General features: G+C 49.8%; 3 protein-coding genes, 1 long non-coding RNA gene and 1 other non-coding gene across 5 annotated transcripts; 2 read left to right on the top strand and 3 right to left on the bottom strand.

Moving 5' to 3' along the window:
• Positions 1-7,721: 7,721 nt before the first annotated feature.
• Positions 7,722-18,935, bottom strand: LOC126003364 (uncharacterized). The gene is made up of 2 exons (XR_007493783.1): positions 18,702-18,935; positions 7,722-8,481 (listed from the first exon to the last, which is right to left on the bottom strand). It is a non-coding gene; the product is annotated as an uncharacterized LOC126003364 (long non-coding RNA).
• A 5,108-nt stretch (positions 18,936-24,043) lies between these two features.
• On the bottom strand, positions 24,044-107,119 carry RPS6KC1 (ribosomal protein S6 kinase C1). Its single transcript, XM_049769504.1, is given in 16 exon segments — positions 24,044-24,806; positions 24,808-24,855; positions 30,148-30,243; positions 30,450-30,532; positions 41,195-41,284; positions 41,556-42,875; positions 48,738-48,870; positions 50,213-50,260; positions 66,313-66,405; positions 74,918-75,033; positions 82,449-82,778; positions 87,398-87,491; positions 89,371-89,486; positions 99,260-99,380; positions 102,728-102,763; positions 106,939-107,119. Coding segments are annotated over 16 exon segments (3,123 nt in total). The 5' UTR covers positions 107,044-107,119; the 3' UTR covers positions 24,044-24,512.
• Positions 107,120-111,588: 4,469 nt separating this feature from the next.
• ANGEL2 (angel homolog 2) lies at positions 111,589-127,368 on the top strand. Its single transcript, XM_049769514.1, has 9 exons — positions 111,589-111,730; positions 114,048-114,352; positions 118,668-118,918; positions 120,290-120,359; positions 121,541-121,962; positions 122,982-123,093; positions 123,541-123,601; positions 124,631-124,794; positions 126,457-127,368. The coding sequence occupies exons 1-9, from the start codon at positions 111,672-111,674 to the stop codon at positions 126,606-126,608; spliced, it is 1,596 nt and encodes a 531-aa protein (XP_049625471.1). The 5' UTR covers positions 111,589-111,671; the 3' UTR covers positions 126,609-127,368.
• LOC126005304 (small nucleolar RNA U2-19) lies at positions 118,989-119,064 on the top strand. Its single transcript, XR_007494445.1, has one exon. It is a non-coding gene; the product is annotated as a small nucleolar RNA U2-19 (small nucleolar RNA).
• Positions 127,369-132,030: 4,662 nt separating the features above from the next.
• VASH2 (vasohibin 2) lies at positions 132,031-141,742 on the bottom strand. Its single transcript, XM_049770555.1, has 8 exons — positions 141,718-141,742; positions 140,902-141,297; positions 137,540-137,628; positions 135,911-135,967; positions 135,536-135,610; positions 133,214-133,595; positions 132,708-132,823; positions 132,031-132,135 (listed from the first exon to the last, which is right to left on the bottom strand). The coding sequence occupies exons 2-8, from the start codon at positions 141,178-141,180 to the stop codon at positions 132,066-132,068; spliced, it is 1,068 nt and encodes a 355-aa protein (XP_049626512.1). The 5' UTR covers positions 141,181-141,297; positions 141,718-141,742; the 3' UTR covers positions 132,031-132,065.
• Between the last annotated feature and the right edge of the window lie 1,321 nt (positions 141,743-143,063).

Below are 143,063 nucleotides of genomic sequence, written 5' to 3'. Positions count from 1 at the left end.
ATCACCACAGAGACAGAAGATGTAGCAGGGGTGGGGGGCTCTCAGGAAAGAGAGGATGGGCAGGTGAGTAGGGAACCTTTGGTCTGTATCAGACAGTAGGGCTAGACCGCCACATGCTGGTCAAAACCTACAGAACACATCCCACCAGGCGTCACCTCCAGCATCCACGAGGTGCTCCTGACAATAAACAATGAAAGTTTCACTGGTGCATCAAAAGCACCACATGGCAGAGAGATAGCATAGAGGTAAGGCATTTGCTTTGCATGCAGAAGGATGGTGGTTTGAATTCCGCATCCCATATGGTCCCCTGAGCCTGCCAGGACTGATTTTTGAGCATAGAAACAGGAGTAACCCCTGAGCACTGCCAGGTGTGACCCAAAAACAAAAACAAAAACAAAACAAAACAAAAAAAAAGCACCACATGGCTGTGTGGAGTGCAGGGTGTGTGAGCTATGGAGTATAGGGTGCAAGGTGCAGGGTGTGGGGTGTTTGGGGGTGGGACTCTCTGTTCTTTCCACTTGCTTTGGCCATGGACTAAAACTGAAAAAACAATCCATGTTTTCAAGTTCCACAGGAAAGACTAATATTTTCGCTACCAGATAAGGCTCAGAAACAACCATAATCCCAAGGCGGTGGAAGATCAGCCATCTGGGCCATGGCCGGCATGTTGTTTGGTGGGCTGAGCGCACATTGTTTCCTGGAGGGATATTATTAAGAGCCAACCATGGGCACCTTCAGCTGTTTCTTCAATGACCAGTTCTCTGCTGGTTCTGCTCCTTCTCTTGGGCACTTTACGATCATCCCCCCCTCCCCAAAATGCCTAGTGACCATGCAGAGCCCATCAGAGAAAGGAACCAGAATTTCTGGGCAAAGTGAATGACAGTAGATAATGAAATGGGGCCCACTTGTCCCTGATCAGTTCTTCGCAGGGTGCAAACACTCGGAGTCCCTGCTGTGAGCAGAGGGGAGAAAGGCAGTGTGCAGCTTACCTGAGGGTGCCCCAGGGCACACCAATGTCTTTTAGAGGCAGCTCCACCTCATGTCAACAATGATGGCACCTCACTCTGACACTATGCCCTAAACCATATGCGCAAGCAACTTGCTCTACCACCGTGACATGACATGGCTATGCCCGATGCCTACATCCTCTCTCACACCTCCTTGTCCTGGGGGAGTTTGGCTTCTCTTATAGTTTGATTTTGGGGAACACATCCAGCCATGCTCAGGACTGATTCCTGGCTCTGTGCTCAGGGATCCCTCCTAGAGGTGCTCCCCTCCTGGTGACCCTATGGGACGCTGAGGACCAAACCCAGGTCAGCTGCATGTAAGTCAAATACCCCCCCTGCTATGCTGTTGCTCTGGCCCCTCTTTGGCTTCATCTCATGGTGCTTTGTTCAGCCTGGCCAACAAGCAAACACTCCTAAGCTGCATTCCCAGCTCACAACAGGAAGTCACCAGGAAGCTGAGCACTGTGGGTAAAGCACTCACTCCACCAGATCCTCCCAAACAAATATCTTCTTCAACATGGTCCTGTGGGATGTGGTGGGGGGATGAGGTTTGTGTGGGCAAGTGAGTGAGTGAGACAATAGGGGCCAGTCAGCCCTGGCCACTTCTCTGGGATAACAGCTGTCCTCCACAGCTTCTCTACTGAGGTACAAGTCTGCTAAGTGACCTGTTGGGGTGGTTCTGGCAGTGAAGATTTGGGCTCGGACTCATTCTCTCTCACCACCACAGGGAACAGCATGGTTTTAGTCCTGTCCACCACCCACCACCCAAACTGAAGCTCTTGCCATAGCCAGGTTTGTCAAAACAGAAGAGGAGAGGAAAGGTCACCCTGTTCTGGCCATTTGCAAGATTATCAGAGTTAAAAATGGAAGATGTGTCGCTCACACGGTGAAGGGAGGCAGGCGAGGAAGCATTGTGAGGTGTTGGTAATGGAGAAACATAAGTCTGCTGTTATTTATGTAATTAGTTATTGCTTTCATTACGGGTGCAGTCTTAATGGTTATAGTATTTATGTATAATTACCTTAATATTCACTGAAATTTCCAAGTAGCTCCCTAATTAACTGTCTCAAATATGTAATTACATTGCATCTTTACGCAAGACTTGCCTAATTAATGCAGTTACACCACTTCTTTTGTGAATGTGCATTATTAAATGCTCTTTGCCTCATTCTTCTGACTTCTTGTAATTCGCGCTTTGCAAAAATTAAGACCCCGAATTAGGGGCCCTGCAAGCAGCAGCTAAGCAGAGGCAGGAGCTGATCTGGGAACTGCAGGGTTTGCTGAGCCTTGTTCTAAGACTTTTGTCCCACATCCTTGCTTCCGGGAGGGGATCGAGGAGCTGGAGCAGGTGGTCCTGGACTGAGGGGCTTCTAATTCTACTCACATCCTGTTTGACAGTGTCCAGCCAGTGTCCAACCCCTGCAGGACAGGACTCTGCCAGCAGGGTTCAATGGTTTGTATGGACTTACACCCTCAACCGCCAGCAGTCCCCATTTCTTCACAGGATCCAGTGACAAAGAACCGGATTCTCAGAGCCTTCCACAGAACTGCCTGACTGGGCTGGGAGAGACACTTGTCAACCGGAGACACATGCTCTCCCTGGTACTATCACCATCTCTGGAACCAAAGCCATGAACATGTCCCCACACCCAACATCCAGGCGAGCCCATGACCAGACACCTGTTGCCAGGTGCCCGCTCCTGGCCACAACAACAGAGAGGGAGAAGGGCCTGAGGTCTGAAGTGGCTCATGGATGTAAGTCATGTGAGCAATAGGCTCTTTCTAGAAAATCCTGCCGTGTGGGCAACAAGGTCTCTTCCATGCTAGTCACTCAGGATGTGACACCAACTGCTCCACATGTCCACATGCACACACCCCTGTGATCTCAATCCATCTCTGGGAGGCTGGGTTCAGACAGGAGGGTGGGGGCATCTGGATCTGTGCCGGCTCATTCTCCACAGGGCACCCTGAACTCTGCACGGCCAGTCCTGGCACACTTCAGGATGGAAAGATCCAGAGTTTGACTCACTTGACCCATTTGCCCTACCCTGGGGGATAGACAGGCCAGAATCCAGGGCTGGAGTGGGGGGGCACAAGCACATATACGGGGGCACTAAACCGCCTAACACTGCCTGCACCACACTGGCCTCTGGTCTATACTCTCAGAGGCAAACCCCAGGTCTTGCGCTCAGAGGTGAATGTCCTCCTGCATAAGCCAGAGACCCAGGTTTTTCTGATTTCACAGCCCTGTCCACACCTCCCATCCTCATGCCCCCATCCATACCACCCTTTTCCTCATTGTCCCATCCACACCATCTGTCCTCACTGTCCTGTCCATACTTATTCAGACTGGTACCTGGACACACATAGTATGGGGCACATGGCCATGAGGGCAGAAAGGGGCCTAGAAAGTACTGGGTTCCCCAAAATGTACTAAGCCTCATGGGGGTTGGGAGCCCTACCAAGAGTGGGGTACGGGGGCCGGAGAGATAGCACAGTGGTGTTTGCCTTGCAAGCAGCCGATCCAGGACCAAAGGTGGTTGGTTCGAATCCCGGTGTCCCATATGGTCCCCCGTGCCTGCCAGGAGCTATTTCTGAACAGACAGCCAGGAGTAACCCCTGAGCACTGCCAGGTGTGGCCCAAAAACCAAAAAAAAAAAAAAAAAAAAAAAGAGTGGGGTACTACTAACCAGTTGGGGGTCTTGAAGGGCACAGCTAAAACCAGGATACTGTGGCAGGAGCAATAGCACAGCAGTAGGGTGTTTGCCTTGCACATTACTGACCCCAAACTGACCTGGATTTGATCCCCAGTACCCCAAGCCTGCCAGGAGCAATATCTGAGTGCAGAGCCAGGAGAAAGCTCTGAGTACTGCAAGGTGTAGCCCAAAAAGCATAAAAAAGAAAGATAGAGGGGCCAGAGAGATAGCATGGAGGTAAGGCATTTGCCTTTCATGCAGGAGGTCATTGGTTTGAATCCCGGTGTCCCATATGGTCCACTGTACCTGCCAGGAGCAATTTCTGAGCCTGGAGCCAGGAATAACCCCTGAGCACTGCCAGGTGTGACCCAAAAACCACACACACACAAAAAGAAAGATAGGAAGGAAGGAAGGAAGAAAGGAAGGAAGGAAGGAAGGAAGGAAGGAAGGAAGGAAGGAAGGAAGGAAGGAAGGAAGGGAGGGAGGGAGGGAGGGAGGGAGGGAGGGAGGGAGGGAGGGAGGGAGGGAGAGAGAGAGAGAGAGAGAGAAAGAAAGAAAGAAAGAAAGAAAGAAAGAAAGAAAGAAAGAAAGAAAGAAAGAAAGAAAGAAAGAAAGAAAGAAAGAAAGAAAGAAAGAAAGAAAGAAAGAAAGAAAGAAAGAAAGAAAGAAAGAAAGAAAGAAAGAAAGAAAGAGAGAGAAAGAGAGAGAAAGAAAAAGATTCTTATGTTGAAGCAGTAGTGATAGCACAACGGTAGGGCATTTGCCTTGCATGTGCTGTCAGGAATGATTTCTGAGCTCAGAGCCAGAGGTAACCCCTGAGTGCCGCCAGATGTGGCACACACACACATGCACACACAATGACACACATATACACAACGATACACACACACACACACACACACACCAGGATACTGTGGGAAGTACTGAACTGAGCTGAGTCCCCACCTCCACGCTCCCATCCACGCCTGGTCTACACCAACAATGCAGGACCCGGCCTGGTGGGCAATGCACAGGGAAGTCACTCCATCTGGGTTTTTCCACTGTCCCTTTTTCTTTCCCTTTGGACCCTGTGATGCCCAGAAAACCACCAAAATAACCCCACATCTGGCCACATCTGACGAGCGACAGACACAGGAAAGACAGGCAGAAAAACAGGAAACAGGGACTTCTGCGAGAAGGGCTCAAAACATGGGCGGGCAGTGTCAGGCGGATGGCAGCTGTACGCACAGGGCCCGAGTCTTTGGAGGACTGCAAGTGACCCAGCTGCACCCACACTGACAGGAAGAGTGGATCCCCTGAGTTTTGGTCACCATATCCCAAAGGAGGGTGTGAGGAGATAGCGAAATTGCCCATCCCCAGATAGCACCTCACCTTCTTGAAGCACCCACATTTCTCAATAAAATCCCATTCTCTCAGCCAGCACCTTGCTCTCAGCCAGCACCCCACCTTCTCAGCAGCACCCTAATCTCTCAGCCAGCACCCCATCTTCTCAGCCAGCAACCATATTTTCCAACTAGCAACCCACTGTCTCAGGCAGCACCCATCTTCTCAGACAACCCACCTTTCTCAGTCAGCACCCTGCTCTCTCAGCCAGCACCCACATTTTTCAACAGCACCCCCCACTTTCACAAGTCTATAACAATGTCCACAGGAACCCTCCAAATTGGCCACCACCTGAGCCTCAGTCATTGAGTCAGTCTCACCCATTGGGTCTGGCCCTACCCCTCAGTCTCAAAGGGTCAGACCTAGCACCTCCCACAACTCTTTCTCAGGGGCCTAGTGCTCCCCACTACACACCCAGAATGCTGCCTTCAAAAAAATGAGAGTCATGATCCCCTGCATGGGGGGATCCCATGCAGTCCCAGGAAGCTGGGACTCCTTACTAGGCAGGCTTAGGGGTGTGGGGGGGTGGTCTCCTTAGTTCTACAGAACCCCTATCCCAAAGCCAGGGCTAAAGGAGTGGCTCAGAGGGGCAGTGGTGGACACAGGCTCAGGGCAGACAGGGTGTGAAGGGCTCTGCAGCCACCATCCCTCCAAAAACTCCTTCAACTCCTTTGAGAGGTGCCAAGGGGTACTGGCTGGCACCATCTCCCCATCCTGGGTACCCCCAGCCAGTCAGGGCTCCATCCACTCAGCAACCTACAACACAGGAAAGGACCAGGGTCTGGGGCTGGCCCCTTCACTCTGTCAAGGTCTCTGTGATCCCCAGGAGCTTCTGATGCAAGAGTGGGGAGGAATGAATGCCAGTCAAGCCCAGCCTCTGAGCCAGGACAGCTTTGATTCCAGGGTGGGAAAAGCAGGGGGGAGAGCAGGAAAGGCTTAGGAACACTCCTGTGAGATCAGGGCACTGATTGGGCAGGGCTGGGGATACTCACAGGGGAGGCCCTCACCTGCACACCCCAACCCAGTCTCATCCCCAGCTCTCAGAGGATCCATGAGCACAGAGCTGGGAGTCAGTTGTGAACAGTCAGGAATGAGCCCTGAGACAAGAGCCAGGAGAAAGCCCTGAGCACAGAGTCAGGAGTAATCCCCAAACATGGATATCTGACTCCAGCAAAGGGACCCCAGGGAAGAGAAGTGAAGAGGTGGGAATGTTGGTTCACTATAGAGCAGCACAGTGGAGGAGCACTTGGGAGACGCTCAGGGATGACCCGGGAGGACTCAAGGGCTAACCAATAGGACTAGGGAGTGACCCAGGAGGACCAGGAGGACTCAGGGGTGACTTGGGAGGACTTGGGGTCACTCAGGAAAACTCAGGTGACTTGAGAAGACTTGGGGTGGCCCACGCTGCCCTGGAACTGCTCAACATCACCTCTTCCTCTCACTGACCTGCTAAAGCACCCACCTTCAGTATAAAGCAATCAGAATGATTTCTTTTTGGTGGAGTACATCCAGTGGTGCTCAAAGATCTCTCCCATTGTGCTCGAGACCATATGGTGCCAAGGGTGGTACCTGGGTCTCCTTACCTGGCCTGTGCTCTGCCCACTTAGCCATCTTTCTGGTCCTTTATTACTGTTGGTGTTTGGGGGAGGTCACCCCCAGGAGTGCTCAGAGGAGTTGACTCCTAGCTTTGTACTCATAGATCACTCCTGGTGATACTCAGAGACACATAAGGGATGCCAAAGATGGAAATGAGATCCAATATGTACAAGGTAAGCGGCCTCCCCACTGCACTATCTCTTCTGCTCATCACATACTTTCTTTCCTGAGTTCTGTGCCAGGAACTCTTGTCTTAGAGGACACTTCCTTGAGTACCTTCACATCTACATACCCACACGCATGCACGCACACTCGCCTACATGCATGTACCTGTGAACACATGCATGCACTACACAATGCTTGCATGCCACACACTATGTGCATGCAAACACATGCATGTGTGAACAGATATTGCTATGTGCATACCTGTATACCTTTGCATACACTTATATTCATAACTATGTGTGCCCGCACATGCACTGCATGTGTGCTTGATAAAATATATGCCCACATGCACATATACATGCACACTCATGCTTGTACAGCTGCCAGCAGTGCTGGGCCTCAAAGAAAAGATGGGGGCCGAAGTGATAGCTCAGCAGTAAGGCTTTTGCCTTGCATGCGGAAGGACAGTGGTTCGAATCCCGACATCCCATATGGTCCCCCATGCCTGCTGGGGGTTATTTCTGAGTGTAGAGCCAGGAGTAACCCCTGAGCGCTGCCAGGTATAACCCCCCCAAAAAAAGATGGAGTTCCAGTTCCTTCCTTGCTCCAGGGACCAATCCTGAGGGAGGGTCCCTGAGACTCCCCAGCAGAGCCCACCAGAGTCCCCGTCCAGAGGCCCCCATGAGATCCTGTATTTTTTTAAAGAAGATTAAGACGAGTCTGGGTTCGCCTGGTGCCCCCACAGTGGGGAAACAAACACTTCATTCTCTGGGCCTCACCTTGCCCCTTCTCAGGAGCACCCCTGGCCCCGCACCCCTGCTGCAGGCTGGCTGCTGTCTCCCCGTCCCCTGCATTGTAGGCGAAGAAACATTCAGGAGGTGGACAAGGAGGGTTTTATTCTGCTGGATCATCAAATAATAATAATAAAAAATAATAAAATAAACAACCCCAAACCCAGAGGGGCGGAAGAAAGAAAAGGCAAAGACAGCGGAAGAAGCCAAGTTTGGCGAGGCCAGACGAGGCTGGTCTGAATGCTGGTGCCACTGAGAGGGACCGAGATCAAATCAATGGTGGAACCTGACAAAGAGAAGAATGGGTGATGCGGGCAGCCATCTGGTTTGGAGGACACCCAACGCCGCCGCCTGCGTGGGGAGGCAGGACCACCAGCTTTTCGAAGACGCCCCATTCCGAGCGCGCCCCCGGCTCCTGCAGCCCCACCACGCACCACCTCGCACCGCTACTTTCTTTGCGCAATTAAGTAATTTATTCCTTTCTTGGGCCTCCTGATTCTAATGAAGCCGCACCGCAAACAAGCCTCCGAGCGTCCCCATGAAGGGGGCTGATTGCGGCTGGCAGTGATTGCCGAAATCCTGAAGAGGGGCTGGGGACGGGCGCGTGGCTGGGGGAGAGAGGTGAGGGGCCGCGCTCTTGACCTATAATCCATTCGTGTCAGTGAACATTTGGCAGCCTTCAGATGATTAGCGATGAAGATGAATCAAGCAAAAAAGAGGTAGGAATGCGCCTCGTCTGCATCACCCGCCGCATGCATTTGCATGCTGATTAGCTGTTCTTTTGTCTGCGTTCCTAATTATTATGACACATTATGTCTTCATCCAGCAAGATTCGGATCCGTCCTGTTCAAAATGCATGTCAGAAAAAAAGTGCTGTTTATTGATTCAACATGTAACTTTTATTTTTATGTTTACTTTAATTAAATACATATTTGATTGCTGCCGCCGCGAGTTTGTTTTTTGGTTGTTTTTTGTTTGTTTGTTTTGCTTTTATTTATTTCATCTTGTTGACAAACACACAGGTAACCTCCCTTTCTTGTTCTCCAATGGTGAACCCTAGTCTCTGCCCCCCAACACACACAAACACACGCGTGCACACACAAATACACACAATTATACAGGCATGAGCGCGCGCACACACACACGCACATGCACACACACGCACCCTCATGAAAATTCTACCCTTCTTTTGCTCTCGAAGGAGGCCCAGGACCCAAAGCACAATTCCAAGCCCCCCACTCCCAAGAGTGGCCACGTTGAGCCTCTTTGTCAGACCCTACCACCCCTAATGGATTTCCCACTTCCCTTGTCTTCAGTCTTAGTCAGGATCCCAGGCCCACTCACCCCTTCTTTCTTTGAAGTCAAAGTGGCAAAGGAGGGCCCGGAGAGATAGCACAGCGGCGTTTGCCTTGCAAGCAGCCGATCCAGGACCAAAGGTGGTTGGTTCGAATCCCGGTGTCCCATATGGTCCCCCGTGCCTGCCAGGAGCTATTTCTGAGCAGACAGCCAGGAGTAACCCCTGAGCACCACTGGGTGTGACCCAAAAACAAAACAAAACAAAACAACAACAACAAAAAAAAGTGGCAAAGGAAACAGTATCTTCCTGCCACACCCCTTATCTACATCCCCAAAATCATCACCACCCAACACAAGCAGAGGTGGGCAGGAATTGGGGGACGGGCCTGGCACCCCTAAAGTGAAGCACATAGGAAGCCGGTCCCACAGTCTTCTGGGCACCCCAAGGAACAGGATTCTCTTCAGAGGAGGGGCAGAACTGAGGGCTGGTGGTCCCCTGCAGAGGCGGCTGTGTGTGGGTGACCCAGTGTTGATTAGGGAGATAGTGAGTGGCACAGGCAAGTGGTCTTCTAGGGTCTTCACACACACACACACACACACACAGAGACAAATGGATCATGATTGGCTACACCTCACCAACACTCTATTCCCTGCATCCAGGATCCATAAGTCATAAGCAGGAGGAGCCACCATGGGTGGATGGGTGGGAACCCTGGAGGTGGTCCTGGGGATGGGGAGTCACTCCTGCCTCCAAGCCCTCCTCCTCCAGCTCCAGCTGGACTTGCATGGTAAAGTGGGCTCTCTGAGAAGGTCCCAGCACCAGAGGCCACCCTGTCTCTTCCCTGATGCCCACTCACTGCCTTTCCCCACCCAAGGGTATCCCTCTAGCCCACACAGGGAGGTGAAGAGTCTGTGACAGGCCCAGCAGCAGCCACACAGAAGAAGCCACCACTGGGCTGGAACTGGCTTGTGGGCAACTGGGTACTGTCCACCAGCCTCCCGCAGGAGCCCAGGCCAAGTACTACCATCACTTTTCTCCACCATCCCACCAGGGCCAGTGCAAAATAGATATGTTTCAGGAACAGGCACAAGCAGGTAGAGCTGTGACCAGGGCCCCTACAGTGACTTCCACTTCCACTTCTAGTGACCCTGGGCCCCCCTACCTCATCATCAGCTGGACCTCAGGCCATAAACCAGGCCTGGCTCTGGCTCCATCCTCAAGGCTGTGTTGCACTAGGGGCTAATGAGTATCCATGGGATATGGGCCTTGACACCTTCTACCTTATTCCATTCCCCCAGGAAAGCCCCTCACTTGGCAGTGGTTCAGGGCACATGGCACAAGTGGCCAACTCAGAGGGGTACAGGGAGCAAGGGTCCCTAGCAGCCACAGCCATATACGGCCACCCTAACTCCACATCAGGCCCCAACTCAAGGCCACAATACCCAGAAATGTGCAGGGATATCAGTATCCACAGAGGGCCTGGGGTCTCCGTGTGGATGGGTATCACCCTGCCCCTCTGTCCGCTAAAAACTGCAGGGAGGAACCCAGAGCAGTGATAAGAGGTTCAACGATGGGGCCGGGAAGGTAGCGCTAGAGGTAAGGTGTCTGCCTTACAAGCGCTAGCCAAGGAACGGACAGCGGTTCGATCCCCCGATGTCCCATATGGTCCCCCCAAGCCAGGTGCGATTTCTGAGCACATAGCCAGGAGTAACCCCTGAGCGTCAAATGGGTGTGGCCCAAAAAACAAAAAAAAAGAAAAAAAAGAGGTTCAACAACACCCCAAAGATATACCAGAGAGATGGCCCAACAGGTAGAGGTGGCACAGGCATTGCCTTGCACACAGCCACCACGGTTCCATCCCCAGCACTACACATGAGCAAGAGTAACTCTGAGCACTACTGGGTGTGATCTAAAAATGGAGGGAGGGAGGGAGGGAGGGAGGAAGGAAGGAAGGAAGGAAGGAAGGAAGGAAGGAAGGAAGGAAGGAAGGAAGGAAGGAAGGAAGGAAGGAAGGAAGGAAGGGGGGGAGGGAGGGATAGGAGAGAGGGATAGGAGAGAGGGATAGGAAAGAGGAAGGAAGGAAGGAAGGAAGGAAGGAAGGAAGGAAGGAAGGAAGGAAGGAAGGAAGGAAGGAAGGAAGGAAGGAAGGAAGGAAGGAAGGAAGGAAGGAAGGAAGGAAGGAAGGAAGGAAGGAAGGAAAGAAGGAAGTGAGGGAGGGAGGGAAGGAGGGAGGGAGGAAGGGAGGGAGGAAGGAAGGAGAGGATGGGAGGCAGGGAGGGAAGGAGGGTTGGGAGACAGAAAGGGAAAATGGAGAGAAGGGGAGGAAGAGAGAATAGGAGAGAGAGAAAGGAGAAAGAAAGGGAAAGAAAGGGAAGGGAGGTGAGGGAATGAGAAAAGGAAAGAAAAGGGAAGAGTGGGAGGGGAAGGGAGGGAAGAGAAGGGACCCAGAGCCCTGCATCAGGGCCCCCATGTCTCCCCCTTTAACTGCACTACCCACCTCACGCCAGCACCAGTGCCAGAGGTAAGGGGGCAACAGAGGCAATGGCCATGGGCCCCGACTACTCAGCAGCTCCATGAGCAGGGTAAGATATGATCAGCTATTTCTGGGGACACCATCAAGTGTGAGAGAAAAGACGCAGAAACATGCAGCACGTGGATAAAAGAGGTTACAGGCTCCCCTCACTCATACACGGCAGAGTGCAGAGCAGAACAGGGGCTGCTGGCAGGGTGGAGGGTCTGAGGAGAAGCCGAGGTATCAGGCGGACCAGCGCTCCCCCCTTACCTCGCTGCAGATTGGCACCCAGGGTCTATCTCCTGGCAGCACCAGGGTTTGGGGGAAGGAACCAGGCCCCAGGAGACCCCTTAAACAAACACAAACATGGGAGAAGGTCCGTCGAGGTGTGAAGCAGATTTGCATGGGCAGACGCCACACATTCCGTTTATTTACCTTCTAACAACCCGATACCTGGGGTGACGTTTATTAATAAGCCGCTTACCAGGTGCTTGCGAGGGGCGCTGGGAAATTAATTACCTGGCCCCTGGTAAAACCCTAACAAGCCCATGGTGCGCTGACGCTGGTGCTAATTGAAAATGAGATAAGTGCTGTGGGTGCAATTTGCATCGAATGCAGCGTATTAATTATCTTCCTCTTCTCACCACAAATCTACCTGCCTATGTGTGATGCCTCACTCACCCGCTTAGAGTCACAGATGAAAGAAGGCAGCGCTGGGCTGCGGGCAGAGAGGCACTGAAACAGGGCCTCCAGCAGCATCCTAAGGTGTATGGCTCCTGGGCACATGTGGGACCAACTGGTTGTGAGCCCCACACCCCACCAGCACCCCAGCCTTGGCCTCACACACACCCCCAGTTCTAAAAACTGGAGTGCCACTCAGGGCCACTGAGTCTCAGATCTTGCTAGGAAATGCCTTCGTCAGGATGTCCTTGTGCTAGGCCATAACAAGACATGGAGCAGGAGCCAAACCCAAGGTCAAGCTGGATGGGGAGCAGGGGATGCTGGGGTAATTGAATCCAGCCAAGATGCAGAGTGGGAGGGACTGTCTAGGGACCAGAAGCTTGGGCCAGTTCCACAATTGTCTTGCTTGCAAATCTGTGTCAGATCCCCCCCCATATCCCAAGCCCCTCAGAGGGTCTCCCAGTCCACATAAGGTCCCCCCAGTTCCACCTGGAGTCTGAGCACTATCAGTTGTGGCCCCAATAATGCAAAAATAAAGACACAGAATGTAGGACCTAAAGTTCCCTGCTCCCTCACTGACACCCCAAACCAACCCAAGGCCCCTGGCCACCGCAGCACACAGCAGGGACAGCCACTGTGGGCTGAGACCCCAAGCCCCTCACTCTAGGAACTCTTATCCCAAGCTGGTCCAGCCTACAACTCTTACCTCGAATCCATCCCCCCTCAGCCAGGCTGTCCCCCTCATTCCAGCCAACTACAAGGCCCACCCCAGGGATAGCTGGGGGAAGCTAAGGCATGTGTGAATACAGAGCCCCAGTAGAAAGAAGGGTCCTGGCAAAGCAGAATAGGCAAAAGCAATTACACAAGGGGGCCCTAGCCCCAAATGGAGCCCCCCAGCAGCAGCTACTGGAATGTGCCCCAAAATCATATCTACCACGCATATCAGGGGGGCCAGGCAGGGGATTTCAGCCCAGAGATGAGAGGCAGGTGACACAGTCCTTACCATGTGAGGAGAGAACCTGGGTTTACTTGTGGGCTTGAGGACGACAGCACACAGTGAAATGGTGTGGGAGACTAGAGACCCGGGGAGAAGGCAGATGGGCCCAGAAGGCCAGGTGGGAGGTAGAGAACATTGGGAAGACCTTTCTAGATGGTGGCCCAAGAGCTTAGGTTTCTGGGGCTGGAGGGATAGCATAGCGGTAGGGCATTTGCCTTGCAAGCAGATGACCCAGGACAGACCTAGATTCAATCCCTGGCATCCCATATGGTCCCCCGAGTCTGCCAGGAACAATTTCTGAGTGCAGAGCCAGGAGGGAGTAACCCCTGAACATTGCCAGGTGTGAACCCCCCCCCAAAAAAAAGATCTTAGATTCAGTACTCACACCCGACCCTCACCCAACCCTCCCCAGTTCTCTGCACTCTTGTCCCTCAGCCACCTGTGTCCCTAACTTGAGGCTTCCAGTTGGGGAAGTGACATGTGAGCCCCTAGGTGCCAGCAAGGCAGACTCCAGGACCTGGAGAAGGGGAATGGGGCACAAAATCAGTGCACAAGCATGAGGAATGCAAGGCTAAGCCCTCACATCAGTTCCCAAAAGCTCCCAAGAACCCCCAAAGCTCCCAGGACAAGGTAGTCATCCCCATCGCACAGATGGGGGAAACTGAGGCTCACTTAGCCTGTGCAGAGAGGTGGGTATAGGGGAATGTGAGGGGCTGTGGGCACAGGGAGAGGGTTTGGGGCTCTGGCCTGGCCTCCTAGCCCAGTTCTTCATGGCCCTACACAAGGCTGCAGCCTGGCGGGGTACGGACATAGGCACAGGAGAACTCAGTTCTGACAAAGACACTTAATTTTCAACACTTTGGAGTTTGAGGCTCACTCCTTGAACTCAGACTGCAGAGAGACCTTGCATCCCCCTGAAGGTTGCACCCACAGAATAACAAAAAAAATCCACTAGACATTCCTGCTCCATCCTGGGTTTGGGGAAATACTGAGGAAGTGCAGGGCTGAGAGTGGGAATGGAGAGCACCCTAAAGCCCAGAAGGGGTTGTGGTTCAAGGTTCAATCTGGGTGATTCAATCCAGGTGATTCAATTTGGGTTGATTCAATCCAGGTGAATTTTTTTTTTTTTTTGCCTTGTTTTGGTTCTTTGATTTAGGGCCACACCTAGAGGTGCTCAGGCTCACTCCTGGCAGGGGGCGCAGGACCAGGGTGACAGGGTTCAAACCTGGGCTGACTGCATGCAAGTCAGACACCTTAACTGCTGTACTGTGGCTCCAACCCCTTGGATCCTGGACCCTGAGAGGTACAATAAATGACCATGAGGCTATGGGGAAAGAAAGGCCACAGGGGTGAAGGTGTTTATCTTGAATGCAGCTGACGCCAGTTTCCTCCCTGACATTAAACAGGCCTCTGAATTTTAGAAGTGACTGATGCCTGAACACAGCCAGGAATGATCCCAAAGCAACAACCACCGGAAACCAGCACAAGTTCCCAAGGAGATGATCCCCATTCACAGGGGCCTCAAGGCAATGAGAGACGGCCAGGCTAAAGTCAGGCAAGAGCACACAGAGCCAGGGAGGCAGGGCAGAAGGAGGCAGACATGGCCCTGCGGCTCCTTTACTTCCAACTGCGCCAACATCCACCAACTATGCTGCTCTGTGAGGGGGTAACTGAACTGCAGCATAGCCGCAAGAAAAACCAAGGGCAAACACACGGGCCTTGGGGCTCTGGTGGGGGACTCCAGGGATCCCAAGTGCCCCTGGGGAGGCCAGGGTATCAGGCGTCCACCCAGCAGAGGACTCAGAACACCCCCCAGGGCCACTGAGCAGCTACATCCCATTTTTGCAAGCACTGGGTTTGTGGGTCAGCCCAAGTGTCATGCACAGCAAAAAGGGCCTCAGCAATTAATCAATTAACAATCAATCAGTCACACTAGCACCCTGCATCGCCAATAGTGAGAAAGAGCTGAAACTTGGGAGGAAAATGTCTCCACTGAATCAAACAGCAGTTCGGGTCTGCTGGGGGGCGGAGACGGGGGCGGGGGGAGAGGAAGGGGAATAATGAGGAACCTTCACTTTGAGCATGAAATGCGTCTGTTAAATAGACCTACTAATGGCATTATTGTAGCTAAAAACAGCGACTTGGAAATGCTGTGTACATTATTCCCGTCATTATCCGCCAACTGTAAGAATGCCACGTTCAAACTAACTCCAAACACCTCGGGAAAGGTAATTGCTACTAATGGATCTGAAGTGTGTAAAATTGGACATCATTACCCTGTCCTCATGCCGCCGTGGGGGGGGGGGAGGGGTTGTTCTACGGGGAGCTGGGGGCTCACTTGTCCTTCATCCCATGGGTATGGCAAAAGGGATGCAGTGCCCCCATAGCCCCCTCTGGGCATGTGAGCAAGGCCAGAGATGGCGTCCCCCCTGTGCAGGACACCTTGTCCTCTTCTCTGTGCTTCTGCCCAAGCCCAATGGGGTTAGATAAATACCACCAAAGGAGGAAGGCAGCTGGACCTGAAGTTGAGGGAAGCGGGGTCCTGCCATCATTCATTGTAAAATCACACCCACCCTAGATGGGTGAAAGGGTAGGAAGCAAAGATGAAAGGCTAGGAAGCAGGGTCATGCATGAAATAATCCAAACCAGGCTGAGGGTGAAACACAGGTAGTCTGGCAATCTTCTACCTCGTATCAAGAGCCAGTTGCCTACCAGAACTTTTGTTTTCATTGAGTACAGAGACCACCCCCGAGTGGGGGAGTAAGGACAGATAGCTGAGGGTATCCTGAGCAAGTCCCAACCCAGGTTTACATGTAAGAAAATCTGTTTGGGGTAAAACCAAATTGTAAACAAAGATACAAAGGAACCAGGGATGATCTTTGTTGTGGGTAATCTAACATCCCAAGCCTGTCTCACCCATGGGGAACAAGACTGGTGTCTTTGGAGTGATGTGTAGCTCCCAGGGTGCAGATGACACACCTGGAACCCCTTTTACCTCCCCTCATGTACCCAACATTCCCCTTCTCAGGAACCTCAGGCTGTGAGTCCCCATATCTCCAGCTGGTCTGAGTGGGTGACTCAAGGATCCAGCACATGTGACAGGGGAGAGTTCCCGACTGACCCAGACTACACTCCTTGGCCACACTCAACACTGTCAGGAGCAGTCCTAGAAATAATGATCACAGGGGCTGGAGAGATAGCATGGAGGTAAGACGTTTGCCTTTCATGCAGGAGGTCATCGGTTCAAATCCCAGCATCCCATATGGTCCCCCGTGCCTGCCAGGAGCAATTTCTGAGCCTGGAGCCAGGAATAACCCCTGAGCACTGCCGGGTGTGACCCAAAAACCACAAAAAAAAAAAAAAAAAAAAAAAAAAAAAAAAAAAAGAAATAATGATCACAGGGCCGGAGACAGAGGGTGGGGGCTAGAAGCAAAGATTGCAGGATTGGAGATGGAATGCAGAGAGGTGCCCCTAGAAACAATGACCACAAAGCTGGAGACAGATTGCGAGATGAGGAGCCCCTGTGTCATGGCTGGCCAAAGTCAACTGGCCACATGAGCACCTGTGTGAATGCACATGCAATCACAAACAAATGCACATGTGTGCACAGGGAACCCATCACAAACCTGCCTCATCATGTGAGCACATATGCATGCATACAAACCAAGCATAAAGCACCTACGTGCATCTGAGCACCACATATGCACAGGGCACTCATGACAGACCTACCTCATCGTGAGAGCACATGTGTATATATGCACATACACTTATGCACACAGGTGCCCCCCACAGACCTTCCAGGGCATGCATGTATATTCCCATATACCCATGCATGGATGCCCATGTGCACATGTGAGCACCCATACACATGCACTTGGGCACCCACCAAAAGCTTCCCAGGCCCAGGGAGCAACAGTTTCAGCACCAGGGATAGCGACAGACTCCTCTGTCCAGCCAGGCTGGGCTCTGGCACATGCCAGACTGACAGCTGGTCCCCACCTCAGCCCCAGGAAGGGACTGTGGGTTCCTCAGACCAGCCACAACACGTGGTCCCAGGTGCCCAAACTTCCCTTCTCCACATCCTAACCCCAACATTACCTTCCTTCTGCAAAGAACTGAAGTACCACCAGCTCCAGAATATTGGCCTGGAGCCCCCAGGCCCTGAGTCATCCAGTGCCAGCCAGTCCCCGAAGATCATCCCAATGCCATCCCAGGGGTCGTCCCAGTGTCTCCAGTCCTCGAGGTCATCCCAGTGCCCCCCAGCTCCTTAGGGGTGGCCCTGGTGCCCCCATCTCCTGAGGGTCATCCCAGTGCTCCCCAACCTGTAAGGTCATCCTAGTGTTCCCACCGTAGTTATCCAAGTGGCCCCAGCCCTCGAGGGTCACCTCAGTGCCCCTCAGCCCCTGAGGGTTATCCTGGTGCCTCCTAGTCCTCAAGGATCATCCAGGTGCCCCTCAATCCTGGAGGGTTGATCATTCTGGTATCCCACAGGGATCAGCATTGCCTCCCCTGGGAAATGATCTAAGTGACCAACATAATCACTTTAACACAAGCCAGTTGGGACATCCATGGCACCATATTCTTGGGGAACAGAAAGTAACTTCAAAGGCTGTTTTGTGGGGGGGAAGGCAAGGCCAAGGTGATGGCAACCAGGCAACAGGCAATATTTCCACGTGGTCCTGGCCGCATCTCACTTGTAGGGAACCCCATACCTCAGTCCTGTCCAGAAGACCCTGACACAAAAGAACCCCACTCATCAGTGATGAGATGGTAGAATCCCCCAACCCACTCCTGGAAGAGGAGAAATGTGCTTCTGCACCACCCCACCACCACCACCACCACCAGGGCGAACCCAGGACCAGGGTCCACCTGAGAAAAGCCATGACTTGGAGGACAGGGTGGGGGTAAGGAGGACTGCAGCTGCTACTCGGGAGGGGACACTGGGTCCACAGTCACCCCTTCCCTGGTAAGACCTAAATTGAAAATCCATCAACCACAATAACCACCACCACAATTACCACAATCATCACAACCATAGCCACATTACCGCAACTACAACCACCATCACAACTGCACAACCATCATCACTACAACCAAAACATCACAACCACCACCACCATCACAACTATAACCACCCAAACCACAATTACACACAACCACCATCACCACAAACACAACTATCACAGCGACCATCATCACCACCATGACTACCACACCACCACAACAGGAAGAAATGCTCCTCCCCAGTGGGAGCCTGAATACCTGGCCTGGGGCTCCGGCTCCAACCCCCCCCCACTCTTGTCAACCAAATGACGTGTGACCCCAACAAAGACACACAGCAGCTCCAACACTGCGAACTGGGGGAGGGGCAGGGAGCAGGGGTAATTTTTTCCCCAATATGTTTGTCGTTATTATAGGTTATATATACAGAAGGAAAGTTAATTAAGCTTTAAAAAAATCCATCACACATCAATGGGTGCATTTTAATGAGTACAAAAAGTTGAGGTGTTTACTACCAATTAAAGTGGTTTTGAAATAAGCATTAATTAGCAGGGAAATTCAGAAGAAAGTTATACCTTGTCAGAGAAAGGCCAGAGCGGGCGGTGCCCACTCGTACTCCCATTCAAGCCCAGGTGGTAATTACCAGCAAGCCTGTATTTTCCATAGTAATGAGGGGCACAGGCATGTCTGTCAAACACACGGGGGGGTCAGGCGCTCGCTACCGCAAGGAAACTTTTCCCACGTGCTCCAGGGGGCTCTTCCTTGCTGGAGCAGGGTGGCCGGCTTTGGGAACAACTCAGAGGCCCCAGGAAAGTACTGAGCCATAGACCCTATCACTGATCCCTGCCTGCCTCCCATCCCTGCATCTGACCCCATCCCTGGCCCTGACCCCCAACACACCACAGACACCCACAGACTCCCTCTTTTATGGGTTACTTGCTGCTGGCCCCTCTTCTGCAGAGGAAGACGGACACAGAAGCTGGACATAGCAGCCCCTTTCTGGGAGAGAGCAAGAGAGGTGAGACCCTACTCATCCACACTATAGCCTTTTGTGAAATGAGCCCATCTGGGGTCCTTCCTGCAGGGGACCATGTTTCCCTACACCCTGAGGCACAGACAAGGAGACTAACAGAGTCCCCTGGGCCTGAGGTACTACCCAGTGGCTGGACTGGGCAACAGCAGCCAGTCTGGGCGGACAGTGGTTGAACTGGGTGAATGTGGCTTACAGTTGGATGCAGCTGGGCCTCACTCCCGTCTGTCAGCCCTGGAGGGCTGTGCCTTTCCTCAGGCCCAACAATGAACCATGCTTCATTTTAATTTATGGGCTCCCTGAATCTGTTCCACTTGCTGCCTTTCACGCCCTAGTTCCACGCTGTTCCCCACCCTGCCAGGCAATTAAACCAAAAGCTAGTGAGCAGATATTTCCTCCTTCACAAAATTCTCTTAGAAACCAGATGGGTTCGTGTGTTTCAAAGTAGCAGCACTCCATGGGAGCAGTTTTAGGAGACTGGGGAGCACTGTGGTGGGAGCCCAAAAGGCCACTCTAGAAAAAGATATGACTGCAGAGAGGGGCCAGGTGTGAGTGCTAGGGGATGGTGGCAGGGAAGACTCAAGGAGAGTCAAGGAGGCACAGACTACGACGGCAGGCCAGATCCAACCACAGCAGGTCACAGCCAATGTTACTGCAGCAGGTGGTAAACGGGGGAAAAGCAGGATGCATGCCCGGAGTGGTCCAAGAAATCTGCCTCTGAACTTCCCCACAGGAAGCCGGTCTCAGAGCCTCATGTCTTCTCAATCTCCCACTCCCTTCTTCACATTTCTCCTAAGCAGGGTAGGCATGGCCACATACTGTTGGTCTTTCATTTCAGAAATCTCTTCTCTCTTTGCCAAGCTGTTACAGTGCTTCTGAGATTTCTATTTTAGTTTTGGGGCCATGCCCAGCAATAATCAAGGGTTACTCTTCACTCTTCATTCAGAAGTCACTCCTTGCAGTGCCCTGGGGACCAAATGGGACACTGGGGATTGAACTCAGGTTGACTGCATACAAGGCAAGTACCCTTCCCACTGTGCTATTGCTCTGGCCAAATACAAATCAATCTTTTTTTTAATTTTTTGGTTTTTGGGTCATAACCAGTGGTGCTCAGGTGTTGCTCCTAGCTCTGCACTTAGGAATCACTCCTGACAGTGCTCAGGGGACCAAATGGGATGCCAGGAATCGAACCCAGGTCAGCCATGAGAAAGGCAAACACCCTTCCCACTGTGCTATGGCTCCGGTTCTGCTTCTGAGTTCCCTAACTCTAATTTATGTGGTCCTTTTTACATATTCCATTTCATCCCTGGGAACAGGTTATTTCTGACCTGTCTGGTGAGCAAGCACATCTATGAATGGCTTCAATTCCTGCAGGTCATTATTCTCTTCCCAAGTATCCTTTTCATAGAACTTGTAGCGCTGATAGTGATCTTTCTCTAGGGTGCGTTTCCATGTAGAATTAAATTCCCCCAGCAGGGGGGCTCAAGGGAACCATGAGCAGGTCCCCAAAACCCTGTCTTCCAGTAAGTTCTTCTTAAGTGTTTAAAAAGAAGAAGCAGAAGGTATCCCTATGCCCTGCCTGCATGGTTTCCAAGTGACTCTCCCTGCTCTCTGGGCTAGGCCCCCACACGTTCCAACCCCACTCCTGTTGGTTCCGTTCCCATGAGGATGCTAGCACCAGTGGGTCCATCTCGGGAGTTCTAAGGAACAGTCAGTCCTCTGGTGCCCAGACCAGGGGCACCAACCGGGCACAGAGTCACCTTCAGCCACTCTTCTCCAGCTGGACCGGGGTTCCTCTGTGTGCGTGCACATGCGCATGTGTGTGTGCGTGTGTGTGTGTGTGTGTGTCTCACTCAATCTTTCACTTATGCATAGAGGGTGATGTGAAGTAGTGTGTGTACATGACATGTGGATTGTGTGACATGTATGTGTGTAGACGTGTGAGTGACATGTCTAAAAAGTAGTGTGTGGAGTGCCGTGTGGGTGACATGTATGTGTGGTGACATGTGTGTCATGTTGGTTACCTGTATATGGAACTACCTGTTGGATGTGTGGGGTTGTGTGGAGTGCTGCACTATGTATTGGGGAGCCTGAGAGGGAAGAGTCCAGCTGTCTTAAGAGGCAGTATGGGGAGGTTGGAGCTGGTACCCACCCCTGGGTTCAGGCCCTGACAAGGCATCCACAACCATCCCTAATGCAGAGCACCCTTGACTACTGTTAAGGCCCCTCAGCTTCTAGAACCTTCTACCTCTCTGTGTGCAGGATGCAACCTGGGTTTAGGGCAGCCGTGGGGTCAGTGGAGAGCAGAGACTACATCCGGTGGATGCCCCAGCCCTTCCTCTCCAAACACACCGAGCCTCCACCACACTCGGGTACAGAAACCCGAGGAGCCCTGAGCATCAGGCCCGGAACTCAGTCACTGGAAGCACAGAAGAGCCAAGGAATTAAAAGCTGGTTTCCCTTTCCTGACCAGGGTACACCACAGCACCTTTCCCGAGCACTGAGCTGGCTTCACCTGCACACTAGAGACATATCCTCCTGCCAGCGGGTCTGGGCAATGACAGGGATCTGTAAAGCGGGTCTAAGGAGCTGCCATGCAGAGAGTACTGCCCCATGCCTGTCCCCACATCCTCTCCTTTTGCAGCAGTTCCCAGGATGGGGGCGCCTGAGCAGAGCCCAGATTCTCCCAGAAGCTCCGTCCCTGACAGGCTCGGCACAGCCGGCTCCACGCCGCTGCCACTGCCAGTAAGCAGATGCTGCCACATATTGGCATCTGGGTCCTGGACCCGTAGCCTGGCGCAGGCTCCTGACACGGGTGCAGGGAGACAAAGGCAGAAAGAAAAGCAGAGCGGGCGGGGCCGAACGCTGAGTAATTTCCCGCCACGGGGTTGGTGCTCCCGCAACAAAAGGCGCTTTGCAGAGCTGCAGGCCAAGCCGGCCACGTGCTGTGCCCCACTCGCGGGCAAGGCTGGCACCTGGGAGTGCGGGTGGCTGGTTCCCAAGGAGACAGCTGCTGTGGCTCCCTTCGGCCCAGAGCCCACAGGCGCCTAGCCGGGGTCCCTGTCGCCTCCTGCTGACCAGCCCCAAAAAGACCAGGCCAGTGGCCTGGGGAGCTCATAGTCAAGACAAGTTGAGGTGCGCATGAGGGCAGGCATGAGGTGGTACATGGGGCCTCGGGTCCTGCTGAATCCCAGGAGGTGATTGATGTTGCCCCCAAGGGTACAGGGAACTGGGTTGTGACTCTGACACTGGCACTGTCTGGTAGTGATGCAGTGTGGGGAGGGGGTCAGGGTGATTCCTCACTCAGCAGGTGCTGCGTGTCTGCACACTCACTGGATGCTACCTCCACCTTGGAGCCTATTGATTCATCACTACAAGTAGGTGACGACTCTGGGTACCCGCACAGCCTGGGCTGGGGGAGTAACAGCCTGAGTCTGCCACCACAGGATGGGTGACAATGAACAACACACATGCACTTACATACACACACCTATGTATACACATATACGCAGTGCACCAGATGCACGTGAGAACTCATCTGTGCATGTGTAATTCACACATGTGCACACAGCATTGTGCATGCATGTACATACTCATGCTTCTCGATGCGTGCTCCTACATGTGTCACACATATAAATGTGCTCACACATACACACATGTGTACATGCAGATACATACACAAATGTACATTCAAAACATGTGCACACTCCCACACGGGCACAGCAAAACATACACATGTATATTTCTGTACTGTACTGCTGCAAACATACCATGGGTGTACCAGCATTTCTACATGTGTGCACCAGCATGTGTGTGCATAACATGTGTGCGTTTGTATGAGCACAACTCACATGTGTGTTCATGTGCATACATACAGCTGTGCACGCAAACTACATGCATGCTCGTTCACATATGCATGCACATCCTTATACAAAGACCCAGATACATACATATTCACATGCATACACATTCCTGCACATGGACTCACTGATGTTTACTTAGCCCCTAACTTCACTCCCACTTTCAAAGAGCAAGTTCATGAAATGTTGGCCAAGGCCTGGACGGAGAGGACACAGAACACTAGTCGTGAACACATAAAACAAAATAAAGTAAAATACTAAGTAAATGTCTTGTTCTTTCATAATGTCTGAACCACATGCCATGTATTTGGCAGAAGTCCCAGTGCCCCCACCTCTTAAGAGAGGGAGGGAACAGTCATGTCTGAAGGCCCTGCACCTCCACCTTTTAGGAAAGACAGTTGTTCTCAGAGGCTGGAACATCATTTGAGACACAGACTAAGTGGCCCCACCACGATGAGTGATATGTTGACATCGGACATGGGGGGCATGAGTGAGACCTCAGGGACTTGCGTCAACATTACCAAGCCACCATCTGCTGACACAAAGCCTGGGGTTCCAGGGCCACTGAGGCCAGAGCCACCCCTCCACAGATTCTTTTTGGAAGGAAACAGCTCCTGCATCTCACCTGTACCAGTTCCTGTCCGGGAGCCAGAGGGCAGGAGGGTGACCTGCCCTCCCCGCAGCTGCTGTTGTCATTGCCATCTGCAGGGACCCAGGTTAGAGGGGAGCAAAAAGGGAGGAAGGCAGCAGCGAGAGAACAGGACGCTCACACGTTTCCTGTCTCTCCCAGGACCTCGGTTTCCAGGCGGCTGCAGGCACCTTGACAGTGGACCCCAGGACCTCACCTGACATTTACTCTTCTTTGGGTGATGTTTGAAACCAGATCCTGTTTTCAGAGTTAATCAAGTTAACTCAGGCGTGGACATGTGTGAGCACTGTAGGCTGAGTGTGTCTCCTCTTAGCACAACCCCTATTGAGCCCAGTGGCAGTGGCAGGGAAAAATCCTTCCAGAAAAGCAGTCAGCAGAGAGGGCTGAATGCTGGCATGTTTATTTGACACCATGATTGCGAAGTTTATGTTGGCAGGTACAGCTGGGGGACATAAGCCCCCTTTCTGCAGAGTTCTCATTGGGAGCGGAGAGTGGGCAGGGGGTGCTGGGAAGAGGAAAGGGGTGGTGGGGAGAGATAGGCGGAAGCCTATGAGACCCCACAGCCACCACCATACAAAGTGGGCACTATGTGAGAAGCACTTCCATCTCCCCAGACAGGATGAAGGGCAGAACCAGGAAGTGTGGGGAGCTTCACTGCCCTGGGCAGTGGTGCCTGCTGGGATCATAGAAGCCTCACTAATGAGGGACCTTCGTAACCTGTCTCCCTTTCCTGCTCACAGACTTCATTCGTGAAACTCCTTTGAATGCTCCCCAGAAAGCACCTAAGGGAGGTGGGGGAGTTTTGGGGAAAAGACACTGCCTGGAGCTGTAAGGATTGCGGACAGTTCTAGAAAGTTCTGGAGGTTCTGGAAGGACCCAGAAGGGTCTTTCTCTTTAACAATACAGCTGCAACAATGAATGTGTTGAGAAGACCACTGGACCAATATGGGTGTACTTCCCATCCAAACAACGATCCTCCACCAAGCAAGTGTACATTCCACCTCAGTCTTTGCCTGTTTTCCAGTGCTGGGGCTCTTGGTTGTGGGTCCCGGCAGATAGGCAGGACCTGGGGGATGCTCATCCCCATCAGTGAAGCCCTGTCCTCGGGGGTGAATAACGGGTGCGACTTGATGTCTTCAACCACCAGCCACTCCAGCACCGAGGCGCTCCACTGGGTTGAACTGCAAAAGCTGAGAGAAAAGGAACCGAGTCTGTCCTGAACAGAGAGAAGGGAGAGGCCCCCAACTTTCTGGGGGCCTAGGCGCAGGGTACTGGGGCAGCCACTCTTCACTGGCCCCACCAATCCACCAAGACCACATAGGGTGGCTCTGACTCACTCTCTGCCAACTATCCCAGAGCCATGCTTGTGACCTCACACCAAACCCAGATGGAAACCCAGAGACTCCTGTCCTGCCCCACTAAAGGTGGTAGTCTGTTACTCCCCAGAAATTATGCAACCCAGGACAAAACCAGCCAAGTTAGAATAAGCTGGGACCTCATCCCAAAATGATCCCTCTGGAACAGCTGACTTATATTGAGCCAGGGTGGGGCCAGGGCACCCCTATTAAAGCCCGGGACCCGCATTTACCACCAGCTAAGCACAAATGCACAGATGCACAGGTGGGGGCCTGGGCCTCTACCTGCCACAGACCCAGCCAAACCCTGTATGTGTTTACTGGCTAACTGTATGCTCCTGTGTGTGTATATGTTTACTTTGTGTAACATGTTACTATATGTAACAGTATGTCACAGTAATATGTGTTACAAGCCACCAAACCTAGCCCAACTCTGTATGTGGGTGGGCATGCTGCTGGGTTTGGTCGGCTTGTTTATGAGCTCAGCTCAGCATGCAGCAAAACCCCACTGCACAGACCCCTGAGCACCAAGCCAGGAGTGCCCAGAGAGCAAAACAAAAATAAAAATCTTGTGCATCATTTTACAGCATTAACCCTGCAACCACATCTATGGAGACATGAGTCCTTGGCCAGATGTTCTGCGTGGGGCTCTAAGGGTTTCTTAGCTTCCACATCTGCACCCCTTCTAGGCCCAAGATCTGCCTGGGCAGCTGTTTTCCACGTTTTTTCCATGCCACCACCATCCCTAATATTTATGGACTCTGCTTCCCAGGTTAGCCCCTGAACCTGAATGTGTGCTGTCCCTTCAGTTCCTAGAAGCAGCTGGAGCCACAGCAGCAGCGAAGGTGTCTTGGGATGAAATTGATTCAGTGACCACTAGGTTTCAGTGCATCACAAGTTCATTTTTCCAGCACCAATGGTCGAAGACTTGTTTTGTTTTGTTTGTTTCATTTTTTGCCACAAATAACCTTGGCACCTTTACTGAAAAAAATCAATGGGCCTTTAAAGTGAGATTTCTCGACTCTGATCTCTGCTCCAATAAAACAGGGGAAAAAAGAAAGAAAGAAATGAGTGGCTTTCTAATAAGTGGGAATTAGGGACTAAGTGTTCTAACTTCATTCCTGGAAAAATATTTTGGATTTTCTAGGTCTCCTGCACATCCTCTTTTCAATTTTGGAGTCAGCTCAGAGGTTTCCCAATGTCACTGACCATTCAAGAATCAAATCCCTACTCTGTTGCTTTCTTTTCTTGTTTTTCTCTTTTCTCTTTCCACGGATCACTGCGTCTTTTCTTCTGCCTGCTTTGGACTGCCGCGTATTTTCGAATTTCTTTCTCCGGCACCTTAAGAAACAAGATGAGATGTTTCTTCTTCTTTTCTCCATGTTTCCAGCCATAAATTTTCTTCACAAACCAATTTCACAGCACCATCTACATTTGTTAGCTTGTGTTACTGTTGGTTAAAAAATCTTTCCTCGCTTTACCTGGGTCTCTCCTTCACTGCCCAGCTCTACCAGCAGCTCATTTCCAAGTATCCATGGATTCTCCGGCTGCGTGAGGAACCAATTTTTGATGGAGTCGCCGCGGTCAGGCTCACTGCATGTGCTCAATCTTTCCAACACCACCACACTCAGTCTGTGGAGGGGCAGATGACGTGTCAAACCCGCTTGAAATCGGTTCTGCAGGCTTGGTGAGCCACTCAGCTGGCTGGGCACTTGCTTTTGCAAGCAAACTCCAGGCTCTGGGGCCTGGCACAGCACAGTCAGAAGAAGCCCCAGTACAGAGCATGGTGTGACCCCCCACCCATCAAGCCAGCATCTGTGACTATTGCTGGGCAACAAGCTCTAGGTATATCATGGGTGTTAGAATGTGGCAGCACCCCTGGGTCCCATGCGGCTTATAGACGACCAAGACTGGAGCTTTAGACTTAAGACAAGAGGATCTTGCTTCCCCTTCTATTAACTCAGATATTTCTCCCTGACTCGAGGCTATGACGAGCACCAGGATCTCCCTACCACACTGCCCCACTTGCACTGACCCTTTTTCCAACCAGAGATGTCCCCTCCATCTGCAGTGGCTTCCCCACATCAACATCCCTTGGCCTGAGCCCACCAACCACGCTCTCCATCCTCTGCGGGACTGACTCTGCCACCCTCCCCACTTATCTGGGTCTGGCGCTGAAGTTGTCTTTTGTGCCTGAGAAGACAGCTGGGTTTTGCTCTTTTTGTCCTACGTTGACGATCTCATCTTTGGGTTATGAGTCGTTTACATGTGACCCATTCACTGACATCACGGAGTCCAGTTCTTCGTGTGGCTATGCGCTTTCTCTATTTTCATATCTTCAGTTCCTTTACTGCCTTCTTTGCACTTTGGGGGCCCTCCAGGTTGTTGTTTGGGAGAGCAGCACCCAGAAGTGGCCAGAGTCCCTAGGACCAGACTGATAAATGCCAGGCATGAGCTTTGCCTCTTATACCACTGCCACAATATTGTTCCAAATACCTCCAACTGTTACAGGTTCGGCTCCTTTTCACCGTTGGACTCCTGATGTCCCAGGAATAGTGTGGCCATGCTTGCCAACAGACGCCCCGTATCTCGAGAGCCAGTGTCACCCCCTTCCTCATTCCTGCATGAACTTCTCAGTGGCTACGTGAGGGTCCTGCGCCAACATTTCTGGGCACCATTTTCTCTGGCTGCTTCTGAGCCACTTATTTCTGCCCTGGTGACTAGAGACTGATTCACTAGAGAACACTGTCTCTGATGGACTCGTGGGCTCTCACACAACTTGTGCTCCCTTCCCGCCTTCCTGCTTCCAGCACATGTGACAGCGAATTCCAGCCTTTTTCACATACCTCCTGTCCTGTGGACTTGCTTTGATTTTATTTTTCCAGAGTGAATCATTTCTTTTGCTCCCTCTTCAATTTAATGGACTCTCCCAACCTTGCTCAAATCTCCAGTGAAGATGCTCCAATGGCCTCTTTCCTAAGTGGGTTTCTCACTTCCAGGACACTTCAATGTAGGCCTGACTGTCACCTGAGTGTCTCCTGAGACTGCTGGCCTGTTCCCCTTCAGTCACATTTCCCTTAGTTCTCTACCTGTGCCATCCGTGCTTGGAGATGATCAGAGGCTCTTGTTAAACTCAAACCTGGGGCCACTTGGGGACATTTCCCCTTTACTGCTACTTCCCTGCATAGAGGTCACATATTTTTTCCAGACTCTTTTAATGTCTTAAAATACTTGGCTGAAAACAGGGCATTTCAAAGCCTATTTCTAGAGCCGCGCTGATTGCCCATGAAGGGGCCTCCGAACTAGGGCGGGGTTGATTCTTGACCTGTAACACACCTGAGAGTCGCTGCCCCTCAGCCCCCACTTTACTCTCACAGCAACCATTCAGGAGAGGCATGGGCCACCAGTTCCATCCCTGGTGCCCTGCGCTGCCCATAAGCACTTTACTGTGGGTCACCATATCCACAGGACAGAGCAGCCTATGCTTGACCTGAAGGGGTTCACATCCATCCCACACACCAAACCACATCTAGAGAGAAGGAGCAGGTGGGTCAGAAGACCATCCTGCTGGCCCCCACTAGAAAAGTAGGTAGAGCAAGTCAGTGTGCCCTGTGCTCCCAGGCACCGTGGGCACTGTGGGCACTGTGGACTTTTGCTCCCAGACAACATGGACTATCGCTCCCAGGCACATCTGGGAGCCGGGCACAAGTAGACATAGCTGCCACCAGCCTGTGACATGAATCTTGGTCACAGCGCCTCATCTGCTCATCCGTGTGCCACCCACCTGTTGAAGACAGGATGCTAGGGACCCTGGGGTCAGGAGCCCTGGGGGCAGTGAGGAACCAGGCCCTAAAAGGGGAAATGGCCCAAAGCGAAGCCACAGTTTCCATATAAACACCCCAGGAGGCTGGAAATGACCCCTTCCACCCCGACCTGTGAAGAAGGAAAAGGGGAGTGACAGATGCAAGCACAGCCCCACCCCCCGCCCTTCCGGAGTTACTTCCCTGACACCTTCCCCCAGTCCAGCCCTCCAGAGCACACAATGCAGAAGCTTTGGCCCTTGGTGCTGGCATGACCCTCTCAATACCTCTCAGACTTGACAAATTCCACAGGAATAAGGTGCCCAGGAGCCTGTCCAGCCACCCCTGGAACCAGTGGCCCTTAGGACCTTAGGCCCCAGGTGCACCCAAGCTCCTCAAGATGCCACTGCAGATCTGAAAGCCCAAGGTCCCTCTCCCAGTTCCCACTGGCCCGTGCTGGCTATGGTAGACCAGGGCTCACTGCCCACACAGGCACCTTGCCTCAACAGCTGTACCCACAGCTGTGCCCATAGCAGTAACCCCTCCCTTGAGTCAGAGTCACATCCCTGACCAGCTGTAGAGATGTTTCTGCCCTCGACCCACTGCATCCATGCCTGTCAAAGTGGGTTCTGACCCTCAGGACAACTTCTGTCCACTCACTTCTGCCCACTCACTTCTGCCCATCTGTGGGCAGGAGCTGGTCAGCCCATAGCCCCACTGCACTGCTGCACAAACTGAATGCAGCTTGGCCAAGGTGACACTATCCACAGCCACTGCCAACAGGGGAAGGAGTGAAAGCAGGAGGAAGTCCTCGACTGTGTCACATGTGGTTGCGGGTGGGAAGCCAGAGGTTCTACATGTGCCTAGCATGGTCCCAGCTGCTGCCAAACCCAAAGTTACAGCAAATCCCACTGCAGTCAGGTGTGGAGTGGAGTGAAGGGGTCAGGGCCCAGCAAGCATCAAAGGATCAGGGAGCATGACCTCCAGGAGCACTGGGGACTCTGGGGGAATGCTGAGGAGCACTGAGGGAGCACTAGAGAGTACTTGGGGCCTTGGGAAGCACTACAGAGCCCCCAGGGAACATCATAATTTATCCTAATCAGGTGTGCCCAGGCCCAGCTGACAGAGCACTGACCACTGAGCACCACAGTGGGAAGGTGAGGCACCAAGACCTCAAAGCAACAGCTGGAGCGGGTGCTGAGAGGAGGTTGATACCTGGCACTGTATCTAAATGGAAGACCCTCCTGCTTTTCCAGTCACAAACTAGTCCTGCTCCCCAAACTAAGACACTATTCTGGCTGTGTCTGGCTATCAGGCCGGGCCTCACCTGCTGGACCAGAGAGCGGGCCTCCTCTGACACAGATCCCGGGACATCCACGGTGGTGTGTGTGCTGATGCCTGCAGGGTGACACTCCAGCAAGGTCTGCAATGGGGACAATATCCATGTGTGTGGGAAGGGGGAGCCCCGAGTGCCCCCTCTCACCCTCTCTTTTCTTTTCTCTCCCTCCCTCTCTCCCTCCTTTTCCTTCCCCCTCCCCTCTCCCTCTTTCTGTCCCTCCCTCCTCTCTCCTTTTCCCCAGTTTCTTTCCCCCATCCCCCCCTCTCTCTCACTCCCTCCCTTTCTCTCACCTTGCCTGTGAGAAGCTCAAAGAGCACAGCGCCCAGACTCCACCAATCACAGGCCTCCGTCTCCTCAGTGATGGCTCCAACCTCTAAACCCACCAAAAAAGGTTGATATTAACATTCCGGGCGATGGGACTGAATTAGCATGCGTGGAGTGCCCTGGGCAGTGCTGACCCAGCAGCCCCGAGACCTCGCGCCCCAAAGTCACTTCCCCGCCAGTGCCCTCTCACAGTCACACACTGAGCTTTGCTGATGGAGGGACACCTTCAAGACGCCACCTGGGAGGTCCAGGGGCCCACATCAGCAGCTGCCTGTCTCCCAAAGCTGACAGGGTCCGGCCAAGTGGTCTTGGGGCATTTTTTTGTTTGAAAATAATGGACCCCTGGGGGAAGGAACTTCAGAAGTGAAACAGGAGAGGCCTGACCAACGCAACAGACGGAGGCTGATCCTGCCTCCCAGTGAAATAGGGGATTTACAACATACCAGTACCTCCCCTGCCATTCACAAGGACCAGCCAGCCCAACAGAGGGGTTCTGAGTACTGAGGCAACTGTGTCACCTCCACAGTGATGCCCCATGAGTGGGCTCCCTGGTTCCTGGCCTGCCCAGTAAGCATAGGCACCCCTAACTAAAGGGTTTCTGAGCAGCAGGATGGAACCTGGAAAATGGGGTTAGGTGGGCAGCTGCCACCTTACCCCACACTCACTGGCCCTCTCTGGGGCTCAAAGCACAGTCTGAGCAGCCCCCTGTCCCATTGCCTCAGCTGGCACTAGCCAGAAAGTCAGATCAGCAGTGGGAGGGCTAGGGGCTGTGACTGACTGGAACATGCCAAGATGGGCCCAAGAGGTACATGCCTCACTGAGGAAGCACCAGCCAGGCCTGAGGCAACACAAGGTCAGGGCCTGGTCATGCCACCTTGGTGAACATTAGTCCAAATTTTGAAGGAGGGTATCAGAGCATGGAGTTGTACACAGGTATCAGAGACCGATTATCTGGAAACGGTGTTCGGGTATCATGACAGAGTAGCTAGAACTATACAGGTTGCACTCCCAGAATGATGGACAGCAGTGAGCACACTGGAGGGGAAAAAAGTAATAAAATGCATCATTTCCAACTGAGAAGATTTTTTGTTTGCACAATTGTTCTCCTGTGATGGTAACAGTGCAGCCCTGCAAGTACAAATAATGATACCAACACTCACCCATCATCTCATCTCAAAAAATAAAAATCAACAATGTGAAAAACAATGAATAATTTAAAAGTCTGACTTCAAAAAGTCAATCCTTGGGCCAAAGAGGTAGCACAGTGGGCAGGGTGATTGCCTTGCACAAGGCCAACCCGGATTCAATCCCCTGCATCCCATGTGGTTCCCCAAACACCAGGAATAATTCTTTTTTTTTGTTTTTGTTTTTTGTTTTTTTTTGTTTTTTGGGCCACACCCAGCCAATGCTCAGGAGTTAATCCTGGCTGTCTGCTCAGAAATAGCTCCTGGCAGGCACAGGGGGCCATATGGGACACCGGGATTTGAACCAACCACCTTTGGTCCTGGATCGGCTGCTTGCAAGGCAAACGCCACTGTGCTATCTCTCCGGGCCCAGGAATAATTCTTGAGCACAGTCAATAGAGTAACTCCTGAGAATAATGGCTGTGGCCCTCAAATAAAACAAATAAACAAAATTAAACAAAATAAAAAAAAATTCACCCTTTTTTTGGAAAAGAACTGGAAATAAACAAAACACACACACCTGTTTCCAGAATAAGAGCTTTCCAGTGCATTTTTTTTTAAACAGCAAAGCCTCGTTGGTGTGAACCTTAAAATTAAAACTTCAGAGCAAGAGTGACAGCACAGCAGGGGGGAAGGGTCCTTGAATGCAATGCCCCAAGTTTGATTCCCCAGCACCCCATTGGGTACCCTGAGCCCAGCAGGAGTGATCCTGTGGGCAGAACCAAGAGTCAGCCCTAAGTATCACCAGCAACAATAGAATGATCCCTTCACACTGTGTCAATATCAAAATGTAAGCAGAGACATCTCAAGTCCCACATATCTCCCAGTGCCCAATAGCATCTACTGAGGAAGTTGAAGAACAGCAGTGGATTCCAGGTACAGGAGCAGAGCACATGGGTTCCAATCCCTGGCACCATAGAGACTAAGTGAAGTCAAGCCATCCTTGAGGAGTCAGGAGTGTGCAGCTCTTCCAGGGGCACAAAGAACGCCCCAAGCTGGCACCGAGGCTCAAGCAGGCCCCAGGAGGCAACGAGCAGGCACATCAGCAAAGGCAGGGGCTCGGGACAGGCCCCACAGCCCCTCTTTCCTGCAGCATCTGTTGCTAATTGAAAGGGACCAGAACGACAAAACTCAGGTCGATTCTCCTCCCTAGCCCTTGCTGCGTCTAAAGATTGTCCATGCGGGGGCCGAGCATTAGTTCTCCACTGCAGCTGACGCTAAAGAGCAAAGAGAAAGACACACGAGAAGGCTTTTTTTTTTTAATCTAACAATGTATGGAATTAAACAGCAACAAGAGGGAGCAAACGCTCAGCGGCCCTTCTGTGGGCTCTGTGGGCGGCCACTCCATCTGCCCAGCCTCCAGCCCTGTTAGCTACTTCGTCTCTGACCCTGGGGGGCCCACGACAACTCCCAGTGTCCAGCTCTGGGCCCTGATGCCTTGCGGCTCACTGCCAAGGATTCAAGCCCGCCACCCCGCACTTCCTCGACAGCAAGAAGCCACGGTTTAAAAGCTCATGGGTGTTGCTGATATTTGGGTTTGGGCAGGTCCACTGGTAACTGCTAGGTCTGGGTAAGACAGCAGGGCCCTAAGAGGTACTGGAGTGTTTCAGCACGCTCTCTCAGCAGAGCTCAGCATGCCTCCCAGGGTCCTAGACCCAAGGGCTCTACGCTAAGAAAAAGGCTGTGAGGTCTGGGACAGGAAGGCAGGCAGGAGTCTTGCCTTGGAGTCTCCCTGCCCTGTTTCCCCAGGAGCTAGTGGGGACTGCAAAAAAGGTATGGAGTAAATGCAGTCGCTACAGGGAATGGGCAGACATCGGAGAGAGCTATCCAAAGTTCCAACCACCACACTGACATGGGTGTCCAGAGCAACAACACACCACCAGCCTTCCCCAGAAGGCAGCTACCATTCAAGTTTCCATCTACAGAACAAAATGCCTCAACTGAAAGTGAGACTCAGAACTCATGCTCATGGGAGCAGGGAGCTCTAAAATCCCAGGCCAGGTCTGGACCTCTTACACCCAGGAACTAGACTTGAGTGTGGCAACGGGCGCATGCCCCCATAGCCAGCCAACCACAAACAATCCACAAGTCTCCAGAGCTCCAAGCTCAATCACACACTTCCATCTGCCTGCCTGCAAAGCTCTGTGCTGCCAGGTTCACCCTGCCTGGCCTATCCCCTTAGGTAGAGCACTGGTTCAGAAGTCTGCAAGACATGGGACTGCCTGCTGCTAAGGCCCTGTGAGCTCAGGCCATTACCTCTGCCCCCACCAGCATCTGGGGTCCTCCCAGCTTCTACTGAGCCAATCCACTCCGTTCAGAGCCATAGAGGGCCTCAGATATCCAAGTCAGGCCAGTGAGTGGATGGAGGAGGGACAGGCCCATGGGCCGGGAGTAAAGAGTTGCTCCTTGGCTCCCTTCACTGAGGTTCAGACTCACAATACTCAACATTCAGCAATGAAAGGGTGAACATGAAGGGAAGGTATTCACCTTACAAGCAGCTGACCCAGAGCCTCGAGGGTCCTCTGAGGCCCACTGGAGGGCTCCCTAAATGCATAATCAGGAGTCAGCCCTGAGCACCAGATATGGCCCCCAAGCCCCAAAATGAAAAATAAAAAAGGAAAGCTCTGATTGACTCTGGAGATTTAGACTGGTTGGCTCCAGTTGTGCAAGTGACTACGGGCTCAGGAGCCTGGGTGCAGAAACGCAGCTTCAGACTTGGCCTCAAGTCCTGTGGGTCAAAGTGGGGACAAAAGACACCAGACACTTGTCTTTATAACAGGATGGCAAGACCAATTAAGGGAAGAGCTGCCCAAAAATCAATTTAGCATTGACTGGGGAAAGGGCCCCCAGCTGATCTCACAACTGCAGACACTGCTGTGGGGACTCTGAACAGCAGCAGCCTGGCTGGAATCCTGAGCTCAGTGCCAGGGAGAGGCCATGAGCACCACTGAGTGTGGGCCCCCAAATTAAAAAAAAAAAAAAAGAGGAATGAAGAAGAGAGGGGAGAGGGAGAGAGAGAGAGAGAGAGAGAGAGAGAGAGAGAGAGAGAGAGAGAGAGAGAGAGAATTATATCAAGCCAGATAATACAGCAGGAGGTTACTTGCCTTGCCTGCAGTCAACCTGGGTTCAATCCCCAACATCCCATATGATTCCCCAAGCACTTCCAGGAGTGATCCCTGAGTGCAGAGCCAGGAGTAGACTCTGAGCACTGCCAGATATGGCCCGCAGACCAGTGTCCAAGATCATAAAGAAAAGCATTTGGAGTAAATGAGGCTAAAATGAAGCTTTTCTTCCCTAAAAGCTGGTACTATGCAGGCGGCGAAGGTCTTTGGGTCTTCTTGGCAGCTTCTTCCTCTGAGGTGAGCCCTGGGGATGCCACACACACAAAGTACCAAAGCCTCTGGCTGCAGCTCCCTGGGTTCCCATCCATAGGCCCATCCCTGAATGGGGAGGCTCACTAGGAGACACAGGGAGCCCTAGGGCTGGATATCAGCTCCCCAACTCCAAAAAGGCCCAAAAACTTCTCCCCTGCAGGTCTCAGGGCTCTGCTCCAGAGACACAGGCAGGAGCCCCATTGGAGGTAGGGAAACAGTGAGGGAGATGGAGAGAAAGCCCCACTAGATACAGGAAAAACTCTCTCCTTTTCTCTCTCCTTCCCTCCCCCCTTCAGGCAAAACTTCTACCCTTCTGCACCACACCTGGACAGTTGAGGACCCTCCCCAAGATGACAGATCCCACTTCTAAGACAACTGGTGGGAAAGGTGCCAGAAAGGCCACAGCCCTGAGTACCAAAGAGCAACTACTGGCCAGCTGCAGGGCAGAGCAAAACAGGAGTCCCTGCAGGAAAATGCATTAGCTATTTGCTCTGGTCTTTCCTCCTTGACCAGGAATCTGGTGCTCCTTCTCACAGTCTTAGTCTCTCCCCTTTGGGAGAAAGTGTCTTCTCAAGAAGATACCAGAGATACAACCCCGTTTCCTGGATCCATCACTATTTCAGAATACACTTCCTTTGCTTTCTCTATCAATCCCAGCCCTAAACTTAGACTTAACTACATGAAGCATCAAAAACCTCAGATTCCCAGCTTCATGTGACTTTTCCACCTTCGACCTGTAGGTCATAGAGAAGCTTGTTGACCCCATTACAACCAACTTGTCCTGGCTCTTTGCTTCATTCACAGTGGAAAGTTTCCATGAACTGCTCGTTTCAACAGTGTCTGCTTGATGTATAAAAGTCAGATGAAAGAGCAAACATAGTCACTTAGCCAGTTCCCCAAGGGAATCGGATTTTCAGCCCTACAGGTGGGGTGGAAAATCAATTATTATCATTAGGAGAAAAACAATTCTTGCTCAGACGATGAATTTGGATTTTGTCTAAATAAATGTTTTGTAATAAAGGTCTCAGGATTTAACATCTCCGGTTCTGGGCTATTCCCTCAGCACATTCATCGGGTGACTGACTGCTGGTGAATGCAGGCTGAGTCAACCATGGCCATACAGTGCAGTGGGATGGCAATGGACACATAAGCCCCAAATTCTCACCCTAGTCTCTGGTGTTTTCAACTGTCCACAGCCTGAGTAACATATCTCTTTATCACGGAGAATCATCCCACAGAACACCATCAGGCGCGGAGCCATCCCATGGAGCACCATCAGGCACAGTGCTGTCCCGTGGAGCACCATCTGGAGCACCATCAGGTGAGGAGCCCTCCCACAAAGCACCATATGGAGCACTATCAGGTGCGAAGCTATCCCATGGAGCACCATCAGGCATAGAACTGTTCCATGGAGCACCATCTGGAGCACCATAGGCATGAAGCTGTCCTACAAAACACCCTTTAGAGCACTATCAAGAGCACCATCAGGCATGAAGCCATCCCAAGGACCACCGTAAGGCATTAAGTCATCCCACGGAGCACCATTAGGTAGTAAGCCATCCCAAGGAACACCATCAGGCACAGAGCTGTTCCCACAGAGTACCATCTAGAGCACTATTAGGTGTGGAGCATCTCTCAGAACATAGTGTGGGAGCAGCATCTATCCCAGAGTCAGTGTGGGTATGAAAGAATGTGTGGGTGGGTGGAGGAGTCTAGAAGGGGGCATCCCCATGCGCCATGCTCACGAACCCAATTCCAAAGAGGCTGCAGCAAGATTACTTCATGTTACTTTTTACTTTCAGCTGCGAGGTGCATTCAAAATCGCTGGGGAAAACACAGTGACGGGATGAGTTGACATCTGGGATTGTGGAGACAGACTATACTTGCTGAAAGCATTGGGGACCTTCTTCAATTTACACGTGTTCACTTACCAAGTCTCGCTTGAGTCTGAAAGGATTCAAAGAGAAACAGCTATCATAGGTTTCGAACACTTGTAAATGTACACAATGGGGTGGAAAATGCAGGTGAAGGACACGAGGAGTGGACCACTGGTTCCAGAGAGAATGGGAAGCTGAAGTGATGGGATTAGCATAAGAACATGCAGAAACAATGCAAGCACTCAGGCAAATTGCATATTAAACTTTCACAGGCAGCCGTTCCCATCTTGTCAGCTTAATACTGAAGACTCCACTGACTGGCTGCTGTCTTAACAGATGAAAGTCAAGTCTGCTAAGAAAAAAATACCGGTAAAAGTAAAAGAACGCCACTTCCTTGACTTTTGTTCTATTTCTCATTTTTACTTGGGAGGCTATTGATGAAAATTCACTCTGATGGTCATCACTGTAACGGTAGACAAGGCATTTAGAACCCTCGGCATGTGTCTAAGGACGACAGCAGGACTCCAACCAGGGTGAGTACAAGGGAATTTTCTGGAGAATCCCAATGGCGACAGCTATGGATTCTGCCTCAGTTCATGCTGTGAAACAGGAAGGGCTGACCAAGAAGGAAAGGATGCTTGGGGCTGCTGTGTGCTCTGTCCTCCCTGCCAGGGACGGGGCTGAGCCTCTCTAGCATGAAAGGAGCCGGTTTCTGTGACTGATGTTTACTGAGGACAGGCCCTTCCCGGGAGACGTCCATGACCCTGCACGGCTGGTCCCACATTGGCATTCGCCAGGCTCACGGCCGGTGGCAGCTGCGCTCACTGATGTATGTGCTGCGTTTCCACAGATGTCGGACAGAGAAAGCATGACTGTTTTTTGTCTTTCTGATGCCTGATTTGTTTCCTTTAATATTTAAAAATAAAAAGTGAGGGGCCAACTTCATTTTTTTTAAAAAGTTCTTCCTATGGTCTTGAAGCCAGGATGCCAGGCATACTTGGGTTTCTCACATTTTAAGACCCAAGATGACAAAGTTGGCAGACGCAAGACTTGAATTTTTAACAGAAGGTGATGGTTTGCATTCCAGGCTTTCTCTCTCCTGCTCTCCCTCGAGCAGACCAAAACATGTTGACTCACAGGTTCCCGTGCCTGTTTTTCCTTCTTTAAACTTATTTATAGAACAGAATAATGGACCCCCCGCCAGCCTGGCACCTGCCCAAGTTTCTGTCCATGTCAATCGAATCTATTACTGGAATTTTTCTCAAAATAAAAGGCGTCCCAACCACGAGATGAAAAGATCCGTGGCTGATACCCTGAAGCACAGACAGGTGGGTGATGTTTTTGGGACAAACAGAAATGAAGCCCCAGTAGGGGTAAAGGGTAGGGAGGTCACAGGACACAAAGTCTTGTGACAGCCTGACTTTCGGACCAGGCAGCAGCTGTTGGCCATGCTTAGGAGTATTCAGGGCAACAGGGGGATGGGAGGGTGTCAAAAGGTAGCAATACCTAGAATGGCCTCTTCCCAGTCCCTACTGCTCAGAGCTAAAACCCCCACCTGTCCCAAGAGAAGGGACGTCTGCTTGTCTTCATCGGCAGGTGACAGGGCCATGCAGTGCTAAGATAAATAGGAACTGATGGATTCTGCTCCTGCGGCCCTGGCGCTAAGAGCACAGGAGCATCGACATGAGCAAGCATCATGGGCATAGGGCTCAGCATAGCCAAAAGCAGTCAGGTATCCCTGGCATTGCATATTATTATTATTATTATTATTATTATCATCATCATCATCATCCATCCCATCACTACGGCAAATTTGGCAGTTCCAGCAAGACCAAGACTTTTCTCTGCTCAGCACCTACCACAAGGCCTTAGTCGGTCGATGGGCTCTAAGGAGACCTGCAGCTAATGCCGAGGACGATGAAGCCTCCTTTAGGCCACAGCTCGGCAAAGCTCAGATGCTGGGGCTGCAGGAACCAAAGGAGTGAGCAGGAAGGACCGCAATCCGCCAATGGCCGAGCGCCACCTCCTGGGAGGCTGAGAGAGGTACGGCTCTGGGGAAGGGCTCAGGGCAGTCACATGGACTGAAGGAAAGGGAGGGGAGTACTTGCTCAGGAGTGGACCTTCACTCAGCATCGCCCCACGTGGGGTGCTAAGGTGCATGCCTAGGGCGAAGTCACTACATGAAAAATGACACCCCATGGAGGCCACTAAATGGGGACCATAGGAGCAGAAACAGGGCCTCTTACCAGCACTTGTCAGCAACACCCCAGAAACTGGGAGTGAGCTGACTCTGGCCCTATATCTGTGACTCGGGGGACTAAAAAGGAGGCCCTAACCTCCACAGAGGCACAGTGGAACTTGGGGATAAAGGGCTCCCCCCATAGTGCTCAATGGGGCCTGGTGCACTCCATGCAGGAGTTCTCCCATGCCACAAACTCAGGGCCTAATAGGCATAATTTAAAGGAATTCCATTCTGATTATGATCAGCAAATTCTTCCACACTAGGACCTAACATGTTATCCCTATCAAGTTAGAAAGGAACATTTAATAAAAAATAACATAGAGGAGCTAAATCAGCACATTGGGGAGGGCACTTGCCTTGTACACAACTGACCGAGGTTCAATCTCTGGCATCCCATATGGTCCCAAGCACTACCAGGAGTGATTCCTGAGAGTAGAGCCAGGAGTAACCCCTGAGCACAAATGGGTGTGGCCCAAAACCAAAATAAATAAATAAAATTTTTAAATATGTATATCATAGAATAGTTTCACTATGAAGATGATTTTGTTATCCTACTAGCTAAACCAATTAATCAAGTTTCTAAAATAAAAAAAGACTAAAGAAGCACAATCCACTGTGTTTTGTAAGAAGAAAAACAAAGAGATCTAGCTAAAAGAAAAAGAAATTTAATTCTTTCTTCAAAAAAATAGTGTTTGAAGATAATTTGCTCCATGGATTGAAGACCTTCGTGACTTCCCAGTTCAGGAAAAGTCCTTATCAATAAAGGTCACAGCTGTTGAATGTGTGACCAGGTAACTCGCCATTCCTCGGTGACAGGACGCAATCCCAGCATAGCAGTGAGATCGGTCTGGACTGGTGACTGGCAAGGCTGGTTAAAGGCACAGCTGGCACCTCCTTGGCAGTCAGTGTACGGGTGTTAGAGAAGCAACTCCGAGGCCAGAGGCCGACACTAGGCAGGACCCAAGGCATCCCCGAAGCCAGAGCAGGGGACTCCACCAAGACATATGAGCCCTGCTGAGCTGTGATGACTCCAAGAGAACCAGAAAGCAGCCTCCATTTGGGAAAGGTGAGGACAGCACAGGGAGAGCAGGAGAAAGGGTGCAAGAGAGAGTAAGAGAAAGAGAAAGAGAGAAAAAAGAATGAGGGATGGCTCTGCCATAAGACATCTGCAAGTGGAGACCATGCTGGCCAGGCTTTCCCTAATCTCAGTGGTTCCCTTCAGCACCTGCTGGGCCCAGAATGCTCTTCCTCTCACTGATTCATGGGCGATGGCCGCCTTCAGAATACGACTTATATCAGGGACAACCCACAATAGCTACAGGGGGATCAGGGGCTCAAATACCCTCAAACCATTAAGAAGTGAAGCAACTCAACACAACTCCACACCAGTGCCAAGAAAAGCCATCTTCCAACATACACACACAAACTCACTCACACATATACACTCCCATTCACTCATACACACCCAGGCACACATATACACTTATTCACATACACACACTCATACACTCCCACAACACATATATACACACATATGTATATATTCTCTCACACTCACATACACTCACACACACACAATCTCATTCACACTCATATACCTGCATATACGCAGACTCACACTCTCACTCCCGCTCACATCCATTCTCCCACTCACATTCAGAACCATGGATTCCAGTGGTTCCACCCCACATATTCTCAGAAAGCAGAGATTACCAGTCTGTTTCCAGGAACTCCCAGCACAGAACTCGCTTTGCTGGGATGAGACACCTGACCCCGAGCACGTATAAGGGGGCACATAGGGGTGCACTGATGCAGGGGATATCCCAGCTGTCCTGCCATAGGTAAACGCGTTCAGGGTGCAATGACCAGGGTCCAGCCCAGCCAGACCGTCTCCCCACAGGTGGACACGTTAAGGGTGTACTAGCCCAGCGCCCAGCCCAGGCCATCCCCCCACAGGTGGACACATTTGGGGTACGCTGACCCAGTGCCCACCCAGGCAGTCCCCCCACAGGTGGGCGCACCCGGGGTGCTGACCTGGGGCACAGTAGAGCCTCTCCATGGCATCGCTGTCGCAGGGATCCTCGACCTCGCTCCACCTGCTGAAATATGTCAGCTGAATGTGTCCTAAAAACAAAATGACAGGAGAAATCAAAACATTTTTCTCTTCCATTTTCTGCAGAAGTGAACTGTAATTACTCCTTTTGTAGCTAAAAACAGTATCATTAAGAATAATGGCATCATTAAGTACTAGAAGCTATTACTGGGGGTGAATTTGCCGCACTGATAATGAAGCTCTAGACAGGAAATGAAGATACTAATTACAAGATAAAACGCCTACTCAGTTAATTGGAAGCAACGGCGAATAAAAAGAAATGCATTTGCGCAAGTTCCTGACCTCTATCATTCAATAAGATGTTGTTTGGGTTCAGATCACGACACACAATCCCTTCGCGGTGCAGCGCGTCGAGCGCCACCACCATCTCGGCCGCCCAGCGTTGCACGCAGCCCTCGGGCACAGAGAACCCAGCACGCAGAGCTAACCGCTTATCGAGGGCCTCAAAGATCTGGTGGATGTCCCCGTCGCCCGCCAGCGCTCCCCAGCTCTCTGCCGCCGTCCCCGAGTCTTGTGGGGACAGGCCCAGAACCCCGACAGCTGCCTCGCTGCTGGGCACATGCTCCGCGAACAGCAGAACCGCCTCTGTCTGCAAAGGGTCCGAGTCTGCTTGACGTCCTTCTGCGGACCCCTGGTCTCTAGCAGTTCCTGTGAGGAGCACCCCTGGGGCTGGGAGTCCCTCTGTTCTCTGCTGGGCCTCCTCTGCACCCTCTTCCTCAGGAGCCCCACAGGGCTCGGGGCTAGAGCTGAGACACAGCACGTCGGGGGCTCCCAGGAGGATGTTCTCCCCAGTGCCTGAGGATGGCGCTGAGCAGGGGACAGGACCTGCGGCAGCTGCTGCCTTCACTGCCCCCAGACCAGCAGGTAGGTTGACCAGGAGGTCGGGCCTGCCCTCATCAGCCACCAGGCCAGCACCCAGAGCAGCATCTTTAAAGGAGATGACGGGCAAGGAGTCAGCTGTATCCCAGCTCCCACCATCAGGGAGAGAAAGCGGCAGGCACTCTGGCCTGTCCCCACACTCGCCAGCACTGTCCTGACTGTTGATCCTGAAGAGCCCCATGAGACTACTTCTGGCCACTGGAAGGGCTGTGTCCAGGTCCCCGACTCTGGGAAAGAACCTGAACTCCGGGTCTCCAGGTGGGGTGTCAGGCCATGGGTCAGCAGTCAGGGATTTGGGGCAGCTCCCCTTGGGCTGTGGGAGAGGCTCCTCAGCCAGGGATGCAGCCTCCACCTTCTCCCGCCCGTACTCGTTGCATAACGTGGAGTAACTGGACGTGCAGCCCTCCTCAGAACTCGAGCCCGACTCGGACCACTTCAGGGAGCTCACTCGGCCATCCTCGTCATTGTCGTCCTCCTCCTCCAGCTCATCTTCCTCTTCCTCCTCCTCCTCTTCGTCCTCATCCTCCTCATCCCGCTGGCTCCCGTCTTGAGAGCTGGGTGTGAGACTTGCCCGCAGAGGTAGCGGCACAGCCAAGGCTCCGGTGGCCTGAGGGCTGGATGCGGGCATGCTCCTCGGGCTGTGGATTCTCACCGCCTCTGCCGCCAGAGTGTCCTCAGGGCTCCTGTTGAGGAATCTGCCAACATATGACCAGAGTTTGCCACCTGCAAACAAGCAAGATGAGCGAAGACACAATTAAGATTCCCTAAGCGCTGATTCCATACTTCTAAGTAAGCATCCATTCACATTTGCCCTCCTTACTGGATATAGACTGAAAGTCTTTGCCATAGGATGCCCAGAGCAGCAAGGCCCTGTCAGGCATAGCCAAGGACAGTGGTTTCCCACTCTGCAGGGAAATCAGTCAGAGCATGCCGCTTTGAAGAAAAGGCAGGGTGGCAGAAGCAGCAGATGAGGTACAGCCATTTCAAGTCCAGCCCCAGCGGCAGCACAGGAGTCAGTGTTCCTAAAAATCATGTGAGACAGCAAGGGAAACATCATGATCTCCCCCCCCCACACACACACACACACACACGGCATTTAATAGGGGCAGCCTCGAGGAAGCTTCTGCTGCTCCGACTCTGGGCCCTGCCCTGACACACAGCAGAAACCTGGAAAATGAAACCCTAGCAATTCCCAGCAATCAGACAATTGTAAAGTGCATTACCAGCATTGGAGAGTTGCTTCGACTGAGTTTTCTTTTATTGGTTAAAACCAACCCAAAGAAAACTATATGGAGTGATAGTTCAGCAAATGGGATGCTGGGCTTGCATGCAACCAATCTGGACTCCCTCCTAAGAACCACAAAATGGTTCCCCGAGCCTACCAGAAGGTATCCCTAAGAACAGAGCCAGGGGTAAGCACCGAGAACCACCAGTTGTGGCCCCCCACCAAAACACAAACAAACAAAACACCATATATACACAACATTAAAAATCCAATTCCTTTTTCTAATTAAAATCTCTGAGCACTTGAAGTAAACTATAGAACAGGCACCAACGACCGGAGCTAAGGGGTTCCAACTGTTTTGTGAGAATGCTGAGGTGGTTCCTGCGGCCTGCATCACCCCCCACTTACTTCACAGAGATCTGAGTGGATCCCACAGAGGAACTGAGTGCTGGAGAAGATCTGCTGGAGTGGAAAAGGCCCTTCCCAGACATCGTTCATGGTCTTCCTGAGCATCAGGGCAAGGGAAACTGACCCAGAAGAAAAATAGGACCAAGGATGATGTTTCTCTCCTTGATCTTTAAATTTCCCAGCAGCCATGCTGGGAGACTTGTCCAGCACTAGTGACCAGTGTCCAAGTCTGTCCCATCAGTCATGAATAGCACCTAGGTGCCATCAGTGCTGATCTGCTGACCCCGTCTGCTAAGGCCTCATTCTGAGCATCACTCGTTCCCTACACCTCACTCACAGAGGAAACAGGCAGGCAGATACCTGGGCTCAAGGGAAGTCAGTGGCAACTGGGCAGGACCGAGGATCCATGCCCCTTCAGGTTGGCAGGGAATGAGACCCTCAGACAACGGCACCAGAAGGAGTGGCACCCTTCGTGGCCTGTCTCTATCGCCAGAAAGCACCAGGATGTCCCGCCCTATAGCAGTGTCCCCAACTCTCTCCTCCTCGGTCGCTACCACTCCCACCCAGACCTTCTAACACAGTGGACAGACCCCGCAGTCTCCTCCCCTGAATTCGCACCATGTCACACAAGCCTCCCAGCCTGCAAGAACCCCTAGGCCTCCCTCCCTCTTTTCTTTCCTTTGACTGGATTATGGAGCAACATTGGAACCAATTTGAGCTGCTGCATGTCCCTCTTACCCAAGCTGACAGTCACCACAAAACTGCTCACTGGGCCTAGATTCTACAGCGTCACCTCTCAGAACTCCTCCTCCCCCAAACCACAATGACACGCAACTCCTGTCGGGGCCTTGACCCCCGCAGAGGACTCAATCCCCTCCCTTAGCTCTTCCCAGAATTTATCTGCTTCAAGCTTCTCATATATTACCCTGATGAGTACTGAGTATGATAAGCACTGACTAGGATGGGATGCTGAGTATGGTGAGTGTTGAATAAGGACAAGGTACTGAGTATGATGGTACTGAGTGTAAAATAAATCCCAGGCCTATGATAAGAACTCAGTATAGTGAGCACTGATTATGATGGGTGTTGAGTATGGTGAGCACTAGTGGACGAGGTGAGTATATCAAATATGATGGATCTGAGTATGGTGAGCATTGCATATGCTGAGCGCTGAGTATGGTCAAATACTGAAATGTTTCTCTACTGTTGCCGTTTAACAAGCTCCTGTGAAAATCCAAACCATTCAGAGCTTCCAAACACTTCACATCTGTGGATGATCCAGACATGGGCCCATCAACACTCCTGATAAATGTGGTCAAAGCCCGTGACAGGAAGCCTGGGGGCGAGTGCCTTTCTGGTGTGCATCAGCAGCAGGGACGATTCTTCAGGACCCAAGTATGCATCTAACACTCACTGGGCCTGACCCTAAGGGTGCATGCACCTCCCCCAGACAAAGATGGAAGACCTCCTCGTATCCTAATAGCCACAATTTAGGCTCCTGTCTGGTCCCATGCTAGGTGCTTCTTAAGCACAGAAACAAACTTGGGTCTCAGCATCATCTAAGTTGACCAACAAACAGGAGCACGTGATGCCCACTGACCTTTCTCGCCTGCAAATCAAAGCAGGTCTTGCTCTCTTTGGGATCAGGCCAAACAGACAAACTCACACTGATACCAGAATTAGCCCCACAAACCTGTGCTCACTTCGTCACGAAAAACACACAGCAAACACCAAACACATTGCGATTTTGAATACTTCAGAAATGGGAAAATACTTTCCTGTGCCAGGAGAAGTCAGGCTGTAGGTATTTGCTATTTTAAGCTGCGAAAGTAACAATTTGTAAGATTTAATAAAAATTCCCTGCCCCGGGCCCGGAGAGATAGCACAGCGGCGTTTGCCTTGCAAGCAGCCGATCCAGGACCAAAGGTTGTTGGTTCGAATCCCGGTGTCCCATATGGTCCCCTGTGGCTGCCAGGAGCTATTTCTGAGCAGACAGCCAGGAGTAACCCCTGAGCCCCGCCGGGTGTGGCCCAAAAACCAAAAAAAAAAAAAAATTCCCTGCCTAATCAGGTGTTTTTCACCTAATGGTTTTCTGCAAGATTATGAAGAAAATGTTACGTTTTCCTCATCAGAAATAGAACTTGAGGGGGCCGGGCGGTGGCGCTGGAGGTAAGGTGCCTGTCTTGCCTGCACTAGCCTAGGACGGACCGCGGTTCGATCCCCCGGCGCCCCATATGGTCCCCCAAGTAGCCAGGAGTAACCCCTGAGCGTCACAGGGTGTGGCCCAAAAACCAAAAAAAAAAAAAAAAAAAAAAGAAATAGAACTTGAGGGGCCAAAGAGATAGCACAGAGGTAGGCATTTGCCTTGCATGCGCCCAACCCAGAAGGGACCTGGTTTTATTCCTGGCATCCCATTGATGTCCCAGCCTGCCAGAGGCGATTTCTGAGAGCAGAGCCAGTAGTAATCCCTGAGTGCCGCTGGAAGTGGCCCAACAACCAATCAATCAAACAAGTTTTTTTAAAAAGGGACTTGAAAATACATTCCAGAGGACAGGGGAAATTGTGAGCTAGAACACGGTGGAGTGCTGGCCTTACAGTCAGTCCTGGTTCAATTCCCTACACTACATGGTCCTCTAGAGCCTCTTCTCTGCCTCCTCCCTGTCCTCTTTTCTCTCCTCCCATCTTTCCTCCCTTTATACGCTGAATGAGAAGACAGGGAAACTTGAGACTTGAGGCATGGCTATTTTCTCTGTGTTCAAAATACCCAGTAACCTTGCCACGTGTGCAAGGACTCATGGCACACGCCCAGGCCAGCACCCCCATGTCCAGCTCAGCACCCCCATGCACAGCCCAACATTGCAGCCTCCTGTTGGTCCCTCCTGCAACAACCATCCAACTTGACCATTAGAGCCACCTTTGACAGGCATTGATAATAACCAATCCTCGGCCCTGTCACTGCTCAGGAGGTCGACTGGCTCCCCAACCCTCAGAACAGCCAAGCAGAACTCCTGGGGAATCAATGCTCCCAAGATGGACCTTCCTGCTGACTCCTACACTTGCCTGGGGCCAGAGTGTGTGGATGGCCACCATTGTGGGCAGACACACTGAAAATCCTAGTCTGAAGTGGTCCCCAGCACTCACTATAAGCACTGTGTTGAGTCACAGTGGTCCCAGTTGGTGGCAAGCCCCCCTTTTGTTTTTCCTTTGGGTTCGACTAGGACTAGGACTAGAACCCTTCCCATTTTGTTCACACCTCTCAGTGCAGTTGCTGTATAGCAAATGAACTTACAGTCTATATGCGCTGCAACGTATTATCTTTGTATCATCAAGGGCTGGGGCATATGCCTGGCATATTTGAGGCCCAGGTCCAATCTCAAACACTCAGGGGGTTTCCTGGACACCAACTGTGGCCTGGGTGCCTGCTACTCCCAACACTGCGGGCCTTTCAAAAAATCTTTGTATCATAAAATCCTCTTAAACAACAGACATCGAAGTAATGAACCCATTACTACTGTCACCACCCAAAGAAAATAATCCAGGACAAATTCCACGATCACATGAACATGAAGCAGCAGATCCAGACAGCAGCAAACAAACAGAGAGAGAGTCAGGGATCGCAGGAGCCCTAGGAAGCTAGAGAGCATTGGTATGGGGTTCCAGACAGAGCACAGGATTCGCTCCAGCTGAACTGTCAGGTGGGGGCTGCTGGAAAGAAAGTGAAACTGCAACAGAGGGAAATGGAGGCAGGTTTGGAGAAAGAAGAAAGAATAAGCCCTGAGCAGAGGTAAATGAAGACTGAAGGGGTTCCAGATAATCTCCACAAGAAGAATCCACACTGGGCAATAGAGTATTGACTATGATTATCTTCATCCTGCTGACCTTGCTTGAAATTATTATGGATTATTACTACAAGTTACTCTGTTCCACACCAGAGGTAGCTGTATTTGGTGTTCGGATGACACGACCTCTAATTCAATAATGCCTGTAATGCACTGGTATCCTCAGATAAAAGCTGTCTATAATGTCGGAACAAAGGTGAATTAGTTATCCAATTCACACACACAATTAACTCTCTTAATACCTGAGAGACCATGGAGCCCCTTCTGAATTCTCTATTAAGTACTGCATATGGAGGCCTCCCTCCATCTGTGGGAAGCCCCAGCCGTACTTCACAATAAACAATATTAATAGTTTATCACCCCCGTCAAAAACCTCGCGTGAGTTATCAGGAGAGACTTCATTCCACAAAGTGCCTTTTCTCAGGAAGACACACAAAATTCACAGGATAGTAGGCCTCACTAGCAAAATGCCCAAGTTCTTTTTTCCTCAATGGTGTCAAAATAATAATAACACCTTCATGAGACGTGGGAAATTATTTTTTTTACTAATTTAAGAGCACCTCTTAACAGACTAAAAGGTAGCACTCGTGTGCTATCTATAAGCTGTACTGTGAAGCTACATAAAAGACACATTTAAATTCAAATGTGAAACGGCCAAAATAAAAATTTCCCAAAACATCATTCTGGGGGGCCACCTGCTGCCTGTCATCAGAGCTGAGAAGTCTGAAGAGCAAAAGCAGTGGACAGCATCTCTCTGCCCCCAATATGGGATGTCAACAGTGAACTGAGAACCCAGATCAGAATAATGCTGTGGTGTCAGATGGTAAGCAAATACCAGCCTTCTAAAAAAATAAAAAAAGAGGGAATTAATTAATTCTTCAGGGGATGCTTTTAATTTTAGTCCTAGAACATCAGAGTCATCTGGCATCTAACAGAACAAAATCAAAGTTCTTAAAGGGAGCTGGTGCGGGAGCACGTATGTACACGCCTGCCATCGGGCCAAAGGCATCAGAGACAAGATGATGATCATGGAGCTGCCTCCCACGCCCCTGGGTCCCACCTGTAGAGCTCCCTGGTGTGCAGGGGCTCTGGGTTCGAGACGGGCCCACGCACCTTCAGCATGCTGCAGCACCAGGAACACGGACTCGTCGGACACGATGTACTTGTGCAGCCGCACCATGTGGGGGACGCAGCGGGGAACGATGGTCCTCCTGCTCCCGCCAGCTGCGCTGCTCTTCCGCAGGCCCTGGCAAAGGAGACACGAGTCGGTCAGGGCTGCCCAGCCCTGTCCCCAGAGGCCAAACTGATGGCACCTGGCATAACACCAGTCATGCAAGATGCCGTCCAGCTGCCACTGCGCTGCCCCCGCCAGCCAAGTACCGCTGACCCTTCCCAGGTCTCCTCCTCTGTCCCCAAAACGCTCCCCAGCAGGCAAATAGCCAGTTCCCAAGAGCAGGGACAGACACGAGGACACAACACAACACAACACACACACACACACATACATACATACACATACACACACACATACATACATACACATACACATACACACACACACACACACACACACACACACACAGCACTGGGGCTCCACGGGTCTCTCAGGAGAAGGCGCACAACCTCTCTGCCACACACTGGCTGAAAGCAGGGGAGCCACATCTACCCCAACAAAAGATCCTAGTTCTGGGATATGTCAGTGTGACCCGCTGCCGTGCTGACGAGCAGCGAAGAAAATATTAGGCTAATGCGAGCTGATTATTTGGTGTTGTGGCAGCATTCACAGGAGGGTATTTTTAGAGGAGGTGCTGTCACAATTCATTTTAAACCCACTCCAGAATTGGAAAACGGGATTTTGCTCTACTCATTCATTTAGTTATAAATAGAATTAAAATTGAATTTAGAGCAAAAAGCGGGCCAGGGAGGTTACAAGGCAACATTTTCTCAAAGGCTGGTAACAAAGGCTGGAGGCAGGATACAACTTGTAGGGACTGCAGTCACCATCCAATTGTGCGAGTCCCAAAAACCATGTGTGGGATCTTCACAGACCCTGAGTGTGACCATCATAGATCGATGTGTGACCCTCACAGACCCCATCTGTGACACTGTCAGACCCTATGTGTAACTTTCTCATAGCTTCTGTGACTGTCACAGACTATGTGATACCCTCAAAGACTCTGTGTGACACTCTTACAGATCCTATGTGTGACCCTCACGGATGTTCTGTGCAAACCTCACAGAGCTTGTGTGTGAGCCTCACAGACCCCATGTGAGACCCTTACAAATCCTCTGTGATCATTTTATAGACCCTCACAGACCCTGTGTGTGACCGTCACAATTCACATGTGTGTGACTCCCAGAATCCTTGCCAACAGAGGAACCACACAGAGAATCCCTGCTTCCTCTCACCACCATGACAAGTCTCAGCCTCTCAAACCACTTCCCACTCCCTACACCCTGAAAAGCTCTTGAATGTGTCCCCAGAGAGTTGGCTGTGACAAGCAGACAGGAAGTGAAGTGAACACATCTCATCACAGATCAGGACCTGGAAATAAATGTCTACATGATTAAACATAGATTCTACTTACTTTTAGAATGAATGTCTGCTCTGTCCGAGTGTCCATTACAAGTAAAACCTATATGGAAGACATGAATACTTATTCACAAGACATTTGCTCACAATGGGGGTGGGGGTCACTGGACCTGACATCCCCCCAATCTTCTCATTCTGCATCAAATTTTAAAGACTTTGAATCACAGAATTTAAGATGTCTTACCTCAGATGGACTTCATTTGGGCCCGAGTGATGGCATAGTGTTAGACCATTTGCCTTGCACACAGCCAACCCAGGTTCAATCTCTGGCATCCCATATGGTCCCTGGAGCCCCACTACAAGTTATACCTGAGCACTGGATATGTCCCTACTCAGGAAAAAAAAAAAAGAATTTTTCCTTTTGGAATATGTATGAGTAAAAATGTGTAATGGGGGCAGGGATCCAGCTCAGCTCACCCATGCATATGAGGCCCCTGGGTTCTATCCGCAGGCAAAAACATTAATAATGTATCTCAATAGAAATTTTTTCTAATTGTAAAAACTACAAAAACGCCTCTGGTCTAGACTCTTCCTGGCCCTGATGAGACCCCTCTAAGCTCCTCTTCGGGGAAAAAGGACAAAGAAACAGCTAGGGTGCCCTTGGTCTTTCAGAACATCTTGAGAGCCAACATCAAATTCACAATATTCATAATAAACATCAGGCCCAGACTACAGAAACTAAAGTCTAGGTGTGACTGGTGCCCCCATTTCCCCCTGATACCTCCTCAGCAGCTGCCCTGAGGGCCCCAGCCTGGCAAACCCCTCACTGTGATTGGGGTCCCCAACCCCTGTCAGGTGAGCAGGGTAAAGTGAACACAGATAACCCCCAACCTCCAGGCCATCCACTGTGCTGGCTGCCCCAGATAAAGGCAAGTGCTATGGGTGCACAGGGACACAGTCAGGACCCCAGCAGTGACACCCCTTCCTCTGGGACTTCAGGGGCCTGACCTAATTCCAAGCTCTGGCTGATCTCATGGGAGAGCCCAACCCAGCCTCATTCATTATGACCCAGTGCTTTCCCAACCACAGTTCCAGTGGCCACCATCAACTACACGAGCTTTGCCACATGGTCCTGCTGGGCATAGCAACACACACACACACACACACACACACACACACACACACACAGGAGTACATGCGTAGGAGGGAAGGGGGACGAGGGAGTGATTTCTGAGCACAGAGCCAGGAGTAACCCGAACATCACTGGGTGTGTGGCCCAAAAACCAGACATAACAGAAGCCAGGAAGGTCCCTTAGTGGGTCTACAGGGCCATGACCCAGGAAAGTGATGGATCAAAAATGACTCCAATGAAGGTGGACCCAGGCAGTGGGTCAGCGGTCCCAGGCTGCGGTACGTTCTTGTCCCTGACCTTTTCCCCTTCTCTTCCCAGTATATTTGCAAGGCGTCGTTCGGTTCACATTGCGGCAGTGAATACAAGAACATATGTGATTTTTTTTAAAATGTGCCCTCTTGACTGTCAATTTCTCCCCAACAGGTGTTGGCTAAATGATTAATAAATTGGCCTCTGGATACACCCTCCTCAACTGAGCCGTACAGGGCTGGTGATAATATAATTAGACCGGAAAACATCAGGCCGCCTGATGCTTTCCATTCTGTTTGGCAATAATGTTTAGTTAACTAATAGTCTTTAGAAGAAGCACCTATCAACTTCCGTTCTCTCGATGTTATTTATTGGGGACCCCTCCCTTAACACCCAAAAATTCCTGCTAACAGGAGCTCTGGACACTTGGAAATGAGTAGCCAGACGGACTCGTGTGCAGAGAGAGTGTACCCGCCCTCTCACATCTGCAGCTTTCAAAGGCACAGGCTCAACCCTTCATCTAAAGTCACTCCTTAATGAACAGCGTGATGGTAGCGGCATTAATAGTGGAGCAGCACGCGCGGGGATTGGAATGGAGCCAAACATTTTTAAAGCCAACAGTAGGCCGATCAGTAACAGAGCTGTCAGTATAGAGGACGGAGTAATCACTTCTTTCACCCTCAGCCAAAACTTGCTCATCTGTGGGCTCTCAAGCATCCCTTTCGAAACTGGTCATGGGCTTGCTCACCTCTATGAAGACAAAACACTAATTTTGTACTAATTGGACACAATTGTCTTTTCAATAAAAGGCCCCATCCTTCATTTCATGATTTAAAAAAAAAAATTGGGGCCAGAGCAATGCACAGCGAGTAGGGTGTTTGTTTGCCTTCTATGCAGTCAAACCGGGTTCAATGCCCGGCATCCCATTACAGTTCACCTGAGCACACGAGAAGTAATCCTGAGTGCAGAGCCAAGAGTAATCCAAGTGCTGCCGGGTGTGGCTCAAAAAAATAAATAAATAGGGGATGGTGTGGTGGCGCAAGTGGTAAGGCATCTTCCTTGCCGGCACTAGACTAGGATGAACCGAAGTTCGATTCCCGGCATCCCATATGGTCCCCTAAACCAGGAGCGATTTCTGAGCGCATAGCCAGGAGTAACCCCTGAGAATCACTGAGTGTGGCCCAAAAAACAAAAAAATATATATATAAAGAAAAACAAAGAAAAAGGAAACAGAAGGGGCCAGAGTGGTGGTGCAAGCGGTAAGGGTCTGCTTTGCCTGCGATAAGCCTAGGACATACCAAGGTTCAATCCCCCCGGCATCCCATATGGTCACCAAGCCAGGAAGCGATATCTGAGTGCATAGCCAGGAGTTAACCCCAGAGCTTCACTGGGTGTGGCCCAAAAACAAAAAAAAAAAAAAAAAAAAGTACAAGTAAAAATGTCATGAAGTCATTAGTCCATGAATCCCGGCCATCGAAGACTCAGGCCCCAGGCACTCTCTCCCTCCTGCTTTTCTTTCCTCACATCGGATCAACAGGTGGCCAGGGAGAGAGTAGGCCAATCCCCATGTCTGCCTGCAGTGGGAAGGTCGGCCTGCAAGAGTGTAGCCATCCCACTCCCAATGAGGTGACCTCTCCTTCCCCACAGCACAACACACCAATGGGTATCACCTTCCATGTCAGACTGAAGGGGGCAAAAGCAGGGCATGAGGGGGCCAAGAAATAGCAGAGCTGTAGGGCATTTGCCTTGCACCTGGCCATCCAACCCAAGACTGATGGTGGCTCGATTCCCTGCATCCCATATGGTCCCCTGATCCTGTCGAGGGCAATTTCTGAGTGTAGAGCCAGAAGGAACCCCCTGAGTGTCGGCAGGTATGACCCAAAAAACAAAAATAAAACAGAAAGGAAAAAGAACAGGGCATAAGGCACATGTCTAAGCATAGCAAGATGGGTTGGTGGTCAGAAGAGGAAGGAGGTGCAGGGTTGAGGTGGTGGCAGGACCAGGCTGTGCTGTGTCCCTACATCACTTCAGGAGACATTCCAGCCCCAACAATAGGCCACAGCCTCAGATCGAAGCCTAGTGTCTTGGAGAGGCTGCCATCATAGTGGGGGGACACCCAGAGCGGCTCTGGGGCCCTCACTTCCCCAGACTGATACTTGAGGGAAAAGCTCACATGAGTGGCCATCCCTGACTCAGCCAGCCACAAGGCTGGTCTTGAGGATGCACCAGAGACAGGGATGTGCTGAGCCTGGAATGTGCAGAGCCCAACTCTGCTTCAGACAAGGCTTCCCAAATTGTTCCTGGGAATCACTGAGGCTGGGCTTGACAAAGCAGATGCCCCTAAACTGGCCCATTTCTGGGCACATCCCAGGACCCAGCCACCTACTCTGCCACCACTCACCCATACTACCCATGAGGGAGAGGCGAAAGCTACTTGCACTATACTGCGCTGGGGGGGGGGGGGGGGGAGGAGTGAAGCTCACTCCATCCAGTATCCCAATCATGGCGTTTCTATACTTAGGTCACTCCAGACTATCATGAGAATCAATGACTAGAAGGCAAAAAAACAGTGTAAATGAGAGTGAGTTCTGACAGCAGTCTGGCTAGTCCTGGGCCCAGCAGACACAGGGAGGGCAAGTCTGTCCCCATGGCCTGGAGCAAGACAGGGGAGCTGTAGGCAGGGACAGTATCTGAGTTGAGAAAGCAGGAGAGGGTTGATAAGACATGTATGCATAGGGGATAAACCTGGCATCCCTCACTGGACAGAGCACAAGGCTCTAAAGGAACTTTCCATCCAGTGGGGCTTTACTCTGTGGCCCTGGTGGCATTCAAGGTCATTTCACCCTACTTCCCCTCAACCTAGAAATGCTGCAAGGAGAGGAAAGGAGCAGGTGATAGGGCTTCATGAGGCACTAGCTATGGAAGTCCAAATGGGAACACACTTTTCACAAGCTGAAGTGGGCAGGGTCCTGACTCACTGGGAATGAAGCATCATGAAACCAGGCTATCACATAACTAGATTCTCTCTTAAGAAAGCAATTGCTTCTTTGGCAGAAGCAATAATACAGCGTTAGCACAGCAGGGAGGACCACTTGCCTTGCACTCTGCCAACCTGGGTTTGATACCCAGCCCCTCCCCCATAGGTCTCCTGAGCACCAGCACCAGGAATGATCTGGGCACAGAGCCAGGAGTAACCCTTGGGCATCACCAGGTGTGTCCCACAAGCAAAACAAACAAACAAAAAGGACTTTTTTTCCATTTCCTTCAAGGCAGACCCACCCATTTGCAAAGGTTCCGGTATGCTAATTTTTTAATTAAAAGCTAATTCAGCAGTGAGAGCTCTTTCATATGCACTACTGACTCTTCATCAAACAGGACTTGCCAACCTAGCCCCCAAATAGCCCAGTGGCAGCCTGAAGGTTCACCATCTGCTGCCACCAAAGTGGGCAGTGCCCCCCCCCCCCTTCAGAACACACGGCATCAAAGTCGAGATGAGGGGGGAGGGCCTGGCCTCAGAAGGCAGACAGGGCTCTGGAGCCAGAGGCAGCAAACAGGCAGAAACTAGGGGAGGGGGAGAGCCTCAGGATTGTAACCCCACATACGCACACCCCAAGGTCACTCAAGAGAGAGAGAGAGGGGAGAGAGAGAGAGAGAAGAGAGATGAGAGATGAGAGAGAGAGAGAGAGATGAGAGAGATAGAGAGAGAGAGAGAGAGAGAGATATGCCACAATGGGTATCCACTTAGGGAAATGGAAAACAGTGAATGAATTTTCTTGAAAAAAAAAAGGAGAGGGTGGGTGCAATCCTATTTCAAATAACTTAGCATTTTATTCAAAACAAAAAATAAAATTGTAGTAAGTTTTGAGCAGTATCTGAATGACAATTAGAAACCTTTCATGTGCAGCATTCCTTGGACAGGTTTGTTATCTGGCTCCCCAAAGTCCAAACAGGAGCCGAGAGTGTTACTTGGAGAAGAGGCAAACACACTGATTTCTTGGTACTTAAAAGCAGTGAGTCCTTAGGGTACTAGTTACAAGTCACCAAGGTTCTTTGGACAGAGACAACCCACTGTGGTATCTCGGGAAAACTGGGAGCCCAGCTGTGATGTTAGCATGGGTGTGAAGTTTTCTTGAGTTTTGTGCAGTGAGAAGATCATAAATACAGAAAACATCCTTCAGGGCCATGGGGCTCAGCAGCCAAGTGCATGCAGGTTTGACCATTGGATTGAGACCTAGATTCAATCCACATTACACACACACACACAAAAATCTGTTTTGAAAAATAATATGCAAGTGTCTTAAAGCTTGGCACTAGATGCCATCAGAGGGGCAGAGCAATAGCGCAGCAAATATTTGCTTTGGCATACCCAGGACTGAGGCTTAAGTACAGAGCTACGAGTGCTGAGCAATGCCAGGTGTGGCCTCAAACCCCCCAAAGGCCAACAGAGCTGCCAACAAGTTGCCAATAGAGTTGGCATTAATTCAAATCTTAGTGTGATATTTTTTAATCTTTCAAGGCAAATAATTTAAGGAAATAATTTAAGTTAACAAAAACCCCAGGACATACCTTGATATTTGGGACCTGAGGAAGCCTAGCTGTCTTGCTTCTAGACAAATGTAAACTACCTGCTTCTTAGTGCTCACAACTAAGCACAGGGCTGTGTGTGTGGGCGACCCGAGGGGAGCCCAGCTGGTTGGTTGGTTGGTTGGTTGGTTGGTTGGTTGGTTGGTTGGTTGGTTGGTTGGTTCAGAAATAATCTGGGAGCTCACCACAAAGCCTGAATGTGGGAGTATCTCGGAGCCACACCAGTAGTGCTCAGAAATGTGCTGAGGGGACCTCGTAGTACCAGGATCAGTTAGAGCAGTCCACAGACAGGGCCCCTGTCATTTTCAAGGACCACATTTATTCAGTGCAAGTCATGAATATCATTAATACTATATGGCTTTATAATGAGTCCTAATGTCAGAAAAGGAAAAATAAGCATAGATTGGGAGGTGCCCAAACTGACTTGCAAATACAAGTAAATTCAGTCCAAACCCGAAGGCCGCCTCAGTTGCACGTCTCAAAGGGATGTCATCAGATTGGCAGAATTTCCGGTGGAGACTGGTGTCAAGACGCAACAAGAAAGACATGATTTGGAAAAGTCTTTCTCCGCTTTCCACAGCAAAGTCGCTTGGCCAAAACCCAATCGCTTCTCTTTACACAAACAGCTACATGCAGGCCTGGCCCAGCACAACGTTGGATCCGTGCTCTCCTCCAGCACAAGGTCCCGGGAGCAATTATCCGACCACAAACAGGCGCTCATATCCCTGGATTCTCCTCATCTCTAACACTCCGATTAAGCAGATGTCAGTGCTACGAGCAAGAAATCCACCATCACACCTCATGCCAGGACAGGACGTGGTGAACAATGAAGCTATCGTGGCCTGCGCCAGGATGCATGCATGGAGCATTCCATTAAGCAGAGTTCTACTTTAGAGAATAATTTTATTTTTGAATCCAAGGCTTGTACATCTATAACTTCATAAAACCTGCTTCCAAAGGACATGGTGTGTCTTTGTCATAAAACTAGATACAAATACAGCCAGCAGAAGGCAAAGCATGGTAAAAAGGAAAAATGGGGTGTAACCCCAGAAGCTGGACAGCCAGGAACAGAGCACTTAGCCACCCCTTCTCTGATCCAGCCACTTTACATGCTTCTGCCACCTCTGCAGTCTAATTTTGATGGTCTGTTTTCAGCTTTCACAGAAGTAACTTGCTCAAGGCCACAAAGAAATTATACTAGAGCGATTCAAACTCTGAAGTCCTGGGTTTGCAGGGACCTGCTCAGCTCATGCCACACAATTCCATAATGAAAACACTTATTCTGTTTTTTGGGGCTTGAATTCTCAAGTTCATTTGGGAGAATGGTGTTGCACTTCAAAACTTGGATAAAAATTAATTTAATTAAAAGTATTGTCTGATGGGGCTGGCGCAGTGGCACTAGAGGTAAGGTGTCTGCCTTGCCAGCACTAGCCTAGGACAGACTGTGGTTTGATCCCCCGGCATCCCATATGGTCCCCCAAGACAGGAGCAACTTCTCAATGCATAGCCAGGAGTAACCCCTGAGCATCACCGGGTGTGGCCCAAAAAACAAACAAAAAATAAATAAATATAAATAAATAAAAGTATTGTCTGATGCATTCATCTTTTTCATCTGCATGTGCTAGAGAAGCTTCATGCTCCAGCACTAATAAAAACTATGGCCATTCCCACCCTGTGTCATCATTCCATTCTGTGGCTGCACATGCTCTACAATGTGCTCAAATCAGCCAGGCTATGAAAACTACAATTTATTCCTGAAAAGCAGCAAACAAGACAGAAGAGTAGGATGGGCGTGGTCTGGTAAGAAGGAATGAAGGCCAGAGAGCACCAGGTCTGGGACCATCCATACAGGTACTATCCTATCCATATCCAGTGGCCAATACTGGCCAGAAATAAAGGGTCAATGCTTTGACTTTTCCTTGTGCCTTTTTTTGAGGGGAGGGGGTCATATCCAGCAGTGCTCAGACATTACTCCTGACTCTGCATTCAGGGGTCATTCCTGCTGATGCTCAGGGGACCCTATGGGATGCAAGGAATCAAACCTGGGTCAGCTGCTTGCAAGGCAAATGCCCCCCCTGCTGTGCTATCGCTCTGGCCCCTTCTTCGTGCTTTTTAATTAATGAATTTTGTAGCAGAAGGAACCCAACTGGTGGTGCTGATTAAAATTTAACAGTATTCCAGTATGACCTAGAAAGTTTATTTAATCTAAGAATGCAATGTGTTCACATTCTAAAACACTCCCAAGTATTCTGAAACACATCTAAGACAAGCAATACCTCTTAACAAATCAGGATGTCCAGGCTATAGGTCCACAAAGTCACCCATATCTGTGAGAAAGTTTTGGGAGAGGACTGTTAATGACCATTTGCCGTTCAAAGCATCAATTAGCTATGGCCACATGGGAAAGGGCCAGTTAAAAGTGCAAATCCCCACCACTACCAGCAGAGCAATAGCACAGCGGAGAGGGCACTTGCCATGCATGTGGCCAACCTAATTTCGATTCCCACATCCCAAGTCTGCCAGAAGTGATTCTTGAGTGCAGAACCAGGAGTAACCCGAGGGCCACTTGCTGTGCTCCACCACCACCCCCAAAGAAACCAAAGTCTTCTTTTATTCTTTCTTTTGTTTTATTATTTATTCTTTTCTATAAGGAAAGATATAATTTTATAATAAGTATATGTTAATAATATATAATTTTATAATAAAAATAGTTATAATGAATCACTTTCTTCTTTTTGTTTTTGGTTTTATTCTTTATTTTTGTTTTATTCTTCATTCTTTTTATAAGAAAAGATAAAATTTTATAATATATAATATGATTTTATAATAAAACTATAATTCTTTGTAATAAAGAATCACTTTAAAAAACCTGTCCCAAAAGCAGGCAGGAGAGGGTGGGTGGGAGGGAAAAGGGCGTCAGGGAGAATAAGAGGGAAAATGAAGACAATGGTAGTGGAAATGTGCACTGGTAAAGGTTGTTGTATACTGTATGACTAACTCAATCATAAGCAACTTTATCTGTGAAAATAAAACTGTATTTAAATAACCTTGTAACCAGTGTTTAAATTTAAGTAGTTTTTTGGGGTGTTTTTTTTTTTGCATTTTTTTTTTTTTTTTTTTTTTTTTTTTTTTTTGGTTTTTGGGCCACACCCGGCGGTGCTCAGGGGTTACTCCTGGCTGTCTGCTCAGAAATAGCTCCTGGCAGGCACGGGGGACCATATGGGACACCGGGATTCGAACCAACCACCTTTGGTCCTGGATTGGCTGCTTGCAAGGCAAACACCGCTGTGCTATCTCTCCGGGCCCCTTTTTTTGCATTTTTTTATTTAAACATCTTTTTTGTTTGTTTGTTTGTTTATTTTTGTTTTTGGGCCACACCTGGCATTGCTCAGGGGTGACCCCTGGCTGTCTGCTCAGAAATAGCTCCTGGCAGGCACGGGGGACCATATGGGACACTGGGATTCGAACCAACCACCTTTGGTCCTGGATCGGCTGCTTGCAAGGCAAACGCCACTGTACTATCTCTCCGGGCCCTTATTTAAACATCTTGATTACAAATATGATTGTGACTGGGTTTCAGTCATGTAAAGAACACCCCCCTTCACCAGTGAAACATTCCCACCACCAATGTCCCAAAATCTCCCACCATCCCACCCCACCCCCACCTGTACTCTAGACAGGCTTTCCAGTTCCCTCATTCATTCACATGATTATGGTAATTCTCTGTGTAGTTATTTCTATAACTGCACTCACCACTCTTTGTGGTGAGCTCCATGAAGTGAGCTGGAAGTTCCAGACCTCCTCTCATTGTCTCTGAGAATTGTTGCAAAGATGACTTTTATTTTTCTTTAAACCCATAGATGAGTGAGACTATTCTGCGTCTCTCTCTCTCCCTCTGACTTATTTCACTCAGCATGACAGACTTCATGTACATCCATGTATAGGAAAATTTCATGACTTCATCTCTCCTGACGGCTGCATAATATTCCATTGTGTATAGTACCACATTTTCTTTAGCCATTTGTCTGTTGAAGGGCATCTTGGTTGTTTCCAGAGCTTGGCTATTGTGAATAGTGCTGCAATAAATATAGGTGTGAGGAAGGGGTTTTTGTATTGTATTCTTGTGTTCCTAGGGTATATCCCTGGGAGTGGAAAGCTGGGTCGAATGGGAGCTCAATTTCTAGTTTTTGGAGGAATCTCCATATTGCTTTCCATAGAGGTTGGACTAGACGGCATTCCCACCAGCAGTGGATAAGAGTTCCTTTCTCTCCACATCCCTGCCAGCACCGATTGTTCTCATTCTTTGTGATGTGTGCCAATCTCTGTGGTGTGAGATGGTATCTCATCGTTATTTTGATTTGCATCTCCCTGATGATCAGTGATGAGGAGCATTTTTTCATGTGCCTTTTGGCCATTTGTATTTCTTTTTTATCAAAGTGTCTCTTCATTTCTTCTCCCCATTTTTTGATGGGATTAGATGTTTTTTTCTTGTAAAGTTCTGTCAGTGTTCTGTATATTTTGGATATTAGCCCTTTATCTGACGGGTACTGGGTGAATAGTTTCTCCCCCATCGTGGGTGGCTCTTGTATCCTGGGTACTGTTTTTGGTTTTTGGTTTTTGGGCCATACCCGGCGATGCTCAGTGGTTACTCCTGGCTCTGCACTCAGAAATCACTCCTGGTAGGCTTGGGGGACCATATGGGATGCCAGGGATTGAACCCGGGTCTGTCCTGGGTTGGTAGCATGCAAGGCAAATGCCTTACCACTATGCTATCAATTCAGCCCCTAACATTTTTTGGCCACACCCAGTGACGCTAAGGGGTTACTCCAGTCCTGGCTTGGGGACCATATGGAATGCCAGGATTGAACCGAGGTCTATCCTGGATCGGCCGCATGCAAGGCAAACACCCTACCACCCTATTACTCGAGCACAAATTTGTTTTTAAAAAAATCACTTTTTTCTTTTTCGTGTGTGTGTGTGTGTGTGTGTGTGTGTGTGTGTGTGTGTGTGTGTGTGTGTGTGTGTGTCTTTGGGTCACACCCAGTGGTGCTCAGGGGTTTACTTCTGGCTCTACACAAGAATCACTCCTGGTGGGCTGTAGGACCATATGGAATGCAGGAATCAAACCCAGGTAGGACACAAGGAGGTAAACACCCTTCACTGTAGTATCAATCTAGCCCCAATCACTTTTTTTCTTAATGTAAACTTTTTTTTTTTTTTTTGTGACTTTTGGGTCACACCCGGTAGTGCTCAGGGGTTATTTCTGGCTCCAGGCTCAGAAATCGCTCCTGGCAGGCACGGAGGACCATATGGGACACCGGGATTCGAACCGATGACCTTCTGCATGAAAGGCAAATGCCTTACCTCCATGCTATCTCTCCGGCCCCCATAAACATTTTTCTTAAAAGAAAATGGAGGGGGGCCAGGAAGGTGGCGCTAGAGGTAAGGTGTCTGCCTTGCAAGCGCTAGCGTAGGACCGACTGGACCGCGGTTCTATCCCCCGGCGTCCCATATGGTCCCAAGCCAGGGGCGATTTCTGAGCGCATAGCTAGGAGTAACCCCTGAGCGTCAAACGGGTGTGGCTCAAAAACCAAAAACCAAAAACCAAAAAAAAAAAGAAAATGGAGGAAAATGGCTTCAATTTTATGATTTGAGTATCTGCACATATAGAGATGTAGACAAGGTGAGGAAACAATCTCCTTTAAAATCCAATTACTGATGACAGGGTCTAATTCAAGTGGAAATTTGCTGTGTCCCGCCTCCAGGATTCTCAGGCCTGAGGGCAAGTCTCTTCTCAGGAAACTTTCCAAGCACCAGCCACTCTGCCTGAGGCTGAGTCTACCAAGTTCTCGCTGCAGCCCATGGGCACTCACAGACTAGAACTGCCCTCCTACGGGACCCCATTTGCTGCCTTTCCCAGGATCATCAGTGCTGCCCCCATGACTGCCATGATTTACCCCTGCTACTACCCTCCAACTCTGGAGAAATCTCCCAGTTACCCCATGATCCACACACCCCTACACTACTAACACCCTCCAACCTACAGATCTCCCCCAAACCCAGCCCAGCCTCACTAACTACCCTGGCCCCATGGCCCCATCTGCCCCTTCCCAGACCCTCCTCAATCCCACACTAATGTGCCAGCTGACTCCTGGGTGCCCTGCTACCTGTCTAAGAGGCTCCATCACCCCAGCAGCAGCTCTGAAAATCACTTGCTCTCAACAAGCCCAAGACCCAGAGGCATTGGGAGGCTGCCTCTTGCAAGGAGGGACCAGAAGTACCAGGCAGCACCAGCAGGTGTCACTGTGGGGGTGGGGAGACAGACAGACAGACAGACAGACAGACAGTATGTCTGTGTAAGTAAACATGCCTGATGTGCAGTCTGCAGGACCAAGTTTGTTTTCCATTTTTATTTTGTTTTTGTTTGTTAAGGAGCCAAGCACAGTAGTGCTCAAACATTACTCCCAGGTTTGCACTCAGAAATAACTCCTGGCAGGCTCAGGGGACCATGTGGGAGGCCAGGGATCAAACCCAGGTCAGCCACATGCAAGGCAACTGCCCTCCCCCACTTATTATCACCCAGCCCCTCCACGACAAATTTTGTAAAATCCAACCCATTTGTAATAATACTGTTCAAACAGAAGTCTGGGGCCTTCTCAGGATGGGGAAGGGCAGGTACCCCCTCCCTGTAGATGGCACAGCAGCCCCACTCATATTTGACACCTACCAGCATAGACATAGCCCAACTCCATCACGAAGCCTCATCCAGCCACCAAGCCCCAAATCACCCAGCTCCACAGCTCCTGAAAACACGTGGATGGCATATGCTCCAAATTTTACCACTGGTAAGTCATAGGAGCACAGCAATTTTTTTTTTCATTTTTTTTTTATTTTTAATTATGAGAACAAGGGTGCAAAGAAAGAGGACAAGGTAAAGTTACAGTGGAAGGACAATCACCCATAACATAATTCTCAGAAGTCCCCTCGCTGATATCTTAACTTTGAAATTTCAGCCAAAGAACATTAAGATAAATAAGACAGAATCCATGTACAATTGCTTTGTCCCTCAAGTCCCCAGAAGAACACAGCAAATTTTATGGGAAAGTTGCAGGAGCTCCATAAACCAGAACAGAATCATAGTAGGCTCAGTCAGCAGCAACACTCTCAGTATTTCAATGACCTGTTGCACCACTGAAAGATGTAACAATTAGGGCCAGAGAGATAGCATGGAGGTGAGGTGTTTGCCTTGCATGCAGAAGGAGGATGGTTCAAATCCTGGCATCCCATGTGGTTTCCCCGAGCCTGCCAGGAATGATTTCTGAGCATAGAGCCAGGAGTAACCCCTGAGCGCCACCGGGTGTGACAGAAAGAAGAGAAAGAAAGAAAGAAAGAAAGAAAGAAAAGAAAAGAAAGAAAGAAAAGAAGAAAGAAAAGAAAGAAAGAAAGAAAGAAAGAAAGAAAGAGAAGAAGAAGAAAGAGAAGAAAGAAAGAAAGAAAGAAAGAAAGAAAGAAGAGAGAGAGAGAGAGAGAGAGAAAAGAAAGAAAGAAAGAAAGAAGAAAGAAAGAAAGAAAGAAAGAAGAAAGAAAGAAGAAAGAAAGAAAAGAAAAGAAAGAAAGAAAAAAGAAAGAGAAAAGAAAAGAAAGAAAGAAAGATGTAACAATTGTCACAAACTGACTTTTATGAAGACATTTTTTTCCATAATTCATTTGCCATTTTGTTTTAACAAGCAATGTGAAGTCAGTTTGTTTGTGCCTACTAAGGGGGCAGGCTCTGGGGTGGGCAAGAAGCTGGGAACACTAGTGGAGGGAAAGTCACACTGGTGGTGGGATTGGTATCAGAACATCAAATGCCTAAAACAACAGCAATAGGAACAACTTTGTACATCGCAGTGTTTAAATTAGAAGAAAACAAATAAATATTAGGGATCAGAATGACAGTACAGCAGGCAAGGCCCCACAATCGAGTAAGGGGGCACTGTGAGCCAAAATAAAATAAAAAAAAAAAAAAAAAAACACTCCAGGAGAGGCCACAGAGCAACAGAGCAAGCCTGCACAGAACCCTAAAATCCATGATTCAATGTCCCATCTGCACTATTTACTCATAAATACAAGTGAAAAATTGAAAACTTGTTGTTAAGCTCAAAAGTCAGAGCCTAGGGGCCGGGCGGTGGCGCTAGAGGTAAGGTGCCTGCCTTGCCTGCGCTAGCCTAGGACGGACCGCGGTTCGATCCCCCGGCATCCCATATGGTCCCCCAAGCCAGGAGTGACTTCTGAGCGCATAGCCATGAGTAACCCCTGAGCGTCACCGGGTGTGCCCCCCCCCAAAAAAAAAAAAAAAAAAAAGTCAGAGCCTAGAATTATTTAGGCTCAAATTCAGCCCATAAAATCATTTGAGAAAAGTGTGATTCTAAGAGCAGTACAAGCCAGAAACAGATGATTCTGCATCATATTTACCTTCCGTTCCCTTGGAAATGCTCAAACTCTGGTTGTGGAGGAGGAGAGAATATTTCTACCAAGCCCTCTGGGCTCTTCTCAGGCTGACTGAATAATCATTTTAGTAAATGATTTTAATAAATATGTTTAATATCCAACAAACAAGTGAGAGGGGAAAAATGCAACTGAAGTGCACAATTAGCATCTACAGACAAGAGGGAGGGCAACTGAACCTGGAATCCATTGGAATGAGCCTGAAGTCTGGATGTCCAGGAGAAAGAAACACCAGAGATAGAGTGTAAAAGCTCTTCAGGGCCGGGACTAGCTCCAAAGGATGAGCTTGAGAGAGCTCCCCATCCCCACTGACATGATATCCCATCCCAGCACTGAGTACCAACCACACCAAAGACTAACAAGAAAAAGATAGGACATGGAGAGTCACAGGGCAGAGAAGATGCTCCAACCTTAGCGATCTGCCTAGCAGACAGACACTGGAAAGGAAAGGATTTCTGGGCTGCATATTGGAAGGGCAGAGTATTACTGGCCAAGTACTGGAAGGCCAGAGTATTACTGGACTAAGTACTGGAAGGTAGTGTTTCTGGGCCGAGTACAGGAAAGGCAAAGTATTTCTGCTGTGAATTACTTCCTGTAGGCAGTTCAAAGCCATGTCACTTTCTCAGGAGCCTGTGGACCCTGGAACTGAGTGAAGACACAAGGAATTTCGTTCCTTCTAGCACAAAACCAAATACTTAGAATACAAGAACCACTCAATGAATGTTGAGTTATACAAATTCCAAGATGTCCTATAAAGCATGTGTAAGGGATTTTAAAGTCCAAATTTATTTATCTCTTACTAATATGTAAAGCACTTTCTTTTGCTTCATTTAAAGGGAAAATAGGGCCGGAGCAATAGTATAGTGGTAGGCATTTGCCTTGCACATGACTGGCCTGGGACAGACCCAATTTTGATCCCCGGTATCCCATATAGTTCCCCCAAGCCTGCCAGGAGCAACTTCTGAGCGAAGAGTCAGGACTAATCCCTGAATACCATTGAGTGTGGCCCAAAAATCCACCAAAAGGGGTGGAGGGACAAAACAGCCAAACCAATATATTCCAAACATAGTTTATCATAAGCAGTTTTTAAGTCACACTTGTAAATTCTCTGGTAGGCCCAGTAATTACTAAATACCATCAACAAGAGGGTGGAGGGAGTTTGGGGGAAATTTAGAGCGATCACAGCATTTTTGTTCCAAACGTGACAAGGGAGATCTCTGTGTCCACAAAGGCTTAGTTCCGGTGTTACCCTATTTGTTGCTTCCTGTCACCAACAGAGCAAAGAACAGGCTGTGGGAAGGGCCCACTGTCTTTGCAGCAAATGTCCCCTGGCTCGGTCTGTTGGGGCCACTCTTCAACAAGGCATCTCCTTTTTGGCCATGGGACTGTCCCCTCACCACTACAAGCAGACTCACCAGGCTCAACTGATACAAAACACCTCCTATTATAACACAAGCCCCTTCCCCAACCGAATGCCCACAAACAAGCAGCCTTCTCCTTAGCCGGAATAGAGTTTGGCATGACCTTACATGAATTGCTTAGATAAAAGCTTTTCCTCTTCTGCTTTTGTTATTTTTAAGTACAGATGCATCTGAGTCATTTTCTCCTTTTGTTTCCTACCCTTAAGATCCCAAGCTTCAAAGACACAATGCCAGCGTGCAGTCCATTTAGGCCCAGCTCTCCAAGAGGCGCAGAAGAATTACCTTGTCAATCACCCCAAGGACTCGGAAGGCCTTCAGCTCCTCGGCAGGGCTGCTCTGGCTCCCGGGGGGCCTTGAACTCACTGATCCCGGAGGCTAATGGAAGAAATCAAAGATCACACATCAGTCAGGGAGGTCCTTGAAGGAAGGAGGCCTGCTGAAGCGGCCGCCGGGCCGCAGGAAAGTACATTTATCATCCATCAGAGAGCAGCAAGATGAAAGGAAGAAGTTTCTGCTGTTCTGTAATGCAAAATAAGAAAATAAGAAAATCCAAAATACAGAGAACCACAAAGAAAAAAGGCAAGAAAAAAAGTTACAAGCCAATAAACCGTGGGAACACGAAGAACAAAAGTTTCCAAAGGAAAATTAATGAGCTGATACAACCTTTCAAACCAGAGTTGGCATGAAAGTTAGTAACAAACTGTACAGACTAGACAGCCAACAACCACTCACACTTTCCAATACTTCAACTGACCTGAAACCAGAGGAAGGGATTAATTAGCAACAAAGTGTCAGAGGTAAATACAGCTCAGGATGAAATGGACCAGCAACAGGAACTTTAGGAACTTCAGGTGTTTCATGGTACTTAGTAACATCAGCTATATTTTAGGGACCTGAGGAGTCTAGTTCAATCAGAACTGCCAGATCTGGAGGGAAACTGAGAAACTCTCATGCTGGCCTATAGCAGGGAGGGTGTTGGCCTTACATGCAATCCACCCAGGTTCAATCCCCAGCATTCCATAGGGTCCCCTGAGCCCTGCCAAGAGTGATTCCTGAGCACAGAGCCAGGAGTTAAGTCCTGAGGCTGCTAGATGTAGGCCCCTTCAAAAAAAAAAAATTAAAAAGGAGAAGAAACTGCAGGGTGTGGAGACATGCGTCTATAGTCCCGGCTACTTGGGAGGCTGAGGCCGGAGGATCACTTGAGTCCATGAATTCTGGGCTGCAGTGTGCTATGCTGATTGGGTGTCCACACTAAGTTTGGCATCAATATGGTGACCCCCCTCGGGAGTGGGGGACCACTAGGTCCAAGTCAGAAACGGAGAAGGTCAAAGCTTCCGTGCTGATCAGTAGTGGGATCGTGCCTGTGAATAGCCACTGCACTCCAGCCTGGGCAACATAGCGAGACCCTGTCTCTAAAAGAAAAAAAAGGAGAAGAAACTTTGACAGAAACAACAGTTAGAGGCTGGTACAAAAATGATTTGCAAGAGAAAAAAATTTTTCTGACAGTCCCTTTGCTCACCATAAGGAGCCAGGTGGCCCGGCTCATCTCATGGCAACAGGAAGAATCGCCAAGATATGGTGGTACATGGTTGTGGGCAGGTACAATACCAAACAGGAAGTCCTGAGACCACAGGATATAGGCTCGTCCTCTGTTGCAGAGACTGAGCGGGGCAGAGAAAGGAGGCAGGAAAGGCGAGGCAGGGCAGCTTTGGCACCTTCTTTGAAAGAGGATGAGCTGGCATGTGCTTCACAAGCTCGAGGCCCGGAGTCCAGTCCTAGTACCACATGTCCCCTAGGCACCTGACTGAGCACCAAATCTCCGTGCAAGGTCAAGCAGCACTGAGAAAGCACCCCAAATCCCTGGGGGTGCCCCCACATGCAACAAATAAAAAGTAAACAAAGATCATATTGGAGAAAGTGGTGTTAGCTTGGGAAATGATGTCAGTAGCTGATTCAAGAGACACTTCAAAACTGTAGGGGCAAACATGCTATTTTTGTTTTGTTTTGGGGTCACACCCGGCAATGCTCAGGGGTTACTCCTGGCTCTACACTCAGAAATTGCTCCTTGCAGGCTTGGGGGACCATATGGGATGCCAGGATTCAAACCTGCATTCCTTCTGCATGCAAGGCAAACGCCCTATCTCCATGATATCTCTCCGACCCCTCAAACATGATTTCTAACTAATACTTCGTGAGGTGCAGAGTATGTCACTAAAATAACATAGAGGAAGCTGGAGTAGTAACAGGACAGTGAGGAGGGCACTTGCCTACCCTCAACTGTCCTGGATTTGCTCCCTGGCATCCCAAAGGGTCCCCCAAGCCTGCCAGGAATGATTCTTGAGCACAAAGCCAGAAGGAAGCTCTGAGCACTGTAGGGTGTGCTTCCTCCCCCCACCCCACCCCCCCAAAAAAAGAGAAGGAAGGAACTTTGAAGCTGAGTAAAATCTTAGGCTCCTGCCTCCAGCAGCCCTGGACCAAGGAAGCACTGGCTAGACCTACCAGAACACTGGGAAGGAATGAGGGTCTTGGGGAGGGGGGGATCCATGTGCACAGAAACAAACAGTTCACTTCAGTAAGAAGTGATAAGGTGTGGGCAACTGGCAAGAATGCTGCTAAGAAGCCTGGAAACACCACAACATCCCCTTAGCCCCTGATGACCAGCCTAGCCTGGCCAGGCCCCCACATAGCATGAAAGCCATTGCCGAGACAGAGCCCATGCATCCCTCTACCACATAGCCTGAGGCCCGCGGTCACTCCAGGAAGCACTGAAATGTGTCTGCACTGTGGAACAAGTGGCCAAAGGGGAGGACTCAGAGAGCAGAGGGACTCGTAGAGGTTGGCAGGAGCCAGCCAGGAAGGTGGAGAAGAAGCTCAGGCCACGGGGCCCGAGAGAAAACACAGCAGATAGGCTGTCTGCCTGCATGCAAGCCTATACAGGTTCGATCCCCGGCATCCCATACTGTCCCGTGAGCCTGCCAGGAGTAACCCCTGAGCACTGCCTGTGTGGCCCAAAAACCAAAATAAATAAATAAAAAAAGAGGCTCAACCACTGACCTGGCAGTGTTTGTGGATGAGGTCAGGCTGATGGGGAAGAGCAAGAAGCATGGCGACCTTCAAAGCTCTCTTCACACAGACAGCCAAGAAACATGATACTCACACATTCAGAAAACATGACACTCAGAGAACACTCATGAAATAGAAACAACAATAAAGACCCCTGGCTCTTATTTGTCACCTTCAACTTGGGGCACATCCCTCCAGAATCCCTGAGCACAAATGCAAGAGAAGACATAGGCCCTCAAGAAACAGGAACGAACTTTCCTCTCTCTACATCTCTGCAGATGAGACAACGGAGGCAGTGAGAAGCAGGAGCTCAACTGACTGAGGAGTGGCAGGATTTCAGGCCCAGGACATGAGGGCTTTGCTGTGCTCTAGGTCACCGAACCCCCAAGAGCCTGTAGGAAAGAAGCTGCCTCTAGACAAGATGGTCCCCAGCACGGCCGAGGCCAAAGCGAGAAGGAAAAAACACACATGAAGCAAATGTCACCATGGAAGGGAGGTCCGCTCAGTCTCCTTCCTCACCTCCTCGGGGGAACCAGAGAATAATCATATGCATGAAGCAAATGCTCACCCAGAAGTAAAGTTTGCTCAGTCTCCTCCTCACCTCTCTGCTGGGACCAGAGAACAATCTCCAATCTGCCTTGTGTCCCCGCTATTCATTGCTACTGCATCTTGAAGGCACATGGCATGGGCCATGCATGTCATTCAGATACATGTGCTAAGCAGACAGGTGACTCGAAACTGAAGGGCCAGACTGCCAAGGCCTATCTCCAGGTTTAACTCTAGCTAATGAATTCCCATTTCATCCCAGTAACTCCAGGGAAGTGTACCAGGGTGTGAGGAGGCATTTGGACAGAGAATAGTCAGGAGGGCAAAAAGGAACACTGCCAGAAGAAAATGCCCAGGACTTACAGAACATCTAGTAAGAAAGGCCACTACTGGTTCAGGTGGACCCTTAGTGGTCCTCAGGCTTCGCCCCCTCCCTCCGTACTCCAGCGGGGAGGTGCATGGGGAGGAGGGCGGGCAGACATCTGGCTTCTGGTTTCCACCTTGATTCTGGAGACCAGCTCTTGCCAGGTATTGGGTTTGGGGAGGCCCCATACCGGAGCCCTTCTCCCTAGCCTGGGAGTGCTGGGAGGCTTGGCAGGCCCCCAGCCGTCCTTGTTTTTTTCCCCTGACTCCAGGCCTTCCCTGGGTGCCAGCTCAGATGGCCAGAAGCAGGTTCAGGTGGACTCTTAGTGGTCCTCAGGCTTTCCCCCTACCTCTCCCTACACTAATGGGAATGTGCTTTGGGAGGAGGGCAGGCCGTTCTAGCACTGGTTTTTGTTGGGACAGTCACTGGATATTTTTCCTCCTTATTTTCCTATTGATAGTATTGTATGCATATATTTTATATATCCATAACATCCATCTTGTATTGTGACCTTAATACTGCCCTACAAAGCTCATTTCTAATATTTTACTGCCTCAGTCTCAACCCTTATTTACCCCATCTTCCCATGTAGGTGCAGCTCATGACATGAAGCTCACCACATAGAGTGATAAGTGCAGTTAGAAAAATAACAGGGGCCGGAGAGATAGCATGGAGGTAAAGCGTTTGCCTTTCATGCAGGAGGTCATCGGTTCGAATCCCGGCGTCCCATATGGTCCCCCGTGCCTGCCAGGAGCAATTTCTGAGCCTGGAGCCAGGAATAACCCCTGAGCACTGCCTGGTGTGACCCAAAAACAAAAAAAAAAAAAAAAAAAAAAAAAGAAAAAGAAAAATAACTACACTGAAAACTATCATAACAATGTGAATGAATGAGGGAAAAAGAAAGCCTGTCTCGAGTACAGGTGTGGGTGGGGCGGGGAGTAGGTAGATCCGGGAAATTGGTGGTGGGAATCCTCCACTGGTGAAGGGGGGTGTTCTTTACATGACTGTAATCATACAACTATAATTATATTTGTAATCACGGTGTTTAAATAAAGATAATTTATAAAAAAAAAAAAAGAAAGGCCACTACTAAGAACTTGGAGCAAAGTCTCTAAGGCAGGGGTCTCAAACTCGTGGCCTGTGGGCCATTTGCGGCCCTCCATACAACATTTTGTGGCCCGTGGCCGGCCTTCAAATATCACAGTATTCGCGATTATTCACTTACCAAATAATCGCAATAAAAATCGCATTAGTAAGAAAAAATCACATTAAACATTCGCATACCCCGAGCAGTTCCATTCGGGGTATGCAAATGTTTAATGAGATTTTTTTTTCTTACTAATGCGATTTTTTATTGCGAATATTCGGTAAGCGAAATCCCTTATACGGCCCTGCCTCACCCTGACTTTGCCTCCTGCGGCCCCCAGGTAAATTGAGTTTGAGACCCCTGCTCTAAGGAGACCCTGGGTCCTGCCTGCCTCTCATGAAAGCTCCAGAGCCCTAAGGAAATGAGGCTGCACTCAAAGCAATTCGCAGCATTTACTACAAAGACCTTCCCCTTAAACAAGACTGAAAGCAACCCTGAACAGCTAAGGACAGAAACTTGGTAGTTCAAACAACAGTGACAGAAACAGGTCTGGATTAGCAACTAAACAAGAGCAGGATGGAAGAGTCAGTCATGAGTAACTTGAAAAAGCTGCAGATGTGCTTAAAATGATCATTATGCCAAGACAAGGAATAAAAGTGCTTTACTGCCTAGTTGGACTAGAATCCTTCTGTTCTCAAAGGAATAATCACTATCAAAAGTTTTAGAACATGGGGCTGGAGAGATAGCATGGAGGTAGGGTGTTTGCTCCGCATGCAGGACAGTGGTTCGAATCCTGGCACCCCATATGGTCCCCTGAGCCTGCCAGGAGTGATTTCTGAGCATAGAACCAGAAGTAACCCCTGAGCACAGCCAGGTATGACCCAAAAACAAAACAAAACAAAACAAAACAAATTGTTTAAAACAGAACGTTTAGCACTGAGTCTAGTCTTGAGAACACTTTTTTTTTTTTTTTTTGGTTTTTGGGTCACACCTGACAGCACTCAGGGGTTACTCCTGGCTCTACGCTCAGAAATTGCTCCTGACAGGCTTAGGGGACCATATGGGATGCCAGGATTTGAACCACTGTCCTTCTGCATGCAAGGTAAACACCTACCTCCATGCTATCTCTCCAGCACCTTGATAACACATTTTTTAAAAAGGCCATGCAGAAGTGCTGGGGAGATAGTACTGCAGAAAAGGCCCTGTGTGCCTCTGTCTAATCTGGGCTCAGTTCCCAGATCCTCACATGGTTCCCTGAGCAGCCCCACATATGATCCCTGAGACCAGAGCAGGAGTGATGAGATCTGAGCACTGCCAGCGTGGATCCCCCAAACTAAGTCACTCCAAAACTAAGAGATTCAGAAAAAAAGCAGCTAAAAAATGTAATAATTCAGGGGCTGAAGTGATAGCACAGTGGTAGGGGGGTTGAAGCCAACCCGGGACGGACCCAGGTTCGATTCCCAACATCACATATGGTCCCTCGAGCCTGCCAGGAACAATTTCTGAGCACAGAGCCAGGAGTAACCCCTGAGCACCAAGTGTGGCCCAAAAACAAAAACAAAAAAAAAAAACAAAAAAAAAAAAAAAGTTTAATTATTCTACCCATGCCTAGAATCCCTGGCTCCCGAGCTTTGTAGTCTATCTGTCCTCACACCTCTGAGCTTATCCCCTACATGGCTCTACACAATTTTTTGGGAGGGTCACACCCAGCAACACTCAGGGGTTACTCCTGGCTCTATGCTCAGAAATCACTCCTGAACAGCACTCCAAACAAGTGGAAGCAGAGATAAACAGATGGAACTATATTAAGCTGAGAAGCTTCTGCACCTCAAAGGAGATAGTGCCCAGAATACAAAAGCCACCCACCGAGTGGGAGAAATTATTCACCCAATACCTATCAGATAAAGGACTAATATCCAAAATATACAAGGTACTGACAGAACTATACAAGAAAAAAAAACATCTAACCCCATCAAAAAATGGGGAGAAGAAATGAACACTTTGCCAAAAGGCACATGAAAAGATGCTCCACATCACTAATCGTCAGGGAGATGCAAATCAAAACAACTATGAGGTACCACCTCCTGCCTCTGAGATTGGCACACATCACAAAGAAGGAAAACAAGCAGTGCTGGCAGGGATGTGGAGAGAAAGGAACTCTTTCTCACTGCTGGTGGGAATGCCGTCTAGTCCAATCTTTATGGAAAGCGATATGGAGATTCCTCCAGAAACTGGAAATTAAGCTCTCATATGATCCATCTATATACCACTCCTAGGAATATACTCGAGGAACACAAAAATACAATACAAAAATCCTTTCCCCACACCTATATTCATTGTAGCGTTATTTACAATAGCTAGACTCTGGAAACAACCAAGATGCCCTTCAACAGATGAGTGGCTAAAGAAATTTTGGTACATATACACAATGGAATACTATGCAGCCGTCATGAGAGATGAAGTCACGAAATTTTCCTATACATGGATGTACATGGAATCTATTATGCTGAGTGAAATAAGTCAGAGGGAGAGAGAAAGACGCAGAATAGTTTCACTCATCTATGGGTTTTAAGAAAAATGAATGACATTTTTAGCAGTATCTCAGAGACAAGAGAGACGTGGGCTGGAAGGTGCAGCTCATGACATAAAGCTCACCATACAGAGTGATGAGTGTAGTTAGAGAAATAACTACACTGAGAACTATCATAACAATGTGAATGAATGAGGGAAGTAGAAAGCCTGTCTCGAGTACAGGTGTGGGTGGGGTGGGGAGGAGGGAGATCTGAGAAATTGGTGGTGGGAATCTTGCACTGGTGAAGGGGGTTGTTCTTTACATGACTGTAATCATACAACTACAATCATATTTGTAATCATGGTGTTTAAATAAAGATAATTTAACAATTAAAAAAAAAGAAAAAAGAAATCACTCCTGGCAGGCTAGCGGGACCATATGGGATGCCGGGATTCAAACCACCATCCTTCTGCATGCAAGGCAAATGCCTTACCTCCATGCTATCTCTCTGTCCTCTCTACACAAATTTTTTAATCAATTTAATTAAAAATAACTGCCCAAACATGGTCTCAAATAACCTAAGCACTGCGTCAGATTTAAGCCTTCATAACTGCAGTTGGCACAGAGCCAAGCTAGAATCCATGATACACATAGGAGACACACCATGCAACTCCAAACAACAGCCCAAATGCACACAGCCATCTTGACTAGAGAAGGGGACCAGAGGCAGAGACCAGAGATAAGAACCAGAGACAGGGAGGATAAGGCAGTGTGAGGAACCAGGGCCCAGAAGGAGAAGGAAGGAGGCAATTATCTCACCCCACTTTGCATTCAGCCTATCATTTTTAACTGTCCCAGTACCACAACTTCCAAACTGTCCTTTTGAAATCAAAGCTAGGAGCTGGAGCAACAGCTCAGCAGGAAGAGTGTTTGCTTTGCACTTAGCAGAGCCTAGTTCAATGCCTGGCACCCCATATAATCCCCAGAGCCCACCAATAACAATCCCTGAGCACAATGCCAGGAGTCAGCCCTGAAAACGACAGCCTGGCCCAAAAACTCAAAAGGTAACTAAATATAGTCAGAGCTAAAACAATAGTACAGTGTGTAGGATGCTTGCCTTACACACAGCCAACCTGTTCAATCCTCCGCATCCCATATGGTCCCCTGAGCACACCCAGGAGTGATTCCAGAGTGCAGAGCCAGAAGTCAGTCCTGAACACCACCAGGGTTTGATCCCAAAACAAAACAAACAAAAACAAACAGAGCTTGGAGCTAAGAGAGCAAAAGCAGCTGCGTTAGGCGGCCCAGGACGTACCTGACTCATGGCATCAGGGGGTATCTGTGCCTGGCGACTGGACAGGCTCTCAGCCCGCAGGAGGTACTCAGCAGTTCTTCTCTTCACAGCTTCCCTGCGGATAGGGTTGGACTCACCTGTGGAGAGACACCGAAGGGCTGAGCTGGGGGAACATTTCATCCCAACTGGGGAAAAGCAAGACTCTAGCCTAGAAGAAAGTTATTCACAATAAAAAAGTTTAAGTGTCACCCCCTGGAACTGTATTCACCCCAGTTCTGAAATCCTCAAATTAAAATGTGGGGAAGACAGGTTGAATCTATTCAGAAAGCATTTGTATGAAGGTCAAAGGGCAAAGCATCCCTGGATGAACATAAGCCAATGTAGGGCATCTCTCGCACACACACCCCATCAGTGACAGAGATAGCGGAGGTCCCCCACAGTCATTCCTGGGCCATACCCAGAATCCCTGACTCCCCAGCCCTGTGGTCTACCTGTCCTCATGCAACTATACTCATCCCCCATATGGAAGCCTGTACCCTGAACATGCAAGAAAGGTGCCAGCATGGGGGCCCAAGCAGCCAATGTCGGTTCTAAGACCATCCATGTGGGCATCACTTGTTTCAGAACCAAATACGAACAAACGGTCCCTCACACTCTAAATAGGAGCTGACTCTGAGAGAGGAACATTGGTTCTCCTGGCTTTCACAGGACACTGGCCCCTCTGGGCATGAGCATCTGCTCCAGAAAAGGGAGGCAGAGAGAGGGGACCCAACAGGCTGAGGCTGCCCAAGTGAGAGACATGGCAAAGGCCTTGAGTACACACAGGCCTACAGTGGCCCTCCCTGCCTCAGGGAACCTCTTCCCTCCCAGGGTGGTCCTAGAGACTCAGGCCCCAGAACGGAGCTGACCTTTGTGCCCCATCCACACAGCTGACCTGGGAATGGTGAAGGGACCCCAAATTAGAGCTGACTCCCCTGACCATACAGCTGACCTGGGCAGTGTGGGGACTACCCCAGACCACGCTCCAAGGATGAAGCATGAGCAGTGATGAGGACTGTCACCTGTTTCTGCCAGAGCCCACCGACCCTGTTTGTGGGCTCATTTACTCCAACACTGAGAACATTAGCTTCCACTCGGCTCAACTCAGAGCAAAGTTGTGGCGCGATTTCAGTCACGAAGGCAGAGACAGAACTTAAGAAAATTCCACCCAGAAAAGTAGAAACTGGTCTCCCAGACACACCTTAAGGTCTTGAGCCCTACCAGGAATGACCCCTGAGCAGAGGCAGGAGTCAGCCCTCAGGACCACTAGATGTGCCACCCCAACAAAAAATATATCTACTGGCCTCCCAGAGTATTTTGAAACTCAAAATACTCTCAAGACTTTGGTCCCCAAGTCCAGGCTAGAGCTGACCACCGAGTGGGCTCTGAAGCCTGACGGCCTGCAGGTCCCCGTCTCCCTGGCAACAGGCAAAGAAGCCGGGATGGAGGCCAGATGCATGGACACCCCCCCCCAGGCTGCCAGTCGTGTTGCTGCTTCCATGGAAACCGCAGGAAGGGGCAGGCAGAGCAGAGGGTTGGGGGCTGCTTCTGGGGGAGTCTACAGGGAGACTCTCCCTCCACAGTGCCCCCAGCTGGATTGAACTCACTATCTTTGCAGCCTGACACTGATCCAGGCCACGTGCATGGAGGGAAGGCACACACAGAAGATGCCAGAATGTTCTGATCCCCGAGCAGTCAGAAATGAGCCTCGAGAATAGTCAGGAGTGAACCCTGAGTACAGTTAGGAATGAGCCCCAAGCAGAGTCAGGAATGATCCCTGAGTGAACCCCAGGAGTAATCCCTGAGACTCCAGGAGTGATTTCTGAGCCCCCAGGAGTACTCCCTGAACACATGCAGGAGTGGTCCCGGAGTCTCCCAGGAGACGACTCTGAGTATAGAGTTCAGATTCATCCCAAGGCCCAGGAGTGACGCCCAGAGTTCAGGAGTCAACACCCATGAGAAGCTGGTGTCTGCCCATCATCACTTAATGCCGCCCCAGGGGAACCACCCATCCCTATGCTCCCAACATCTCGGTGATTGTCCAGGCTCTGTAGCCACCATTGCAAAACTGAGCTGCTCCCTGCAGCTACGCACCCAGTTTTTCTCCCCACACCCCCAGCCACCCCAAAGCCACAGTACTCAGCTCTTCACACTGGAAAGAACATTCAGATCCACCAGCTTTGCTAGAAGGAGCTTTGTTGATGCCTTTTTTTTTTTTTTTACCAACTTTAGTCACATAAAAGAATGTATAAAAAAAGTCCCCTGAAAGAAAACCAGCGTTCCAGATGGCCTTGGTGGCGCGTCCTTTAAGTGCTGATTTATCACAGCTAATGGCTTTTGTTCTTCGCAGGTAGAGTCTCCTCTCTGACTTCTGCTGAGTGTGCGGGCCAACAAAAGGTGACCTTGAGCAGGCCGGACCGGCTGCCTCCACACCTCTCCAGCAGCACCACATCACTCGAATCACTCAGATACCTGCTTCCCCCATCGCTAAGACCCCAACCCTCAGCTCTCAGAGTTAAATTTCAAAACAAGTGTTAGGTGACCCTCAGGAATTAAAAAAAAAAAAAAAAACTCCAAGGAATTTTCCAAAAAAAAACACTCCAGGGTCTCTCAGCCCCAGGGCTGTCACCAACTCGATGAAGCTACTTCCACCAGGCAGTGTTTCTGCTGTCAGTAAAACGGGGTGCAAGCACCCATGGATAAAACCCTTCTGAGTCCCTGCCTGACTCCACCCTGGCCTCATCTACTCTCCCTGCAAACCAATACAGGGGCAGGGGCCACACCAGTGGTCTCAGGGGCTGTTCGTGGCACTTGGGGAAATGTGTTAAGGTTTCAGTCCAGGGTCATGACCACCAAAACCGCCACAGTCACCAAAGCCACCAGTAAGGCAAGTGCCTTCCCTCCAGTCTCTCTCTCTCTCCTGCCCAAGTTCTGCAGTTTCCCAATGAAAGAAACCCAAAGATCACTTCATTTCAACATTGACATTGACTCTAGTGACAAATTGAGTCTTTTTTTCTTTTCTTTTTAGGTTTTGGGCCACACTTGGTGGTGCAAGTCCTGTCAGGGCTCTGGGAACCTTATGTGGTGCCAGGATCAAGCCCCAGGACAACTACTTCCAAGGCAAGGGCCCGACCTGCTGTACAGTCTTTCTGACTAACAGTTGACTACTGTTGAGTCTTGTACAGTAAGAATAAGAAGTAATTACACCACTCTTCTTATCAAAGCCTGTCCCTATTCCCATCAAATGAAAAGCTGATTAAAAATTAACGAGAGATACACCGAAAAGAAATGAAAAAAAAAATAAAGAATTAAAACTTCTGCTTTATATGACTGAACAAAATTAAGATGGAAAAAATTTGGAAGTAAAGGAAGTGACCTAGAATTTGTTGCCCCTACAGGGAGGGGTCTGCTCTCCTTCTGGAAAGGAATAAATAGGAAATCCAAGAAGACTCCATCCCTCCCAAACCACCAAGACTGAGGGGCAGACCAGGCTGTGGGCTATAAACTCATTCTTGCCCATGGAAGAGGCCCTGAAACACCTTTACTGCCTTCCTATGGTCAGAATTCAGTAAAGGGGGGCCAGAGAGAACATGGAGGTAGAGCATTTGCCTTGCATGTAGAAGGACAGTGGTTCAAATCCCGGCATCCTATATGGTCCCCCGAGCCTGCCAGGGGCGATTTCTGAGCAGAAGGCCAGGAGCCGAAAACCCAAAAAAAAAAAAAAAAAAAAAAAAGAATTCAGTAAAGGGCCAAAGGGATGAGACACAGGGGCTAAAGCACTTAAGGTAGCCAATCCTCAACACCTACAGGGTCTCTTAACATCTCCAGATATGACCCTAAGAGGAGAGTCGAGACAAGAAACTGAGGACTGCCAAATGTGACCCAAACTCATCTCCCTGGCCCCCTAAAATTCAACAGAATGTGGCTTTTTTTAATATAAAATCTTTATTTAAGCACCATGATTACAAGCATGATTGTAGTTAGATGTCAATCATAAACAGAACATCCCCCCTTCACCAGTGCAACATTCCCAACCACAAATGTGGGAATGTGGCTTAAAATCAAGCCTGGGATATATGCAGGAGAGTTCAGGTCTTGCATGTGTAATGTCCTAGATTCGAACCCTGGCACCACACAGACCCCAAGCATGGCCAGGGTTTCCCTAACAACCCTGGAAACCAGTCTCCAGCCCCCAAACCACCACCCCCACAATCAGCTTCACTAGGAGTTACCCTGCAGAAAAGCAATCAAGACACAGAACAATCATACAGCAGTGAAGGTGCCTGCCTGGCATGCAGCTGACCAGAGCTGGATCCAGCACCACAGCTGGTCCCCTAAGCACTTCCTGGGAGTCAGGAAGCACTACTCTGGGCTTGCTCACATAGGAATCAGTGCCAAAGGTCCCCAAGCCACAGCCCCCACAGAAGCTCAGACCCTACAAGTGGCGGATTCTCAGCAGCTGAACCCCACACTCTTTCAAACAGAAGTTCTACCCGACAGGTTCCAGCTGGGGTTTATTCACTACAAAATAGATTCTCCAGTTACTAGAAGCAGAACTGAGATTTTCCCAGACAAGACAGGAACTGAGGCCTTTTCATTCTGCTGCTTCTAGTGGGGACATGTGGGAAGGAGACAGGGGGCATTCCCTTGGAGCACTGGTAAACCCTCGAGATGCCTCATCTAGATGCTACTCGGCTGGGCCCCGCATGCCGGAGACAGCAAATATTGGGACAAGAAGCCGCCCACTTCGCTTATTTTCCATATGACTTTCTGTAATTATTTTGTAAACTGCTCACACAACAATACATAAAAACATCTGCAAAAACAGGTAATTAATGTGTCAAGCAAAACTAATGCATTTTTTATGGTGTCCATGCTTCGTCAACTGTAATTATAACTCTTTTTTTAAGCAAATGATGATGTGTTTGTTGCCATGTGCAAGTGGTGATTTTTAGATGCTCTGTTTGCTGCTGTTCCCCCATCGGAACGCCTGGCTCTAACTACTTCACCCCCATGGCATGCTGCTGGCATGGGGGAGGGTTTCTTTAGTCCAGCTTCAATTCCCAGTAAACACTTTCACCAACTTTTATGAGCCTGGGACTCTAGATAAAGTTGGCACCTGACCAGGCAGCAATTCAGAAGGCAGCATAGCTTCATCCAAATGGTCCCTTCTTCGGCTGTATCTTTGCACTTAACACTAACCAGTGGACCCTCCAGCCACCAGATTTTCCGATCACCAGACCCTGACCACCAAACCCTCTGACCACCAGACCATCTAACCACCAGACCTTCCTGCATACCAGCTGAGCCCAGTTAGCTCTGTGCCAGGCAAGCATCTTCCCCATAGGACTCTGGCTCCGGCACTATTTCTTGTCAGGCTTTGAAGCTTTCCTCTATAGACACCTGTTTCAGGTCTCATAAACCACTCATTACCTCCTGAACCTTAAAAGACTTAAAAGTTTTAGTTTAATTTCTCTCCCATCCAAATCGGTCTGGGGTTCTGACTAATTCTCCTTCGTCAGGGACCATAGTCCCCCAACTTTTCAACAAGCATGGACTCTTTATGGCCAGGGGTCACTCTCAGCAGTGCCCAGTCTGATAGTAGAGGTCAATAGCCCAGAGTCCAGTGCTCAGGCCCCTGAGAGTCACGCTGCTCAGATGTAAGTACTCAGACAATGGCCCACCCAGTAGCATTTTGGGAGTGAAGAGCACACAAATCGCGTGAACAAAAAAGCAATCCAATAGCCAGAACAGGATAAAAGACTAGAAACAATAGGTCAGTTCTGACTTCTGGGCACTAATGACAAATCAATGACAAAAATGAGTGATGATCTATGCAGTGGAGCCCCTGGTTTGACCATGGCAGGCTCAGGCCAGTTCCCCAATACAAACCCTACCCCACCTAACAGAGAGCAGTGATGAACAGGACAGAGCCTTTGTATTTGAAAAGACAGAGACCTATTTCCAGGAAACTCTGGGAGAGCATGCTCAGTGCCCAAGAGTACACAGGGACCAGGGCACAAACCCCCAGTATTGAGCTCCTCTGAGGGTGGCCCTGAGACAGCAATCATCCTGCATCTCTGGTGTCCTCACCTGAAACATGGACTGGGCCCAGAATTGCCAGGACTGCCCCCGACCTTCTGAGTCCATGTATGAGCCCTCACTCCAAAAAGGGGGGATCTAGGAAGTCTGGTGCAAGTTACAGTACCAATATAACCCACCATCATAATTGACAAAGCATACAGAATTTTTTTCTCTTATTTGCTGACACACAGCAAAATTCTCGTTCTGTAAAAAAAGAATGTTTTTCTGGTGCCATCAAGTGGCAATACTGTGAAGTGCTCAAAGATTAATGCAAGTGTCTATAAGGCAGAGAAAAATAGCATTTAGGGTTAGGGTTGGAGCAATAGTACAGTAATCGTTACATAGTAATAATGCACTAATAGTAATAGCAATAGTTAGCATTGGAGCATTAGTGCAGCAGAAAAGGTGCTGGCCTCTCATCAACCCAGGTTCAGGCTCCCAGAAGCCCAGATGGTCCCCGAACCCCATTGGGAGTGATCCTTGAGTCTGCCCTGAGCATTGCAGGGGGGGTGGCACAAAAGCCACACAAATAAAATCACTTAGACATTTCATAGGCACCAATACAGCATGAGTGAGGTTTCAGCACAAAACTAAAAAGAAGGGAAGGAGGGGACCCGAGAGACAAAACAGTGGTAGGGTGTTTGCCTTGCATGTGGCCGACCCGGGATGGACCCAGTTACCATGGGATTTCTGGCATCCCATGTGGTCCCCCAAGCTTGCCAGGAGCAATTTCTTTTTTTTGTTGTTTTTTTTCGGACCACACCCATTCGTGACTAAGTGCTCAGAAATTGCCCCTGGCTTGGGGGGACCATATGGGACGCCAGGGGATTGAACCAAGGTCCTTCCTTGGCTAGCACTTGCAAGGCAGACACCTTACCTCTAGCGCCACCTCACCGGCCCAGCCAGAAACAATTTCTGAGCACAGAGCCAGGAGTTACCCTGAGTATCGCCAGGTGTGTCCCAAAAACAAATCATTTAATAAATAAATGTTTGTGGATTTTGAGACCAACCTGGCCCAGAAGTGCCTATAGAAGCTGCATGATTCCTCTTCATTTGCAAATCGCTCACAACAGAGAGAGGATCTCTGGATACCACCTCCATCTCCTAACGAAAAAACTTGCATGCACACACAGGCCAACACCCTTCCTTAGCAGCCTTTTTGCTCAGACATCTGGTCACAGACAAAATAAAAGTGACAGGGCAGGGCTGAAGCAATGACACAGAGGGGAGGGCATTTGCCTTGCACATGGCTGACCCGGATTCAATCCACAGCATCCCATAGGGTTCCCTGAGCCTGCTAGGGGTAATTCCTGAGCACAAGTGGGGTGAGGCCCAAAAACAAAAATAAAAAATAAAGTGACAGTGATAAACTTTCTCCCCTTGGACCCACAGAGGGACATGCCCAGAGAGACGACAGTTACAACCATACCTTGAACGCCCTCAAGAAGCAGGTCCACAGCCTTCCTGTAGAAACGGGAGGCAGCTGTGTAGTCATCCTCCTCCTCCTTTTTCAGTGCCAGCTGGATCAACTCCCCAGCTTTCTCCAAGTAATCTCTCCGGCCAAGCCGAGACCTGAGGCTTCCGGGGAAGCGGCTCCGTGCCACCCGTTCCTCCTCCACCCGGCCAAGTTCGCTGACTGGAGCCATGGCCCCAAGGGTTGGCAACTCGGCCAAGTGACGGGGCCCCGGCGAGTCCTGCCTGGAAGCCATCCCATCATCCAGCTCGGCCAGGGACAGCCGGTCACTGTCACTGGAGCAGCCTGGAAGCCGACACGAAGGGCACATAGTTACTCGCACCGCTGACCCACTCCTGAGCCCCAAGAGCAGCTCATGCCCAAACTAGGGTGCACACTGAGACGAGGCTGCATCTCAGGGAATCAGGGATAGGACCACTCTGCAAGAAGCCGAGGCCAGCCCAACCTGCAGGGGTCACAGGGCAGAGAGGGACGTTGGGGTGAAGGCATCCAGGACAACCCCAGCACCGCAGATGGAGGGTCCTCAGCAACAGCAGGTGTGGCCAAGAACCCCAGAGCACAGTGGGGGCCCTAGACTGAACCCTTGATCTGATGTTCGCTAGGGTAGGGGCCCCTGTGAGCACCACTTGGGGCTCCCCCACATGGAGAAAAGAGGGAATCTCAAATGTAGAAATGTGGTCCCAGAAAGAGGGCTGAAAGCTCCCACGGTGCCATCTAGTGGCTAATCACACACACATTCCTACTGTAACTTCTAATCCCTATCCCCATTCCCCACCCTCAGGCCCTCCTCCTGTCTGGGTCACTCTGGAAGGTGCTCAAGGATCATTCCTAGAGGGGCTGGGGAGACCATATAAAGTGCTGGGAATCAAAACTGGGTCAGCAATGAGCAAAGCAAGTGCCCTACCTGCTGCACTGTCTCAGGCCCCAACTTTAAATCACATTTAATAAGACCTCTGTATTTTATCATTTATACTATACTGTACAGCACACAGACTTTAATGTATCTTTTTATTTCGGTGTTTGGTTTTTGGGTCACACCCGGCAGTGCTCTGGGATTACTCCTGGCTCTATGCTCAGAAATGACCCCTGGCAGGCATGGGGGACCATATGGGATGCCGGGATTCGAAACACCGTCCTTCTGCGTGGAAGGCAAAAACGCCTTACCTCCATGCTATCTCACAGGCCCACTTTAAGTTTATCTTAACATAAGACTTAATCAGGAAATAACCAATCAATAAAAAATATTCCTTTTAAAAAAGAACCTGTGGGGAGCCGGAGAGATAGCACAGCGGTAGGGAAATTTGCATTGCATATGGCTGACCCAGGACAGACCTGGGTTTAATTCCCAGCATCCCATATGGTCCCGAGCCTGCAAGGAGCAGGCGGTTTCTGAGCTCGGAGCCAGGAGTAACCCCTGAGCACTGCCAAGTATGGCTCAAAAACCAAAAATACAAAAATAAAAAAGAATCTGTGGGACTGAAGAGCTATAGCACAGCAGGCATTTGCCTTGCATGCAGCCAACCCGGGTTTGAGCTCAGACATCCCACATAGTCCCCTGAGCACTGCCAGGAGTGATTCCTGAGCACAGAACCAGGAGTAACCCCTGAGCATGGCTGAGTATGGCCCCAAAAAAACTAAATAAATAAATAAATAAATAAATAAATAAATAAATAAATAAATAAATAAAAGATCCTGTCTCTGGCTCCCTTAGAAATCCCATGCTGTCTTCAAGCAGCATCCCACTGACTTCAAGTGAGCACATTCCAGCAGCTCCAAGGGCCTCTCGTGAGTGGCCAACTAGCCCCATAAGTACTTAGAAAACGAGCGCTCAGACATCAGAGCACACAGACTTGTCTGCTTCAGGAGACAGTGAAGAACATTCTCATCCAGACCTGCTGGTCTTGGGGCCGGAGCAAGAGAACAAAGGAGAAGGTGCTTGTCTTGTGCACGACCAACCCTGATTTGAGACCTGGCACCCCATATGGTCCCCCTCTGTGAATGGGCACCAGCTCCTGACACAAAGAGGTTGGGGTAAAGCAATGACTATTTTTTTATTTTAAATCTTAATTAAACTTTTATTTACATTTCTTTAATTTTTTTCATTTTTAACCTTTTTAAATTTAATTAAATTAATTTTCATTTTTTAAAAAATGCTAGCAACCAATTAAGCCATCTTTGATTTTTGAGAAAACAGTTTTAGTTCTCTGCAGGAAGAAGACAGAGTAATAGCCTACCATGTTAAAAAATGAAAACTGGGGGGCCGGAGAGATAGCATGGAAGTAGAGCATTTGCCTTGCATGCAGAAGAATAGTGGTTCGAATCCCGGCGTCCCATATGGTCCCCTGAGCCTGCCAGGAGCGATTTCTGAGCATAGAGCCAGGAGGAACCCCTGAGCACTGCCGGGTGTGGCCCAAAAACCAAAAAAAAAAAAAAAAAAAAAAAAACTGAAAATGAAAACTGGTTGCCGAGAGAGCACAAGGTCAGTGAAGGCTCTTGCCTTGCATGTGGTTGACCCCACTTTTGATCTTGGCACCCCATATGATCCCCCAAACCTTGCCAGGAGTAATCCCCGAGCATGGTGCCAGGAATGAGCCCTGAGCATGGCCAGGTGCGGCCCATAAACAAACAGAGTTGTCTTTGGAGCCTGCATCTCTTTCAAGGTGTGTTGGCTGCATGTTCATGGAAGGAGACCACCCAGGCTTCCCTGTCCTGCTCTGCCTGTGCCAGGCCATCTGGCACTGCCAACCTCGCCTCGAACCAGACCCAGACCTTGTCTCTGCCTGCAGACCATGGCTTGCCTCAAGCCACCAGCAGTGAGAACCAGGTGTGAGTCATGAATCCTCCTAACGCTGCCCAGGGACACAGAAAGTGAGAAGCCTACAATCAATCCACCCTACATCTCGGGGGCTGGCTGCATGCTCTGTCCTTTGCTCCGTACCTCACATTGTCCTGCCCGAGTGCTAGGCACAGTGGACGATGGGCCACTGGTTCCCTTCAAATAGGAGAGGGACCGATCAAGGCTGCAGTTCACGAGACCAAGGGACCTAGGAGCAGGTGCCGTGTTCAGGCAGCTTGGAGCCAACACACACATACTCTCTGAACGCTGCAGAGCCAGTGCTCAGCCCAGCTACATGCAGTCCTGTATATACTGCCAGGGAGCACCCACCCCAGCACCACTAGCCATGACCCCAAAGTCACACAAAATCCCAGGTATGAACAGGACCCAGGAACAGGCTGCCCAAACATAGGCGTCAGTCAACTCAGTCCTTTCTTCGACTTTTGCCAGCCATGCCCTCCCTGATGTCCCATGGCTTCAGACTTTGCTCTTAAGTCAAGAGCCACCAAACAAGAACAGGGAAAGAGACTAGAGCCAAGGGACTACAGGGCCACTAAAGCCTTGCAAGTGGCTGACACAAATTCAATCCCTGGCATCCCAGAGGGTTCCCCAAGCCCTGCCAGGAGTGACTGCAGAGCACAGAGCCAGGAGCAACCCCTGAGCACTGCCGGCTGTGGCCCAAAGTCAAAACACAAAGGTAATCTTGGCCCTCCTAATCACCACCCTCACAAACATTGGGAGAAAAACCCACTTCGGGGTCATAGGCACAGGATGGGGAGCAGCTCATCCACTGCGACACCAATCCAGTCTAGATACCCCTGCCACGGGCGGATGGACATCAGACAGATGGATGGACAGGCGCTGCTATGGCAGCACAGACTAGCCTCCCTCTAAAAGCTCACACAGTGAAGGATGAAGAGCCACAACAGGGCTGGGAGACACACCCGGGGGTGCAGCTGGGCCTCAAGTACCAAGTACTCAGCCTCCCTAGTCAGGCGAAGCAGCAAGATCGGCAGCCAGGAGGCCCCCAAGGAAACCAATGCTCTGTTATTTTATCTTATTCATTTTTTTTCTCCCCTCCCTATTTTATCTTACATAGGCCAGGCTCATGCCTCCTCAAACCAATTAAATTATCTCGTTTAGGATGGTTCTTTTTTAGGGGAACCCACACCCAATGGTGCTGTCAGTGGAACAAGGCCACCCTCAGGAGGCAGCCCTGGCCTGTGCTCCAGCCCTGGCCATCTCCCTAGGCTCCTCAAGCACCTACTGGTGGAAGGAAACACCTGGCAGTGCTCAGAGCTTACTCCCAGCTCTGTGCTCAGGAGTGACGGGGGCAGGGAGGAGGGGGGAGACACAAATATGCAGCCAGGTCTCTGCCACCACAAAGTAAACCTTTCACCTCCCTTCCATGTCTCTATTGCCTCAGACCATCTGCTTTAAAGATACCTGCAGAACCGGAGTGATAGTACAGAGGATAAAGCATTTGCCAACACAAATTTTGAGACCCAACTAATCCTACTTTTGTCAAATAAAAGATGCTAATAATCATCACAGGATCAATTTTTAACTTACACATCACTAAGAAAGGGAAAAGCGATTAAAGGTTAAAAAAAAATATCTTGGGATGGGACCGGAGAGATAGCACAGCAGTGTTTGCCTTGCAAGCAGCCGATCCAGGACCTGATGTGGTTGGTTCGAATCCCGGTGTCCCATATGGCCCCCCCGTGCTTGCCAGGAGCTATTTCTGAGCAGATAGCCAGGAGTAACTCCTGAGCACCACTGGGTGTGGCAAAAAAAAAAAATATCTTGGGGGTTAAGGGGCTCTACACTCAGGAATTACTCCTGGCCGGCTTGGCAGACCCTATGGGATGCTGGGGATCAAACCTGGGTCAGTTGTGTGCAAGGCAAATGCCCTATCCATAATATAATCACTCCAGCCTCAAGAAAAGAAAATCTTAGCAGACGATAAAATTCCTGTATCCAACGCCTCTTTGCGAGGCAGATGTGACAAACATGACAGATGTTCTTCCACAGTGAAATGGCTCAGAGGGAACAGGAAGCCACTTACCTTCTGTGCTGCACTCGCCCAGGCTGTCAGCAAGGGTGTCTGAGGAATCTTCCACGGGCCCAATCAGCTCAGAACCTTCGCGTATCACCCCACCCTAGAGAGAGCAGCATGTATGTTAACTGGAAGAGCCAGGGACCAAAGCACTGCAATCACCCCCACTGGACCTGTCTGGGCTGCCACAATCCCTGTGGATCAAGGTTGCTTCCCAGGAACCAAAAAGCAATTGTTCCAGCCTCACCAACACCCTGGAACATAGAAGAGGCAGGAGCAGGGCAGGGCAGGGCAGGACAGGAGCTACAGAGGGGAACGAGACTCTCTGAAAAATTATTGAGTCAACCCAAACAGCTTTAAATAACCCATTGTTAAAAATAATGATAATAATAATTATCAGGGGCTCGAACGATAGCACAGCAGGTAGGACATTTACTTGCTCATTGCTGACTCAGGTTGGATCCCGGCATCCCATGTGGTCCCTGCCAGGAGTAATTTCTGAGAGCAGAGCCAGGAATAACCCTGAGTGTTGCTGGGTGTGGCCCAGAAACAAACAAACAAAAAAAAAAAATTCAGCCCAATAGGGACTGTCTCATACCTGCAATGATGTGCAACTTTTTCTGTGCTGCTCTGTCTCCCAAAGTCCTTACTAAGAAAAGGGTAGAGGGGCAGGAGAGATAGCATGGAGGTAAGGCATTTGCCTTTCATGCAGAAGGCCATTGGTTCGAATCCTGGCATCCCATATGGTCCCTCGAGCCTGCCAGGAGCGATTTCTGAGTGTGGAGCCAGGAGTAACCCCTGAGCATTGTGCCGGGTGTGACCCAAAAACCAAAAAAAAAAGAAAAGAAAAGAAAAGGGTAGAACTGGGCCAGAGTGGAAAAAACAGTGGATAGGGCATCTGCCTTGCATATAACCAACCAGGTTCAATCCCTGGAATCCCATAAGGTTCCCTGAGCCCATCAGTGCTGGTAGAGAGCTTTGGATTGGTCCTCATATTGCCTTCTAATTAGATGTCTCTCGATTGGTTCCTTTGGTTTACATGTTAAAAAGATGTTTCCCCATTGCCTCCTCATCTGGATTTATCCCCTCTTCTTGAGGGTGGTCTTTGTTTTTCCCAATAAAGGCTGCATTGGAGGCCTGGAGGAGGAGCTGCCATCTTGGCTGGTGGTTCCATGTGGTGGAGCAACTTGTGGGTGAACAGCATGAGGTGAGAGTTTCTGGCCTGCTATTCCTTCCCAAATGTGTGTGGATTATTTCCTGTATCAGAATTGCTGCTGGACAAGTACCTTCCCCACTGTCCTCTCCTTTTTTGAGACCAATGCCACAGGATATGAGACAGCAACAGACTCAAACAGTGACAAGATGAGCCCAGTGGAAAACTGATATTAAAATGAGGCTAGAGTGATAACACAGAAGGGAGAGTGCTGGCCTTCCATGCAACTGACCCAAATTCTATCCCTGGCACCTCATCTAGTCCTCACAGCCTACTGGGAATAATCCCAGGAGTCAGCCCTAAGTACCACCGGGTGTGGTCAAAGGAAAGAAAAAAGTACAGTGTGAGAACTGAGAAAGAAGGTGGCCATTTTCACATGTGGGTCACAAGCCCCCTAAGCTCTGGTCCCAGAACAAGCGCCCATCAACAGCTCTGAACTCATACAGGGGCTGTCTTTAGTCTAGATTTCTGCAAATCAGTACATTAAAACAGAGTGACTATGGACTCTCAAATACCAGGTTGACAGGGAGCCAGCCTGGACTCTCCAACACCTTGGAGCCACAGCCAGTCCCCCAAAGCACATCATGTCCAGTTTCTATTTTCCGCTGTAAACTGCTTGGCCACTCCCCCACTAGGTGGGGCAGCCATGCTCCACATGCACTGCTACTAGTACAGTGAACCTTAAGATCATCTCATTCTAAGTGTTCAGGCTCTTCCAGCTTCTCTCCAAACCAGAAGGAAACACAAGTGGTCCCGGGAGGCAGCAGACCTTGAAGAAGTCACCCAGCTGCCGGCTGCTGTAGAGTGCAGGGATGTTGGCAGAGAACTGCAGAAGGTCCTCAGCGCACTGTCTCCTCTCCTCCACGACTGTTGCGTCAAAGCGGCCTGCAACAAGGCAGAGGGGCACTCAGGGCACACAGGCAGGAGGTGTGTGTGTGTGTGTATGCACACCTCCTGCCTGTGTGCGTATGCATGTATGCACCCAGGGGCTAAGCTATGGTGCTGCCTCTGAGGCCAACCCCACCCAGCAGCATGACCAGCAACCCATTCACACCACTACCCTGTTGGTTTACAACTTGTTTATTACTTATTTATTATTTATTGTTATGATTTGGATTATTTCTTGCAGTGATCCTTGTTCCAGTCTGGAGACCTGCTTTCTGTGGGGAAATATGGCATTTGGGACCATTATATCTGGAGCCTAAATAGGAACAGAGAGCATCTCAGTAGAAACATCTAGGCCTGCGGCCGGGGTGATAGCACAGCAGTAAGGCATTTGCCTTGCACGGGCTGACCTGGGACAGACCCAGCTTCAATCCCGGGCATCCCATATGGTCCCCCAAGCCTGCCAGGAGCAACTTCTGAGTGCAGAGCCAGGAGTAACCCCTAAATGCTACCAGGTGTGGTCCAAGCACAAACCAAAAAAAGGAAACAGCTAGGCCTTGTGAACCCAGCCACTCCTCCCCCACATATCAGGAAAATAATCAGCCTCCATTTTATGAGGGCTTGAACATGGCCTCATTCAGTTGGTTCAAAAAGGCCTGCACCTCATACAGACCAACATACCCGTACTGTGTTGAGTTCCTTACTGGCTGGAGTGAGAGTGTGCTTTGGAATCCTCAGGACTTTCATACAATATCTAGGACTTGCCTGAGCCCGTCACAATTTTAGCAGTGGAAGATGCGGATTAGTGATAAGGCAAAGACTAGGTTATTCTGGTAGGAGAACTGCAAGAGTTCAGATGACTTATAAGATGTTAATTGGAGAAGGGCAGTACACTAATGTAAAATAGCAAGTGCCCTACCTCATGGTATTTTGGCACAGGTTCATCAGATAGCACTGCAGGATATCTTGCTTGCATGTTCTAATGACAGGGAGTTTCAGAGATTATGAGAATGAGATGTCATGCTGGCTGGTAGCAGGTTTCTACAGAGAAAATTGAGATACTGTACCATATGAATATCTGGGCTATATTCTGGAGTGCAGTACAGTATGTCCCCAGAAAATCTCTGTTTACCAGAAGATTTCAGAACTCTTAATGACTTTTGAAAACTGCTGGGAGACATTAATTGGGTTCACCCCTCACTTGGAATTCCCAACTCTGAGCTCAGTAACCTATTTCGTACCCCAGAGAGGGACTCTGCCCTGGATAGTCAAGGCAGCTAATAGCTGAAGTTCAAAAGGAATTAAGAGTTTTTTATGAACCGACTTCAAAAGTCCTATCTTTCCAGGTTTATCCCTAGAGGAAAAAGTATAGTTGCTGCGCCTTGCTACACCCCAATCACCAACAGCTGTTATAGCTCAATCATTTGGCCCATTAGAATTTAAATAATAAACAGCCTCACACTCCTGTGGCATGTTTGGAATAGATAGCTGATCTTTTTTTTTATTTAATTTTTTTTTTGTTTTAGTTTTTGTTTTGGGGTCATACCCGGCAGTGCTCAGGGGTTACTCCTGGCTCCATGCTCAGAAATCGCTCCTGGCAGGCATGGGGGACCATATGGGATGTGGGGATTTGAACCAATGACCTTCTGTATGAAAGGCAAATGCCTTACCTCCATGCTATCTCTCCGGCCCCTAAGTAGCTGATCTTAAAGGGAGACAGCGGGCACATACCCTACTGGGTTATGACTACCATGTCATTGTCTTGTTTGTTCTAGAAAAGGAAATTGAATCTATTCTGCTTCTCACTGAGGCTCTTCAAAGAGCCCTAGCTGATTTCTCTGGAGAAATTTCCTTCCACTAACTGGCTGGAAAATCCTGGGACTTCTTTCAGAAAGATGCCTTTTATCATTTCTATAGTCCATTCGTCTCCCATCCCTAATGTTCCGGTATTTTATATAGATGGCTCTTCAGCAAGTATCAGGTGGTATCACTGACCCTCACTAACCACAATAATGTCTACAAATTATAAGTTCAACCAACAAGTGGAACTCACTACATTTATTTACTTATTCTTCATGCATCAGGCTCATGTAACATGGTAAGTGACTCAGCATACATGGTTGGCCTTTTCCCTGGGATTGTCACTGCTTCCCTAAATGCCCATAATCATGTTGTTAAGAATTACTTTAGGGGCCGGGCGGTGGCGCTCGAGGTAAGGTGCCTGCCTTACCTGCGCTAGCCTAGGAGACGGACCGCGGTTCGATCCCCCGGCATCCCATATGGTCCCCCAAGCCAGGAGCGACTTCTGAGCGCATAGCCAGGAGTAACCCCTGAGCGTCACCGGGTGTGGCCCAAAAACCAAAAAAAAAAAAAAAAAAAAAGAATTACTTTAGCAACTACAAACCCTTTAAGACAGTGTTTTGAATCCACTGTCATCACTCACATAAGACCTCATTCTGGCCTTCTTAGGCCAATGGCTCAAGAAAAAAAAAACTGCTGATCACCTAGTGGCGCCTATTTTTGCATCACCTGTTGAAGAGCATCAAACCCTGCACACAAATGCTTACCACCTTCATATAAATTATTGCATTCCATGGAGGCATGTCAGGCATATTTGAGCCCCTTTTAATTGTAACTTACATGTATCTGGAGCCAACCCCCAAGGCCTGCAAACAAATGAATTATGGCAGATGGATGTTATGTATGTTAACCTTTTTTCCAAACAAGCCACATCTTCATATATTAGTTGACACTTATTCTTGTTTTATGTGGGCTGTCCCTATGACTTCTGAAAGAGCTAAGGCTATTTGCTCCTTCTTACTACAATGTTCCTCTGTCATGGATGTTCCCCATACCATCAAAACTGATAATGGCCTAGCCTACAGTAGTAAAACTTTTCAATTGGGGCCGGAGAGATAGCATGGAGGTAAGGCATTTGCCTTGCATACAGAAGGTCGGTGGTTCAAATCCTGGTATCCCATATGGTCCCCTGAGCCTGCCAGGAGTGATTTCTGAGCATAGATCCATGAGTAACCCCTGAGTACTGCTGGGTGTTACTCAAAAACAAAACAAAACAAAACAAACTTTTCAATCATTGTGCAAAGAATGCCAAATCAAACATGTCACTGGCATCCCTTACAATCCTCAGAGACAAGGCATTGTTGAATAGAACCCTAAAAACTCAGTTATTAAAATACAGGAAAGGAGGTAAGCCACTGCTTGACTTTTTAATCCTTAACACTATATTTTTAATCCTTAACAAACTTCTTGAATCAACCCCAAGGAGAGTCCCACAAAGCTGCTGAAAGACACTTTTAAGAAGTGTACAGGCTTAGGGCCCGGAGAGATAGCACAGCGGCATTTGCCTTGCAAGCAGCCGATCCAGGACCAAAGGTGGTTGGTTCGAATCCCGGTGTCCCATATGGTCCCCCATGCCTGCCAGGAGCTATTTCTGAGCAGACAGCCAGGAGTAACCCCTGAGCACTGCCGGGTGTGGCCCAAAAACAAAAAACAAAAAAAAAAATTAACAAAAGAATGGGGGTCAGAATGCACAGTGGTAAAGCGTTTGCCTTACATGCAGCTAACCCAGGATAGGCCTGGTTTCAATTCCCCAAGCCTTCCAGGAGCAATTTCTGAGTGCAGAACCAAGAATAACCTAAGTGCTGCCAGTTGTGGCCCAAAAACAAAAACAAAAAACAAAAAAATAGCAAAGAATGGAGAGATGGTAATCTTCTCACTCAAGGAAAAGGTTATGCTTATATTTCTATAGATGACAGCCCTACCAAGAAACTCTGGGTTCCATTATGCCTCATCAAAAGCAGAATTTTTTTTTTTTTTTTTTTTTTTTTTTTGGTATTTGGGCCACACCCGGCGGTGCTCAGGAGTTATTCCTGACTATCTGCTCAGAAATAGCTCCTGGCAGGCATGGGGGGGGGGGGGCCATATGGGATGCCGGGATTCGAACCAACCACCTTAGGTCTTGGGTCGGCTGCTTGCAAGGTAAACGCTGTTGTGCTATCTCTCCAGCCCCAAAAGCAGAATTCTTACAAAGGATGAAACCAAACCATAGAATTCTGCTGAACGGGATCAGGAACCCTCCAAGCTGATGCATTCCTACTCCTCCTTGATCCAATATAGACTACTCAAGAGAAAAAGAAACCAGCAGCAACCCCAACAGATAATCAGGACAACAAGCCAAAAAATCACACTAAAACAAAGACTACAGGAATTAGGAACAATAAGATTCAAAATTTTGGTTCTGTTTTTGGAGGAACTGGTCCAGCTCTCACTAGACTTTATAACTTAGGAAACACTTGTTACATGAACTCAGTATTACTGTGTACAGGCATTGTAGTGCCTGTATAATGCTCCATGTTTGGCTGATTATTTCAACTGAAACCATTACCAGGATGATATTAACAGGTCAAACCCATGAGGCATTAAGGTAAAGTGGCAGAAGAATTTGGCCTAATTGTGAAAGCCAAATTGGGCAGGACAGCACAGGCATATCAGCCCAAAAGACTTTAAGATAGCCATTGGGAAGACCCATGACCAGTTTGCAGAGCACAGCCAACAAGATTCACATGAACTACTTCTATTTCTGATGAATGCTCTCCATTAAGGACCTGAATAAAGCCAATAGGGAGAAAAGACATAAAGAGGAAAATGATGATCATCTCAATGACTTGAAAGCTGCAGAGCATGCTTGGCAGAGATACAAGCAGCTCAATGAGTCTATTACTATTACATTTTTTTCAAGGCCAGTGCCACAGTCCAGTGCCTCACCTGTCACAAAGTCTCAAACATTTGAGAATTTTATGCATCTATTTCTGCCACATTTAGCATCCACAAGCAAATGTACATTATAGGATTGCCTCAAGTTATTTCCAGAGAAAACTGACAAACCACAATAGGTCTTATTGCAGTCACTACAGAGTTCAACAGGATTCTCTAAAATGAAGATAAAAATTTGGAAAGTATCACCTAAGCTTTTAATACATCTGAAAACTTTTCCTATAAGAGCAGGTGGAAGCAAAAATTACAGACCTCTGTGGAATGGTCTTAGAAAAAACCTTGACTGGTCACAGTATGTTATTAATTCTAAGAACTTAAAAATATATAACTTATTTTCTGTTCCAAATCATTATGATAAAATAGATAGAGACCATTAAACTACCTACTGTAAAAATTAAGCAAGATAATGCTGGTTTAAGTTCGATGATCACAAAGTTTTAGATATCCCACCTCTTCTGTAAAATCTTCAGCAGCTTATATCCTCTTTTATACTTCAATGGGAGCTATAGCAACAAAAACTGCTGCATAAATTAAAGCAGGTAATCAGCTAATTGTCTTTTAAAAGATATCTTCAATAATGCTTTAATGTTTTGCCCACAGAAATCTTTGGAGAAGAAAATTGGATGTCATTACTCCCATTACAATGCTCATTATAAGAATGTTTTAGTGGGCCAGAGAGATAGCATGAAGGCAAGGCATTTGCCTTGCATGCAGAAGGTCATTGGTTCAAATCCCGGCATCCCATATGGTCTCCCAAGCCTGCCAGGAGCGATTTTGTTGTTGTTGTTGTTGTTGTTGTTGTTGTTTTTTCGGGCCACACCCGTTTGATGCTCAGGGGTTAATCCTGGCTAAGCGCTCAGAAATTGCCCCTGGCTTGGGGGAACCATATGGGATGCCGGGGGATCGAACCGAGTTCCTTCCTTGGCTAGCATTTGCAAGGCAGACACCTTGCCTCTAGTGCCACCTCGCAGCCCCAACAGGAGCGATTTCTGAGCGTAGAGCCAGAAGTAACCCCTGAGCGCTGCTGGGTGTGACCCAAAAACCAAAAAAAGGGCCCGGAGAGATAGCACGGTGGCGTTTGCCTTGCAAGCAGCCAACCCAGGACCTAAGGTGGTTGGTTCTAATCCTGGTGTCCCATATGGTCCCCCGTACCTGCCAGGAGCTGTTTCTGAGCAGACAGCCAGGAGTAACTCCTGAGCACTGCTGGGTGTGGCCCCAAAAAAAAAAAAAGAATATTTTAGTAACTTATGTTCAAACTAATATATCTGCAATAATATTTTTTCTGCAATAATATTCTAATGAATTTTGTTCATACAAATCTATGAAGAGGGGCCGAGAGATAGCATGGAGGTAAAACATGCAGAATCACGGCATCCCATATGGTACCCCAAGACTGCCAGGAGCAATTTCTGAGCATAGAGCCAGTAGGAACCCGAGCACTGCCAGATGTAACACAAAAACAAAATGAAAAAAGTCTATGGAGAAAGAAGTTGGACGGGGCCGGGAAGGTGGCGCTAGAGGTAAGGTGTCTGCCTTACAAGCGCTAGCCAAGGAACGGACCGCGGTTCGATCCCCCGGCGTCCCATATGGTCCCCCCAAGCCAGGGGCGATTTCTGAGCACATAGCCAGGAGTAACCCCTGAGCGTCAAACAGGTGTGGCCCAAAAACCAAAAAAAAAAAAAGAAAGAAGTTGGACAACCCAGACATGAATTACAGTGCTCTATACTCGTCTAAACTCTCACTACAGTGTTCATTATAAGAATGTTTTAGCAATCAATTTTCATTTTGTTTTGTTTTATTTTTGGGTCACACCCAGAAGCGCTCAGGGGTTACTCCTGGCTCTTCGCTCAGAAAACACTCCTAGCAGGCTCAGGGGACCATATAGGGTGCCAAGATTCGAACCACTGTCCTTCTGCATGCAAGACAAATGCCCTACCTCCATGCTATCTCTCAGGTCCCAATCAATTTTCATTTTAAATACATCCTCTAAAATGTTCTAATATTTTGTTCACAGAAGTCCACAGAATTGGAACTGAGTACTCTGGACTTACACTATAGTGCCTAGTGCTATTAACTCTTATTACAGTGCTCATTGTAAAATTTTTTTTGTTTTTTTGTTTGTTTGTTTTTTGTTTTTTTTCGGGCCACACCCGTTAGGTGCTCAGGGGTTACTCCTGGCTAAGTGCTCAGAAATTGCTCCTGGCTTGGGGGGACCATATGGGACGCCAGGGGATCGAACCTTGGTCCTTTCCTTGGCTAGCGCTTGCAAGGCAGACACCTTACCTCTAGCGCCACCTCGCCGGCCCCCATTATAAAATTTTTAGCAACTTATGAAAAAAGCTTTTGTGGGGCCGAAGTGATAGCACAGTGGTAGGGCGTTTGCCTTCCATGCAACTAACCCCAGACAGACTCCAGTTCGATTCCCAGCATCCCATATGGTCCCCTAAGCCTACTCTTCTGAGTGTAGAGCCATCAGTAACACCTGAGTGCTGCCGAGTGTGACCCAGAAACCAAAAAGAAAAAAGAAAAAAGCTTTTGTGATATGCTTCAGACAAGATATGGAAAAGCCAACTGGTTTAAGTATGATGTATGCATAATCTAACCTATGATGCTTTTAAGCCAACTCTAAAATTTCCTTACCACCTTATTTGTTGGCTTTTTTTATTTATGAAACTCTTTGGCTCATTCCCATTTACTATCCTCGATAGGTCAGTTTTATATAGTGATCGATCTAGTATGCATATGTGTGTGTGTATGTGTGGTGGTCACCTGTTAGTTCAATGTCCGTGTATGTTATATGTAATATCTGTCTGTGTTGCATAGTTCTTCCACCTTCCCCCTCCCCTGCCTGCCACTCTGCAAAACCTTTTCTATTGTTTCTCCAGGCTCACTTATTCTGGATTTGTTGCTTTCCCTATTAAACCCCTTTACCCCTTCAGCTCAATACCCCTTGTGCTCTGGAACACCACCCCACTCCCACACACCTGTGATCCCATATACATCCATTCAACTTCCCGTCATGCTGCTCATATCAGAACCGGCTTCTCGAGTAGGCCTTGGCTCAGGGACTTGATCTCAGCTAACTCTACCCAGCAGCTGCAAGACATTTCTACCATCTCCTTGTCTGCCATCAAAGGACAGATCACATTGTTAGCTGAAGCAGTATTACAGATTCTACCCACCATAGACTTATTCAACAGGACAGAGATATATGCATTACTTTATTTGGGGAACAGTTTTCTTCTAATATTTTGTATCTTTGGTTCTGAGATGTCCTTTTAGCAAACTGGATTTAAAAAATAAACTGTCCTTTAAAAAATTTATTTTTCCTTGTTTTACTTTCTCCATTGCTGTTTTCCTGTAACACAACTTAGTTTCCCAATCATTCACTCATTCATACATGCATGCATTCATTCATTTATTCATTTACCCCTCTTCACTACATGGATTGCTTACATGGAAAACAATGTCCCCCTGGGGGACCTACTTGGAGATAATGGGGTATTCAAGAGACAAGCAGCCAGGGCTGGTGAGGTGGCACTAGAGGTAAGGTGTCTGCCTTGCAAGTGCTAACCAAGGAAAGACCCCGTTTCGATCCCCCAGGGTCCCATATGGTCCCCCCAAGCCAGGGGCAATTTCTGAGAGCTTAGCCAGGAGTAACCCCTGAGCATCAAACGAGTGTGGCCCAAAAAACCAAAAAAATAAAAGAAACAAGCAGCCACAGATCCCTAAAGAGCCCTTCTGCAGAGACCAGCAAAGAGCAGCTAGCAAAATGGAAAGGGAAAACATCAAGCCTAAGAAACAGCAGACCGGTTAGCCAGCAAAAACAGTCATCCGTCGAAGCGGAAATAATCTACTCCAAGTGTGGACCACATACTGCTAAAGACTTTACAAATGGCGCAGCTAATCCACTTGAATTGGGCAAGGGACACAGGACAGCAGGGAGGGCACTTGCATTGCACAAAACCAACCCAAGTCCAATCCACAGTATCCCAAACAGTCCCCTGAGCCTTTCCGGGAGTGATCGCTGATCACCACTGGATGAAATCCATGATATTTAATGTGATAAATAAATTTGTAATATTTGATATTTTAACAAATCTTTTTTTGTCAGAGTCCAAGGGTCAAAAGCTCAGTCTTACTCATGCAAGTAAAGGGATTAGTTCATTGAACTATAGCCCAAGCCCCCGCCCCCGAAAGACATAAGAAGATACTCAAAAAGGGTCTTTGAGATACCAGAGCAACAGCATCTAAGGTAGGGCATTTGCCTTGTAGATGGCTGACCCAGTTCAATCTCCAGAATCTCACATGGTCCCCCAAGTACCACCAGGAATGACCCCTAAGCGCAAAGTCAGAGCCAATAAACCTTGAGCACAGCTTGGTGGGGTCCAAAAACCAAAAAGAAAAGGATCTTTGAAATGCAACCCAAATAATACTGCATGTGGTAAATGTTTAATTCACATGAACATCCTCAAATTATTGAAAAACACTGGCAGATCACCTAAAATATTAATCTGCTTCTTCCTCAGTTTATTTCTTTTGGGGAATGTTGTTGCCATTATTTTCCTCTGTGATTTTCCAATGTTTTCCACCTCTTGAAGATTCAATTCACAATAGATTCCATCATCCATCTTTTCTTCCTCCTGGTCTTGGAAATGCCAGGAACTAACAAAAAGGCCTTGATCCCCATATTTGGACAGGGGAGTCTCGAATCCCAATCATTGGCATCATCAGAAAGACTCAAAAGACAGACCAAGGGCAAATGGACTGGAAATTCAGAATGGCAGAGCTGCAGGAGAGCGCACCCAGCAGAAGTGTTCTGAGGCTGTTCAGGGAAGGCCGAAGTACCGGCATCCCTACTCACTCACCAACAGCCAGCAGGAGAACAGCCATGTGTGAAGACCTAGGGTCATGCCAGATAATGGGCAGGATTAGCTGTTTATCACTTTTAATGTCACCAATTCGAAATCATCACTTACCAAATACTTTTCCCTTAGCAAAAGGAGGAAACAGTTCTGATTGTCGAAACAGGTTTTTGTGAATTTGCCACAACTCTTTGTGCAGTTTCTTAAAGTCACTGTATCTCTTCCACACAATTATCTAGAGATAAAGATTAAATATTCATCAACTGTGGAACTGACTTTGATGTTCCAATACATCAACAGCAAGTATCTGTTCATTAAGGTACAAAATCATGCCAAAGGGCTGGGAACATGGCTTAGAGGGGGAACATTGGCTTTGCATGTGCAAGGTCCCAAGCTCCATCCCTGATGCCAAAGGAAAATGTCAGATCCACAATGAGGCAAAGGAGTTGATGTAAATGAGGCAAAGGGGTGATGTAAAGCTGGTGAAATAGGAGCTTCAACTGGTATGTGGGTTGGAAACAAGTTTGACCACTGCCGTCAGACACACAGGGCGGGCCAGAAGGGTTGTACAGAGCTAAGCAGGGTCTATGCACATGGGTGAGTCCACCCAGGCATCAGTCACAGGACACTCCAAGCACCACCTCGGGAGTAGACCCCAAGTACTCAAACTAACAAAGATGCAAAAGTATGTGGATGTGTTTGTGTATAGGAGTGTATATGAGCATTGTGTGAGTGTGTGTGTGTGTGTGTGTGTGTGTGTGTGAGAGAGAGAGAGAGAGAGAGAGGGAGAGAGAGAGAGAGGGAGAGAGAGAGAGAGAGAGAGAGAGTATAACGCAGAAATTCTTCCATCAACTCTTCAGTTATAATTATTAAATTTAATTTTAGGTGAGAAATGTTACTATTCTTCATACTAGAAACATATCTGACCTTGTCCAAAGATGGCCTAAACACCAGAAAATGTTATTTAACCTCTTCAAAAGACCATCACATCAGACTGTCAGGAAAGATCATAGGTTCAGATACCAGGTATCTAAGTATCATTTATAAACATAAAATAATTAATTTTGGAAATTTTATTTTGGGAAGCCACACCCAGTGGCTCAGGGCTCACTCGACTCTAAGCTCAGGGATCACTCCTAGTTGTGCTTGGGGACCTCGTGGGTTGCTGAGGATCGAACCTGAGTCAGCCATATGCAAAACAAATACCCTCCCCACTCTGCTTAGTCACTCTAGTACCTACACTTTTAGACTAAAAGGACACAATTAGCATTTGCCTGGAGAAGAAATGGCCACAGACAGCAAGTAATGCTATCAACTTTTATACTAATAAAAACATATACCCTGAACTTCCTTTTTTTTGGTTTTGGGCCACACCTGGTGACACTCAGGGATTATTCCTGGCTGTACGTTCAGAAATCGCTCCGGGGGCCGGTATGGTGGCGCTAAAGGTAAGGTGTCTGCCTTGCCAGCGCTAGCCTAGGACGGACCGTGGTTCGATCCCCTGGCATCCCGTATGCTCCCCCAAGCCAGGAGCGACTTCTGAGCACATAGCCAGGAGTAACCCCTGAGCGTCACCAGGTGTGGCCCAAAAAACAAAAAACAAAAAACAAAAAAAAAAAAAAAACCAGAGGGCCCAGAGAGATAGCACAGCAGCATTTGCCTTGCAAGCAGCCGATCCAGGACCAAAGGTGGTTGGTTCGAATCCCGGTGTCCCATATGGTCCCCCGTGCCTGCCAGGAGCTATTTCTGAGCAGACAGCCAGGAGTAACCCCTGAGCACTGCCGGGTGTGGCCCAAAAACAAAAACAAAAACAAAAAAAAACAGAAATCACTCCTGGCTTGGGGGACCATATGGGAAGCCGGGGAATGAAACCACAGTCCATCCTAGGTTAGCGCAAGCAAGGCAGACACCTTACATTCTGCGCCACCGCTCCAGCCCCCTGAGGTTCCATATTTCATAAATCTTAATTTAGAGAAAAATAGGTATTTCAAGTCAGGGTGAATCCTAATCAACAAATATTTAGTTTGTTGTTTTGTTTTGTTGTTTTTTGTTTTTGGGTCACTCCCAGCAGCGCTCAAGGGTTACTCTTGGCTCTAAGCTCAGAAATTGCTCCTGGCAGGCTCGGGGGACCATGTGGGATGCTGGAATTCGAACCACCATTCTTCTGCATGCAAGGCAAATGCCCTACCTCCATGCTATCTCTAGTTTTTTTTTAAAAAGTAAAAACAGGGGCCGGAGAGATAGCATGGAGGTAAGGCGTTTGCCTTTCATGCAGGAGGTCATCGGTTCGAATCCCGGCGCCCCATATGGTCCCCTGTGCCTGCCAGGAGCAATTTCTGAGCCTGGAGCCAGGAATAACCCCTGAGCACTGCCAGGTGTGACCCAAAAACCAAAAAAAAAAAAAAAAAAAAAAAAGTAAAAACAATCGGGGCTGGAGAGATAGCATGGAGGTAAGGCGTTTGCCTTTCATGCAGGAGGTCATCGGTTTGAATCCCAGCGTCCCATATGGTCCCCCGTGCCTGCCAGGAGCAATTTCTGAGCCTGGAGCCAGGAATAACCCCTGAGCACTGCCGGGTGTGACCCAAAAACCACAAAAAAAAAAAAAAAAAAGTAAAAACAATCAGGGCCATAGTGATAGAGCCTTTGCTTTGCACACAGTCGACCTGGATTAATTCCCAGCATCCCATAAGGTCCCCCAAGCCTGCCAGAAGTAATTTCTGAGCACAAACCCAGAAGTAACCTGAGTCCCGCTGGGTGTGGCCCAAATACAAAAAAAAAAAATTAAAAACAATCACAATTGCAAAAGGAACATCTTCCATGTAAAGTACATTACTTTCTAAGTCTGAATTATTAACATCACTCAATCAGGAGAGAAAGCACTTTATAACAGGCTGGAAAAGGACATGACATGGCTCCTTACTCAATTCTCCAATCAGCACAGCAAGAAAACAGCTTCGATTCTATCAACCTACTGGGGGGTTCTCTTCAGGGAGAGCCCGCCCACCCACCTAAAGACACTGGGACCCACATACCTAACTATAGACACTAAAATCCAACTGGTAAAAAATAACACTATTTGGGGCTGCAGAAGAGTGCAGCAGGGAGGAATGTTTGCCTTGTATGCAGCAGACCCAGGTTGGATCCCCAGTGTCCCTTAAGAGTCCCTCAAGCACTGCCCGAAATAATGCCTGAAGCAGAGCCAGGAGTAAGCCCTGAGCACTACTTGGTATGGCCCCAAAACACCTAAGATACAGACTGGGAGCTAAAATAGGGGTCAACTGTATTAGCTCCTGTATTAACTGTATTAACTGCCTGACATGCAGTCAACCCCGGTTTGATGTCCACTGTACCCCCCTCAGCCCTACCAAGAGTGGGAGCTATAACTCTGCACAATTATTTCATAACTGTTAAGCTCAGGAAGAAGCCACAGTGGTGTGGCACCCAAAACCAGAAACAGTAAGAGGAAGTCAGCAAGAGACACACGAACACAAAACTTAATGGTGGCTCTACTTCCTCAGGAACTGATGATATTCTATGTTACATTGAGAAAAAATTATTTTCTCACACAGATAAAAATATTACCTCCTGGACATCTTCCGGGTTCCTTCGTGAAACAACCTAGAATAAAGCAGACAAAGAAATATGTAATCATTACCACACTCCAGCCTGCATCAGCAGCTTCGTCAGGGTCGGTAAGTCACAGTGACCACAGCAGCTGGACAGCAAAGCTCAGGTCCGCACAAGAGCTCAAGGACCCACTCAAGAGACCAGCCAGCCGGCGTGACTGTCTCTGCCTCGTTCCCAGCTGCCCAGGTCCCAGAAGTGTGAAAGGCCACGGCAGGGCCTGGAAAAGCAAGCAAGGCTCAAGCCCCAAGTTTCAGCCCGCGTTGCACAAAGTGACTGACAAAGAAGCCCCCCAGGGGAACTGACTCCTGAGCAGGGAGCCCTGAACCCAGTGCCACAGGTCTAGTCCAAAAACAAAACATGAGACACAAATGCCAAGTGTATGAAAAAAGCGAGCTTTTTTCATTGTACATGGAAGTGTCAACAGGCAGAAAGTTCACGGGCTGGACCACAGACCAGCAAACACCAGGCCTGGTTTTGATGCCAGAACACCATAGCATGAGCCCAACAGCCTCCACCCCAATAATTGATACAAACTTGGGACAGAGCAACAGGATATCAGGGAGGGCACTTACCCTGCCTACAGCCAATCCGGGTTCATTCCCTGGCACTCCAGATGGTTCCCCAACCCCCACCAGGAGCTGCGCCAGCACAAACCACCCTGGGATCCTCATAATAGCTCTCTGCTCTCTGAGAAGCTTCCTGGGGCAGAAAAGTCCTGGGCACAGCGAGCACTGAGATTTGGCCGAGTCCTTGGAGAGCCGAGCACTGACAACAAGGACTTCTGGGCACTGGCATCACTGAACCTCAGACTCTCCAGAGACCACAGCTCTGCAGCACTGATTGTCACTGAGCTGTTTCCTCACAGTACTTTTTACCAGGATTATTGTGCCACTTGAAGGGGAAAATCAGATTTCCAGCCAAGTTCAAGGAAAATTAAGATCCTTAACATTAAGTAGGGGTGCAGTTCAACACCAGATCTTAGTACTTGAGGGTTTTACTTGCAAACAAGCAAGATGAAACAGATAATTTACATTTTTGAAACCCATGTGTTAATACGTTTTGAAAATGAAATCGTTTTTGACTAGACCGCTAAGAAGAATGTAACTCAGGCCAGGGAAGGGAGGAAACTTCCTGCTAAGAAGGAGGAATCTATAATGTGAGTACCAAAAGTAAGTACATGAACAGAGAGGGCTAGAAAGGAGGACCAACATAAAAAAACCTGCACTACAAGGTCAGGTCTTTGTAAACTTAGTAAGACTAAACCCACAGATACAAGGCCCAGAGTTCCTTCACATCTCCCCTCCCAGTAAGGACAGGAGGAAATCTCCATAGGAATGTTCTGATAATGTTCCAAACATGCCCCCAAGCACCACCAGGTGTGTTCAAATTAAGAAAAAAAAGTCGGGGCCGGGAAGGTGGCGCTAGAGGTAAGGTGTCTGCCTTGCAAGCGCTAGCATAGGACGGACCGCGGTTCGATCCCCCGGCGTCCCATATGGTCCCCCCAAGCCAGGGGCGATTTCTGAGCGCACAGCCAGGAGTAACCCCTGAGTGTCAAATGGGTGTGGCCCAAAAACCAAAAGAAAAAAGAAAAGTCACCCTAAATCAAAATCCAATGAGGTAATGTCAACCATGAAGTGATGAGAGCCCTCCCCTGCACCTCAGAGACCTACCAGCCAGGCCACAGGGCCCCACCACTACCACCCACAGCATGCCCAGGAACTTGTAACGCTCTTAGGCTACTCCAAAATAAGGGGCTCCTAAGCCAGAAGCAGGACCAAACAGAAGCAGGGCAAAACCACAGGAGACTCCCAGAACTTCAATTCTAGAGACTCTCTAGGGGACAAAGCATTTACTCACCAGGCTGATTCTCCAAAAAAAAGGAGTTTTTCTTCAGTCTTAGAAAAGAATAACCACTTTAGAGGCCAGAGCACTTGCAGAGCGGGGAGGGCACCCTCCTGCTTTGCATGCAGCTGAGCAGGTTCAAGACCCGGCATCACACAAGGTACCCACCTAAGCCCCATCAGGAGTGATCTCTGAGCATCGCTGGGTGTGGCGAATAAAATAAAATAAATAAATAAATAAATAAATAAATAAATAAATAAATAAATAAATAAATGACATCAGCTTGTTCTTCAAGCCCATGTTCTCCTTGGAACAGGGGTCTCACTGTGTGTTTCTCTGTATTTCTTTGCTTGCCTGTTTCCACTCTGGAAAAATCCATGTTCTCTCTTTTATGCCAACCTTGCCATTCTGAGGAAGCTCCATTCAATTAAAAAAATATATATATACTACTTTGCTTCACTATTTCACCTCCTCTTAAAATTATTCACTGTGAGGGAAAGTGACAGACCCATGTTAGACCTGACTTTCCTCTCCTGTAAAGAGCACTTTCTCACTCCTGCCTGCGCCCATGACCCCAACAAACCAGGTGATAGAGATGATCTCCAAAGCCATGAAGAACAAGTGGGACAAGGCAAAGACTGACGGCTTCCTCATGGGGCTGGCAGGACATAGGTCTCTGAAGGTCTTCCTGGCCATGCCAGGCACTACCTGAGCACTGGTGGACAAGGTGAGTGTAGCCAGAGGTGGAAACACCCTTTCCTCGAGGTTACCCCCTTTGTTCCACATTTCCCAGAGCCACCAGCTACATACTAAAAGCTATTATACAAAATCTAAGACTTGGAAGTATTGTAATTTTATATGGTTTCAAAAAATCAATCAGGGTGTCTATTTTTGATCAAGATTTACCTAAGTATAACCTCATAACCCTGATTTCATCCATCTAGTAAATCATCGGGTCTTGGCTCATGTTTCTCTATTTCTACCCATCTCTCTATCGATAACACCAAGAGCATAACTACTTTATCTGTTTGCATACCATAAGCACAGTTACTCCTTCTAAAGTAATCACAAGTTGAAGTGATAGGACCACAGGAAGGACGCTGGTCTTGCACAGAGCAGACAACCACATAGGTTCTTTTTTTTTTTTTTTTTTTTTTTTTTGGTTTTTGGTTTTTAGGCCACACCCGGCGGTGCTCAGGGGTTACTCTTGGCTGTCTGCTTAGAAATAGCTCCTGGCAGGCACGGGGGACCATATGGGACACCGGGATTCGAACCAACCACCTTTGGTCCTGGATCAGCTACTTGCAAGGCAAACGCCACTGTGCTATCTCTCCGGGCCCCCACATAGGTTCTTCTGAGCAAAGCCAAGATTGATCCCTGCATGCAGAGTCAGGAGTAAGCCCTGAGTCAGGAGTAAACCCTGAGCACCTCTGGGTGTGGCCCAAGAATTAATTTAACTAAAGAAGGTGATCACCATACTGCCCCTCCACCCTTCCAGGGTCAATAGGAGACAGTACAGCGGGGTCAGGCTGCTGCTTTGGCTGCCTGGCCCCAGTGGGATGACTGACAACGCCATGGTTCCCTAGGTAACGCCAGGTAGGGAGGGAGTGAGCACATCCAAGAGAAGGCTCTGAGAGCTGCCAGGGTGTGGCCACCCTACCATCAACATAAAAGAAAAAGTACCAGAACCGGTACAGCCCACCCGCGCCCACCCGCAGCCGCCCGCTTCTTCCTCCTCCTTCTTCTCCTCTTCCTCCTCCTCTTCCTCCTCCTCCTCCTGTTTTCTCCCCAGGTAGCTGACCACACCCGGTGGGGCCTGGAGCATGCAGACTAGACCTTAACCTCGGTGCTCCCTCCCAGATGATGGACGGAGAGATAGCGTGGAGGTAGGGCGTTTGCCTTGCATGCAGAAGGACGGTGGTTCAAATCCCGGCATCCCATACGGTCCCCAGGAGTGATTTCTGAGTGCAGAGCCAGGAGGAACCCCTGAGCGCTGCCGGGTGTGGCCCAAAAACCAAAAATAAAATAAAATAAAATAAAATAAAATAAAATAAAATAAAATAAAATAAAATAAAATAAAGATGGTGGATGGAGACGATAGCTATCCCGAACCCCCGGGTGCAAGGCTCCAGCTGGATCGGCTCAAGGGGCGCAGTGGCCCGTCCACACCGCGGACTTGAGCAGCCCTTGAACAGGTCAGCATTGTCCTAAAGGACCTCCAGAGTGGGGACCCCCACACCTTCCCGTTCCGGGGGTGGTCTCGGCGTCCGCCGCCTTCAGGACCGCGGTCAGCGCCCATCGATCGACCAGACGGCGCCACTCACCCGGGCCGTGACCTTATACACCGTGTGGCCCCGCGGGTGCCGCTGTGGGTCGGTGACGGTGTAGAAACGGGCCAGGTCGGCGCCCCACTCCCGAGCCGCGCTCATTCTCCCGCCGCCTGCAGCAGCATCGGGGCCACGATCCGGCGCCCCAGAGGCCAGAGAGCCGCGGCAGCTCCTCGGGGTGGCGTCCGACCCGCGGTCCGCTTCCGGGTTGGTGAGAGCACTTCCGGGTTGGCAAGAGTGCTTCCGGGTCAGCCGGTGTGTCTGGGCCCTGTTCTTCCCGCCAAGTCGCAGAGGGTACTGGGAACTCGGGGCAGCAGCTCCTGTCTCCAGCATGTGTGACAACAGATTTCTCGGGTCCCTTAAGTTACAGCCTGAGTTCCCTCTTCCTCCCTCTCCCTCTCACTCCTTTATTTTTGTATTTATATCTTTATTTAAACACCTTGATTACAAATATGATTGTACTTGGGTTTCAGTCATGTAAAGAGCACTCCCTTCACCGGTGCAACATTCCCATCTCCAATGTCCCAAATCTCCCTCCTCCCCACCTCACCTCCGCCTGTACTCTAGACAGGCTTTCTACTTCCCTCACTTTGTTATGATAGTTCTCAATGTAGTTATTTCTCTAACTACTCTCATCACCCTTTGTGGTGAGCTTCATGTGAGCAGGACCTTCCAGACTTCCTCTCTTTTGTCTCTGAGAATTATTGAAAAAAAAAAAGTCTTATTTTTCTTAAAACCCATAGATGAGTGAGACTATTCTGCGTCTATCACTCTCCTTCTGACTTATTTCACTCAGCATAATAGATTCCATGTACATCCATGTATAGGAAAATTTCATGACTTCATCTTTCCTGACGGCTGCATAATATTCCATTGTGTACATGTACCACTGTTTCTTTAGCCATTCATCTGTTGAAGGGCATCTTGGTTGTTTCCAGAATCTGGCTATTGTAAATAGTGCTGCAATGAATATAGGTGTGAGGAAGGAATTTTTGTGTTCCTAGGGTATATCCCTAGGAGTGGTATAGCTGGATCGTGTGGGAGCTCAATTTCCAGTTTTTGGAGGAATCTTCATATCGCTTTCCATAAAGGTTGGATTAGATGGCATTCCCACCAGCAGTGAATAAGAGTTCCTTTCTCTCCACATCCCCACCAGCACTGCTTGTTCACATTCTTTGTAATGTGCGCCAATCTCTGCCTCTCACTCCCTTCTCCTTTTTCTCTCGCCCTCTCCATTCTTTCTCCCTCTCCCTCCCTTTCCCTCTTCTCTCTCCCTCCTTCTCCCTCTCTCCCTCCCTCCTACTCTCCCTCTCCCTACCTTTCTCTTTTTCTCTCTCCCTCTTTCTCCCTCCATCCTCTCCCTCCCTCCCTCCCTCCCTCCCTCTCTCCCTCTCCCTCTTCCTCCCTTCCTCCCTCCCTCCCTCCATCTCTCCATATCTCTCTCTCTCTCTCTCTCTCTCTCTCTCTCTCTCTCTCTCTCTCTCTCTCTCTCTCTCTCTCTCCCTCCCTCCCTCTTTCTTTTTCTAAAAAAGAAAGAAAAGAAAAAATAAAAAGTTGCAGCCTGAGTCCGGCTGCTGGGAACTCAGCATCCCGCCAGAGCACTAAGGGGACAAATCCAGACAAGGCCGGCGTGTCACCCCCACTGCTTGGCACTTCCTTGGCCTTAGGGAAACCTGGCTCTTGGCCCTGTCCAGGTGGCCCCTGTGCGAACTGCCAGGAGAGACAGGCGGGAGCCGGTGATCTGCAACAGAGACACATCCCTTGTGCTCAGGGGGGAGACCTGGCCACGCAGGACGATGCACTGGTCCATGCTGGTCCGCTGAGAGAGCAGGACAGGCCTCTAGGCAGGTCCAGTACAGACATTTGAGTTCGGCCTGCGAGGGACTCTGAGGGTCTCGATGTTAGGTGGCTAAAGCTCTTCCAGGCTCCTCCCTCCTCCACTGGTCTGAATCATTGGCCCAAGACTGATGTGCAAAACGGAGGATTTTCGCTCCCGTGAACTGCCCATGAACCCCTATTTCTCATCTAGTCTACCTTTCACACACACATACTCCCACAGACACACTTTTTTATTTGGTATTTGGGGGTGGCTTCCCCTGCAGGGCCAAGGGCGTTCCAAGCCCAATTGTTAATCCCTGGGGTGCTGGTGAGTCTATTTTGGTTTCTGGATTTTTTTTTTTTTTTTGGTTTTTGGGCCACACCCATTTGATGCTCAGGGGTTACTCCTGGCTATGTGCTCAGAAATCGCCCCTGGCTTGGGGGGACCATATGGGACACCGGGGGATCGAACCGCGGTCCGTTCCTTGGCTAGCGCTTGTAAGGCAAACACCTTACCTCTAGCACCACCTTCCCGGCCCCGGTTTCTGGATATTTTTTGTTTGTTTTTTGTTTTATAATTTGATGAGTTCACACTAAAGGTGTCAAATTGGACCCCTGCCTCTGCACTCAGGAATTATTCCTGGACTGTTCAGGGGACCATATAAGGGGCCTCGTCTCTATTCCTCTCCAGTTTCTATCTTTTGGAGACCTGCCCATTTAAAGAATGCTTTCCAAAAAAAAAAAAAAACCTGAGTCCTGTCTTCAAATCCATAGTGTGAACACAAGACACTCACACTACACATCCTGGCGATGTGTAACTCCAAGATCCGTTGCAAACTTTCTGTGGAAACCTTTTCTAGGGAATCCGGTGAAAGAGAGCCCTTTGAATGTCCAGGCAAATGATAGAAATAAACGGGACCAGAACACTAGTACAGCATGCAAGTCGCTTGCCTTGCACCGCAGCTAACCTGGGATTAATCCCGCATCCCATGTGGTCATGGGTGATTAATTTGAGTGAGTGATTATTGAGCACAGCCAGGAGTGATTAATTTCTGAGTGCAGAGCCAAGAGTAAACTCCAGATGTGACCCCTAAAAGAGGGTGTGTGTGTGGAATGAGTGATAGCACGACCGGGAAGGCGTTTTTCTTGCACAGGCTGGCCCGGGTTCGATCTCCGGCATCCCATAGGGTCCCCAGAGACTTGAAGGAGTGTGAAGAGGCAGGGGTAATTCCTGAGCACCGCCTAGCGTAACCCCAAATATAAATACACTAAAGAATAAGTGGTGTTGGCACAATTGGTTAGACACTTGCAAAAAAGCGAACTTAGACCTTCAGCTAACACCTTGTATGAAGGTAAAATCCAAATGGATTAAAGAACTAGATATCAGACCTGAAACCATAAAGTATATAGAACAAAACGTAGGTAAAACACTACATGACATTGAGACTAAAGACATCTCTAAGGAGGAAACAGCACTCTCCAAACAAGTGGAAGCAGAAATAAATAGATGGGACTATATTAAGCTGAGAAACTTCTGCACCTCACAGGAAATAGTGCCCAGAATACAAGAGCCACCCACTGAGTGGGAGAAACTGTTCACTCAGTACCCATCAGATAAGGGGCTAATATCCAAAATATATAAGGCATTGACAGAACTTTACAAGAAAAAATCATCTAACCCCATCAAAAAATGGGAAGAAGAAATGAACACTTAGACAAAAAAAAAAATACAAATGGCTAAAAGGCACATGAAAAAATGCTCCACATCACTAATCATCAGGGAGATGCAAATCAAAACAACTATGAGGTACCATCTCACACTACAGAGATTGGCGCGCATCAGAAAGAATGAGAACAAGCAGTACTGGTGGGGATGTGGAGAGAAAGGAGCTCTTATTCACTGCTGATGGGAATGCCGTCTAGTCCAACCTTTATGGAAAGCAATATGGAGATTTCTCCAAAACCTGGAAATTGAACTCCCATACGATCCAGCTATACCACTCCTAGGGATATACCCTAGGAACACAAAAATTCAATACAAAAATCCCTTCATCACGCCTATATTCATTGCAGTGCTGTTTACAATAGCCAGACTCTGGAAACAGCCTAGTTGCCCCTCAAAGAAACTGTGGTACATATATACAATGGAATATTACGCAGCCGTCAGGAAAGATGAAGTCATGAAATTTTCCTATACATGGATGTTATGCTGAGTGAAATAAGTCAGAGGGAGATAAATAGACACTGAGTAGTCTCACTTATCTATGCGTTTTGAGAAAAATAAAAGACTTTGTGCAATGATTCTCAGAGACAAAAGAGAGGAGGACTGGAAGGTCTAGCTCACGACTTGAAGCTCACCACAGAGAGTGATGGGTGCAGTTAGAGAAATAATTACACTGAGAATGAATGAGGGAAGTAGAAAATCTGTCTAGAGCACAGACCGGTGTGGGGTGGGTAGGAGGGACACTTGGGACATTGATGATGGGAATGTTGCACTGGTGAAGGTTTGTTTTTTTGGTTGTTGTTTTTTTTTTTGTTTTTTTTTTTAAGGAAAAAAAAGTATAGAGTAAAAAGAAGAAATAGAAACAATAATTAATTAAAAATAAAAACATAAACACACTAAAGCCATATTTCCTCTTAAATTTCCACGGAGGGGGGGCGAGCGAGTGAGGGCCTCTCCGCTTTCCTCTTCTTTACTGTTCCTTTAAAACTAAGGGCGGGCGGGCGTGTTGCCCTTTTCTGAAATGGCCGTGCTGGCTTCAAGCGCTCTGCGCAGAGCCGCACCGTGCACCAGACAAGGCGCTCCCAGAATGCCCTGCGTGGCCGCTCCCAGCGTGCCCCGCGGTCGGCCCGCTCGCCTACGGGTGGGCATGTGAAATCGCTGCGGGACGTCGTGGCCTCGCGGAGCCGGCATGGAAGCGTGGCGCTGCGTGAGGAGGAGCTACGGCCGCTGTGCGGCGGGCCGAGGCCGGTCAGTAGAGGGCCGGGGCGGGCGGCTCCGGCTGGGCCCGGGGAGGCTGGGGGCGAGGACCGGAAGGGACGCCGGACGGAGCGCTTGCCGCCGACGTTTGGCCCAGGCCCAGCCCTGGCCCCACGCAGCGGGAATGACAAAGATCGGGCCGGAGCGGTGGCGCGGAGCGGTAAGGCGTCTGCCTTGCGCGCGCCAGCCTAGGACGGGCCGCGGTTCGATCCCCCCCACCCCCGGCTTCCCATATGGTTTCCCCAAGCCAGGAGCGATTTCTGAGTGCATAGCCAGGAGGAACCCCAGAACGTCATGGGGGGTGGCCCAAAAACCATAAACCAAAACAAGGAGGCGGAGAGATGCATGGAGGTAGGGTGTTTGCCTTGCAGCAGAAGAACGGTGGTTCGAATCCCGGCACCCCATAGGGTCCCCCGAGCCTGCCAGGAGCGATTTCTGAGCATAGAGCCAGGAGGAACCCCTGGGCGCTGCCGGCTATGATCCAAAAACAAAACAAAAAGAAATGACAAAGATCGACGCGCCCCGTCTAGCCCAGACTGCTGTGGTGCATCAGCTGCAAGCAGGTAACAGGTATTCCAGACTAGGAAACTCAAGCGTCAGGGCCCGAGATCGGGGGCCTGGCGCGCTCTCTCTCTCTGCAAGGACCGAAGGGTACCCTAGGGAGGACACACCACCTTCTATGAAAGTACTTCCGACGGCTGCTCCAAGCAAGAAGCTTCTCCGAATCCGAGCCCATTGCCACAGTGAGGCAGCCGGCTGTGGGAGTTCCAAGTGGAATAATGGAGCCGAGCCAGTGCTCGTCCGCAGGGGTCTGTAGTTTAGGAGGTGCTGGTGGTGGGTTTGGGGTGCTAGTGAATTGGGATCCAGAACGGCTGGCTCGTTTGTTGCGCCCAGAAAAAAACAGCTTTTTTGATACCAAGAGAAGCACTTGGTTCTTCACCACTGCCCGTTGGCAGGACAGATGTTTGATACCGGTGCTGAACTTGTGGTAGACATTTCACCACCCCCCCCTTCCCTGGCTACTGCAGGTGTCTGGAAACTAGATGATCTCTGTGTTTGAACGACTGTTGAGATGTCAGAGAGAGAGAGAGAGATCAGGCTTTTACCTCGTAATCATTGTCACCGCCTAAGCAGAACCACCAGAGCCAGGAGGTGTGGACCAAAAGACCCCAGGGGAAGAAATCCCTGGTCAGGCGGGTTTGTATAGGGGGGTTGTACAGGGCTTAAGGCACTTGCTTAGCACACGGTTGACCCTGATTCCATCCCTGTCGCTGCTTATGATCCCCATCACCCCCAGCAGCAGTAATCCTTGAGCACTACCAGGTGTTGCCCCAAAACAAAACAAAAAAATCCTGGTTTGTGGCCTGTGGGTTGCATTACCTGGTGGGGGTAATGTTGATCCTAATGACACTAGAAGACTTGCATCTTCTGATACTGACGTCTTGGGCCTTATAATACCCTTTGGAACCAGCTCCCTGAATCCACATCCGAGTTAGAGGAGAGATTTCTCTTTAAATTTCACTTTGTCTCCGTGTTTGAGTGTTTGATCTAAGTCTTATGCAGCATGTAAATCTTATCTTGTCCATTGAAGTTTTGCTAGAAAACTGGGCAGGTTCTCTTTTTTGTTTATTTTTATTTATTTATTTATTTTTTTATTGTAGGGGAGAGCCAGTTTGGGCCACATATGCTAATACTTAAGGCTTGCTCCCCGCTCTTTGCCTGGAATCATTCCTTGCAGGTCTCAGGACCATATGGGGTTCTGGGGATGGATGGATCCTGGGTCAGTAGCATGCCCGACCAGTGCCCTACCTTGGGATACTATTGTTCTGGTCCTAGGAAGCTACTCTTAGTGGCTCGTACATCTCTTGGTTTGCCTGTTGAAGTCCAGATGGCATGTGGGTGAATTCTGTGCTGTGGTACTGAATAAGAGCCACCATTTTATCTTGAATAAGGAGCATATTCAGGGGCCAGAGAACATAGCAGAGAGGGTGCTTGCCTTGCATTTGGCCAACCCATTTTGATCCCAGCATTCCATATGGTTCCTGAAATACCTCCAGGAGTGATTCTGGCGGAGCATAGAGCTCAGCCATCCTGAGCATCTCTGGGTATAACCCAATCTCCCCCAGATATCTCCCCCCAAAAAAGGAGCATATCAGAAATTGCTAGAATAGTCATAGTAGGTAGCTCCTCCTTCCCACCATCTTTCACAGGTCTACCTTGTTCCCTTAAGAAGCAGGACCATGTTTGCAGGCAGCGGGGAGGAGCAGGAAGCAGGAAGGGTACCTTAAGCAGCGTGTCTTTCTTCCAGCTCCCCCATGCTGCTCCGTATGCAGAGGACTCTGGGCCGAGACTGGACGGTGCCGTGGGAGGCGCTGCAGAGCCGCTGCTGGCACAGATACGTCTTGAGTTGCATGAGGTGGCCAGGACGTTATTCCCGTGTCCCATACCCCTACCTGAGCACTCGGCGGTTTTCCTTGAATTTGAGGCCACCCCGCTGGCTGGAATCCGGAAGTCAACTCCAGCACCTGAGCCGCCCCTCCTGGCTCCATCTCTCCGGCTACATCATGACCCAGGAGTCCGAGGCACCCTCGTCCAAACGGAGGAAGCGCCAAGGTAAAGAGACTGGCGCCTTCCATGGTGCTCACTGCTGGCTTGAAACTCTGGTTTTCTCTTATCAAGAACTCCTTGGTTTTTGGTGAGGGGGGATCCACACTTTGTGATGCTCCAGGGCAACTTCTGTCTCAGCTCAGGGCTCATTCCTAGTGAGGCTCAGGGACCCCTTACTATAGGATGTGGACCCCAGTTTCCAGCATTTCTATCACATGCACTCAGCTTTTCTCTGGCTCTGTATTTGGCCAGTATTTGCAGTATTTGGCCAAGAATTTCTTTTCCTGTTACTAACAGCAACGGTTGAAGTGGTGATTGGAGAAAACATGGAGATTAGAGATTATCTCCTAACCCACCTTTCTGAACTGCTCCTTAGACATTAGTGGGTTAAATGCTGGGAGTCAGCAGTGCTCAGAAAAATTCCAACTTCAATGTTGCACTTTTTTGTTTTGTTTTGTTTTTTTGGGCCACACCCAACGATACTCAGTGATTACTCCTTACTCGGCACTCAGAAATCACTCCTGGCAGGCTTGGGGAACCATATGGGGCATCAGGAATCAGACCCAGGTCAGTCACATTCAAGGTAAATGCCATACCCACTGTACTATCAATCTGGCTCCATCATGTTTGTACTTTTAAGGCTCATGTCAGCATAAGGCTGATCTCTTGGGAGTCATCGTATAGCAAAGGTATTTTCCAGGTTTGAGCTTATTAAATTTTATGTCTCAAGCTAGATCCTAGGGGCCGAGCGATAGCACATTGGTAAGGTGTTTGCCTTGCACGCAGCCAACATGGACCTCGGTTCGAATCCTGGCATCCCATATTGTCCCCCCAAGCCTGCCAGGAGCGACTTCTGAGCACAGAGCCAGGGGTAACTCCTAAGCACCCTCGGTGTGACCCAAAAACAAAAAAAGGGGCTGAAGAGATAGCATGGAGGTAGGATGTTTGCCTTGCATGCAGAAGGACGGTGGTTCGAGTCCCTGAGCCTACCAGGAGCGATTTCTGAGCGTACAGCCAGGAAAAACCCCTGAGTGCTGCGACCCAAAAACAAACAAACAAAAAAAAGCTGGATCTTAGAGCTCTAAGGTCCTAGTGCTGAGTGTGTATACAGATTTTAGCTCTTTTGGGGGGACCCACAGCCTGCAGCGAGGGTACACATGGCTCCTTGGTGATAGGTGATGACAGTGAGAGCCTGTCCTCTGGCCCACCAAGACCACCTGACTCTGCCCTTCCTAGATGTTGCCAATAAGGGACACACACTCTATTAAGCCACATTCGTGACTTCCACTCTCTCACTAGCCCTTCCACTCTGAACACCAGCCACACCTGATTGCCTGTCCCTCCAAAGTGGCATTTGAGGGACTCTGATTCAGCTTCCTAAAGCCTGTTCTCATTGTGTTTCTGCCTCACCTTCCTTCTCCACTGTGTCTATCTGTTCCTCCTGGTATAGAAAGTACAGAGCCCTTTGGGTTTGTGCCCTGAAGTCTGAGAAGGCTTCCCCCTATTCATGTTGTCTTCCATGCCGTGGAGAACTCATTTCCTGTATAAGGACATTGCTGTGCCAATGAGAAATGTGTATCTTCCCCTCCTACCCTGCCTTATTAACCCAGGGCTGCTCACCAAGTGAAAAGACTCAACCCTTTCAAGCCCTCATTATTTGAAAGTAGCACATTAATTGGACCATCAGACAGTGATTATTCAAAACATAAGATTGCAAAGAAGGGGGCCGGAGAGATAGCACAGCGGTGTTTGCCTTGAAAGCAGCCGATCCAGGACCTAAGGTGGTTGGTTTGAATCCCGGCGTCCCATATGGTCCCCTGTGCCTGCCAGAAGCTATTTCTGAGCAGAAATCCAGGAGTAACCCCTGAGCACCTCCGGGTGTGACCCAAAAACCAAAAAAAAAAAAGATTGCAAAGAAGAATTGGCTTATCTAGTCTTCATTGCTCTGACTATAAAAGGCTTTTTGGCTTTGAGGGATACCCCAGCAGTACTCAGGGCTTACCCCTGATTCTGCACTTAGGGATCACTCTGGCACTACATGGTGAACCCTATGGGATACCAGAGATCAAACCCGAATCAGCGGGGGGGGGGGCCGGGAGGTGGCGCAAGAGGTAAGGTGCCTGCCTTGCCTGCGCTAGCCTTGGACGGACCGCGGTTCGATCCCCGGTGTCCCATATGGTCCCCCAAGCCAGGAGCAACTTCTGAGTGCATAGCCAGGAGTAACCCCTGAGCGTCAACGGGTGTGGCCCAAAAAACAAAAACAAAAAAACCCCGAATCAGCTTCATGCAAGGCAAGTGCCCTTCCACCTGTGCTAGTTCTCTTAGCCCATGCCAAGTTTTAGTGCATTGACATTTGAATTGACATTTTATAACACAGTTTGGATGGTGATTGTTTGTTTCTAGGCCTTCATTTTTGACCATCTCTTAATGAGTCACCCTATACCTTTGGGGTGACTGCTGTGTCCCCTCTCCACCCCAATCCCTTTCCATCTCACCCCCCATGAAGACCTGACTGCAGCTATTCTATATCATGGTGGTTTATGAACAAACAAATGAATGAATGATGTCCTGGCTCTTCAGTGGGCTTTTCAGAGCTGTTGCTACAGCTTTGGTTCTGGGCCTTAGGGTTGGGGTTTCCTGGTTCAGCAAAGAAGGGAAAAGGCTCCTCATTTCTTATATGCGCACAGCAGGCTCTAATCTCAGTTTTGTAGTAGTGAAGGTTTGGGATAGAGTAGGTTTTCTCTCTTCTACTTTTTTCCTTTTTTTCTACCACACTTGGCAGGGTTCAGGGCTCTGGTCAGGTTTCCCCCATGGAGGTGTTCAAGGTACCATTTGTGATGTCAGGGATCGAACGTGGGTCAGCTACACATAAGGCAGGTACCTTCCCCACGGTACTGTCCCCAAGGCAGTGTCCCCAACACTTCCTTTATGTTCTCTCCGCCTGAGCTCCCAACACCCGTCCCTTGGCACCCTCATTGCTCAACACTGGACAGAGAGCACTGCTGAAACTCGAGCAGCTGCACCCTCTCCCAGCACCAGAAAGAACTACCTCTTTTGGGCCACCCCAGCAGTGCTCAGAGCTGACTTCTGGCTCTGCACTCACTCCTAGTGGTGCTCTTGGGCCCAAATGGGATGCTGGGGGTTGAACCCATGCAAGGTAAATACTCTCCCTACTATGCTATCTCTCTGAGAGAACAAACCTTAAAGTTAAGGTTTTTTCTTCCCTCTAGTCTGCTTGGACAGGTAGAAAGAAGCATTTCCTTGATAGAACTGTTATTTGGTAGAATTCAAAGTTGATTATCCAGCAAAGTAAAAACCTTTGTGCAGGACCTGGTTCTTAGACCAGGCATTCTGTGGTGCCAAAGTCCATCAGTCTAGTTCTTGGGCTTATCTTCCTGATGCTGGAGTTCACACCTCAGACAGCTCAGACAGATTTTCCCTTCTTATGTTTCTTTTTTTTTTTTTTTTTTTTTTGGTTTTTGGGTCACACCTGTTTGATGCTCAGGGGTTACTTCTGGCTATGCGCTCAGAAATCGCCCTTGGCTTGAGGGGACCATATGGGACGCCGGGGGATCAAACCTCGGTCCGTCCTATGCTAGCGCTTGCAAGGCAAACACCTTACCTCTAGCGCCACCTTCCCGGCCCCCCTTCTTATGTTTCGATGGTACCGAGAGTCCTGTGTTTGTTGGCCAATGAGAAGGACCATATGCCAGTGATGGTCCCCATGATTCTACCCTTGGTAGACGGAAACTCTCCACACCCACCATTGCTGCCTATGGCTCCTGTGTCACCACTGTTATTCCCCATGACATTGTGGTGAACACAAGGTGCCCCAACTCCCCCTGTGCTTATGTGAATCCAGGTCTCAGTCTTCCAGGGCTTCATGATCATTCACTCATGCACAGCAAAAATAGTCATATACAGACTTCTTTGGCCTCCCACAGAGTTTTCATTAAAAAATAGTTATCCTTCATCGCCTCCCTCATCGTCCATCTTTCAGTAAACAAATAGAAAGCATTTCTTGCTCCCCCGATTGCTGTTGAGGACACACACGAATACACACATCATACCAACACCGTTTGCTCTGGGCCTTAGCGGGATGCTCATGTTCAGTCGTGAAGTCCCCTGGGAGATGGTACCCAGACCCTGCCCTGTTGCTTCCCTTTCTTCGGGAAGCTCTTGGGTCTGGCACTTACTCACCCCTGTCCTGGGGAGAAGCACCTGGTATTTCAATGCGGGACTTTTGGTAAGGCATAGGGGAGATTTGGGATCAGGGAACCAGACTGGCCTGCTTGACCTCAATCCCTCTTCTTTCGGCCAGGTGTGCTGCAGCGGCACTGGGAGTACATACGCAGCAAGAAGGAACAGGCCAGAGTCGATGGAGACAGCAACGACACCCAGCGAGAGGACAGCAGCACCACCTTTGACTTCTCAGTGATGTCCTACAATATCCTGGCCCAGGACCTGCTGGAGGACAACTCACATCTATACCGGCACTGCCAGAGGCGACTTCTACACTGGGGCTTTCGCTTTCCCAACATCCTGAAAGAGATCAAACATCTGGATGCAGATGTAAGTATTGAAACCCCAGAATCTTCCTCTGAGGGCCAGGGTATTTTTCTGAGATCCACTCAGAAAAGTGGATCAATGATGAAAATAGCCAAATCTGAGCATCAGAAGGATCCCCATCCACTGGTGCATGATCTCCAGTTCTGAGAAGCAACAATACTGTAGTGTGTGTGTGTGTGTGTGTGTGTGTGTGTGTGTGTGTGTGTGTGTGTGTGTGTGTGTGAGTGGCTGTGGGGTGTGGGTGTGGGTGGAGGGAAGGAAATGTATGTAAAGGGGCTTTGTGTGCATGTGTGCAGGTAGATCAGTTCTGAGCGATGATGACCACCTTTCTTACTGACCTTTATTGCCATGAAGGTTCTACACTTGATCTGAGCTCAGGAAAGACAGAAGGGTTCTGTGGTGTCTTTGTCTATGGGGTAAGAGATTCTTACGTCTCGGCTGCAGAGTACCTGACCAGGTACTATGGCTTAGTCACTGCCACCGCTTGGTATCAAGTCTTGGGATTTCTCATAAAAGACTCCAGTGTCTTTAGTAGCGGGGAGAAGAGGGCATGGAGCATTTTTTGAGGCCCTGATTGAAGCCTCAGCACCAAGCAAAAGCCCAGACTACCCAAATTGAGATCCTGGGTAGTTTTGAGACCAGAACTATAAATTACAGGCATTGAGGACATGTTTCATTTGAAGATTAGGTGCCCTATGCCAGCGTTAGTGCTGATCACATATTCATGGAAATGCACTCCTTGAGGACAAGAGTGCTGAGGTAGGGGTCAGGGGCTGGCCTTTTCCCCCTCTGTCCCCCTCACGAGCAACAAGGAAATAAAGGCCCAAGATGTCTTAGTACTAATGAGCATGTGGATATGTCAGTTCAGGGGAAATAACCTGCTTACGTGAATTCAAATACTTTTAAATCAAAGGCTTTAAATTCAAAGGTTTGTGGATCAGAAAGAGAGTGAAGTGGGTAGGGCATTTGTCTTGCTCACAGCCCACCTGAGTTCAGTCCCTGGCACCCCACATGCCCATACCTCACCCTTCCAGGAGTGATCCCTGAGCATAGAGCCAAGAGTAAGTCCTCTGGGGATAGCCCAAAAATAAACCCCAGAAAAAACAGTTTGTGGAGAGTAGAAGAGTTAGGTGTTTAGACCAGGATTGGGGACTGTTGGTGTGAGAGGTCTGTAAAGAGCTAGGAAATGGGATTAGAAATTGCTGTTCCCAAGTGCAATAAGTACCAGTGAGCGTATACTACAGCCAGGCCTACACTCGGCAGCTGAACCCACCGGGCACCACTTAGGGCAACCAAAGCTCTTTCCTAAAGATGAAACCTCTACAAAGCTGTGTTTCCTTCTCTGTTTTAATTTCAGCCCTTTTTCCTTTTAAGATACTGTGTTTACAAGAAGTTCAAGAAGATCATTATGGAGCAGAAATAAGACCAAGTTTGGAATCACTGGGTACAAAGTAACTTTTGTTTTAGTCAAATTTGCTTTTGAAGATCTGTGTGTTGGTAAAGCATAGGTTGGTAACAAAAATATTTGGTGTATTTGGGGCAAAATCTTACTTGGGGGGAGGGGATTTGGGCATCTCCCCTGCTTGATATTGGGGGACACTGATGCCTATGGGGGTGGAGGACCATATGGGGTGCAGGGGATCGAACAGGTGCCAATAAGACATGCCTTTTCGGGGCCGGCGAGGTGGCGCTAGAGGTAAGGTGTCTGCCTTGCAAGCGCTAGCCAAGGAAAGGACCATGGTTCGATCCCCCGGCGTCCCATATGGTCCCCCCAAGCCAGGGGCAATTTCTGAGTGCGTAGCCAGGAGTAACCCCTGAGCATCTAACGGGTGTGGCCCGAAAAACCAAAAAAAAAAAAAAAAAAAAAAAAAGACATGCCTTTTCCCCTCGCCTGTCTCTGGTCCCAGGGCAACAAGCAGTATGAATTTGGGGGAACCACACCTATTGCAAAGGGGTCGGGAGAAGTCAGGTGTTCTTGGCTTTTGTGGCACTGCATCTAATCATGCTGAGAGGGAGCACCTGCTGGTCTCTGGAACCTTTGTTACTGAATGACCCCACCAGGGGCACATCACTGAGTACCAAGTGTGCTGGAGTCTCCTAACTGGAGATAAACCCCACTTGTGTCTTGTGACCACCTAGAGAAATGTATTTCTGAGGGCTGTGATTAGCCCCACACTGCAAGCTCCTGTTCCCCCCATACACGTGCCCTTACCTATGGGCTTCAAAGAAAAGCCATTTTAGGGTACCCTCCCAAGAAAGTTATTCTGGGGCCTTGGTAGTGCCAAGCCCAGTGGCCCTCGGGTGCTGCTCCCAGCTCTGCATTCTTTGAGAAGCATCACTCCTGGCTCTGCCCAGGGACCTTTAATGCCTGGGATTGAATTTGATATTCCCACAGGCACAAACTCATTTCCTGTCATGGCTGGGGAGCCAGGGGGACCACACAGCCATTCTGCCACCAGTGTGCTATTGGGAGGTTGCTCCCACATCCTGGCCATATCCCCACGCCATCTCCCTGCTTGGCATTGACTTGCTATCTGGGTGGGTCAAATTGTGTGTCTGATTGTGTGTCTTGGGGTCAGGACTGTCGGGCAGCCTTGTACCTTCAGCCCCTGGCTTTGCTCACAGGATATCACTGTGAATACAAGATGCGGACGGGCCGGAAGCCCGATGGCTGCGCCATCTGCTTCAAGCACTCCAAGTTCTCCCTCCTGTCAGCCAATCCTGTAGAGTTCTACCGGCGTAATGTTGCACTGCTGGACCGGGACAACGTGGGGCTGGTGCTGCTCCTGCAGCCCAAAGCACCACATGCCTCCTGCCCTGTGGTGTGTGTGGCTAACACACACCTGCTCTACAACCCACGGCGGGGTGACATCAAGCTCACGCAGCTGGCTATACTCCTGGCTGAGATGACCCGTGTGGCCCAGCAGCAGGATGGCAGCTTCTGCCCCGTGGTCATGTGTGGTGACTTCAACTCTGTGCCTGGCTCCCCACTTTACAGCTTCATCAGGGACGGGAAGCTGGACTACGAGGGACTCGCCATAGGCCAGGTGAGTGCCATCTACCCACCCATCCCCAGGGTAGGTGTGTCCCGATTGAAGAGCGACCCTTCTGTCTGCCTGGAGAGGAAGGGGTGGGCAATGCCAGGTCCAGGGATGATAAGGGCATGTGCAATAACTTAAATCTCTGTGTGGAAGGAACCGCACTGTGGCAGTCTAGAGGCACCATGAGCGCCATGACCCAGGTGCTACACGTCGCTGTTCTGTGGCAGTGACTGACCTATGGCATCTCCACTGTGCTTGTGTTCACCTGCTAAAGATCATTTGATCCATGGTATTTTTTTTTTTTTTTGTGGTTTTTTTGGGTCACACCCGGCAGTGCTCAGGGGTTATTTCTGGCTCCAGGCTCAGAAATTGCTCCTGGCAGGCACAGGGGACCATATGGGGCACTGGGATTCGAACCGATGACCTCCTGCATGAAAGGCAAATGCCTTACCTCCCTGCTATCTCTCCAGCCCCGATCCATGGTATTTTGAGTTCTCTGCCATCTTGCCACTTTTTTGTTTTTAGAGTCACACTTAGTGGTGCTCAGGGGTTACTCCTGGCTCTACGCTCAGGTGGTGCTCAGGGTACCCTGTGGGATGCTAGTTGGATGCGTGCCAGACCAGCGCCTCCTCACTGTGCTATTGCTCTGGCTCCGCCACCACCTCTTAGGAGATCTTTCAGTTGGTACTGGTCAGGATATTACTCGTGAGAAACTTGAGGCCCCTGGATCCCATCCCTGGCATGGGAAAAAATAATTCTGGCCAGTAGTTTATATAATGGAAACTAGAAAATCCTGAGTAGTGTTAGCCCAAAGTCAGAAATTATTTCCTTGACCAAGTCTAAAAAATGTACAGTCAATTTTTAGGGGAAAAAAAATGCCTTGAAGGGGTTTATTTCCCAAGCATGAGGGACTGCTTGACATAGTGGGCAAAGGGGGCGCTGCCTATCCTAGAATCTCCTGGGAAATGGCGTCCCTTCATGAACATGAAATCCCCTCACTGAAGAGCTTGTTGCATTCTGCATAGGTCTCTGGCCAGGAGCAGTCATCCCGGGGACACAGAACCCTGACCATACCCATCTGGCCCCCCAGTCTCGGCATCTCCCAGAACTGTGTTTACGAGGCCACCAAAATGGCAGGTGAGTGGCCATGCAGCCTGTGCATCAGGAACCAGCCCTTGAGAAGGACTTAGCCCAAAGAGATATTCTCAGAGACCCATGGACGGTAGCAGGGCTGGAGCCAGCAGATCTAGCAGAGGGGAGGGCATTTGCCTGGTGCCCACCTTTGGGTTTTATAAATGTACCTTCCTCTAAGCTCCATGTTCAGAATTCAATTGGTCTGAATCTCTTGCTTTGGAAATGTTTGCATATTATTTTTGCTACTTCTGGGGAAACCATTGAAACATTTTCCCGAGCCACCAACTCGACTAAATGTGTCACCTCTGAAATTTAATGATGTAAACTCATGGTCCATCAGTAAAGGGGAAAATACACACAAGTTAAATGGGTCTCACCAACTGTTTCCCGGGCAAGAAGAAATACGCACACTTACCCAGCAGCCAGAGCAGCACTTACCATTTATCTCAGCACCCACAGGCGCTGGCCCAACGCAGACACCGCTGGACAAAGCAGACGAGAGCGCCAGCAAGTGAGTTATAGGGAGAATAGTCTGCATTTGCCCATTTGAACGCGGGATGCCATGGAGTCTCAAAAACCTTCTGCAGGAGGGGTAGAGTGATACCACAGTGGTAGGGTGTTTACCTTAAAAGCAGCCAACCTGGGATGGACCCGGGTTTGATTTCTGGCATCCCATATGTTCCTTCGAGCCTGTTAAGAGCGATTTCTGAGCATAGAGATGGAATAACCCCAAAGTGCCACTAGGTGTGGCCCAAAAACCAAAAAGAAATGAACCTTTTGCATTGTGTTTGCTCTTGGACCTATATAATAGGTTGGGGCTGCACCCAGACCATTGCTCGTAGGGGCATGGTCAAATTCAGGGCTACTGCATGCACAGAAGCCTGGAGTTGAGGCCTAGAAAGTCAGTACATCAGGAAGGTAGTCATTTTCCTTTATGCCACCAATCTGGGTTCCATCCCCAGCACCATTCTGATACCCTGAGCACCACCAGGGGTGGCCCCCAATCAGAAAGTCACATTAGAATGTAGTGTGGGGCCAGAGAGAAGCACAGTGGTAGGGCATTTGCCTTGCATGTAGCTAACCTGGGAGGGATCCAGTTCAATGCCTGGCATCACATATGGTCCCCCAGCCTGCCAGGAGTGATTTCTGAGTGCAGAGCCAGGAGTAACCCCTGAGCACTGCCTAGGTGTGGCCCAAAAACTAATCAAATAAATAAAGTTTAAAAAAAAATAGAATTTAGTTGTTAAGCTCTCTCACATTCCCAGCCTGGTTCATGGGCTGTGATCTGCTCTCATCAAACTTGTCCAGAGATCTGGCTACAACATTAAAATTAAGAAGATGCTTTTGTTTGGGGGTTTTGTTTCCTTGGAGTTGCTCCAAGGGCCCTATTCCTGGGCACAGAGCCTGGGCATTGTTCCCAAAAGTGCCAGCATCTGCCCTACCTGGAGAGCCTGCCCTGCACCCTCCAGCCGTCCCTGCCCAATTGCTGTGAAAGCCACGCTGAGCTGGATGGGTACTGAGCCCCCACCTCTCCCTGCAGGCCACCCTCCAGCTTGCAGCACCATTTCAGTCTGGCATCAGTGTACTCCCACTACGAAGCCAACTCAGGCATCCCAGAGGTGACCACCTGCCACTCCCGAAGTGCCATCACCGTGGACTACATATTCTACTCTGCCACAAAGGATGCTGCCTCTGAGCAGCAAGGTACCTGCACCCACTGTGAGCCGGGAGGGACACGTCTGGGGGTTCCCAGGTTCCAGTGGGTGGCTGTGCTCACAGGTAGCTACCTATATGGGGGGTAAAGTACCTGCAACCCTGTGTGTCAAGAAGCCCCAGAGCTGACACACTGCCTTCAGCGCTGCCTAGTGAGCACTGTCCCTGTCCCTGTCCCTGTCCCGGCTGGGTCCTCTGTTGATTAGTCTGATTCCAGGGATGGAACCAGGGCCTCAGGTCAGGCTCCTGCCCTCCACTGCAAACTGTTGTGTTTAGAGAAGGCAGTTCTGTTGGAAATGGCTGGCAGGGGCCTGAGCCATTGGACTACAAGGACACCTGGGTTTCATCCCTGGCACCACATTTAATCCCTGAGCTCAAAACCAGGAGTACCTGCTGGGTGTGGTCCCAAAACCAAAAAAATAAAATGACTAGAATTAAAAAAAAAAACAAAACACTATACTCAGAATACTTCATTATCTAAACTGCAAGCAGCTTTTTTTGTTCATGGTTTTGCCTTTTCATTCTTTGCTTGATTTTGTTTGGGGGGCTGCACCCAGTGGCACTTGAGTTACTCCTGGTCCTGTGTTCAGAAGATACTCCTGGCAGGCTTGGGGACCATATCATATACTGGGGATCAAATGTGGGTCCACCGCATGCAAGGCAAACACTACCTGGTGTGCTATTGCTCCAGCCCAGTTTTACCCTTTTTACTTCGATTATTTTATTTATTTTATTTATTCATTTATTTATTTTGGCTTTTCGGGCCATACCCGTTTGATGCTCAGGGGTTACTCCTGGCTACGCACTCAGAAATTGCCCCTGGCTTGGGGGGGACCATATAGGACGTGGGGGGATCAAACCGTGGTCCTTTCCTTGGCTAGCACTTGCAAGGCAGACACCTTACCTCTAGCGCCACCTCGCCAGCCCCATTGCTTCGATTATCTGGGGTGCTTTTTCCCCTCCTTTCCCTTCTGGTCTGCTGTAGTTACTCCAAATCTAATGCTCCCAGCCTCCCCCACTTGGTTGTTCCTCTTGGTTCTATGACTGAAAATGTTTGCTAGGTGGCAGGCATGCACCATGCACTGAGCTCCAACACCACACAGGTTTTCTTCTCTTCCTGTGTGCCACCAGTAATCTAGAACTGAACCTTCCACCCTCTCTCTTCCTCCCTGCCTTGACCAGTGCTTACCAGCCCAAGTGATGGAGGATTTCCCATCAGGTCTCGATTTCTAATGACTTTTAGCATCTTAAATGTTGTACTGATGTTTCTAGTAAACTAGAATTAGTTCTATTTTTAAATAGAACTAACTTCAAAGTGATCAGAGCAATAATAGCACAGTGGGGAGGGTGTTTGTCTTGCATTTCACCTAGGTTTGATTCCTGAGCACCACTAGGAGTGATTCCTGAGTGCAGAGCCAGGAGTGACCCCTGAGTACTGCCAGGTCCCTCCCAAAAAAAAAAAAAAGAAAGAAAACCCATCAGAGGACTGGGGATGTGGCTCTGAGGTCACACATTCCTTGGTCACTCGAACATGTGTTGTGCTTTATATGCCCTGAAAGCCTGTGGGCATAGCAGGTTCTGTGGTGTCTGGGGAGCCATCATTGGCTGCTGGGGGACTGCCACCCTAATTCGCTGTGTCTCTTCACCCCACAGGCACTGAGCTGGCTTCTGTTGGCAGCTTGACGCTGCTTGCCAGACTGTCCCTGCTCACGGAACACGACCTGTGGGCCGTCAATGGGCTCCCCAACCAGAACAGCTCCTCTGACCACCTGCCACTGCTGGCCAAGTTCCGGCTGCAGCTCTGACACGCCCACAGCTCTAGTGCTCAGTTCTTCACTGACTCTCGTTCGTTCTGTACAAGTTGATGTGTCATCTTTCTGTGCTGTGGAGTCTTTCAGTTGTGTTAAATGTTTGAAGCAGACGCAAAATAACCTTTTTTAAATTTTAAATTATTGTATCCAAACACCATGGTTATAAGGTTGTTCATACTGCAATGGTTTTTCTTTTCATGATTGCAAAATTGTTCGTGATTGAGTTTCAGTGTCCAACACCATTCACCGATGCTCGTTTCCTGCCTCCAATGTCTCCCATTTCCCTCCCACCTACCCTCCTGCCTGCCTTCAGGGCAGACATTTTTCATCTCTTTCTCTCTCTCCCCTCCTCCACCCTCTCTTTCCTCTCATCTCTCTCCTCCCTCCCTTTTATATACTGTGGCTTGCAGTATTGTTGCTGAATGGGGTATCATGCATAGCATTTTTCCTCCTTTCAGCACCCAGTTCTGCCCAGAGTGATCATTTTTAACTCTTGTTGTCACGGTGGTCCCTTTTCTGCCCTCACTGCACTCCCCACTCTGACAAGCTTCCTACCATGAATTGGTCCTCCTGGCCCTCGTCTCTATTGACTCTGGATATTAATACCATACTATTGTCAAAAGATAATTTTGCAACAATTTTCTAATAACAAAAAAATTATTTTCCTGACACGTGGGACTTAAATGTTCTTTATTGTAAAAAGACAAAATGTAAATATTTTTTATTCTCATAAATCTTGCTGGTGATTTGTAAACAGAGACTGAGTCGTCTTTGGTCCCTAGTGGTTCCCGAGTCTGGACTCTTGCAGGACCCAGCCCATTCATTGAACTCCTAGGCGGCCCTGACTACCTCCTGTGTGACCCTTTGGAGGGCACATTGCCTGGTGCGGCGCCTTCCAGAGCCCTGCAATACACCTGTCCTCTGTGGGGAACCCTGAGGGATGGAATGAGGCCTGGGCAGACACATCAGAGAAGGCCTCTCGGGGCCTGGTTTTTCTGCAGCTTTGAGCAAAGAGCCCAGCTGGAGGTGGTTAGCCCCTGAGCCACTTGTGAGTAGCACCAAGTCTGGCAACTGGGGGAGAGGGGAGTCCTGGGCCACATGCAGAAGTATGTGGGGGCTGTCCAGGCAATGTTTGGGGGGGGGGGGGCTCTGTGGTGCCCAGGGTGAGGCAGGCTGCATGCAAGGCCAGTGCCTGACCCTGCATTGTCTCTCTATAGAGCACTGGCTGTGTCTGCAGGGGGTTGATTTTAAACACAGAATGAAGGTTCCGCCTCTTCTGGGGCAATGTGAAGGGCGAAGAGCAGTGACTAGAATTTTTAAACTATTAAAAATGAAACTTCAGGGCCCGGAGAGATAGCACAGCGGCGTTTGCCTTGCAAGCAGCCGATCCAGGACCAAAGGTGGTTGGTTCGAATCCCGGTGTCCCATATGGTCCCCCGTGCCTGCCAGGAGCTATTTCTGAGCAGACAGCCAGGAGTAACCCCTGAGCACGGCCAGGTGTAACCCAAAAACCAAAAAAAAAAAAAAAAAGAAAGAAACTTCAGGGCCGGCAGGATAGTGCACTTTCCTTGCACTCAGCAGATCCAGGACAGACCTGGTTTTATCCCCAGTGTCCCATATGGTCCCCTGAGCCAGGAGCAATTTCTGAGCACATAACCAGGAGTAACCCCTGAGCGTCACTGGGTATGGCCCCCAAAAAACAAAAAAATGAAACTTCAGAGGTTAGGATTAAAGGGTCATATGCCTTTTTACTGGTAGTGATTTTATTTTGAACAATAAGGAACTATAGAAGTTCTTCATGTTGATTTATTGTATTGGGGGGGGTGGCATTTGGACCACACAGGCAGTACTCAGGTAATTCCTGGCTCTACATTCAATCAGGAATCACTCCTGGAGGTACTTGGGGAACCTTACAGGATGCCAAGAATTGAACCCAGCTTAACTGCATATCTTCACTATCCTATTGCTCTGGCTCCAACTTAAGCATCATGTTTGGTGTCATTGCCCTGAGTCCTAAGACTGAGTGGGGTGATGAGAGCTTGGAGGAGAAGACAGTGGTGAGCCTGCCTGGTCTCAGCCTGCTGCACAGTACTCAGCATGCACATTGACAGTACCTCCACACAGTACTTAGCACACACTGTCAGCACCCCCACATAGCACTCAGCACACACACTGCCAGTATCTCCGCTCACCAGACATGTTACATGGACAATGCAGATGATGTGGCTTCTATTTCCCTAAGCTCTTGAGCATATTCTCTCTTCTCTTCCTCTCCTCTCCTCTCTCCCCTCTCCTCTCTCTCTCCTCTTTTCCTCTTGCCTCTCCTCTCTCTCTTCCTCTCTCCCCTCCTCTCTCCCTCACCTTCTCTCCTCTCCCCTCCTCTCTCCTCTCCCCTCCTCTCTCCACTCCCCTCCCTCTCCCCTCCCCTCCCTCTCCTCTCCCCTCCCCTCCCTCCCTCCTCTTTCCCTCTCCCTCCCTCCCTCTCTCCCTCTCCCCTTCTCTCCCTCTCCCTCTCTCTCTCTCTTCTCTCTCTCTCCCTCTCTCTCTCTCTCTCTCCCCCCCCCTCCCTCTCTCTTATTGAAAGCAGACAGCTGAAGTGCTGTTAAAGATGAGATCAGGGTAAGCCCTGAGTGCAGAGCCAGGAGTGATCCAAGCACAGAAACCAGAATAACTCCTGAATGCAGAGCCAGGAGTGAGCCTTGAGCATTGTTGGGTTTGACCCAAAAACTTTTTTTTTTTTTAAAGATAAAGTACCAAAGTAGAGTGAAAAGTAAGATGGCATGAAAGGATAGAGGGGTGAGAGATACCACCTATCAATCATGTAAGTAAAAGGAAATGGCGTCAGTTCATACCCCAGGAGAACAGTCTGTTTCCAGGATGGTTTTATTCAAGTCCCATGCAGGTATGAACATACATGTGTGAGAAGACATGAACTCGAGGCATGCATTTATAGGGTACCCTCTAAAATACCAGTATACAAGTTTTCTTTTTACTTAGAAAAATACCCACTAAAACAAGCACAGTTTTTCTTAAAGATTTAAAAAAGAAAAAGTATTGGTCAGAACAAAGCCCAAGAGATAAAGACGATTCTGAATTGTGTGTCAAAAAAACTGTACAGGGTTGTACATAAAACTATAGTTTACAAAAGCCTCGAGTGTAGTAGTAATACTGAGTTAAGATTCCCAAAGTTCTGTATACCAAGATCTCTTAATAAAATCCTTATGAAATAATTGACTTAGAAAAAGTGAAATGCTTATGATTTCATTGTATAGAAAATATGAAATATCACTTTCTGAAATAAAGTGTACTCAAAACAGCAGAACCTTAGTCTGAAATCAAGATTTCTGTCCTCCGTTTTAACTGCATATCTTGCCATGATGGCTAAGTAAAACTTTTCCATTACTAACTTTTTTGTTTGTTTGTTTGTTTTTTCGGGTCACACCCGGCCGTGCTCAGGTGTTACTCCTGGCTCCATGCTCAGAAATTACTCCTGGCAGGCACGGGGGACCATATGGGACGCCGGGATTCGAACCTATGACCTTCTGCATGAAAGGCAAACGCCTTACCTTCATGCTATCTCTCCGGCCCCCTCCATTACTAACTTTTTAAACACTACACATCAACTCTTTTCAGTTTTATATTTTTATCTGCATCCTAGCCAATTGTTCACCACTTTTAGGGGAGATGAATCATGGCATTTTATTCTTTCTCTTTGCCTTACATAATTTCACTGGATGGCTGCACTAGAAGTTAAGCATGTGATGCCTTTTCCATCCTGAAGCATTTAAATTAAAATGACAGCAATGAACGTGTTAAATAAATTCTCATTTCTGTTGGAAAATGAATCAAGTAAGTGAAGGGGGAATGGGTTACTAATTCAATTATCGAGCCAGTTGGCAATTTTAAGGCTTAAGTACCACTTGGAAATGGTTTGTTTCCATTATTTCAACTCCAGGCCTTGCAAGTGCTCATGTTTCAGCTGGGCTGGTAACTAAGGATCCTGGAAAATTCTCCTCGAGCTTAAAGAAGTCCACTGCCGGGATCAACATTTCCAGCTGAAGAACAGAAGATACATGACTGTGGGGAGCCCTAAGACATATAAGAAGGATCTGAATGTTTGAGGATCCCCACATCTCCAGCCTGGGGCCATGAGGGGCTGCAAATGGCTTTGCTCTGAGGAAAAAGAAAGCTCTCTGGAGAGAGAGAGAGAGAGCAAGAAAGTGTCCTGCCTACCTCAGACAGGACCTGGGAGCCTGAGAGCTGTGTTGGTAGCTGGCTAAGGTGTATTTGTCTCTCTGTCAGTAGGCCTGCCTAAAACACCTAAATCCCCACAGACCTACTTCAACACTCCCTAACTCTCCCCAGACCTGCCTTAACACCCTAAATCTCCCCAGGCCTGCCTTGATACCCTAAATCGCAGGAGCCCAGGACCACAGCAGGACAGGACCCTCTCTCCAGTCCAGCAAGAAGGGGAGAACTAACTCTGGTCCTTGTTGCACCTACACACAACCTGAAGGTCACTGTAGCCAATGGCAACACTGACCACACCCGGGCTAGTGCTGATGAGTCAGTCCCTGATGATCCAATTCACCCATCTGTGGCCTGACCAGGACTCAGTGCCCAAACACCAACTACTGGGGAAGGGCCGCATGGTGTTGTTTTAAGTCTTAATATAAGACATCGCAGCACCCCATCACGACAGGGTGGCTTGATGTGTCATTTGGGTGACAGGGCAAGGGAATGCCGCTGGCCAGAGGGCCTCCCTTGGCTTGGGCAGAGGACACAGAGTTGAGGTGCGGGTCCCAAAACCTGCTCGCTGCTTCATGTGCTTCTAAAAACAAAGGAGTCACGGCATGGCCTGAAAGCAGCTTCCTGTACTGCCATGAGAATGTCACTCCCTTTAGTGGCACAGGATACCTTCACTCACATGCACCAGGGAAAAAATACGAAAGCTCCATGAAGGTCCCCAAGAGAAAGGCGGGAAAAACAGTACCAAGAGGAGTTTTGTTTAAAAAAAAAAAGGAAAATAAGCAAGATGGCATTAAGTTTGCATAACTGCTGTGGATCTGAGGTAACACTGACTGCTGTGGAAACCCCCATGTTGGCCTCCGTTATTGCTGAGAAACATTAATACTGACCAAGGGCATCACCCCACAGCAGGGTTTCAGGGATAGGACAGGACAGGCATGGCCCACCAGGGGTGCATGGGGTTCTCGCTGTCACCTCTGTTGGTTGCCCCTCGCTGCATTTTACAAGTCAGTCACTGCTGCCCCCACTGACCATGAGAATATCTCCACAGGAGTCCTTCAAAAATAAAATCTGCCTATTCTTCACTGACAGCGGGATTGGGGGGAGGGAGAGCACAGAGAAGCACCATGACTTTGATGTGGATCTTCACCGACCATGGCCGTTGGTTCCTGGGATTGACCCAGGTGCAGAGAAGCCCGTAAGCTAGATGCGGATCTGGTAACCCACTTCGTTTAGGCCACCGAGTTCAGGCACCTTCTCCGGCAGCACTGACCTGAAGTGCAGATGGGAGGGGAAAGGTTGGTGTGTATGTCTCCAGGAGTTCCTACTCAGCTTCCCACCTGTTCCCCAGATCAGCCTTCCAGCCTGACAGCCAAGTCCTCCTCTCCTGAAGGAACATCATCAGGAACTTCACGGATGAGTGTACAGACCTGCGCGGTACTGGATGTGCCTATCCTACCCACAGACCCAGGATGTCCAACCCACAGACCCTCATTTGAAACTGTCCAACCCTAAGACCCTCGTTGGAACTATCCAATCTACAGACCCTCATCCGGGACCACCTGAGAGACCCTCACTTGGGATCACCAACCCACAGACCCTCACCAGAACCATCAGATCCACAGACCCTCCCGATCCAGACCCTCACCCAGGACCATCCAACCACAGACCCTAATCCCCATAGGGCCACCTCCTCCCTAAAAGCCTTTTTCGGGCCACAAGCCCACAGACTGATCTGCATCCCAACCCCCAGGCCCAACTCTAGCTCCAGGCCCCTTGGCCCCCAGCATGCTACTGCCACCACCATCCAGAAACGCAGGTGCCCCCCTGACCCAGCACACTCACGCCTTGTCCCTCCGGCCCTGTCGCCGTTGGGGACTGCCCTGCCTCCTTCGGGGAGACAGGGACTTGCCCCGAATTCTCACTTGGCTCGAGGACTGGGTGCTTGCGGGTTTCAGGATCTGGAAGAGAACAGGGAGGGGTCACCCTCCCCCCACGTGCAGAGAAACACCCCCAGCTCCAGCCTGGTCAGAAGAATCCAAAGAGCTGGGGGTCCAGAAGTCCTAACTTGGGTAGTGTGAGGAAGTTGGCGGGGAGGGAGGGGTCCAGCCCAGAGGTGCTGGGCTACAGTGTGGCCCTGTTTCCCTAAGGGTTGTGGAGAGCAGGCTTATCTAGCACCCTCCCCTGTCAGACCTCCCAGAGTCAGTCCTTATCACCCATCACCTCTGAGTACCCCAGAACTGGGGAGGAGAATGTGGGCAGATGGGGAGATGACCAGGGGCCCAGGGTACTCACATGCACACCCTTACTCCCTAACTTCTACCTTTACACTCCCACCCTGACTCCCGCACCTTCATCCGCATGTCCCGGGCGTGCCTCTCAAGCTCCTTCCTCAGATCTGCCCGCAGCATCTTGGGCACATTGAGTACCAGCTGCTTCCACTCGATGGGCTGGAAGCTGTGCGGCTCATGGGGCACATACAGGCCCACCTTCACCTTCTTCACCGTGTGCAGGTACTTGCGGTAAGAGTCCTCAAAGTCGAAGACCAGGTCACTGAGTGTGCGAAAGGCCAGCGGCTTGTCCATGAGCTCAGGCCGGCGGCTCATGCCCAGAGAGCCATAGCGGCCCTGGCAGTAGATGCCAAGCACCACGTGGTGGAAGTAGCTCCCTGAGAAGCAGGTCTTGAAGCTGATGGGGAAGCGCTCCACGGCCGGCTGCCCATTGGTCAGGTAGCTCAGCGGGAAGAGTCAAGGAAGAGGCAGAGATGGATTAGATGAGGAGGCCTGGGGTGGGGCCCAGACCCAGTCCTGCAGTTCAGCGCAGGCTAAGCAGCACTCCATATTCCTACTTCCCGGACCCCTCATGGGCTTGCTCCAAGCAGCAGCCTCTGAAGGTGCCAGAAGCAAAGGCCATGGAGCATTTCCCTTGCCAGACCCCGGTGGGGTGGTGTTAGGTTACACCTTATTTTACCTAAAACAAAGATCATCCCTGGTTCCTTTATATATTTGTTAACAACTTGGATTTACCCCAAATCAGAGATTGTCTGACTTATAAACCTGGGTGGGACTGGCTCAGGATAGCCAGTTCTTACTGCCCTCCCATGAGTGACCTCTGTACTCAATAAAAGCAACAATTCTGGCAGGTAACTTGTCTCCATATAAGGTAGAAAACTGCCAGACTACACATGTTTCACTCTCAGCCTAGTTTTCATGCTCGATCCTGATTCAAACTCATTCACCTGGAGTTGGAGATAAGGCGCATTGGGTGATTTTACAAGGTGGCTTGCACTCAGGGTGTAAGGTTGCAGTCAGTTCTCATTCCTACTGGGACAGGTGACACTGCGGTCACAGGGGGGCACCAATGGCCCTGGAAAGCACAGGACAGGGTGATGGAGACAGGGACATCTGGGAACTCTGTGCCACATGCCCTATACCTGACACACACACATGTCTGTTGCCTCAGGAACCAGTCAGTACTCTGCACCCCACTAAGCTGACCCAGGGAATGCAGAAGAGGCTTTGGGGTCGTGGTACTGGGATGAGCCCCTGTGGGAAACAGCGGGAGAGGGGGACACACCAGAGACCTCCAGTCCCTTGGGACTAAGTCACCAGCCTGGACCCCAGAGGACACAGATGAGCCCGAGCAACAGGGGCAGGGGAAGGCCCCCACCTGCCACCCCTCCACCTGTTTCTAGAACTTACAGGCCCAGAGCAGGGATAAGACCTCACCTGCCCATCCTCAAGACAGCTGCCAAGAGGGTGGGCTGGTGGCTGAGGGTCTCCACTAAGCACACAGACACCCCCCCCCACACACACACACATACCTCCAGGACAGGACAGCAAGAGCTGAATCCCCAGCATCAGACAGGGCATGGCTGATCTGGCTCATCCCTGTACCTCAGACAGGCCCCAAGTTCCTCCTGTACCACCCTAAGCATGGTCCAAGAGGATCACAGAGACAAACAATTGACATCAGAGTCTAGGAGGGTGTGATATCAGAGTGTCATTCCTCAGAGATGACAGAAAAGAGAGGGGAGACCAACTGAACCAGCCTCAGGGCCCAAACACAGGGGATACTATCCAGATCTCATGTGCCTCAGGAACCTGGGTCCCCAAATAACTGCCACGACACACCGCCCTTAGCCCTTGAGGAAGCAATGTCTGTGCCTATGCCAGTGCCATATTTTCAAATGTCCTTAGTGTGAGAATTAGGTCACACACCCTCACCTGGAGCCAGCCCAGAGGTCAGACAGGATTGGGTATCCAGCAGGGGCTGACATTGGTCACTGAGCAGGGACAAGGTGAAGGCAGCCACACACACACACACCCACACAGACAGGGACCTCTCCATCCCATCTGGGCACTGACCACCTCAGATGTCTGGGCAATGAAATGACCCCCAGAAGCACATGCTCTGCCCCTCCCTCACTCCCCCAGCAGATTCCCCAGGGTCTCTCAACCAGCAGCTGTCCTTGCTCCTGAACCCCCAGGGAGCCCCACCATCTGCTGCCTCCCCAGCACACAGTCCATTGCCTTTGTGGGGGCAGGGCCCCCAAAGCATTCATGTTTCCATCTACCCATATCTGCAGGGCACCGGTATGCAGAGTCCCATGGGTGACAGGAAGGCCCGGAAGGTTGCCCCCACCACTACCACCACCACCCCTGTCAGGATACATGGCCAGGATGACAGCCTCCAGGCATTTGATGGGCAGTGACTCTCGGGTCATCTCCCGGGCGGTCTCCATCAGCCTGTGGACAGGGACACACAGTTGAGTGCCCATATGTACAGGAGGGAGAAGGCATTTCATGGAAGGGTCCAGATGCTTTGTCCTATCCTCCTCCCTCCTTCCCCCCCAGCTCCAGGAAAAGCCAACAGCATAGGGTCTTCCTGTGCTCAGGACAATGGTCTTCAATTAGAAGCAAGGGACAAGACCCCAACTCAGCAACATCAGCCCCCAGCCCCTCCCTGCGCAGACCAGCACATTCCAGCTCATTCTGACATACTCCGACATCGGGAGGCCCTCCAGACTCCAGTCCAGTCTTACTTACCCGCTCAGGGGTCTCATCTTTCTGATCTCAAAGAACTGGGTCCCCGTGTGGTTGTATCTGTGCAGCCGGTAAGGAAGTGGCAGGAAACCCACAGGCTGGGCTCTGAAGGTGGGGATGTGGCTGCTTTTCTGGCACACCACAGGCCAAGGAGGGTAAAGCACAAGACTTACCCAGTCGCCCTAGAATCAGTTCAGCCATTTCCAAGGGCAGTGGGGTGGCATGCAGTGAGCCGTCTAAGATTTAGGGCTGGGCCATTCATCTACTCACTGCCCAAGAAGCCCATCAGACGCCACAAATTGAAGTGAGTGGGGGGACAGGTGGATGTTGGGTGGCCAGAAGGACGAATGAAAGATGGACGAAAGAGCTGGAGAAGGCTGGGGCTAGAATTCAGGGGTTTCAAACTCAATTTACCTGAGGGCTGCAGGAGGCAAAGTCGGGGTAATCCTTGAGTGCAAAGTCAATAGTAAGCCTTGAACATTGGGGGGTGTGACACAAACAACTAAAATAAAACAAAACAAAAAAAGATTCCTCTAGGGCAGGGCCACAAAATGTTCTATGGAGGGCTGCAAACGGCCCGCGGGCCTCGAGTTTGGGTTCCATCTAGCTGCTAGATGGAAGGAAGGGGCATGGCTGAAAAAAGGATGGATGGAAAAAAGGGAGTTGAGTTGATGCAGTGGAGGAACGGACAGAGGGAGATGCATAGTGGGATGAAGTGGGCAGCGGAATGGCAGGGCAGGAAGGTACCTCTTTTTGTTTGTTTTGGGGCCACACCTGGCAGCATTGAAGAGTTACTCTTAAGAAATCGCTCCTAACAGGCGTGGGGGACCATATGGAATGCCAGGATTTGAACCACTGTCCATCCTGGATTGGCTGCATCCAAGGCAAACACTCTACCTCTGTACTATCTCTCCAGCCTAGGAAAGTGCCTCAATAGTGCAAAACTTCCTTCTGTGGGGCCAGAGCCATAGCACAACAGGGAGACCACAGACCTTTCATGCAGACGACCAGGATTCGATTCCCTGGCATCCATAGAGTTCCCCCAAGCCTTACCAGGAGTGAGTCCTGAGTAAAGAGCTAGGAGTAATCCCTGAGCACCACTGTGTGTGGCCCAAATTAAAAAAGCAAAACAAGGCTGGAGCAGTGGCGCAAGCTGTAAGGCATCTGCCTTGCATGCGCTAGCCAAGGACAGACAGCGTTTTGATCCCCCAGTATCCCATATGGTCCCCCAAGCCAGGAGCGATTTCTGAGCGCATAGCCAGGAGTAAACCCTGAGCATCACCAGGTGTGGCCCCTTCCCCCCAAAAAAGGCAAAACTTGCTGAACACAGAAATCCCTGTGACACTAATAGGGACCGAAAGTGTAAGATTCTGTGGTATGGACTCTTCGCCAGCACCAGTTCCCCAGGGGAACAAGGGAGCATCGAAGGAGAAGTTCTGGGTTCCACTAAGGTTGCCAACTTCAGGAGCACCCCATGCACTCAGGGAAAAATCAGCAAAGACTAAGCAGAGCGAGAAAAGGAACTAAAGGCCAAGAGTAGGGAAGAGGCAGCGAAGAAAGGGCAGGAGTCCCCACACACCATGTGGTCCCCTGGCCACACCTGCCTCAGCCCAGCCCCCCACAAAAGGATACTGCAGGGTCTTCATGTAGTTCTGGACGGCCTGAAGCCAGTCGGGGATGGTCATAGACAGTCTGTAGTTGGGAACCTGTGGGATGGAGGGCTGTGGAGGTGGGGAAGTGGGGGGGGGAGAGAAAGAGAGAGAGTGAGAGAGAGAGAAAGAGAGAGAGAGGTGTGTATCGGAAGCAGACAGGGCTCAAGCCTCTCGGAGCTGCTCCTGCAGGCAAAGGCTCCCCCCATCTATACCCCTTGTTCGGGTGCAGCCCTACATGGCACCTTATGGGGTTGCAGGTTATACAGACACCAGATCTGGGAGGTCCCAAGTTGTGGGGCAGGCAGGGCAGTAGAGTCCCTAATATAGTGAGCACAAAGAGGTGCTTCTGGTATCCCCAAGTCAGCCCTTGGACTCAGGTTGCCAGAGGTATCCAACCCAGTGGCCCCCTCCCTGCTTTGCCTCCTACCACACTGTGGAACATGGTACCCCCAGATCTTAGGTGGCCCCTACCACAGGAAAGGGAAGGAGAGACACACATGGGAGAGCTCAGAAAAGTGACAGGTGAACATGCTCAAGTCACCCCTCAGGCTGCCCTGTGACTGACAGACAGGAGACAGGAGGGACAGAGGATGCCTGGCCCCTACAAGGGCCAGCCACCCACTGTCATCTCCCGTCCCAAGCCCAGAGCCCAAGGAGCTAGACAAGGGTGAGTCAGGACAGCTGGTGTGAGAGGCCACGCGCCCCAGCTAGTGAGACAACTGTGACTGCACCCACATTCCAACCCCAGACAGGAACAGGTGGTGGGGCTGAGGGTGGCAGAAGGGGGAGGCCTCGGTGCTAGGGGCCTTCCATGGCTGGGTTAGGGGAGCAGAGCTCCCTGACCACACCCAAACTCCCAGCCCTGCCCAGGAATGTAACCACAGGTGGATCAGACCCTCCCCAGCCATAGCAGCTTGGACATGACATCAACAGTGTCCAAGTGACAATCCTAATTGGCAGAATGACACAGAAAACACCTCATGGGATACACGATACACCTTTCCAGACAAGAACCCAGTGTCCTCCTGAGGCTTACCATCAGAGCAAACTCGCCCCCTGCATGAAGGCTCCCCCTCCACAGATAGTCCCAGAGGGGACAGAAGGACATCATGGCAGAGAGAACATTAAGTTCTGTGCCTGGCACCTCTGTACCCCCAGCATCATTGGTTATGGGTCTGGAGGGCCCTGGGCCTGTGTATTGAAGCAGGAGCGTCCCCAGAGTGACCCCAGAGTCTCACTGTAGTGGTGTCCATGAAAAGGGTCCCCTTGTCCTCTTCCTCCTTCTCTGATTGGGCCCAACACCCCTTAATCCCATTTCCTGCCCTGTTTCCTCAAACTCTAGCCTCGATTCTCTGGGCCCTCCATCCAGGATCATCCCTCCCCTGTGTTGCCCCCGAAGCTCAGGGCCCATCTTCACTTGCACAGACACTGGCAAAGCAGGGCAGGCTGGGATGGATGCAGGAAAGGCTGGGAAGAGAAACTCGGAGGCTGGGAGTCTGGCACTAGGAACCAGAAAGAGTCACTTGTGACAAGGGAAAAGGACACTTGGCAGTAGGAAGCCAAGGTGCCAGCAGTGAAAATGAGACCAGCATAGTCTCTTGCAGAGAGAAAGCCAAGCCTTCCCATCCCCCTTTGCCCAGAAAGTGGTGAAAGTGGCCTAGCACAGAGGTTAGGGGTAGGCTGGAGGAATAGCACAATGTGGAAGGTGCTTGCCTTGCATGTGGCAGACCCAGGTTTAATCCCCAGCACCACACAGGGTCTCCCTGAGTTTCTCCAAGAGCAATGCCTGAGCACAGAGCCAAGAAAAACTCCTGAGCACTACTGGGTAGTTAAAAAAAAAAAAAGTGGGGCCGGGCGGTGGCGCTGGAGGTAAGGTGCCTGCCTTGCCTGTGCTAGCCTAGGACGGACTTTGGTTCGATCCCCCGGCATCCCATATGGTCCCCCAAGAAGCCAGGAGCAACTTCTGAGTGCATAGCCAGGAGTAACCCCTGAGCGTCACAGGGTGTGGCCCAAAAACCAAAAAAAAAAAAAAAAAAAAAGTTTGGGGTAAGCACATAGAAAAGGTTCTGCAATGAGGGGATTGGCTGACGGAGCGACTTGGCACAAGTCCCACATCTCTGGTGGCCCCTACATCTCCCAATAGCCCCATGTCCCCTCACAGGCAGTCAGAATCCCCTCATGTGAATCACCTCCCAGTCTGCAAGTCCTGAGGATGGAGGGTGGAGATATTGTCTGATCATCTAGAAAGTGAACCACAAATAGAAACCAGAGCTGGATTTGTACCCCAATTGATACCCTAATTCCAAGGGACAAGCTGCTGCTAGAATCAATGTGGGTGCCTGGGGGTTAAATGAGCAGGATGACAGGACAGCAGAACAGTTATGCTACAGGGCACCTCGTTTCTGGGCCACCAAAAGCCCCCTTGTTCCAGAGAAATTCTGGGGGCTGCATAGGGGGCCATGCAGGATCAGAACTCAGCAAGGAGGCTGGAGTTCACCCATGGAGGGCAGGAAAGGCTCTTCTTAGCCAGCTCAGGAGCAACCTCTGTATCCAAAGGCAACAGGATTCTGCATTCACTTCTGCATTCACTCAGTCACCCAAGGGGCCAGAGCTTTCTGGCCTGTAGGGACCCAGAGACAGCCCCAGGAATCTTGTCAGACACACAAACATTCCCAGGACACCTATGGCCAGGCCTAGGGTTAGGGCGCTCCCACCTCATTCGAATCTCTCCCCACTGAGAAGGAAGAAACAGGAGAGACCCCACTCTGGGGCTATTGTCTCAGACCTGCTTCAAGGTAAAACACCACCACCCCCAACCTTTGAGTCAGGTGGGACTGATGCAGAAGAGGACCCTTTGGGCCCGCCCACACTCCCTCAACAACCCACACATACACACACCCTCACATACCCCCTCGGAGCCCAGGTTTGGTGGGCAAGAGACCACCGGAGCGTTGCCAGTTCCGGAATGAATCCTTAGAACATCCAGTGAGAGGGGAACCAGGACTTGGGAAGGAAACACAGAAAGGAGCCTGTGAAACCTCCCACCCCGCCAGCAGATGTGTGTGTGTCAGTGTCTGTGTGTGAAGTGTGTATGTGTCTATGGGTTGTGTATGAGTGCCTATGCGTAACAGTTGGGCAGAAGTGTCCAGCCAGCCCCCAGCCTTCTCCCTAAGACCTCTAGGACAAGCTTCCTGGGGGAAGCAGTGCCCACGAAGCAATGCCCACGAAGCAGTGCGCAGTCGTTCCCCTGTGCTAGAAGCCCCCCAGGGGTCCAGACCCAGCCTAAAGGGAAATGCTCTGGGTCCCCACCCAGAACTGGGTCCCCCTCAGAGCAGCGCTGACCTTTGCCAGGAAGGCGGCATTCCGGATGGCACCCACCATCTCGCCCCCCTGGGGGTGCACCTTGGCCACGTGCAGCCACATGCGCTCCCAGGTGCGGCTGTCGATGGGGAAGCCGCCCTTGTTGACGTGGAAGAGCGTCCCACCGTCGCGGTCCTCTTCCTCCGAGCCCCCGCTCACGGGCGCCAGGCTCACGGGCCGCGCGTGGCTGCTCCGGGACCGCGTGCCTTTGGCGCCCTTGGCGTGCGGGCAGCGGTGAGTGTCGGCCGCCGAGCCGGTCATGGTGCGGGGGGCGCGGCTCAGCAGCCCTGGGGCGCGGCCTTCTCCATGCCTCCGGCGGCGGCGGCTGCAGAGCAGGGAGCAAGCGGGGTGGGCGCGCGTGGTGCTCACGGGCCGAGCCTGCAAGATAGGAGGTAGCGTGGGGGGTTTCGGGGGGCCCGGAGCTCAGCCACGCCCCTGAGGCCCACCTCCAGCGCCCCGATCCTCGAGCACAGCGGCCTCGGCCCCCATTACCTAGGGAGAGCGGCAGATCGAACCCCCAAAGCTTCTCACGCCCCCTACGAGCAGAAGGCAAACACGCCCCCCTGGAGATGCCGGCAGAACGCGGGCCGGGGCGCGCGCAGCAAAGGATCGGGGTGCGCGCCGGGCGCCCCGCGTAGCCGGGCGCGGGAGCTGGAGTGGATACGCGACCCACCACCCCCGGGTGGCCACGCTCGCGAGCGCCCCGGGAAGCTGCCTGGACTGGACCCCCTGGTCCGGGCCGGGTCCCGCGCAGACGGCCGGCCCGACGAAGCAGGGCGCGCAGTGTCCGGGGCTCACCTGTCCGGGCGCACGGGCGGCGCGGGTCTGCGCCCCTTTCCCCGTCCCATCCCCGAGCGCCCGCCTGGCGCGGACATTTAACGAGTCACCGGGCGGCCGCCCCGACTCCCGAGACATCCATTGGCCGCCGCAACAAAGAGGGGCGGAGCCCGGCGGGGGGCCCCGACACCCGGCGCTCTGATTGGCTGCTGGATCCCGGTCCAAGGGGGACCCCACGAGGGGGAGAGGCGCTCCCGGGCCTGGGAGCCTGAGTTCCTCCACACACACATCCCCGGGCGCGGAGGAGTGGCTCCAGGTAAACGAGGGCCTGTCAGAGGAGAACTGTCCAGGGGAAGGCCAGAGAGAAATGCTTACTCCCCCCCTTACCGTGGACAGATCCCCCAAAACCGACAAGTGGGTTCTAACTGGCCCTCTAGGGTCCTGTAACCCACACCAGACCCATGGAGAGGCTGGTGAAGAAACTGGGCTTCCACTGACCCCCAAACGCTGTTGGGGGCATTTTCCTTCCAGAAAGAGAGAGGTGTGGGAGTAGCTGCTAGGGGTGAGGGGTAGGTTGTGCTCAAACACCTGAATTCAGACTCTTACCCGGGCACCCCTCTGGCATCTAGCTCTGAGCTTCAATTATCAGCATCACTGGTCGTTCCTGCTCCATGCCCAGCACTGAGATTGTCCATCAGGTGGGGCTGTGCCGCTGTGAAAATACAATGCATGCTGGGATTGTGGCCCCCAGGCTCCTTCGCAATGCAGGGACCCAATAACCCTTGCATAGAAATGGAGGGGGGGTAAGTTCCAGGTCCAGGCTTGTCACTGGTCACACCACAGACCAGCAGGGAGGATGCTGGGGGCTGAAAAGGACAGAGCTAGCTAGATCCCTTCACTCACCCATGGTTCCCTTCCAGCCCCAATGGGCCCTCAGCACCATGGACCTGGTTGTGGCACACTGGGATGGGGCATCTATGTTAAAAACTGTTAAACAGGGCCAGGGTGATGCACAACTGGGAAGACACTTGCCTTACGTACAGCTGACCCGGGTTCAATCCCTGGCTTCCCTTATGGTCTCCTGAACATTGCCAGGAGCAATTTCTGAGCACAACGCCAGGAGTTTCCACTGAGCATCAATGGGAGTGGCTCAAAAGCAAACAAACAAACAAAAGTGAAATAGGCCAAGCTACAGACTTATTGTCTCCCTCTGAAATTGGAGAAAGGCCCCCCATTCTCCAGGGCTTGGAGCTGATTCCTTGTTTCCTACTGGCTTTTTTCTTGGGTTCCCTGTCTGCCTCTATTTCTGAATTCCCAGACAGCAGGGCAGGACCCAGGTTGAGGGAGACACCAACTGAGGATCTTGG

The sequence above is a fragment of the Suncus etruscus genome, chromosome 3 (genome assembly GCF_024139225.1).
Source record: "Suncus etruscus isolate mSunEtr1 chromosome 3, mSunEtr1.pri.cur, whole genome shotgun sequence".
NCBI lineage: Eukaryota > Metazoa > Chordata > Mammalia > Eulipotyphla > Soricidae > Suncus > Suncus etruscus.
Note: the sequence above shows the minus strand (reverse complement) of the source record. Positions and strands in the feature narration are given on the sequence as shown.

What these genes read in the sequence shown, in the direction of transcription:
- ANGEL2 (XM_049769514.1), top strand. Translation starts at nt 111,672, where the DNA reads ATGGAAGCGTGGCGCTGCGTGAGGAGGAGCTACGGCCGCTGTGCGGCG. An exon ending in ACCAAGTTTGGAATCACTGG is followed by an intron (nt 120,360 to 121,540) that starts GTACAAAGTAAC and finishes CTTTGCTCACAG; the next exon opens with GATATCACTGTGAATACAAG. An exon ending in GCAGACGAGAGCGCCAGCAA is followed by an intron (nt 123,602 to 124,630) that starts GTGAGTTATAGG and finishes CTCTCCCTGCAG; the next exon opens with GCCACCCTCCAGCTTGCAGC.
- VASH2 (XM_049770555.1), bottom strand. Translation starts at nt 141,180, where the DNA reads ATGACCGGCTCGGCGGCCGACACTCACCGCTGCCCGCACGCCAAGGGC. An exon ending in AACTACATGAAGACCCTGCA is followed by an intron (nt 135,968 to 137,539) that starts GTATCCTTTTGT and finishes CCGGCTGCACAG; the next exon opens with ATACAACCACACGGGGACCC. An exon ending in GAGGCTGTCATCCTGGCCAT is followed by an intron (nt 133,596 to 135,535) that starts GTATCCTGACAG and finishes CTTCCCGCTGAG; the next exon opens with CTACCTGACCAATGGGCAGC.